The following is a 144,179-nucleotide window of genomic DNA, read 5'->3' on the forward strand; positions in this document are numbered from 1 at the left end:
GAAATGGTGATCAAACCTGGCAAGTAGAATATGAGTCGATCTGACCATGACACCAGGTTTAGGAAGGGTAAGCGCATGCATTGTTTTGCCGTCAAACTACTCTACGGTACGGTGTGCGTGTTTGTGTGTACGTTTTCACTCTGTTTGTGTGTACACAAAAAGGAGATGCCCGTCCATTGATCTATTTCCCCCCTCTCCTTCTACAGCAGTATGGGCATGTAGCCACAGTTTTTAGTTCACTCCTCACACCTAATTAACTGGAGCGATATGAATGTGCAAATCGACCGTCCAAATCTACAGTTCCACTGACAAAGGCTTTTATGAGTATCACAGCATCATGCTAAACACTCCCTGGTGATGTTGGGTGTCGTGGCCGGCTGGCGTAGTGTGTAGTAAGTAGTTGACAGCGCCATCTAAGGACTGAGTACAGGAATGACATGTAGGTTTTGGAGCCCCGTTCTCCTGCTCTTCTTTGCAGAATTGATGCACACTTCTTCGGGGCATCCATTTTCAGAATGCAGTATTCTAGTGAAGCATCTGCACTAGTCTGCATAATGGATAGGGCTCTTTTGTAAAAATGGATCGGTTGCATTCATTTCAAAATTCCAACGTAAATGAGGAGGACCAAGTGGATGGTAGGAAGAGTAATGTTCCATGCATATACAACACACAGCTTTAGCTGCAGAGTTATATAACATATAGCAGACCTACAATAATAAACATACACACACACATATATGCACACAGACACACACACACACACACATACTTGACTTCAGATTTCTGAATAACAAGGTGTGACAGAAGGTGAGATTTAAAGAGTGAGTTTAAATGACCATGTCAGCCAGAATGAGATTGGTATTGCTGCTCCACTGTGCTGAGAGAGAGAGAGAGATAGAGAGAGAGAGATAGAGAGAGAGAGAGAGAGAGAGAGAGGAGAGGAGGGAGAAAAGAGACGGGATAAAAAGAGGAGCAGCGCGCCAAAACATTGGCTCAGTGGCGTTCAACAGACTAGGAATTGACAGGGTTGTGTTTTCTCTCGTGTGTGTGATCTGCATCCTGACTGCTGTGTGTGTGTGTGTGTGTGTGTGTGTGTGTGTGTGTGTGTGTGTGTGTGTGTGTGTGTGTGTGTGTGTGTGTGTGTGTGTGTGTGTGTGTGTGTGTGTGTGTGTGTGTGTGTGTGTGTGTGTGTGTGTGTGTGTGTGTGTGTGTGTGTGTGTGTGTGTGTGTGAGAGAGCGTGTATGCACTGGCTGACAGGCTGATTTCTACTGTGTGATTGGTTTCAATGAGAATCCAAATGTAGCAATAAGCATCCCAGACCCAGCACCACTCTCCCAAGACCCAGCCCGTCCCACAGGCAGCCTCCGCACAGACAGACAGACGGAATTGGAAAGCAGGGCACACACAAATACTGTTTCAGTAAGCTGCTTGCAACAACCCACTCACTCACACACGCCATAACCCACGGCATTAAATACAATACACTCCCAGCCAGCTCCCAGCCCAGCAGCCAGGGGGCTTAAGGTAGAGCAGTAGAACAGCAAACCTGTCTGGTTCAATGGGTTTATAATGCAAGCCAAATAGGTCTGTTCTGATGGGAGCAGGCTGCGGGCTGTGCTGATGCCATAAAGGCTTACGCCAGCAGCACCATAAAAGTATAACAGCCCAGACTGCAGTACAAAGCACCCCATCGTTATGTGATCCAAATGAGAGGCAGTAACTACTGGAACAACAACAGTAGGTTGATGTATTCACAAATGACCCGTTTGGCACTGCAGTATGCTGTGTGTGCGCACAAGTGTGCATGTGTGCGTGTACATTACAGCGTGTGTGCCCATGTGTGTGCGCCCAAGTGTGCGTGCATTCATGTGTGTGTGTTTACTGTCAGTCACTAGCTGGTGGCATTGAAGACTTTTGTGTATCATCATTCACAACACAACACAGCTGTAATGACCTGATTTCTGTTCCATCTCTGATTTAATGGAGGGTAAGAAAAACCTTCAATAATTCATTCTGAATTGATTTGAATTACATGACTGTCCTGTATTGAATATCTGTTAATATAATTCATATACTTTACTGTCGGGTTAGCTTAGCTCAGAGCAAATTGTTTCTTTCTATTTACTCTGCAGTAAATAAGGTGTCTGGGAATGACAAGAAAACGAGTCTAAATTCTGGCTTTATTTCTCACAATCGTCAACCAGGCTAAATGGAACACTCTGTTTAATAAAAGCGTAATTGAAATGGACACACCCTACTGGAAGTCCCACAGGTAAATGGCGTGTGTTAAAATGGCGCCCAAGAGGATGGCTGATGTTTTACTTGCCCGTAATCAATTATGCTATTTTGTTCATTTTTTTAATTGTTTGGAACTTCTTTTATAACTTATTTTGTACATAGTGTTGCTGCTACTGTCTCTTATGACCGAAAATAACTTCTGGACATCAGAACTGGGATTACTCACCACGAACTGGAAGAAGCTTTTTCCTTTAACGAGTTCGACGAGAAAGATATACTGATCTCCCGGGAACAGGCTCAGATCCATGTAATTTGTGTGAAGAAGATACGGAGGAAAAGAGGACGCAGATCAGGTCGCCTTTCGAGAATCCGTAGGCGAGCGAGTAAACTCCCACTGCCATCAATTCCATTTGCTAACATGCAATCATTGGAAAATAAAATGGATGACCTACGGTTACGATTATCCTACCAACGAGACATTAAGAACTGTAATATCCTATGTTTCACCGAGTCGTGGCTAAACGATGACATAGATAATATAGAGCTGGCGGGATATTCCATGCACCAGCAGAACAGAGAAGCTACTGTAAGACGAGGGGTGGGGTTGTGTGTCTTTATGTCAATAACAGCTGGTGTGCAATGTCTAATATTAAGAAGTCTCGAGGTATTGCTGGCCTGAGGTAAAGTACCTTATGATAAGCTGTAGACCACACTATCTACCAAGAGAGTTCTCACCTATATTATTCGTAGCCGTCTAGTTACCACCACATACCAATGTTGGCACTAAGAGCGCACTCAACCAACTCTATAAGGCCATAATCAAACAAGAAAATGCTCACCCAGAAGCGGAGCTCCTAGTGGCTGGCGACTTTATTGCAGGCAAATTTAAATCAGTTTTACCACATTTTTACCAGCATGTCACATGTGCAACCAGAGGGAGAAAAAAATATAGACCACCTTTACTCCACACACAGAGATGCATACAAAGCTCTCCTTCCCCCTCCATTTGGCAAATCCGACCATAATTCTATCCTCCTGATGCCTGCTTACAAGCAAAAATTAAAGCAGGAAGTACCAGTGACTCGCTCAATACGGAAGTGGTCAGATGAAGATCAGATCACGTTACAGGATGTTACGTTACAGGACTGTTTTGCTAGCACAGACTGGAATATGTTCCGGGATTCATCCAATGGTGTTGAGGAGTATACCACCTCAGTCATCAGCTTCATCAATAAGTGCATCGACGACGTCGTCCCCACAGTGACCGTATGTACAGTGGAAGACAACGTATGTGAACCCTTTGGAATTACCCGGATTTCTGCATAAATTGGTCATCAAATTTGATCTGATCTTCATCTAAGTCACAACAATAGACAAACATAGTGTGCTTAAACTAATAACACACAAATGATTGTATTCAATATAGACAAGAAAAATACATAATTTAAACATTCACAGTGTAAGTTAGAAAAAGTATGTGAACCCCTAGGCTAATGACTTCTTCAAAAGCTAATTGGACTCAGGAGTTAGCTAACCTGGAGTCCAATCAATGAGACAAGATTGGAGATGTTGGTTAGAGCTGCCTTGCCCTATAAAAAACACTCACAAAATGTGAGTTTGCTATTCACAAGAAGCATTGCCTGATGTGAACCATGCCTTGAACAAAAGAGATCTCAGAAGACCTAAGATGAAGAATTGTTGACTTGCAATACGCTGGAAAGGGTTACAAAAGTATCTCTAAAAGCCTTGATGTTCATCAGTCGACTGTAAGACAATTGTCTATAAATTCAGAAAGTTCAGCACTGTTGCTACTCTCCCTAGGAGTGGCCATCCTGCAAAGATGACTGCAAGAGCACAGCGTGGAATGCTCAATGAGGTTAAGAATAGTCCTAGAGTGTCAGCTAAAGACCTACATAAATCTCTGGAACATGCTAACATGTTGACGAGTCTACGATACGTAAAACACTTAACAAGAATGGTGTTCATGGGAGGACACCACGGAAGAAGCCACTGCTGTTAAAAAAAACATTGCTGCACGTCTGAAGTTCGCAAAAGTGCACCTGGATGTTACACAGCGCTACTGGCAACATATTCTGTGGACAGCTGAAACTACAGTTGAGGTGTTTGGAAGGAACCCACAACACTATGTGTGGAGAAGAAAGACACAGCACACCAACATCAAAACCTCATCCCAACTGTAAAGTATGGTGGAGGGAGCATCATGATTTGGGGCTGCTTTGCTACTTCAGGGCCGGGACATCTTGCTATCATCGCTGGAAAAATTACTTCCCAAGTTTATCAATATATTTTGCAGGAGAACGATAGGCTATCTATCAGCCAATTGAAGTTGGATGATACAACAGGACAATGACCCAAAACACAGAAGTAAATCAACAACAGAATGACTTCAACAGAAGACAATACGCCTTCTGGAGTGGCCCAGTCAGAGTCCTGACCTCAACCCGATTGAGATGCTGTGGCATGACGTCAAGAGAGCAGTTCACACCAGACATCCCAAGAATACTGTTCAACTGATACATTTTTGCAAAGAGGAATGGTCCAAAATTCCTCCTGACCGTTGTGCAGGTCTGATCTGCAACTACAGAAAACGTTTGGTTGAGGTTATTGCTGCCAAAGGAGGGTCAACCATTTATTCAATCCAAGGGTTCGGAGACTTTTCCACCCTGCCCTGTGAATCAAAACATATAATTGTAGGTGTGTCATCAGTTTAAGCAGACTGTGGTTGTCTGTTGTTGTGACCTAGATGAAGAACATATCAGATTTGATTACCAATTTATGCAGAAATCCAGGGATTCCAAAGGGTTCACATGCTTTTTCTTGCCACTGTACATATCCCAACCAGTAGCCATGGATTACAGGCAACATCTGCATCGAGCTAAAGGCTACAGCTGCCACTTTTAACACCTTGAAAAAGGGAATGCACCATTTTCCCTGTCAATTTGGAAGTCATGTGTGGGACTCCCCAGTGCTCTACCATAGGCTGTAGTGTATACCTAGTGTATACCTGTAGTGTACACCTAGTGTATACCTGTAGTGTACACCTAGTGTATACCTGTAGTGTATACCTGGTGTATACCTGTAGTGTACACCTGGTGTATACTTGTAGTGTACACCTAGTGTATACCTGTCATGTACACCTAGTGTATACCTGTCATGTACACCTAGTGTATACCTGTAGTGTACACCTAGTGTATACCTGTCATGTATACCTAGTGTATACCTGTAGTGTACACCTAGTGTATACCTGTCATGTACACCTAGTGTATACCTGTAGTGTACACCTAGTGTATACCTGTAGTGTATACCTGGTGTATACCTGTAGTGTACACCTGGTGTATACCTGTAGTGTACACCTGGTGTATACCTGTAGTGTACACCTAGTGTATACCTGTCATGTACACCTAGTGTATACCTGTCATGTACACCTAGTGTATACATGTAGTGTACACCTAGTGTATACATGTAGTGTACACCTAGTGTATACCTGTAGTGTATACCTGGTGTATACCTGTAGTGTATACCTGTAGTGTATACCTAGTGTATACCTGTAGTGTACACCTAGTGTATACCTGTCATGTACACCTAGTGTATACCTGTAGTGTATACCTGTAGTGTATACCTAGTGTATACCTGTCATGTACACCTAGTGTATACCTGTAGTGTACACCTAGTGTATACCTGTAGTGTACACCTAGTGTATACCTGTAGTGTATACCTAGTGTATAACCTAGTGTATAACTGTGTATACCTACCTGTAGTGTATACCTAGTGTATGTACCTGTAGTGTATACCTAGTGTATACCTGTGTATACCTGTGTACACCTAGTGTATACCTGTAGTGTATACCTGTACACCTAGTGTATACCTAGTGTATATACCTGTAGTGTGTATACCTGTGTATACCTGTAGTGTATACCTGTCAGTGTATACACCTGTAGTGTATACATGTAGTGTATACCTAGTGTATACCTGTAGTGTACACCTAGTGTATACCTGTAGTGTACACCTAGTGTATACCTGTAGTGTAGTGTATACCTAGTGTATACCTGTACACCTGTGTATACCTGTCATGTATACCTGTAGTGTATACCTAATACCTGTAGTGTATACCTGTGTACACCTAGTGTATACCTGTCACCTAGTGTATACCTGTAGTATACCTAGTGTATACCTGTAGTGTATACCTAGTGTATACCTAGTGTATACCTAGTGTATACCTGTAGTGTATACCTGGTGTATACCTGTAGTGTATACCTAGTGTATACCTGTAGTGTATACCTAGTGTATACCTGTAGTGTATACCTGTAGTGTATACCTGGTGTATACCTGTAGTGTATACCTAGTGTATACCTGTAGTGTACACCTAGTGTATACCTGTAGTGTACACCTAGTGTATACCTGTAGTGTATACCTAGTGTATACCTGTAGTGTATACCTAGTGTATACCTGTAGTGTATACCTAGTGTATACCTAGTGTATACCTAGTGTATACCTGTAGTGTACACCTAGTGTATACCCGTGTATACCTGTAGTGTAGTGTATACCTAGTGTATACCTGTAGTGTATACCTGTAGTGTATACCTAGTGTATACCTGTGTATACCTAGTGTAGTGTATACCTAGTGTATACCTGTAGTGTATACCTAGTGTATACCTGTCATGTACACCTAGTGTATACCTGTCATGTACACCTAGTGTATACCCGTAGTGTATACCTAGTGTATACCTGTAGTGTATACCTAGCTAACAACCAACATTCCCACATCTTTAGAGAACATTCCCATCTTTAGGTCATGTTTTCATAGCAACGTTCCCATGATGTGCAAGGAATGTTTCCAAGAGACTATTCCCTTATCGTAAAATATAACTACAAAACGTGGTTACCATGTTCTCAGAATTTACGATATTAATGTCCTAGACTCGTTTCATCGGAACATTGCAAGAACGTGTCCAGTTTCCTGTCGGTTGGGAGAACATTCCATCAACGTCCCTTCAAATATACACAGTACATGGTTGCCATGTTCTAAGATAAGAAAAGAATGTTCTAGACAATGTTTCACGGAAACATTCATGTGTCCGGTTTTCTGAGGGTTAGGAGGATATTCCATCAACATCACTCAGAACATGGTTGCCATGTTTTCAGAATATATGTTCATATTCTAGTCACGTTTCATTACAGATTTTTACTGTTGCCAGGCAAATCAAGGCCCCGATTGGTGAACAACTGATCTGATCAACTGATTTGTTTATTGGCAAGGTGGCACGCACGGTGCTTTTAGTGTACATATTTGACACACATTATCACATTGTGCATGCCTTCCCTGGGATTTGAACTCACAATCTCATGGTTCAGAGATTTACTACCTTCCCACTACACCACCATGTAGTGGTATCGTTTAATCAGACTATTCCCATCATTTTATTTGTATTGACTTATTTCAGCAATGGCTTTCTGTATAGTTGTCTAATGTTGGTGGGGCATATTAACCTGTTTTTATTGATACTCCTGAGTCACTATGATCTTTAAAATTGTTTTCTCTTGAGAGTCCTGTTAACTGACATTTACTTCAAAGTGCATTCACCCTATTGCTTACACCTATCAAGTTGTTTCCTCTACATAAGTGCCTAGGGAGGAGTGGTTAGGGTTTATTCTGGACAGGGCCTAACTATCACAACCGGACGTGATCGGGAGTCCCATAGGGCGGCGCACAATTGGCCCAGCGTCGTCTGGGTTACGAGAGGGTTTGGCCGGGTGTAGGCCGTCATTGTAAAATAAGAATTTGTTCTTAACTGACTTGCCTAGTTTAAATAAAGGTTTAATAAAAATGTAGAACACTATAAGTACATGCCCTAGAGATATCCCTTATAGGGACAGTGGTTAGGGTGTTTGTCATTGGTGCTGGTGGTCTGGGCTTGAGACCTGCTAGGGGAGTCTCTCTACTCTCACCTTCTAAGCAACATACTGTATGTTAAAGTCATTATTTGGCAACAGTTACAACACACCTATCTGATCTAATTAAAATGACACGTTTGTTCAACATTGTATATGTGCTACGGATTTGAAAGTTCTCTTTGAGATGCTCAGCTATATAGGATGAATGAATACTGATTGATGACGTAGTGGAAATCTAGTCATAAATCGTGCTCAAGGGGAAATCTTACAGATTCCCAACTTTCAAAGAAAACTCATATTAATCCGATCAGATAGGTGTGTTGTAACTGTTGTTAAGACTGTAAGAGTTTTTAAAATGGGTTTTTAATTAAAGGGGTGGATCAGCTTAACATTCTGGAAATAATGTTGCTTCCAATGTAATTGTCTGCATCATTTCCAATCCCCCATATTTTTTTGGTAAATATATATATCCATACACGCATGGATACATATACACATACACATACCTATATAGACATACTTTAAAAAAAAAGAATATACCTTTATTATTATTCCCCGCAAACCCTACCGGCGATCCCCCAATTGGAGTAAACTAATAAACACTTCTGCTTCTACCTTCAATTTATACATCTTATACACATTCTACAGGCACAGTCTACTTTACAATATTTCTCTCTTGTTTGTTCTTAGTCCTTCCTCTATTTCTGATGTCCATCCAGTTTGATTTCTATTTGTAACTGTGCTATTTCACAAAAGTTCCGAACCTATATACATTCTACAGATCCTGTATGTTTTACATTGTTTATCTTGTTATTAGTCCCACCCTTCAGCTCCATTCAACCCCTCCCATCTGTCTCTCAACATCAGCCATTTCGGATTTCTTATTTGCCATATATTTTTCAACAGTGCTGTGATGCTTCACAAAATAATTGAACCTTCCTATTCTCATAGCTTCGACAGATTATAAATTAAAAATAAACATTTTTTTCTAAAATAATTATTATATTATTGATTGATTGACTATGGCTTTTCAAATCACCCAGTAGTGCTATCTGCAGCGTCAGTTCTAGGCAAATGTTGCAATTCTTCAGCCATTCCTGGACCTGTGACCAAAAACGAGCTACAGATAGGACAATACCAAAATAAATGATCTAATGACTCTGCCTCCTCACAGCAGAATCTGCAGAGCTGTGAAGATTGTATCCCCCATATATATAACATTCTATTAGTTGCAAGAATTTTGTATAGTAATTTATATTGAAAAATGTGAAGTTTTAAATCCGGCGTTGTTTTGCGTATCAATTCATGAACCATGTAAGAGTTAGTGGTGTGTATTCATGGGTGCCAAGGGAAGCCCTTCGTCAAATATGTGCCCCCAAAAATATAACAAAAATTATATTTCTTTAGTCTCTCTCTTTTTCCATAAATTTGTAAGTGGCTTAATCTCACCGGAGAAATCATCAGAGTGAGGGAAACAGCACCCCTCTGTCTCAGTATGTGTAGCCCCTGTATCTGATGCTGTCTGGAACAAAAGAGTAAGACATGTTGTCACAGTAGCATTTGGTTGATTGATGCCAGCAAGCGTTTGGCCTCCCTTGATAAAAACAATTATAAAATAATTAGCCAATCAGTGTTGAGCTGGTCTCAACTGTGGGTTGTCCTGGCACAGCATAACACCCCCAAGCGAGGCCAGTTTGCATTTGGTTTCAGACTAATCAAATCACATACTAAGCAGAGCAGCATCATTGTCAGAAAAACCTGTCTGTTTCAGGTCTGCTGTGTTGATGTCCTGGAGTAGTAGCTTGCAATATCGACCCTTCCCTAAGCCATGGATGGAGATGAGGATTTGGACTTCTGGTTTTGACTTAATTCTTTGTACAGGCCAATGATTATGATGCCGATTCTGATCCAACCATAAGTTAATATATTGTGCCACTGGCCTGAGATGATTGAAGTTCAATATGTAGCCTAGATGTAGACTAGTAGGCTCACGTTAACTAGCTAACTAACTTAGCTGGTTCATTGTTGTCCATGCGAGGAAGTGAGGCTAGCACACATTTTAGCTCGGGAGCCTTTCACAACAAAAACTAAAAGCGTACTGTATGACAGAGCCAAGGACCGTTTTGCCACATGAAAGAGAGGAGGATAGCATTGTCTTTCAACTAGTCTACAAGTAGTAGGGGGAGTCAGCATGTTTTGTTTTACTTGAGCGCACACACACACACACACACACACACACACACACACACACACACACACACACACACACACACACACACACACACACACACACACACACACACACACACACACACACACACACACACACACACACACACACACACACACACACACACACACACACACACACACACAGACAGAGAGAGAGAAATCAGAGTAACTTGGACTGCCACATGATATTTAGCAACATTGGTATTTTTAAGTTTGTTTTCAGTGTTTTCAACTAAGTACATATAGCCTTGTTGATTTTATGTTTAACCCTCAGAAAACTGGACACGTGAATGTTCATGCAACGTTCTCATGAAGCGTGTCTGGAACATGGCAACCATGTTCTGTGTATGTTCGTTGCGACATTGATGGAATGTTCTCCTAACCCACGGAAACGAGACATGGATGTTCTTGCAGCGTCCCGTAAAACGTTAATGTTGTATATTCTGAGAACAGGGTAACGTTCTGGATATGTTCTGTCTGACATCAAGGGAATGTTCTCCTAACTCTAAGGCCAAAACGTGCTAAAAAAAGGTTCTCAGAAGGTTTTTTTACAGCTTGAATTTCAAATGGATTACATTGAGATTTTGTGGCACTGGTCTACACACAATAGACCGTAATGTCAAAATGGAATTATGTTTTTAGATTATTTTTTTTACAAATGAATTACAAATGAAAAGCTGAAACATCTTGAGTAAAGAAGTATTCAACCCCTTTGTTATGCCAAGAATAAATTTGTTCAGGAGTAAACAATTGGTTACCAAGTCACATAATAGTGTTTAAATATGACAACCTCATCTCTGTAACCCACACATAAAACTATCTGTTAAGTCCCTCGGGTCGAGCAGTGAATTTCAAACACAGATTCAACACAATCTCCAGGGAGGTTTTCCAATCCCGCGCTAAGGGCAGCAACTGGTAGATGGGTAGAAAAGGTTCAAGCAGAAATGGACTTATCCGTTTGAGCATGGTGAAATTATGAAGTACACTTTGGATGGTGTATCAATACTCCCAGTCACTACAATGATACAGGCATCCTTCCTAACTCAGTTGCCGGAGAGGAAGGAAGCAGCTCAGGGATTTCACCATGAGGCCAATGGTGACTTTTAAACAGTTACGGAGTTTAATGGCAGTGATAGGAGAATGGATGGATCAACAACATTGTAGTTAGTCCACAATGATAACCTAATTGACAGAGTGAAACCAAGGACACCTGTACAGATTAACAATATTCCAAAACATGCATTGTGGTTGCAACAAGGCACCAAAGTAATATTGCCAAAAACGTTATGTCCTGAATACAAAGCATTGTTTGGGGCAAATCCAACACAACACATCAATGAGTACCACTCTTCATATCTTCAAGAATGGTGGTGGCTGCATCATGTTATGGGTATGCTTTTTATCAGTAAGGGCCTGGGGAATTTTGGGGGGATAAAAAGAAACAGAATAAAATCCTAGAGGAAACCCTGGTTTAGTCTGCTTTCCATCTGACACTGGGAGACAATTTCACCTTTCAGCAGGACAATCATCTATAACACAATGCCAAGTTGCTTACCGAAAAGACAGTGAATGTTCCTGAGTGGCCTAGTTACCGTGCTGACTTATATTGGCTTGAAAATCTATGGTCTAGCAATGATCAACAACCAACTTGACAGAGCTTGAAAAGCTCTTAAGAGACTTACCCAGAGAAACTCACAGCTGAAATCACTGTGAAAGGTGATTCTAATGTGTATTGACTCAGGGGTGTGAATAGGTATATAAATGAGATATTTCTGTAGAAACATGTTTTCACTTTGTCATTCAGAGGTATTGTGTAGATGAGTTATATAAAAAAAAGTTATAAAAATGTTTGTAGTATCCATTTTGAATTCAGGCTGTAACACAAGAAAATGTGGAATAAGTCAAGGGGAATGAATAAGGCACTGTATGCAGCGGTCTAAGGCACAGAATCGCAGGCTGTGTCACAGCTGGCCGTGACCGGGAGGCCCATGAGGCGGCGCACAATTGGCCCAGCGTCGTCCGGGATAGGGGAGGGGTTGGCCTTATCCCATTGCGCTCTAGTGACTCCTTGTGGCGGCCCGGGCACCTGCAAGCTGTGACCAGTTGCTAGCTGGACAGTGTTTCATCGGACACATTGGTGTGGCTGGCTTCCGGGTTAAGCGAGCAGTGTGACAAGAAGCAGTGCGGCTTGGCAGGTCGTGTTTCGGAGGACGCACGGCTCTCGGCCTTCGCCTCTCCCGAGTCCGTAGCGGAGATGCAGCGATGGGTCAAGACTGTAACTACCAATTGGATATCACGAAAAAGGTGTAATAAAAATACAAGACATTTTCCTGTTAGGGTGCATTTCCAATGAACTATCAAGTGTCAATAAAAACAGCTGGACGTAATGACGTCACACCTACCAAAACACCTACAGTGTAAAATAAAAATGTGGCAGTGAAGTGTTTCCATTACCCATTTAGGCAAATTGTGCATGAATAAATTGACGACAGCCTATATACCCTCCCACCTATCTGTGTCATGTCTCAGGTAGCCTTGAAACCCAGCATTGATAGAATGCAATAATCGGCTAATCCTAATCCTTGTCCTGCAAAGAAACATCATTTTTTATAGTTGAACAAAATCATTTTCAAGCTGTAGGTATTTAGGATTAAATGTGGAGTAGAGCTTTATAGTTGCATAATAACATCCCGTGCCCCGCATACCTTCAAAATGATTCAGCAATCATCATTTATTTGAAAAACAGTTTACCATCGTTTGTTGCAATAGAGGAAGATAGACATAAGACAAAATCAGATACAAATGTTGAAATTTAGAATGGTAATCCGATACAGAGCCTTCAGAAAGTATTCAAACCCATTGACTTATTCCACATGTTGTTGTGTTACAGACTGATAGGTGATGAGCATCGCCTGGTTTGCATTCAGGCCAAAGTTGTACATTTTTGTCTCATCAGACCACAGAATCTTTTGCCTTATGATCTCAGTCTTTCACGTGCCTTCTTGCAAACTCCAGGCATGCTGCCATGTGCCTTTTTTTAGGAGTAGCATCCGTCTGGCCACTCTCCGATAATGCCCAGATCGGTGAAGTGCTGTAGAGACTGTTGTCCTTCTGGCAGGTTCTCCAATCTCAGGCAATGAACTCTGTAGTTTTGTCAGTGGTCATTGGGCTCTTGGTCACCTCCCTGACTAAGATCCACCCTGCTCGGTTCTTCAGTTTGATGGGACGGCCAGCTCTATGTAGAGTCTGGATAGTTTCATATTTGTTCCATTTACCAATGATGGAGACCACTGTGCTCTTGGAAACACTCTAAAAATAGTTTTATACCCTTCCTCACATATATGCCTCGTCACAATTCTATCTCAGAGATCTGCAGACAGTTCCTTGGATTTCATTGTGTAGTTTCTTGCACATCAACTGTGGGACCTTATATAGACAGGTGTGTTTCTTTCTAAATCATGTCCAAACAATTGAATTGGCCACAGGTGGAATCCAATCAAGTTGTAGTGACATCTCAAGGGTGATCAAAGGAAACTGGAGGCACCGAGTTCAATTTGGAGTGTCATAGCAAAGAGGTGTGAATTCCTATGTAAATGAGTTAGTTCTGTATTTCACTTTCACTACACACAAAGAAAAAAAATCTAAAAACTTGTTTTCGCTTTGTGAAAATGGGGTATTGTGTGTAGATGGTTGAATTTTGTATTTATTTACAGTTGAAGTCAGAAGATTACATACACTTTAGCAAAATACATTTAAACTCAGATTTTCACAATTCCTGACAATTAATCCTAGTAAACATTCCCTGTTTTAGGTCAGTTAGGATCACCACTTTATTTTAAGAATGTGAAATGTCAGAATAATAGTAGAGAGAATGATTTCTTTCAGCTTTTATTTCTTTCATCACATTCCCAGTGGGTCAGAAGTTTACATGCTACCAAATACTAACTGAGTGTATTGCCTTTAAATGGTTTAACTTAGGTCAAACGTTTCAGGTAGCCTTCCACAAGCTTCCCACAATAAGTTGGGTGAATTTTGGCCCATTCCTCCTGACAGAGCTGGTGTCAGGTTTGTAGGTCTCCTTGCTCACACACTTTTTCAGTTCTGCCCACAATTTTTCTATAGGTTTGAGGTCAGGGCTTTGTGATGGCCACTCCAATACCTTGACTTTGTTGTCCTTAAGGCATTTTGACACAACTTTGGAAGTATGCTTGGGGTCATTGTCCATTTGGAAGACCCATTTGTGACCAGTGGCTTCTTCCTTGCTGAGCAGCATTTCAGGTTATGTCGATATAGGACTCGTTTTATTGAGGATATAGACTTTGTACCGGTTTCCTCCAGCATCTTCACAAGGTTCATTGCTGTTGTTCTGGGATTGATTTGCACTTTCCGCACCAAAGTACATTCATCTCTAGGAGACAGAACGCGTCTCCTTCCTGAGCGGTATGACGGCTGCGTGGGCCCATGGTGTTAATATTTGCTTACAGATGAACGTGGTACCTTCAGGTGTTTGAAAACTGCTCCCAAGGATGAACCAGACTTGTGGAGGTCTACAATTATTTTTCTAAGGTCTTGGCAGATTTTCGATTTTCCCATGATATCAAGCAAAGAGGCATTGAGTTTGAATGTAGGCCTTGAAACCACAGGTATGTATTTATGTCAATTATCCATATCATTTTCTGGAATTTTTCAAGCAGTTTAAAGGCACAGTTAACTTAGTGTACAGTATGTAAACTTCTGACCCACTGGAATTGTAACACAGTGAATTATAAGTTAAATAATCTGTCTGTAAACAATTGTTGGAAAAATTACTTGTGTAATGCACAAAGTAGATGTTCTAACCGACTTGCCAAAACTAGTTTAACAATACATTTGTGGAGTGGTTGAAAAAACAATTTTGAATGACTCCAAAATAAGTGTATGTGAACTTCCGCACTTCAACTGTATATATTTTGTATTCAGGCTATAACACAACATGTGTAATAAATCATTGGTTATGAATACTTCCTGAAGACACTGTATCTGTCATTTCCATTACACGTCCCAATAAACCTGGGTCAATGGAAACCTGCCTACAGATAGAAACTAATCTACGGAAAACTGGACGTGTAACATTAAGGGTAACATCAAAAAAACTATCTCCCTAGAACTGTTAGCTGTGTAGAATATCATAAAGGGGAATATGTTTAATTCATTCTTCAGTTTGGTGTTATGCAGAGTAATATTCTGTTCTCTCTGTGCTGAAAATAAAATCAATACAAAAATGATTATTACAGACAATAACTTTACAAAACAACCCCATGATAGATCAAATGTGTTAGAATCTTCCAAAAGAGCTCTCTCCTATACAGTCATTTTGTTCACAGGAGGATTCAATGTACTTGGCCTAAGACCTAAAAAAATTTTTTTTTTTTTTAAAGTAATGTAATTGAGAGGAAAGTACTTTTGGAAGGGTATGTAAGATCTTCAGAAAAGACCAATACACTAGACATCAGTCAATCTTCACCACTCAACGGTAACAGAAGACGGCAAAATTATTTTAACTGTAGGTTATGGACCTACAACCTCAGAATATTCATAGCCAAGGCCTGTTGTTCAATTTAAAACATGAATATGAATGATATAACAGTTGTCCATTTACAGTGCATTCAGAGCATATTCAGACCCCTTGACGTTTTCTACATTTCCTTGTTCCAGCCTTATCCTAAAATGGATTCAATAAAAATGTAAAATCCTCAATCTATACACAATACCCCATAATGACAAAGTGAAAACAGGTTTTTATAAATTTGTGCAAATGTATTACAAATAAAACCCGATATACCTCATATAAGTATTCAGACCCTTTGCTATGAGACTTGAAATTGAGCTCAGGTGCATCCTGTTTCCATTGATCATCCTTGAGATGTTTTTACTTGATTGGAGTCCACCTATGGTAAATTAAATTGATTGGACATGATTTGGAAAGGCACACCTGTCTATATAAGGTCCCACAGTTGACAGTGCATGTCAGAGCAAAGACCAAACCATGAGGTTGAAGAAATTGTCTGTAGTTCCGAGTCAGGGTTGTGTCGAGGCACAGATCTGGGGAAGGGTACCACAAAATGTTTGCAGCATTGAAGGTCCCCAAAAACACAGTGGCATGCATCATTCTTAAATGGAAGAAGTTCTGAACCACCAAGTCCCTCCCTAGAGCTGGCCGCCTGGCCAAACTGAGCAATTTGGAGAGAAAGGCCTTGTTCAGGGAGGTGACCAAGAACCTGATGGTCATTCTGACAGAGTTCCAGAGTTCCTCTGTGTAGATGGGATAACCTTCCAGAACTATCTCTGCAGCACTCTACCAATCAGGCCTTTATAGTTGAGTGGCCCGATGGAAGCCACTCCTCAGTAAAAGGCACATGACAGCCCACTTGGAGTTTGCCAAAAGGCACCTAAAGGACTATGACCATGAGAAACAAGATACTCTGGTCTGATGAAACCAAGATTAAACTCTTTGGCCTGAATGCCAAGCGTCACGTCTGGAGGAAAACCTGCACCATCCCTATGGTGAAGCATGGTGGTGGCAGCATCATTCTGTGGGGATGTTTTTCAGCGGCAGGGACTGGGAGACTAGTCAGGATCGAGGGAAAGATGAACGGCGCAAAGTACAGAGATATCCTTGATGAAACCTGCTCTGATGAGTCCGAATGTGATATTTTTGGTTCCAACCGCTGTCTTTGTGAGATGCAGAGTAGGTGAACGGATGATCTCCACATGTGTGGTTCCCACTCTGAAGCATGGAGGAAGAGGGGTGATGGTGCTTTGCTGGTGACACTGTCAGTGATTTATTTAGAATTCAAGGCACACTTAACCAGCATGGCTACTACAGCATTCTGCAGTGATACGCCATCCAATCTGGTTTGCGCTTAATGGGACTATAATTTGTTTTTCAACAAGACAATGATCCAACACACCTCCAGGCTGGGTAAGGGCTATTTGAAGGAAAGTGCTGCATCAGATGACCTGGCCTCCACAATCAACCCAATTGAGATGGTTTGGGATGAGTTGGAGTGAAGGAAAAGCAGCCAAGTGCTAAGCATATGTTGGAACTCCTTCAAGACTGTTGGAAAAACATTCCAGGTGAAGCTGGTTGAGAGGATGCCAAGAGTGTGCAAAGCTGTCATCAAAGCAAAGGGTGGCTACTTTGAAGAATCTCAAATATAAAATAGATTTTGATTTGTTTTTGGTTACTACATGATTCCATGTGTTATTTCATGGTTTTGATGTCTTCACTATTATTCTACAATGTAGAAATAGTGAAAATAAAGAAAAACCCTTGAATGAGTAGATGTGTCCAAACCTTTGACTGGTACTGTATGTAAATGTGGTATTTCAGTTTTTTATTTGTAATAAATTTGCACACATTTCTAAAAACCTGTTTTTGCTTTGTCATTATGGGGTATTGTGTGTAGATTGAGGGGAAAAAACAATTGATTAGATCTTAAAATAAGGCTGTAACATTAACAAAATGTGGAAAAAGTCAAGAAGGTCTGAATACTTTCCTAAGGCACCGTAGAGAACTTTTGATCGACAAAGATATTCATCAGTGAAGTTTACAGAGACCGCAATATATGAAAGTACAGTAATTCAGCTTTGAAAGGCTGAGGATGAGGCTGCTACGAAAGTCCCTGAGGGAAAGAGACAGCATAGCTACATGTGGTCCGAGGTGTGAAATCTTATGTGCAGAACATAGGACATTAATACAATAACTCGAAATTGAAAGGACACGGAATTTTCTAGCGACTCGTTTTCACTGTACAGCAGATATGTATCGGCTCTTCTGAAGTACAGATGCATTTGGTAAATGTAAATTGAAGCTGAAATAAGGCTGGAGTGGCCATATAAACCTCCAAACATAAGCTCATGCTACGAGTCATTTTCTCAACAGATGGACCAAGGCAACAGTGATTGACATACCATAGAGACTTAGGAGCCTAAGGAAACAACACTTCATTTTGAAATGGATGAGACCAGGGCTATGGGGAAACGATCCTTACAGATCTGTGGAGATTTGTTTATTGCATATATTCTTGTCTACATTTCATAAAAATATACATATATTGTGCTTATTGGCATTTTTCTTCTTCACAAATAATAAAAAGAAGACGGTAGTGGTAAAAACACTCCACATAAAAACAAACGTGTGACTTGTCAAGTCTGTTGAAAAGAATAATAATATATTGTTAATGCATTGGCTACATGAAGTTAGAAAGGCAGCACAACTTTCACAGAATGTCAGCATAAATATAATCATCACGTCTAATCTGTTCAGATGAAACACATTGGCATGATAACAGCAGAGTACAAAACCTCTCACAAAAAGGTAAACATTGGGGCTTTAAACAGTGTTTTTCAGAGAAGTGTTTTGAGTGTTGAAATGCGTATACAAATGTAACGTTAGTATGACCTGTTGGAATGTTGACCTACGTTGGCTTTATGGCTGGTTTTTCAATCTATTTTCAGTCAAACTTCATGTCTTCTTTAAGCTGTGCCTGCTTTCTTTGCACAAAGTAACATTCAATGGAAAATCTTCATAAATATCAGTTTATAAAGAAAGCTGCAATCGTCTTTCACAGTGCTAAATTTGGTGGTTCTTTTATAAGATACCCCAAGCTATGTGCTATGAACCTTCCACTAGGTTTAACCCTTCTTTTCTTATCACAATCGCACTTAGTGTGTATGCTCGGCTTCACGCTAGCTGTTTTCTAGGTTGGCTGCTAGTCACGCAGCTTGGGAAGGGTTGGCTGTTTTTTGGTTGAGGTATTGACGGAAGACTTTTGTGGTGATGCTTTGCAACCACAGTACTGCATAGAGATGGGGGTCGATTGTACTGTCAAGTAAGGCATAGAGTTAAAAAGAGGGCCCACCACTATCTTTGCTATAATCGCCTCTATGCCCCTGTTAAAACGCACTTCCGTGTGAGCCCTCTATCCAACTCTATAATGAAAAGCTTGTAGATGAATACATGCATGTAACCAGTGTGAATCCCTGATGGTGGGCACTATGTGTTACTGTTGCGGTGGTCGGAGATGGAGTGAGGGTGGGCCCCGTTGACAGCAGGAGAGGCTTGGCGGTTCAGAGAACGGCTATAGTCCAGGGTGCAGTCTGGAGAGGCCAGGTGTTTGTGTGGAGCTAAGGACCACAGGGAGAAAGGGAGGAGTTACAACACTGAGCACAACCTATTAAGAGTCATGTTTTACATTTTTTGTTGCAAAAAAAAAAAAAAGAAAAAAAAAAGGAACATGTTTTAAGGGCCTTTTATCGCAATGCTTCTTCACAGAGCTTCTTCACATTAGAGTCTGAGACATCTGAGTGATTTAGCAGGCGTGCTTACAATCAGCGCAGTTGGCTGAAGTAGGTAAAACAACCACACATCACAATCATTGCACTCTTCGAGAGGAGACGAGAGGTGAACATTGCGGCTGTGTACTCACACGTGGGGTCAGTGAGCATGGAGCTGGTGAGGAGAGAGCTAGGGCCTCTTATGGAGGAGGAGAGAGCAGTCAATCGAATGCTCTGCGTTGTAGCGTCCAACCTGTCATCCTGGAAGAGGGTACAAGTCTTGAGTACACACACTGCAAACTGGCATAACATCCAACCTTATGTGAAATGTATTCCAAGCAGTGCTCTTTCAGTCTTTGTCCTGGGTGAGCCAACGGGGCGACCGGGGTTTTGTTCCAGTCCAGCACGACGGATTAAAATAAGCAACTCGTCTTCGAGCTTTTGATTAGTTGATCAGGTGGTAAAATGCTGGGCTGCAAAAAAGCTCCGGTCTGTGTTCATCCTGTGGGTCCCCAGGACCAGCGTTAAATGAGAACGGACACTATCAGCATTCTGTACTGAAACAGATTGCCCCTAACTGCAATCAAAGTGAAAGCTAAGTAGATGAAGACTTTTCTTTATTCTACTTTCTTTAAATGAACTCCTGGTGGGCGCCGTGCTATTAGGCACTAATGCAATCAGCACTTATGGATCAACACGGGAGTCGTTTGGCGTCGCAGCAGAGTCGTCTGACAGATTAATGCACTTTAAGAAGTGGCTTCGATGTGGCTGCTGTGTGTGTGTGTGTGTGTGTGTGGCTGCTGTGCGGGCGGAATAGACACACTGATGGCAATCTGCTGTCAACAATGCAATGATGTTTCTCTGTTGGCCGCTTGAGAAGATAAATATGATGATTAGGACTGATTGGAAGTTACTACCCTCCGTCTCACTCTGTCAGTTATGTTTGCCAACATTGGCTTGGAATATTCATATTAAATGCAAATGCCAGTTGTGGACCAACGATACACCAGTGTACTCAGAAGGTGTCATAGGCTGGATGGCTCTGGGAGTGAGAGTACAAAGTACTCTTTCAACAGGCCAAGTGTTGACATTGCAGAGTGGCAAAGTCTCGTTTTGGGCTTCTAGGTATCATAAAGCTGATATTTGATGTAGCATATACATAGAGTGCACTGTGGGTAATGTAGTCAAGTACCCTGCACTCCTGTATCTGTCGTTTGGACTCATCCAGCTGGTGCTGCAGGACTCCAACGATCTCTTTGTATTTAATGTAACGTTGTTCCACCACCTCCTTCTGCCGCTGAGACTCCTATATATATAAACAACATGGAGATAGTCAATCACTACACAAACCAGGCACGAAATGGAACTCATCACAAAACCGGTTTGTAGTTGAAGTTGCACAGATCTAGGATCAGGTTAGAGAGACACCTAGGTTGTTGTCATTAAGATTCAGAAGAGATCAAACACATAGAGAGACCCAGGCCGCAGGTCTCCCTTCTAGACATATGGGTCGTTCCACCAATTAGATGCCGTTTGAGTCGTCTAACTTGGTGGAAAAGTTTGATTTCACCTCATTTTAACAAACAAAAAACACTTTTTTCCCCTCATCTCAAGAGGTTAAATAAAAGAATGACTATAATAAGTGCCGAATAATTCCTACAGAAAGTAACAGGATTGATGACTACATTTTAAAATCAGCCATGGAAGCTTGTTGTGTGCAACAGGGAGGGGGCAATTGAATGAAAGCTTCAGAAAGAAATGTAAATTGCGAAAACAAATTCTAGCGTGTCTATCTATGGGCAACAGGGTTGACGTGTTATGCTTGACCCGCTCAGTTTCTCACCACAAAACATGAGAAAATGGCCAAAAAGAATAGAACCAGTTCACCTGCTTTTACACTATGATTTCACTATGAGGTGTTCAATGTCTCTTTTTGGGAGAGAAAAAAATACCTCAAAAGGAATAGTTTCACCATATTAAAATGAGAGTTCAGTTCACGTAACAGGGTTAACCTCGAAGGGATACATCGGGATTTTGGCAATGAAGCCCTTTATCTACTTCCCTAGAGTCAGATGAACTCATGGACACCATTCTTATGTCTCTGTGTCCAGTGTGAAGGAAAATGGTATCCACAAGTTCATCTGAATCTGGGTAAGAAGATAAAGGGCTTCAAAATCCTGATGATTTATTTACCTGAAAATAAATCACAAATAAATAATCATCTTCAGAAATGACTTTGTCAAAGCAACAAAATAATTACAATGGTGGTGGACAATTGGGAGAAATGTTGGGGTTAATTTGGTTAAAATCTTCTTAGAAGTCACAGAGGGACATGTCAAAATGCAGAATTTTGTCATTTTAGCGAGTCTTTTTTTCATATCAGATTTATGGAATTTTCCATGTGGTCTATATTAAAGGGCACTTCATTTAATATAACAAACTTTAAAATGCAATATTTGTGCACAATTTCTACTTAAAATATCAGGGATGCAAAAGACCCTCATGTCGTGGAACAACCCATATTTTCAGTACATCCCAGGTCTCCCCAAAAGGCCCTCATTTCGTGGAACAACCCATATATTCAGTACATCCCAGGTCTCCCCAGTGAGCCTCACCTCCAGGTCTTTGAAGTTGTCCAGGAGACACAGCTTCTCAGGGACTGACTCCAGGTGATCCACCGCCAGCCTGGTGCTCTGAATAGATAAAGGAATACAAGGAGGTTAATAATACTGCACATTAGCTTTACCCACAATACAACACAGCAAGGTGCTGTATCCAACTACTATTCATGTCAATTCAAAAGGCTTTATTGTACTGTCACACAATGTCCTAAAAAAGCTCTGACAATGGCAGTAGGCTGCTATAAGTGGGCACGGCAGTAGGCTGCTTTAAGTGGGCACGGCAGTAGGCTGCTATAAGTGGGCTGCTATAAGTGGGCACGGCAGTAGGCTGCTATAAGTGGGCACGGCAGTAGGCTGCTATAAGTGGGCACGGCAGTAGGCTGCTATAGGTGGGCACGGCAGTAGGCTGCTATAGGTGGGCACGGCAGTAGGCTGCTATAAGTGGGCACGGCAGTAGGCTGCTATAAGTGGGCACGGCAGTAGGCTGCTATAGGTGGGCACGGCAGTAGGCTGCTATAGGTGGGCACGGCAGTAGGCTGCTATAGGTAGGCACGGCAGTAGGCTGCTATAAGTGGGCTGCTATAAGTGGGCACGGCAGTAGGCTGCTATAAGTGGGCACGGCAGTAGGCTGCTATAAGTGGGCACGGCAGTAGGCTGCTATAAGTGGGCACGGCAGTAGGCTGCTATAGGTGGGCACGGCAGTAGGCTGCTATAAGTGGGCACGGCAGTAGGCTGCTATAAGTGGGCTGCTATAAGTGGGCACGGCAGTAGGCTGCTATAAGTGAGCTGTTATAAGTGGGCACGGCAGTAGGCTGCTATAAGTGGGCACGGCAGTAGGCTGCTATAAGTGGGCTTAAATGAACTAGTGATACTAGGAAAGTGCAGTGTGCTGGTATATATTTCCGACACAGTACATGCACAGTGGCTTCAGAAAGGATTCACATCCCTTGACTTTTTCCACACGTTGTTGTGTTACAGCCTGAATTTAACATGGATTAAATTGAGATGTTTCGTCACTGGCCTTCACATAATATCCCATAATGTCAAAGTGGAATTATGTTTTTGGGACATTTTTACAAATGAATTAAAAATGAAAAGCTGAAATGTCTGGAGTCAATAAGTATTCAACCCCTTTGTTATGGCAAGTCTAAATAAGTTCAGGAGTTACTATGTGCTTAACAGGTCACATAATAAGTTGCATGGACTCACTCTGTGTGCAATAATAGTGTTTAACATGATTTTTGAATGACTACCTCATCTCTGTACCCCACACATACAAAGACCAGGGAGGCTTTCCAATGCCTCACAAAGGGAACCTACTGGTAGATGGGTAAAAAGAAATTGCAGATATTGAATATCCCTTGGAGCATGGTGAAGTTTTTAATTACACTTTGGATGGTGTATCAATACACCCAGTCACTACAAAGATACAGGCATCCTCCCTAACTCAGTTGCCAGATGAAGGAAACTGCTCAGAATTTTCCCCATGAGGCCAATGGTGACTTTAAAACAGTTGAGTTTAATGGCAGTGATAGGAGAAAACGGAGGATGGATCAACAACATTGTAGTTACTCCACAATGATAACCTAAATGACAGAGTGAAAAGGAAGCCTGTACAGAATAAATAACATTACAAAACATGCATCATGTTTGTAACAAGGAACTAAAGTAATACTGCAAAAAATGTGGCAAAGCAATTCACTTTTTGTCCTGTGTTGTTTGTGGCAAATCCAAAACATTAATGAGTACGACTCTCCATATTTTCAAACATTGTGGTGGCTGCATCATTTCACGAGTATGCTTGTAATCGTTAAGGACTGGGGAGTTTTTCAAGATAAAAATAAACGGAATGGAGCTAAGGACAGGCAAAATCCTAGAGGAAAACCTGGTTCAGTCTGCTTTCCACCAGACACATGACAAGAATCTAAAACACAAGGCCAAATCTACACTGGAGTTGCTTACCAAGAAGACAATGAATGTTCCTGAGTGGCAGTTTTGACTTATGGTAAGACCTGAAAATGGTTGTCTAGCAATGATCAACAACCAATTTGGACAGAGCTTGCAGAATCTTGAAAAGAATAATAGGCAAATGTTGCACAATCTAGCTGTGGAAAGCTCTTAAGAGACTTACACAGAAAGACTGACAGCTGTAATCGCTGCCAAAGGTGCTTCTACAAAGTTTGACTCAGGGGTGTGAATACCTACGCATTTCATTTTCCATCAATTTGTTCCAAAAACATGTTTTCATATTGCCATGATTTGGTATTTGTGTGTAGATGGGTGATTTAAAAAAAATGTAATGAATCCATTTTAAATTCAGGCTGTAACACAACAAAATGTGGAATAAGTCAAGGGGTATAAATTCTTTGAAGGCATAGGTCTACAGATAGACAGCATTTGCAAGATGACATTCGAAGTAGCTCCACTGACAATCCGTTATAAGAAGACAAAACAAAAAGCAATTGTCATCTAGGGTTGTATTATTATTGCCACATCATATTAGACAGACAGGTCTGTATTGTAATTCCATTCTATTCAGACTGCGGCTTCGTCCCAAATGACACACTATCCCCTATATAGTACACTACTTTTGACAAGTAGTACACTATGTAGAGAGTAGGGTGCCATTTGGGACTCGACCTGTATGTTTTTGTGACATTAAAGAGCTGGGGCTGTTGGAGAACATTACACAGACTGCTCCGCTGATCGCCGCGGTAGTAATGTAAACGTGAAACCCCGCTCACTGCCTGATGAATCAGCTACGGTATGCGCACACATGCTGTAGAGTGCATTCAGAAAGTATTCAGACCCCTTGACTTTTTCTACATTTTGTTACGTTACTGCCTTATTCTAAATTGATTAAGTAGTCGTTTCCCCTCATCAATCTACAAACAATACCCCGCAATGACAAAGCAAATACTAGTTGAGAAATTTCTGCAAATGTATATTAAAAAAAAAAGAAAATATTTCATTTACATAAGTATTCAGACCCTTTCCTCAGTACTTTGCTAAAGCACCTTTGGCAGCGATTGCAGCCTGAAGTCGTCTTGGGTATGGCGCTACAAGCTTGGCTGCACGTGTATTTGGGGAGTTTTTCGCGTTCTTCTCATCAGGGTTTGGCTCTAACATGCACTGTCAATTGTGGGACCTTATAAATATATATATATATAGACAGGTGTTTATTTGATTTATTTTAACTTTATTTAACTAGGCAAGTCAGTTAAGAACAAATGATTATTTTCAATGACGGCCTAGGAACAGTGGGTTAACTGCTTATGTAAATAAGGTATTCTGTTTTTTAAAATAAATTTGCAAAAAAAAATCTAAAAACCTGTTTTCTGTTTGTCATTATGGGGTATTGTGTGTAGATTGATGAGGAACCATTTTTATTTAATCCGTTTTAGAATAAGGCTAAAACGTTAACAAAATGTGGAGAAGGGGTCTGAATACTTTCCAAATGCACTGTACATACACACACAGGTCGATACCCTGTGCCACAGTGGTGTAGCAGTAAGCAGGAATGATCTGAATGGATGGGCTTCGCAGGGTTTTTTATTAAAGCTAATTGAAGTCGAGGCCGCTGGCCGCGACACACAATTGTGATGGATAGAGAGAGAACACAGATCGCTTCATAGCTTCACAGCCCATAAATACTCTTAGGTCAATACGGCCTTTCGATAACCCTAACGAATGTGTCTGTCGGTTTGGGTTGTCGTGACATGGAGCGGGTGATAAAGGATGTTTGAGTGGGGTGTTTACATTCTCCTGCCTGGGGTCAATGTTTGTTGTTGAGTCAGTGGACCCTAGTCAGTGTCTAATGGTCCTTACATATACCTGATCATGTTAGCTTTATGGGGATTGAATGATGCTCAGCGCTTCTATAAAAACAATCACTAACAATTTACCATCTTCAACTTAGGAGTCAGAATTTACAAATAACCTTCTCTAGTTTGAGTCCATTAAGCTATCAAGAGGGAAGCCATATATCTGTTAATACGTTTTGTTGGCTATGTTGAAGGTAACACACTCAGTCGAATGGCCTTACTGAAGAGCTCAGTGACTTTCAACGTGGCACTGTCATAGGATGCCACCTTTCCAACAAGTCAGTTCATCAAATTTCTGCCTTGCAAGAGCTGTCCCGGTCAACTGTAAGTGCTGTTATTGTGAAGTGGAAAAGTCTAGGAGCAACAACGGCTCAGCTGCGAAGTGGTAGGCCACACAGGTTCACAGAACGGGACCGCCGGGTGCTGAAGTGTAGTGCAACACTTACTAGAGTTCCAAACTGAGTCCGGAAGCAAAGTCAGCTTCAAAAAATGGGTTTCCATGGCCGAGCAGTCACACACAGGCCAAAGATTACCATGCGCAATGCCAAGCGTCAGCTGGAGTCGTGTAAACTCGCCGCTATTGGACTCTGGAGTAGTGGAAACGCGTTCTGTGGAGTAATGAATCGCGCTTCACCATCTGGCAGTCCAACGGACGAATCTGCTTTGGCGGACGCCAGAAGAATGCTACCTGCCCCAATGCATAGTGCCAACTGTAAAGTTTGGTGGAAGAGGAGTAATGGTCTGGGGCTGTTTTTCATGGTACGTAAAAGGCACCTTAGTTCTAGTGAAGGGAAATCTTAATGCTACAGCATACAATTACATTTTAGACAATTCTGTGCTTCCAATTTGTGGCAACAGTTTGGGAAAGGTCCTTTCCTGTTTCAGCATGACAATGCCCCATGCATAAAGCGAGGTCCCTACAGAAATGGTTGGTCGAGATCGGTGTGGAAGAATTTGACTGGCCTGCACAGAGCCCTGACCTCAACCCCATCGAACAGCTTTGGGATGACTTGGAAAGCCGACTACGATCCAGGCCTAATCATCCAACATCAGTGTCCGACCTCAATAATGCCTGTGGCTGAATGAAAGCAAGTCCACGCAGCAATGTTCCAACATCTAGTGGAAAGCCTTCCCATAAGAGTGGAGGCTGTTATAACAGCATAGGGGGGACCAACTCAATATGAATGCCCATGATTTTGGAATGAGATGTTCGGCGAGCAGCTGTCCACATACTTTTGGTCATCTAGTGTATAAACAATTAAATCTTACCATCTCCAGATCCAAGATACGATCCTGTGAAGACAAGAACCACAATTACTTATTGTTTAATGACCAAGAGACGTGTATGAGTGACTGAAAGCGTGTCAAAGCTTAAACCACTAAACAGTGAGTCAGCACGGCGTGTGTATTGCCAATAAACAAGCAACAGGGGACGGAACAGAAGAAGCTGTGGAGAACACGCTCCTCTCTCTCCTCCCTCTCATCTGGCTCCTGAGTGATGTTGGTTCTCTAATGATGCATAAGTGATGCGATGCATCTTATCGGCCTGTCACTCATCCATCCCCACACCTGCTAGATTCCCTCCCTCCCCCCTCCCCCCGTCCTGTGACTGCGCTGGCTGTTGGGTGGCAGCAGTGTGTGGTTGAACTCGACTCCTCATTCTTCTTAATTAAAGGCCTGGCTGGGTCCGAGGGGACTGATTAATTATAGCAGGTGCACACACACGTACAGACACAGATGGGCCCCAGTACACACACACGTACAGACACAGATGGGCCCCAGTACACACACACACCACTTTGAGGAGAAAATGGAAAACACACTGTGTGACTGGACAGGACTGCCATGGGGTTTAGGACGTTATAGCTGGATTGGGGATGGTGTGTAGTGATGTTTAATAGAAGAGAGAGGGGAGGCAGTACTAGTACTATAACAGGGTACTCTGTCTGAGGGTGAGTCTGTGTGTTGTGGCCCTGGACAGCAGGCTGCATTGTTCAGACAGAGGAGCAAGGCCAACATGGGTTTCTGGCTCACCTGAAGACTTCTCATCTCATTTTCCTTCCTCCGAGTCTTCTCCAGGAGTTCTTTAAAGAGACAAGCACATTAATAATTACCATGTAATATAATATTCACATAGACAGAGGCATTTGGGACCCACAGCCTTAACACCTTGACTAGCCATGCTATCAGTGGCTATGAAACTTTTCCTATTCTGAACAACCTTGCTGTCAGTCTCAGCACCTCCCTAAACTTGGTCAAATCAAATAGATTGCTGTGATTGCTGCTCATTGGTCTCCCACTCCCTGCTGTCTGCTGTCTTGCTGAGCTGAGCAGGGAGAGGAGGCTGCTCCCAGCTCACACATTCAATATTCAATCACTAGGCATTGGATGACTGCTTTCTACCCTCGTCCCTCTGTCCCTGCCCACCTCTGTCACTCACACTCACACACACTCCACCACGTGCCCACCCAGCCGGAACTCCATGCCGCCACCTCAGGAATACCCAAGCAGCCACTGATCCACTTGCCAATCTCCAGATGGCACCAGCGAGAATCTGGCAGTCTAAACGGGTCTAAAGACGACGTGCCACATGACGTGAGAGAGAAAGTCAGACTGCCAAACTGCCTTCTCTCGCTCACTCAGTCTCTCTCCGTTTAATCTTAACGTGTGGAAGTCAGTTGCTGAGGCAAGACCTATAATCCAACAGCTATCTACCACAGACTGTGTTTTAGTAAATAGGCAGGTGTTAAAAGTTAGACCTTATGCAAGAGAAAGAGTTCCTCTGAAAGGTACCACAGCAGTGTTTAAGAAGGCAAAAGTTCCTCTGAAAGGTACCACAGCAGTGTTTAAGAAGGCAAAAGTTCCTCTGAAAGGTACCACAGCAGTGTTTAAGAAGGCAAAAGTTCCTCTGAAAGGTACCACAGCAGTGTTTAAGAAGGCAAAAGTTCCTCTGAAAGGTACCACAGCAGTGTTTAAGAAGGCAAAAGTTCCTCTGAAAGGTACCACAGCAGTGTTTAAGAAGGCAAAAGTTCCTCTGAAAGGTACCACAGCAGTGTTTAAGAAGGCAAAAGTTCCTCTGAAAGGTACCACAGCAGTGTTTAAGAAGGCAAAAGTTCCAAGGCAGACGTTTTTATCTCAATGTCAACTGTGATGGTTTTCAAAAATCTTCTTAGCAAAGAGCAATTTCTGAAACAAGACTAGGACTGTCTGGGAGTGGCTTGAGTGGAGAAGGGAAAACTGAAAATGATTAGCTATTGGCAGAGAAGTGTGGAACTCTTATCGGTCTATTAACTAATTTCAAAGTCTTTTTAAACAGCTCTTACACTAAAAGGGCATTATCATCATTTTCACAATATTATTCCAACCTCAGTGTGTAAATACAGTGGGGCAAAAAAGTATTTAGTCAGCCACCAATTGTGCAAGTTCTCCCACTTAAAAAGATCAGAGAGGCCTGTAATTTTCATCATAGGTACACTTCAACTATGACAGACAAAATGAGGGAAAAAAATCCAGAAAATCAACATTGTAGGATTTTTATGAATTTATTTGCAAATTATGGTGGAAAATAAGTATTTGGTCACCTACAAACAAGCAAGATTTCTGTCTCTCACAGATCTGTAACTTCTTCTTTAAGGGGCTCCTCTGTCCTCCACTCGTTACCTGTATTAATGGCACCTGTTTGAACTTGTTATCAGTATGAAAGACACCTGTCCACAACCTCAAACAGTCACACTCCAAACTCCACTATGGCCAAGACCAAAGAGCTGTCAAAGGACACCAGAAACAAAATTGTAGACCTGCACCAGGCTGGGAAGACTGAATCTGCAATAGGTAAGCAGCTTGGTTTGAAGAAATCAACTGTGGGAGCAATTATTAGGAAATGGAAGACATACAAGACCACTGATAATCTCCCTCGATCTCAACCTGTGGGGTCAAAATGATCACAAGAACGGTGAGCAAAAATCCCAGAACCACACGGGGGGACCTAGTGAATGACCTGCAGAGAGCTGGGACCAAAGTAACAAAGCCTACCATCAGTAACACACTACGCCGCCAGGGATTCAAATCCTGCAGTGCCAGACGTGTCCCCCTGCTTAAGCCAGTACATGTCCAGGCCTGTGTGAAGTTTGCTAGAGAGCATTTGGATGATCCAGAAGAAGATTGGGAGAATGTCATATGATCAGATGAAACCAAAATATAACTTTTTGGTAAAAACTCAACTCGTCGTGTTTGGAGGACAAAGAATGCTGAGTTGCATCCAAAGAACACCATACCTACTGTGAAGCATGGAGGTGGAAACATCATGCTTTGGGGGTGTTTTTCTGCAAAGGGACCAAGACGACTGATCCGTGTAAAGGAAAGAATGAATGGGGCCATGTATCGTGAGATTGAGTGAAAACCTCCTTCCATCAGCAAGGGCATTGAAGATGAAACATGGCTGGGTCTTTCAGTGTGACAATAATCCCAAACACACCGCCCGGGCAACGAAGGAGTGGCTTCGTAAGAAGCTTTTCAAGGTCCTGGAGTGGCCTAGCCAGTCTCCAGATCTCAACCCCATAGAAAATCTTTGGAGCGAGTTGAAAGTCCGTGTTGCCCAACAACAGCCCCAAAATATCACTGCTCTAGAGGAGATCTGCATGGAGGAATGGGCCAAAATACCAGCAACAGTGTGTGAAAACCTTGTGAAGACTCACAGAAAACGTTTGACCTCTGTCATTGCCAACAAAGGGTATATAACAAAGTATTGAGATAAACTTTTGTTATTGACCAAATACTTATTTTCCACCATAATTTGCAAATAAATTCATAAAAAATCCTACAATGTGATTTTTCTCATTTTGTCTGTCATAGTTGAAGTGTACCTATGATGAAAATTACAGGCCTCTCTCATCTTTTTAAGTGGGAGAACTTGCACAATTGGTGGCTGACTAAATACTTTTTTGCCCCACTGTATATATAAAGTAGAGGTCGACCAATTAATCGGAATGGCTGATTTAATTAGAGCCGATTTCAAGTTTTCATAACAATCGGAAATCTGTATTTTTGGCTTATTTATTTTTTTACACCTTTATTTAACTAGGCAAGTCAGTTAAGAACACATTCTTATTTTCAATGACAGCCTAGGTACAGTGGGTTAACTGCCTTGTTCAGGGGCAGAATGACAGATTTTTACCTTGTCAGCTCGGGGATTCAATCTTGCAACCTTACAGTTAACTAGTCCACTGAATTGAAACTGAATTGGTCCACCCACACAAACAGCGTGGTGAAGAAGGCGCAGCAGCTCCTTTTCAACCTCAGGAGGCTGAAGAAATTTAGCTTGTCACCAAAAGCACCCACAAACTTTTACAGATGCACAATCGAGAGCATCCTGTCGGGCTGTATCACTGCCTGGTACGGCAACTGCTCCGCCCATAACCGTAAGGCTCTCCAGAGGGTAGTGAGGTCTGCACAACGCATCACCGGGGGCAAGCTACCTGCCCTCTAGGACACCTACACCACAGGAAGGCCATAAAGATCATCAAGGACAACAACCACCCGAGCCACTGCCTGTTCACCCCGCTATCATCCAGAAGGCGAGGTCAGTACAGGTGCATCAAAGCAGGGACCGAGAGACTTAAAACCATCTCAAGGCCATCAGACGGTTAAACAGTCACCACTAACATTGATTGGCTGCTGCCAACATACTGACTCAACTCCAGCCACTTCAATAATAGAAACATTTATGTAAAAATGTATCACTAACCACTTTAAACAATGCCACTTAATATAATGTTTACATACCCTACATTACTCATCTCATATTTATATACTGTACCCTATACCATCTACTGCATCTTGCCATCTTTATGTAATACATGTATCACTAGCCACTTTAAACAATGCCACTTTTATGTTTACATACCCTACATTACTCATCTCATATGTATATACTGTACCCTATACCATCTACTGCATCTTGCCATCTTTATGTAATACATGTATCACTAGCCACTTTAAACAATGCCACTTTTATGTTTACATTCCCTACATTACTCATCTCATATGTATATACTGTACTCGATACCATCTACTGCATCTTGCCTATGCCGTTCTGTACCATCACTCATTCATATATCTTTATGTACATATTCTTCATCCCTTTACACTTGTGTGTATAAGGTAGTTGTTGTGGAATTGTTAGGTTAGATTACTCCTTGGTTATTACTGCATTGTTGGAACTAGAAGCACAAGCATTTCGCTACACTCGCATTAACATCTGCTAACCATGTGTATGTGACAAATAAACATTTATTTCCAACGCTCTAACCACCTGCCTCACGAGGAGCCTGCCTGTTACGCGAATGCAGTAAGAAGCCAAGGTAAGTTGCTAGCTAGCATTAAACTTATCTTATAAAAAACAATCAATCATAATCACTAGTTAACTACACATGGTTGATGATATTACTAGTTTATCTAGCGTGTCCTGCATAATCGATGCGGTGCGCATTCGCAAAAAAGGACTGTCGTTGCTCCAACGTGTACCTAACCATAAACATCAATTCCTTTCTTAAAATCAATACACAGAAGTATATATTTTTATACCTGCATATTTAGCTAAAAGAAATTCAGGTTAGCAGGCAATATTAACCAGGTGAAATTGTGTCACTTCTCTTGCGTTCATTTTACGCAGAGTCAGGGTATATGCAACAGTTTGGGCCGCCTGGCTCGTTGCGAACTAATTTGCCAGAATTTTACGTAATTATGACATAACATTGAAGGTTGTGCAATCTAACAGGAATAATTAGACTTAGGGATGCCACCTGTTAGATAAAATACGGAACGGTTCCGTATTTCACTGAAAGAATAAATGTTTTGTTTTCGAGATGATAGTTTCTGGATTTGACCATATTAATGACCTAAGGTTCGTATTTCTGCGTGTTATTATGTTATAATTAAGTCTATGATTTGATAGAGCAGTCTGACTGAGCGATGGTAGGCACCAGCAGGCTCGTAAGCATTCATTCAAACAGCACTTTCGTGCGTTTTGCCAGCAGCTCTTCGCTGTGCTTCAAGCATTACGCTGTTTATGACTTCAAGCCTATCAACTCCCGAGATTAGGCTGTTGTAACCGATGTGAAATGGCTAGCTAGTTAGCGGGGTGCGTGCTAATAGCGTTTCAAACGTCACTCGCTCTGAGACTTGGAGTAGCTGTTCCCATTGCTCTGCATGGGTAACACTGCTTCGAGGGTAGCTGTTGTCGATGTGTTCCTGGTTCGAGCCCAGGTAGGAGCGAGGAGAGGGACGGAAGTTATACTGTTACACTGGCAATACTAAAGTGCCTATAAGAACATCCAATAGTCAAAGGTATATGAAATACAAATCGTATAGAGAGAAATAGTCCTATAATTCCTATAATAACTACAACCTAAAACTTCTTACCTGGGAATATTGAAGACTCATGTTAAAAGGAACCACCAGCTTTCATATGTTCTCATGTTATGAGCAAGGAACTTAAACGTTAGCTATCTTACATGGCACATATTGCACTTTTACAACACTTTGTTTTTGCATTATTTAAACCAAATTGTTTCATTATTTATTTGAGGCTAAATTGATTTTATTGATGTATTATATTAAGTTAAAATAAGTGTTCATTCAGTATTGTTGTAATTGTCATTATTACAAATACATTGTATTTTTTTTAAATCTGCCAATTATTCTGATCGGCTTTTTTGGGTCCTCCAATAATCGGTATCGGTGTTGAAAAATCATAATCGGTCGACCTCTAATATAAAGCACAGGGAAATGTAGTTTTTGACTGCACTGGGCCTTTAAGTTGGCTGACCTGAACTTAACCAATTGAAAAGTAAGAGGGAGAAAAGTACACTGGCACTGGCAGCAACTGTCAGCAACCAAAAACTTCCTCTGAAAACTTCTGAAGTAAGTTACGATGATCAAAGACATGAGGAGTGCACCCAGTGAACTGTATATCTAGATAGAACAAATACATCTAAGATGTGTTGCTGTTCGTTCCTAATGAGACAGAACATTTCCAGATGGTCCAATTTAGTTTTCTGATGTTTTGTACCAAATCGCGCCAAAGATATTGTAATGAATTAGCAGGGAGCAGGTCTCGATCCCTCGACCTTCGAGCCCGAGGTCCGGCGCTCTATCGACTGTGCCGCAAAAGCATGCTCGAGCGGCAGAGTCGATTTCCGCGCTCATAAACCCAGGGTCGTTACAATATACAGCTACCATCCTCTTTCCCAAGGGGAAGGAAGAGTTGGGGGTTAGACAGCATCATTGTAAATAAGAATGTGTTCTTAACTGACTTTCCTAGTTAAATAAAAGTTAAATACAAATTACTATGGTGTCTAGGATCCACAATGTAATGGCTGGGAATTGCCAGGGACCTCACGACACGATATTATCACGATACTTGGGTGCCAATACGATATATATTGTGCTTCTCACGATTCTATATCTACTGCTATTCAATACAGCGATTTTATTGTGATTTGATATTCCAAACATATTGCTCACTATATGTCTGCTGCAGCGAGACAAGAGAGAGCATGAGAAAATTAAGTTTAGATTATTCAGGGAAATAAAAATGCTGAAAACATGTTGGCTCGCTATTTACATTTTAGGCATTTAGCAGATGCTATTATCAAGAGTGACTTACAGGAGCAATTAGGGTTAAGTGCCTTGCTCAAGGGCACATCGACAGAATTTTCACCCAAGCTCCGTTTCCATTGGCACTAGAAAGTCAGCTTCGTGGGCTAGCTCAAATTGCGTTTCCACTGCCTCCAGAAATGTGAAATTATGGCATGTTGCTAGGTACCCAATATGTGACTGTTATGCATTTTCAGAAATGAACACAAATTAAGAACTACACAGACAAAAACAAGGACACTCGAGCAGATAGAACACAACCATAATGAGGCTTGGTACATGTCGGACAATTCATTAGCAACCGTCTAGATGGAACAGAAAAAGCCTGAATGAGCTAATGTTGCTAGCTAGCAAGATGTTGATTAATGTAATTCACCCTCACCATGCTGTAATTAACGTTAACCCAAACTCCAACCATTGCCAGAGACTCAGAGCCACGTATTTAGCTTGCCAACATTAGCTAGCTAGCTAAACGTCGTCGCAATCATAAAAGGCTAGCTATCTTAATTACTACCTTGCTGGCAATGGCGTTGCTTATTAGCTAGCTAGCTAACCAAGCGAACTAGAAGACAGGTTTGATATGATGTAGCTAGCTAGATAGCCTTTCAATACGACCTGGCCAGCTATAATTCCTGCTAGCTAGCGAGCTTGTTTCAAGGTGATTTGCTAGCTAACGTTAGGTAGCTACCATTAGAGGGCTGGCTGCTGTCATACATACGTTTATTGTGTAGCACAACAATTTATCAAGGATCATGCTATGGTGGTAATTCGTGTTATGTCTGACTACTGCAGTACTGCTTGCCCATGTGCTTGCTAACAGCCACAAGCCCAGACGACCTAGCTAAACCTGTTAGCATCCAGCAGTCATCCGCTGGTGGTTGCATAGTAATGGCGTCACCAACCAGAATTCTAATCAAGATAGTTGTGAAACCGGGCTGCGCTGGCCCTGGTTTCCCTTGAACCAGCTCGAATTTGGCCCTAATTCTAAGTGCCAGTGGAAACGGGGCTCTAGTCGGCTCGGGGATTCGAACCAGCAACCTTTTGATTACTGGCCCAACGCTCTTAACCGCTAGACTATCTACCTATTTAAATAGAAGATGGAGAACAAAGTAGCTGTACGATGAAAATGACCAGAGTTTTTGCGCAGATACAGTCGATTAGCACTAGTTAACACTACCTAGCAAAAACAAAATATTGAAGTATTGATATAATATTGTCCAAAATAACATAGCGATTCGTAACTGTATCGAGCTCCCCCCCTCCTCACACACCCACTACACAATGCCACGCTGTTCCAGCCAGAGCAGCACAGCACGTCTGCATGAGAGAGACTGGTTGATTACCTTAGGTCTTTGTTTTACACAGACTGACGGATGGACAGACAGAGGGAGGAGGGAGCTCAGAATTAGACGGAGGTTCCCCTGGTTGTTGTGATGAAACCTGCTCTGCTGGGTCCCCCTTCTCTAACTCATTATTAAGAGTTTAGTTTAGAAACTGGGAGAGAGAGAAGAGCTTCCCTGTGTGGATGTGAATGTGTGGGAGGAAGAAATGAGAGAAACAAACCAAGTGCATTTGCAGAAATGAACACAAATTAAGAACTAAAGACAAAAACAAGGACACTCGAGCAGATAGAAACACAACCATAATGAGGCTTGCTACATGTCGGACAATTCATTAGCAACCGTCTAGATGGAACAGAAAAAGCCTGAATGAGCCCATATTGCAGCTCTTAAACTGATGTATGGGAGCTTTAGAAGTTGGCCCTCAATCAATGAATCAATCGGATCCAGCCCTACCTTTCTTCTCTGTGCTGATGGAGTGCAGTAGTTTCTCCTGCTGGTCCAGTCTCTGTAGCAGGGCCTGTCTTTCAGAGTCTCTGCTCTGTCTCAGTCCTTTCAGCTGTTCTCTGTCCTGCTGGACCTGCCGACGCAGCTTTCTCTCTCTGGCCTCATGGACAGACACCTCCTCACATAGCCAACGCAGCTTGGTCTGGAACACACACACACACACACACACACACACACACACATTTCATAATGCAGTCATACCCACAATGTCACACACGCAGGTTGCTTCTCAGTTTCTCACATTCACACCCGAAAAAAACCTGATGAATTGTCAGTTTCTCCCAATAGCGACGGGTGGGTCAATGCTTTGAAAGTATCTCCATAAAAGATGGATAATGTGGTGTACCTTAGTCTCAGCCAACCAGCGATGAGGGTCTTTCTGGAGTCCAGGATTGAGGGATATGGCCTAGACATAACAAAGACAGTTAGTTCTAGAAGTTTGGAAACCATCAAGATTTGAAGGTGTAGAAATCCCAGAGCCCTAAACCGCTCCTACCTCCTCAGAATGGTGAGTGGGAGCTATAAATGGCCATTTCCAGCAACATCACACACACAGTTGGGAGAGACACACAACATTCTCTGACTGTCACATAAAAAAAGAAACCATTTGCTCCCCTGACATACCCTTCTGCTGTCAACACAGCCTGCGTCTCTGCGTGGGTCAGCAGTGGCAGACAGAGTTGGGCATAACAGACGGTGTGTAGAAGTACGTGTGTGTGTGTGTGCTTGCTTTCCTGCATGTGTGTACGTGCGTCTACAACTGTGTGAAAGTGTGTGATCATGTACAGAGGTAGCAACCTGCCCCTTCCTCTCCCTGTACCCTTTAGCGATCAAAAGCCCGGTTTGTAATGTTGGGAGGCTGATATATAGGAGGAGTAAAAAGCTCTGTTTGACAGACAGCACCCAGGTGAAATGAAAGAAAGACGGAACAGGCAGCAGAGCAGTGATGTCGGAGCAGGGTGTGAGATGCATACTGCCTCCATAAACAGCTGCTTGTTCAAAACTCCTCCAGAAAGAGAGAGAAGGAAGGAAGAAGGAGGAAGAAGATGAGGAGGGGGAGAAGGAATGAAAAATAGGAAGAAGGTGGAGAGGGGTCAGATGAAGGAGGTGTTATAGTTATGTAATAGTTGATGAAAGGCAGCTTAATGCCGCTTGTTCCTCTCTAACCTTTAACTTTAATGATCCCCCTCATTAGCCCAAATCCTTGACACTGTTTGACTCCTTTATAACATGACAAATTACAGATGAACATTGCATTAGGCCGACTCGCCTCGGTGCATATTGGAAAATCTATATGCTGGAGCAAAGAGGGCTAACTGGGTTCATTAAACTCATCGGAGGGGGAACAGGGTTTGTGGGAATATTTTGTATTGCCCTAAGAGACTGGGACATTTAAAGGCCTTTTGTGTTTTGGACTACAAACAAAAACACATGCTACCAACTCACTCTTCACTCTGTGGATGAATACAGATTATTGCAAATCATCTAATGTAGATAGACCTCTGAGTCACTCTAATCATTACAGTATGAGCTATTCTTGGTTGGGCTACTCCTGTGCTGTGAGTTGTCTTATCCACAGGCTGTCTGGCAAATAGGCTACACTAGGCAGTCTCTTCTGCTGATGTGTGTGTCTGTCTGGTAGCACGACTCTCTCTCCTACACTATTCACATCAGCAGAGTAAATACCTACCGACCCAATAGAAATCTTTATCTTTACACCTCTCTAACAACACCGCTACGGGTTTAGGTTAAAGTGTATGAGGAATAGGTGAGGGTGTGTTAAAGTGTGTGAGGGATAGGTGAGGCTGTGTTAAAGTGTGTGAGGGATAGGTGAGGGTGTGTTCAAGTGTGTGAGGGATAGGTGAGGGTGTGTTCAAGTGTGTGAAGGATAGGTGAGGGTGTGTTAAAGTGTGTGAGAAATAGGTGAGGGTGTTACATACAATAGGCATGGTAACATGCAATTAAATGTCAATAGAAAAGCCATGACACGAGCCTATCAGACACAAGGCTACCAGACAAGCTAGATTACTTCTATGCTCGCTTCGAGGCAAATAACACTGAAACATGCATGAGAGTATCAGCTGTTCCGGAAGACTGTGTGATCACGCTCTCTGCAGCCGATGTAAGTAAGACCTTTAAATAGGTCTACATTCACAAGGCCGCAGGGCCAGATGGATTACCAGGACGTGTACTCAGAGCATGCGCTGACCAACTGGCAAGTGTCTTCACTGACATTTTCAACCTCTCCCTGTCTGAGTCTGTAATACCAACTTGTTTAAAGCAGACCACCATAGTGCCTGTGCCCAAGAATACCATGGTAACCTGCGTAAATGACTACCGATCCGTAGCACTCATGTCTGTACTCATGAAGTGCTTTGAAAGGCTGATCATGGCTCACATCAACACCATTATCCCAGAAACCCTAGACCCACTCCAATTTGCATACCGCCCCAACAGATCCAGAGATGCAATCTCTATTGCACTCCACACTGCCCTTTCCCACCTGGACAAAAGGAACACCTATGTGAGAATGCTATTCATTGACTACAGCTCAGTGTTCAACACCATAGTGCCCTCAAAGCTCATCAACAAGCTAAGGACCCTGGGACTAAACACCTCCCTCTGAAACTGGATCCTGGACTTCCTTACGGGCCGCCTCCAGGTGGTAAGGGTAGGTAACAACACATCCGCCATGCTGATCCTCAACACGGGGCCCCTCAAGAGTGCGTGTTCAGCCCCCTCCTGTACTCCCTGTTCACTCATGACTGCAAGGCCAGGCACGACTCCAAAACCATCATTAAGTTTGCCAATGACACAACAGTGGTAGGCCTGATCGACAACAATGAGACAGCCTATAGGGAGGAGGACAGAGACCTGACCGTGTAGTGCAAGGACAACAACCTCTCCCTCAACGTGATCAAGACAAGGGATATGACTGTGGACTACAGGAAAAGAAGGACCGAGCACGCCCCCATTCTCATTGACGGGGCTGAGGTGGAGCAGGTTGAGAGCTTCAAGTTCCTTGGTGTCCACATCACCAACAAACTAACATTTATTTATTTATTTATTTTATTTAATTCAACCTTTATTTAACTAGGCAAGTCAGTGAAGAACAAATTCTTATTTACAATGACGGCCTACCGGGGAACAGTGGGTTAACTGCCTTGTTCAGGGGCAGAACGACAGATTTTTCCCTTGTCAGCTCAGGGATTCAATCCAGCAACCTTTCGGTTACTGGCCCAACGCTCTAACCACTAGGCTACCTGCCGTCCAAGGTCCAATCACACCAAGACAATCGTGAAGAGGGCACGAGAAAACCTATTCCCCTTCTGGAGACTGAAAAGATTTGGCATGGGTCCTAAAATCCTCAAAAGGTTCTACAGCTGCACCATAGAGATTATCCTGACAGGTTGCATCACTGCCTGGTATGGCAACTGCTCTGCCTCCGACCGCAAGGCACTACAGAGGGTAGTGCGTACGTTCCACTACATCACTGGGGCCAAGCTTCCTGCCATCCAGGACCTCTATACCAGGCAGTGTCAGAGGAAGGCCCAAAAATTGTCAAAGACTCCAGACATCCTAGTCATAGCCTGTTCTCTCAGCTACCGCACGGCAAGCGGTACCGGAGCGCCAAGTCTAGATCCAAAAGGTTTCTAAACAGCTTCTACCCCCAAGCCATAAGACTCCTGAACACTAATCAAATGACTACCCAGACTATTTGCATTGCCCCCCCCCCTATTTTACACTGCTGCTACTCTCTGTTATTATCTATGCATAGTCACTATAATAACTCTACCTACATGTACATATTACCTCAATTACCTCGACATCGGTGTCCCCGCACATTGACTCTGTACCGGTACCCCATGTATATAGCCCCACTATTGTTATTTTACTGCTGCTCTTTATTTATTTGTTACTTTTATTTTTGGGGGGATATTGTTCTTAAAACTGCATTGTTGGTTAAGGGCTTGTAAGTAAGCATTTCACTGTAAGGTCTGCACCTGTTGTATTCGGCGCATGTGACAAAATGTGATTTGAAAACGGAGGAAAATGGAGCATTTGCTGCGGTTCCAGCTTTAGTTGGAAGGATTAAATGGTATGAGTTTACTTATCAAAATAACGTGCAGGCATCGCGAGCATATGTCAATTAAGTGAATGTGCCGCTTTTGTGATGGGTGTTAAAGTGTGTGTGAGGAATAGGAGTGTGTGAGGAATAGGTAAGGTTGTGTTAAAGTGTGTGTGAGGAATAGGTATGGGTGTATTAAAGTGTGTGTGAGGAATAAGTAATGGTGTGTGTGAGGAATAGGTATGGGTGTGTTAAAGTGTGTGTGAGGAGTAGGCAAGGGTGTGTAGGAGTGCATGTATTAGATAAAGAAGAATGTGAATGTGTGTGTTTGGAATAACAAAGGATGAGTAGGCAATAGTATGTGTGTATGGAACACGTTTGGGTGTGTAGGGGTGTGAGTACGGAATAGGTACAGGTGTGTATGAGTGTGTGTGTTTGGAATAACAAAGGATGAGTAGGCAATAGTATGTGTGTATGGAACACGTTTGGGTGTGTGTAGGGGTGTGAGTAAGGAATAGGTACAGGTGTGTATGAGTGTGTGCCTATTGGGAATAGTTGATGGTGTGTGTTTACTTTGAGTTTGTCCTGGGAGTCCTTGAACAGTGCTCTGCAGGCAGCATCTATCTCCTCTGCTACAGAACTGAGGATGGACTCCTGTTCAGTGTCCAGACGAGACAGTCTGTCCTCTAGTGTCGCTACAGCCTCCTCTGACCCACGCCTCCGCTCCTCTCCCTGAACCATGCACTTCACCTGGAGTCCGGAAGAAGGAGAGAGAGAACGAGAACGAGACAGAGAGAGAGGTGACACAAGTTTACAACTGTGGTTATTACGGCTTGATCTTCCTCTATGTGGAGGACAATGCAACAATGGAAGTTTGGCCAAGCTTCCATTTCCAAGATCACAACAGAAGAGACCCCAGAGAAAAACAGTCGGATGGATGGACAGGTTGGGCAGAGACAACCGTGAACATCGGACCTCACTCTCCACTTGAAACGTTCCAGTGTCAGCTCCACCTCCCCATACAGAGTCAATACTCTCTGGGTCTCTATGGAGATACCTTAATCAATATGTCAATGTAAACTAACCGGCCAGGGGAGAGGGATGCTGTGTGTGGATCAGTTAGTTTTTATTTCACCTTTATTTAAACAGGTAGGCTAGTTGAGAACAAGTTCTCATTTGCAACTGCGACCTGGGCAAGATAAAGCAAAGCAGTGTGACACAAACAACACAGAGTTACACATGGGAAAAACAAACGTAGTCAATAACACAATAGAATTATCTATATACAGTGTGTGCAAATATAGTAAGATTAGGGAGGTAAGGCAATAAATAGGCTATAGTGGCAAAATAATGACAATTTAGCAATTAAACACTAGAGTGATAGATCTGCAGAAGATGAATGTGCAAGTAAAGATACTGGGGTGCAAAGGAGCAAAAAAAAAAAATAACAATATGGGGATAAGGTAGTTGGATGAGGATATCTACAGATGGGCTGTGTACATACAGGTGCAATGATCGGTAAGCTGCTCTGACAGCTGATGCTTAAAGTTAATGAGGGACATATAAGACTCCAGCTTCAGTCATTTTTGCAATTCGTTCCAGTCATTGTCAGCAGAGAACTGGAAGGAAAGGCGGCCAAAGGGGGAGTTGGCTTTGGGGATGACCAGTGAAATATACATGCTGGAGCGCGTGCTACGGGTGGGTGCTGCCATGGTGACGAGTGAGCTGAGGTAAGGTAAGGTAAGTTATAGATGAACTGGAGCCAGTGGGTTTGGCAACGAATATGAAGTGAGGGCCAGCTAACGAGAGCATACAGGTTGCAGTGGTGGGTAGAATATGGGGCTTTGGTGACAAAACAGATGGCACTGTGATAGACTGCATCCAATTTGCTGAGTAGAGTGTTGGAGGCTATTTTGTAGATGACATCGCCGAAGTCAAGGATCGGTAGGAAAGTCAGTTTTACGAGGGTATGTTTGGCAGCATAAGTGAAGGATGCTTTGTTACGAAATAGGAAGCCGATTCTAGATTTAATTTTGGATTGGAGATGCTTAATGTGAGTCTGGAAGGACAGTTTACAGTCTAACCAGACACCTAGGTATTTGTAGTTGTCCACATATTCTAAGTCAGAACCGTCCAGAGTAGTGATGCTAGACGGGCGGGCGGATGCAGGCAGCGATCGGTTGAAGAGCATGCATTTAGTTTTACTTGCATTTAAGAGCAGTTGGAGGCCACGGAAGGAGTGTTGTATGGCATTGAAGCTTGTCTGGAGATTTGTTAACACAGCGTCCAAAGAAGGGCCAGAAGTATACAGAAAGGTGTCGTCTGCGTAGAGGTGGATCAGAGAATCACCAGCAGCAAGAGCGACATCATTGATGTATACAGAGAAAAGAGTTGGCCCGGGAATTGAACCCTGTGGCACCCCCATAGAGACTGCCAGAGGTCCGGACAACAGACCCTCCGATTTGACACACTGAACTCTGTCTGAGAAGTAGTTGGTGAACCAGGCGAGGCAATCTTTCGAGAAACCAAGGCTGTTGAGAGTCTGCCGATAAGAATACGGTGATTGACAGAGTCGAAAGCCTTGGCCAGGTCGATGAAGATGGCTGCACAGTTTTGTCTTTTATCGCTGGCGGTTATGATATCGTTTAGGACCTTAAGCGTGGCGGCCCCATGACCAGCTCTGAAACCAGATTGCACTGCGGAGAAGGTACGGTGGGATTCAAAATGGTGATCTGTTTGTTTACTTGGCTTTTGAAGACTATAGAAAGGCAGGGTAGGATAGATATGGGTCTGTAACAGTTTGGGTCTAGAGTGTCTCCCCCTTTCAAGAGGGGGATGACCGCAGCAGCTTTCCTATCTATAGGGATCTCAGATGATACGAAAGAGAGGTTGAACAGGCTAGTAATAGGGGTTGCTAATTTTTAGAAAGAGAGGGTCCAGATTGTCTAGCCCAGCTGATTTGTAGGGGTCCAGATTTTAAAGTGTCTGTGTGTGTAACGTTACTAGGAACTAGGCCACTCAGTGGATACTGAGCCAGCAGGCCTTTAGTTACTTAGATAAATACAATGATCTTCTTTAGTACTGTAGGTAAAACTGTCTGTGGTCATATAGGCTGTGAAGGCGTTTGTTCAAGCCCAGCATTAAGCTGATCCTTGATCTGTGGTTAACAGCTACCTACTGTCTTCTATCTACGTCTTTGGGGAAAACCATTTGGGGCTCACCTTGTCGTCCAGCTCCTGCTTGAGTAGCTGGTATTTCCTGCGGAGGTGTGAGCATTGCTCCTCCCCTTCGCTCAGCTCCTCTGTCATCCGGTCACACTCAGTCTTCATCCTGTCCAGCTTCACACGCAGAGCCCTCACCAGCTCCTTGTCCGACGCGGCATCCGCCTGCAGGGAGGATACGCAAAACGTGGTACAAAAAATGAAATAATAAATAAAATGGGTTAAAATTGGAAACCCTCTCCAACCTTTTAAAAAACACAGGAGAAGGTCTGAGGGGAGCGACCTTGGACGTTTTATTCCAGTGTTAATAGGAAGCGAGGAAGGAAGATGGAGGATTGTGAACATGAGCTCAGAGAAGGAAGGGAAAGACTCCAGCCACCCAAGTCATAGGCTGTTCTCTCTGGCACCGCACGGCAAGTGGTACCGATGCACCAAGTATGGAACGAACAGGACCCTGAACAGCTTCTACTCAGGTGTGTGTGGATTTCAGGGGGGTCCAAGCCCCTATTTGCCTAGCTGCCTTGATGAGCTAGTCACACTGAAGGGAAGGGGCGAAGCAGAGGGTACATATTCAGGCCTTCCTATCCACCACTAGCCTGTAGGAACCTACTGTCACCCGGGCTCAAAGCACTGGGCGTGTGAGGTCTGGGACTGCATGGATAGGCAAAGAGGAGGAAATTGAAATGACATTAAAGAAAAACAGAATTTTCCTGAGAAATTCCCACTTCATCGGGATCGATGCCAGATAACAATTATCTAACTTTACAGTTGGGTTATCTTGACGTTGTTCAAACATTTTTTGAAGAATCAAGTTCCCCCAAGGTTAATTACAAGGGAGAAATATTTATTTTACCTTTATTTAACTAGGCAAGTCAGTTAATAACAAATTCTTATTTTCAATGACGGCCTAGGAACAGTGGCTTAACTGCCTTGTTCAGGGGCAGAACGACAGATTTTAGCCCCTGTTATTAATTAATATTAATTACAAGGGGATAAAATATCCACAGCTATTATAAAGATAATAACAAGCAGTGGAGAATATACGATACACGAACTGTGAGGACTACTCTACACTTCATTGTTCTTAGCCCCAGGTTAGACCGGCCCTGGGCTAGCTTAGCCTGTGTTTACACAAGCATTTGTTAACCCTGGGCTAAGCTTTAACCCTGGAGGATACAAGGATTCACACTTAAAAATGGAGGAAAATGGAGCGTTTGCTGCCGTTCCAGCTGTAGAGTTTGTAGTGTTAGTTGGAAGGATTAAAATGATATGAGTGTACTTATCAAAATAACATGCAGGCATCACGAGCATATATCAATTAAGTGAATGTGCCGCTTTTGTGATTGAACAGTAAAAGCATTCTAGGCTGTTCTTGACACCGTTTCATACGGGCTATTTTGGCAACGTGTTTCTGGGGCTAACCCTGGAAAGTCAGGGCCAACTCTGCTCCGGAGCAGGAGCAGCTAGCCGTGGGTTAAGGTTGGTGCTAGCTCACTTTACAATTTGCAAGTGTGAACACTCACTTAGCCCCGGGCTAAAATCACTGAGCCCCGGGCTAAAATCACCTAGCCCCGGGCTACCTTGATCTCCTTGAGGTGATGCTCCATCTCATTCCTCTCCTTCATACAGAGTCGTAGTGTCTCCTGTATGTCTCTATCCTGCTTGGTCCTGCCGTTCTGCACAGTGGCTCTGAGACTGGCCAGCTCCCTCTGGTGCACCTCCCTCTCCAGCTCCAGCTGCTGCCCCAGGGAAGCCCTCAGCTCCTGGGCTGCGGCCAGCCGCACTGCCCCCTCCGCCCCACTCCTCTGGAGCTCCGTCCTGAGCGCCGCCTCCTCAGCTAGACGGGTGGTGAGCTGGGCACGGGCGGAGGTTAACTCCTTCATGGCTGTCTGGAGGCTATGTAACTCCTTAGAAATGAAAGTCACTTTATGCTTAGTTCTTTTATATTTCATATATTCATTCATACAAAGCCCAAAGTTTTCATGTCTAGACCCTGGGCAAAAGCAGTTCAATACAGTTGAAGTCGGAGGTTTACATACACTTAGGTTGGAGTCATTAAAACTAGTTTTTCATCCACTCCACAAATTTCTTGTTAACAAACTATAGTTTTGGCAAATCGGTTAGGATATCTAATTTGTGCATGACACAAGTAACAACTGTCTGTTTACAGACAGATTATTTCACTTATAATTCACTGTATCACAATTCCAGTGGGTCAGAAGTTTACATACACTTGACTGTGCCTTCAAAACAGCTCGGAAAATTCCAGAAAATTATTTCATGGCTTTACAAGCTTCTGATAGGCTAATTGACATCAATTGGAGGTGTACCTGTGGATGTACTTCAAGGCCTACCTTCAAACTCAGTGCCTCTTTGCATGACATCATGGGAAAATCTAAAGAAATCAGCCAAGACTTCAGAAAAAAAATAGTAGACCTCCACAAGTCTGGTTCATCCTTTGGGAGCAATTTCCAAACGCCTGCAGGTACCACGTTCATCTGTACAAACAATAGTATGCAAGTATAAACACCATGGGACCACGCAGCCGTCATACCGCTCAGGAAGGAGACGCGTTCTGTCTCCTAGAGATTAACGTATCTAGGTGCGAAAAGTGCAAATCAATCCCAGAACAACAGCAAAGGACCTTGTGAAGATACTGGAGGAAACAGGTACAAAAGTATCTTCATCCACAGTAAAAACGAGACCTATATCGACATAACCTGAAAGGCCGCTCAGCAAGGAAGAAGCCACTGCTTCAAAACCACCATAAAAAAGCCAGACTACGTTTGCAACTGCACATGGGGACAAAGACAGTACCTTTTGGAGAAATGTCCTCTGGTCTGATGAAACAAAAATAGAACTGTTTGGCCATAATGACCATCGTTATATTTGGAGGAAAAAGGGGGAGGCTTGCAAGCCGAAGAACACCACCCCAACTGTGAAGCACGGGGGTGGCAGCATCATGTTGTGGGGGTGCTTTGCTGCAGGAGGGACTAGTGCACTTCACAAAATAGATGGCATCATGAGGTAGGACAATTATGTGGATATATTGAAGCAACATCTCAAGACATCAGTCAGGAAATTAAAGCTTGGTCAGAAATGGGTCTTCCAAATGGACAATGACCCCAAGCATACTTCCAAAGTTGTGGCAAAATGGCTTAAGGAAAACAAAGTCATGGTACTGGAGTGGCCATCACAAAGGCCTGACCTCAATCCCATAGAAAATGTGTGGGCGGAACTGAAAAGGCGTGTGCGAGCAAGGAGGCCTACAAACCTGACTCAGTTACACCAGCTCTGTCAGGAGGAATGGGCCACAATTCACCCAACTTATTGTGGGAAGCTTGTGGAAGGCTACCCAAAACATTTGACCCAGGTTAAACAATTTAAAGGCAGTGCTACCAAATACTAATTGAGTGTATGTAAACTTCCGACTTCAACTGTATATTAGGGAATAGGGTGCCCTTTCAGACTCTGCTATGAAGTAGCCTACCTCCTGGTCTCTCTGGCTGCGTCGGGCCACGGCCTCAGCCCTCTCCTCCAGACTCTGGTTCTCCTCTCTCAGCCTAACCTGCAGGACAGACTGCCGCTGGGCCTCCTCCTCCAGGGCAATGGAGGCCTCCCTCACTTCCTGCTCTAGGCCCAGGTGACGTGCCCGAGTCTCCGACAGCTCCACGTCTTTACGGAGCACCTCTTCCTCGCTCCGAGCCAGACGCCCCAGCACCTCCGCTAGCTCCCTGCGCACCCCTTCAGTCTGCTGGGAGAAGGCTTTCAGCTGGGCCTGGGACAGCTCTCTCTCCTTACACGCCTGGGGGGAGAGGAGAGGGAGGAGAGAGGTGAAAAAGGAGGAGAGGGGAAAATAAGAGCGGAAGAGAGGGATGAGAGTAAGACAAACGAAGGGGGAGAAGTGAAGAGGACAATGTATTTAAAGTGCAAACACCAGCTTCATCGTAGATAGTGAAAAGCTGTCGCTCAGCTCAGATTTGTATTAAGGCTATAGGCCTAGCCCCGGTCTGTTTAAGAAAGATTGGTTCGCCTTTCCGTCTCTGATCCAACTCTTACAAATCACCCCACTGTCTAATCTGCTGTCTGAGAGACTGTCTGCAAGGCTTTCTCCCAGCTCAGAGCGCCACTCCTAATCAGTTAATTGAGCACTTCATTCTCTGCCTCCTAATTTATTAAGAGGAGAAATTATTCAGGGTATTCATTCTTGTCACGTAGAGAGCGAGCCAGGTGTGAGTCAGTCAGTCAGTCAGTCAGTCAGCTGCTGCTGCTGGGGAGAGAGTTTTGAGGTGACTCATAGCGCAGGAAAAAAAACAGTGGTGACATTCACACTAATAACGCCTGGCTGACTGACTACAGCTCATCACTTAGCTTAGCCCAGCCAGCCATACCAGCAGCCTCAGTAGATCTAGCAGCTCCCGCTTCCAAACTTCTGTATACGAGCCTTGTGTTCTTCAGCCTCATAAGGCCAGTATGAGCTTCCAAACCTCTGTATACGAGCCTTGTGTTCTTCAGCCTCATAAGGCCAGTATGAGCTTCCAAACCTCTGTATACGAGCCTTGTGTTCTTCAGCCTCATAAGGCCAGTATGAGCTTCCAAACCTCTGTATACGAGCCTTGTGTTCTTCAGCCTCATAAGGCCAGTATGAGCTTCCAAACCTCTGTATACGTGCCTTGTGTTCTTCAGCCTCATAAGGCCAGTATGAGCTTCCAAACCTCTGTATACGAGCCTTGTGTTCTTCAGCCTCATAAGGCCAGTATGAGCTTCCAAACCTCTGTATACGAGCCTTGTGTTCTTCAGCCTCATAAGGACAGTATGAGTCCCGAAAAACACTTGCACTGGCAGCTGCTCTTTGGCTATTAGAAAGCTTAATCAAATCAAAGTTGATTTGTCACCTGCGCCGAATACAACAGGTGTAGACCTTACAGTGAAATGCTTACTTACAGGCTCTAACCAATGGTGCGGGAAAAAAAAGGTGTGTGTGTGTGTAGGTAAGTAAAGAAATAAAACAACAGCAAAAAGACATTTGAAAAAAAGAGTATCAAGGCTATATACAGACAACTGTTAGTCAGGCGTATTGAGGTAATATGTACATGTAGGTATCGTTAAAGTGATTATGCATATATGATGAACAGAGAGAAGCAGAAGCGTAAGAAGAGGGGTTGGCGGGTGGTGGGACACAATGCAGATAGCCCGGTTAGCCAATGTGCGGGAGCACTGGTTGGTCGGGCCAATTTAGGTAGTATGTACATGAATGTATAGTTAAAGTGACTATGCATATAAGATAAACAGAGAGTAGCAGCAGTGTAAAATAGGGGTTGGGGGAGGGGGCACACAATGCAAATAGTCCGGGTAACCATTTAGTTACCTGTTCAGGAGTCTTATGGCTTAGGGGTAAAAACTGTTAAGAAGCCTTTTTGTCCTAGACTTGGCACTTTGGTACCGCTTGCCATGTGGTAGAAGAGAGAACAGTCTATAACTGGGGTGGCAGGGGTCTTTGACAATTTTAGGGCCTTCCTCTGACACCGCCTGGTGTAGAGGTCCTGGATTGCAGGCAGCTTTGGCCCAGTGATGTACTGGGCCGTACGTACTACCCTCTGAAGTGCCTTGTGTTCGGAGGCCGAGCAATTGCCGTACCAGGCAGTAGAACCTTTTGAAGATCTCAGGACCCATGCCAAATCTTTTTAGTTTCCTGAGGGGGAATAGGCTTTGTCGTGCCCTCTTCACGACTGTCTTGTTGTGTTCGGACCAATCTAGTTTGTTGTTGATGTTGACACCAAGGAATTTGAAGCTCTCAATCTGCTCCACTACAGCCCCGTCGATGAGAATGGGGACGTGCTCGGTGCTCCTTTTCCTGTAGTCCACAATCATCTCCTGTCTTGGTTACGTTGACAGGTTGTTATTCTGGCATTACCCGGCCAGGTCTCTGACCTCCTCATAGGCTGTCTTGTCGTTGTCGGTGATCAGGCCTACCACTGTTGTGTTGTCAGCAAACTTAATGATGGTGTTGGAGTCGTGCCTGGCCATGCAGTCGTGGGTGAAAAGGGAGTACAGGAGGGGACTGAGCACGCACCCCTGGGGAGCTCCAGTGTTGAGGATCAGCGTGGCTACATACCCTCACCACCTGGGGGGCGGCCTGTCAGGAAGTTCAGGATCCAGTTGCAGAGGGAGGTGTTTAGTCCCAGGTTCCTTAGCTTGGTGATGAGCTTTGAGGGTACTATGGTGTAGAACGCTGAGCTGTAGTCAATGAACAGCATTCTCACATAGGTGTTCCTTTTGTCAAGGTGGGAAAGGGCAGTGTGGAGTGCAATAGAGATTGCATCATCTGTGGATCTGTTTGGGCGGTATGAAAATTGGAGTGGGTCTAGGGTTTCTGGGATAATGGTGTTGATGTGAGCCATTACCAGCCTTTCAAAACACTTCATGGCTACGGACGTGAGTGCTATGGGTCTGTAGTCATTTAGGCAGGTTGCCTTTGTGTTCTTGGGCACAGGAACTATGGTGGTCTGCTTGAAGCATGTTGGTATTACAAACTCAATCAGGGACATGTTGAAAATGTCAGTGAAGACAACTGCCGGGTTGGTCAGCACATGCCCGGAGCACACGTCCTGGTAATCCGTCTGGCCCCGCAGCCTTGTGTATGTTGACCTGTTTAAAGGTCTTACTCACGTCGGCTACGGAGTGCGTGATCACACAGTCGTCCGGAACAGCTGATGCTCTCATGCATGCCTCAGTGTTGCTTGCCTCGAAGTGAGCATAGAAGTGATTTAGCTCTTCTGGTAGGCTCGTGTCACTGGGCAGCTCGCGGCTTCCCTTTGTAGTCTGTAATAGTTTGCAAGCCCTGCCACATCCGACGAGCGTCTGATCCGGTGTAGTACGATTCAATCGTAGCCCTGTATTGACGCTTTGCCTGTTTGATGGTTCATCGCAGGGCATAGCGGGATTTCTAGTAAGCTTCCGGGTTAGAGTCCCGCACCTTGAAAGCGGCAGCTCTACCCTTTAGCTCGTTGCGAATGTTGCCTGTAATCCATGGCTTCTGATTGGGGTATGTACGTACAGTCACTGTGGGGACGACGTCCTCAATGCACTTGTTGATAAAGCCAGTGACTGATGTGGTGTATTCCTCAATGTCATCGGAAGGATCCTGGAACATGTTCCAGTCTGTGATAGCTAAGCAGTCCTGTAGTTTAGCATCTGCTTTATCTGACCATTTTTATATAGACCAAGTCACTGGTGCTTCCTGCTTTAATTTTTGCTTGTAAGCAGGAATCAGGAGGATAGAGTTGTGGTCGGATATATCAAATGGAGGGCGAGGGAGAGCTTTGTACGCGTCTCTGTGTGTGGAGTACAGGTGATCTAGAATTTTTTTCCCTCTGTTTGCACATTTAACATGTTGATAGAGATTTGGTAGAACTGATTTAAGTTTCCCTGCATTAAAGTCTTTGGCCACTAGGAGCACCGTCTCTGGGTGAGTGGTTTCCTGTTTGCTTATTTCCTTATACAGCTGACTAAGTGCGGTCTGTGGTGGTAAATAAACAGCCACAAAAAGTATAGCTGAGAACTCTCTAGGTAAGTAGTGTGGCCTGCAGTTTATCACAATATACTCTACTTCAGGCGAGCAAAATCTAGAGACTTCCTTAGATTTCGTGCACCAGCTGTTTTTTTACAAATATGCACAGATCGCCCACCCCCCTCGTCTTACCGGAATGTGCTGTTCTATCCTGCCGGTGCAGCGTGTATCCCGCTAGCTGAATGTCCATGTCGTCATTCAGCCACGATTCCGTGAAGCATAGGATACTACAGTTTTTGATGTCCCGTTGGTAGGATATTCGTGATCGTACCTCGTCTAGTTTATTGTCCAATGATTGTACGTTGGCGAGTAATATTGACGGTAACGGCAGCTTTCCTAGTTGCCTTCTGCGGGTCCAGATGAGGCATCTGGCTCTTCTTCCTCTGCGTCGCTTCCTTTTGCGAATAATTTGGAGGTCTGCCCTGGGGGGTGTTTGGAGAATATCGTGTGAGTCCTGCTTGTTGTTGTTGTTGAAGAAATCTTTGTCTAATCCAAGTTGAGTGATCGCTGTCATGATATCCAGAAGCTTCTTCCGTAAGATATGTTTGCAGAAGCATTATGTACAAAATAATGTACAAATATCGCAAAAAAACCCCACCTAATAGCACAATAGGTTAGGAGACCGTAAAACGGAGGCCATCTCCTCCGGCGCCATGTAGAAACAAGAGTAACTGAGAGGAGTGCATTTGAACACTCTTCTAATCAGAAACAGTGCCATCCACAAAACCTACATCGATGCATCTCTTTCAATGCACTGTCACCTCCCAGTCTCAATACAGACCTGTTTGGCTTTCTCCGTGTCCAGCTGAGCCTGTCCCCTCATTTCCTCCATGTCCCTCTCCATCCTCTTGCACTTGGCCCTCCACTGTCTGACTGCCTCCTGGGCTCTGGTCTTCAGCTCCTCCCTCCTCGTGGAGCTGTCCTGGAGCCGGGCCTCAGCCTCCTCAGCCCTGAGCAGGGCCCGGGCCCTCTCGGTAGCACACAACTCCGAGCGGCCCTGGATCTCCTTCAACTGCTCCAGCATCCTCAACTGTTGCTGCTCGCGCCTCGCCAGGTCTGACGACAACACCTGGGGTAGAGAGATGGTGACGAAGAGAGAGAGATTCAGTGAAGATAGCACAGACTAAAAAAACAGTGGAAATATATCCTCTATACCTTTATTAAGTCAAAAATATTTCCACTACAATGTTGTTTATATCTTTGTGCTTAGTTGGGAGTGTTTGATATTTCCACTCAGTGAACTGACAGATCTCAGCTTTATGAGGCGGATAAATGACTGTTAGCTAGCTAGACGATTGATGTTCTACTCTGACTGTTGTCTTACTTGGCACATTTAACCAGATCAAGAGAGCGTTCGCAGCAAACAGAAGCTGTGGCACAAAGACAATCTGATTCAACCTCACTCAGGCAGACATGCATAACACACACTGACATATCGACGCGCGCGCACATACACACGTACCTCGACCTGGTTGCACAGCTGTGTTCTCTCTCGGTCTTTGAGCTCCAGAGTCCTCCTGAGATCGTCCACCTCACTGAGGACAGATGTCCTGCTCAGCTGGGCTCTCAGCTCCTGCACCTCTCTCTCCAGCTCCGACGACCGGTCTAAATGTAACAACAACAACACATGGAAGTCAGACAACACGTACACTACCGGTCAAATGTTTTAGAACACCTTTACATTCAAGGGTTTTTCTATATTTTTTTTTACTATTTTCTACATTATAGAATAATAGTGAAGCCATCAAAACTATGAAATAACATATATGGAATCATGTAGTAAAAAAAGTTTTAAACAAATGAAAATATATTTTATATTTGAGATTCTTCAAATAGCCACCCTTTGCCTTGATGACAGCTTTGCACACTACTGGCATTCTCTCAACCAGCTTCATGAGGTGCATTGAAATGCATTTCAGTTAACCGGTGTGCCTTCTTAAAAGTTCATTTGTGGAATTTCTTTCCTTCTGAGTGTGTTTGAGCCAATCAGTTGTGTTGTGACAAGGTAGGGGGGTACACCGAAGATAGCCATATTTTTTAAATACCAAATAAAATTGTATTTGTCACATACACATGGTTAGCAGATGTTAATGCGAGTGTAGCGAAATGCTTGTGCTTCTACTTCCGACAGTGCAGTAATAGTGATTGCTGTTTAGCAGTCTGATGGCCTTGAGATAGAAGCTGTTTTTCAGTCTCTCGGTCCCAGCTTTGATGCACCTGTACTGACCTCGCCTTCTGGATGGTAGTGGTGTGAACAGGCAGTGGCTTGGGTAGTTGATGTCCTTGATGATCTTTTGGTCCTTCCTGTGATATCAGGTGCTGTACGTATCATGGAGGGCAGGTAGTTTGCCCCCGGTGATGCATTGTGCAGACCGCACCACCCTCTGGAGAGCCTTGCGGTTAAGGGGCGTGCAGTTGCCGTACCAGGCTGTGATACAGCCTGACAGGATGCTCTCGATTGTGCATCTGTAAAAGTTTGTCAGAGTTTTGGGTGATAAGCCAAATCTCTTCAGCCTCCTGAGGTTGAAGAGATGCTGTTGCGCCTTCTTCACCACACTGTCTGTGTGAGTGGACCATTTCAGTTTGTCTGTGAAGTGTACGCCGAGGAACTTAAAACTTTCCACCTTCTCCACTGCTGTTCCTTCGTTGTGGATAGGGGGTTGCTCCCTCTGCTCTTTCCTGAAGTCCACCATAATCTCCTTTGTTTTGTTGACGTTGAGTGAGAGGATGTTTTCCTGACACCACAATCCGAGTGCTCTCACCTCCTTCCTGTAGACTGTCTCATCGTTGTTGGTAATCAAGCCCACTACTATTGTGTCGGCTGCAAACTTGATGATTGAGCTGGATGAGTGCATGGCCACACAGTCGTGGTTGAACAGAGAGTACAGGAGGGGGCTGAGCACGCACCCTTGAGGGGCCCCAGTGTTGAGGATCAGCGAAGTGGAGATGTTTCCTACCTTCACCACCTGGGGGCGGCCCGTCATAAAGTCCAGGACCCAATTGCACTGGGTGGGGTTGACACCAATTATGGCAAGAACAGCTCAAATAAGCAAAGCGAAACGACAGTTCATCATTACTTTAAGACATGAAGGTTAGTCAAAATGGAACATTTCAAGAACTTTGAAAGTTTCTTCAAGTGCTGTCGCAAAAATCATCAAGCGCTGATGAAACTGGCTCTCATCAGGACCGCTACAGGAAAGGAAGACCCAGAGTTACCACTGCTGCAGAGGATAAGTTCATTCGAGTTACCTGACTCAGAAATTGCAGCCCAAAGAAATGCATCACAGAGTTCAAGTAACAGACACATCTCAACATCAACTGTTCAGAGGAGACTGTGTGAATCAGGCCTTCATGGTCAAATTGCTCCAAGGAAACCACTACTAAAGGACACCAATAATAAGAAGAGACTTGCTTGGGCCAAAAACATAAGCAATGTATATTAGACCGGTGGAAATCTGTCCTTTGGTCTGGAGTCCAAATTGGAGATTTTTGTGTCTTTGTGAGCGGATGATCTCCGCATGTGTATTTCCCACTGTAAAGCATGGAGGAGGAGGAGGTGCTATGTGAGGGTGCTTTGCTGATGACACTTTCAGTGATTTATTTAGATTTAAAAAAATATATATATATATATTTCACCTTTATTTAACCAGGTAGGCTAGTTGAGAACAAGTTCTCATTTGCAATTCAAGGCACACTTAACCAGCATGGCTACCACAGCATTCTGCAGTGATACGCCATCCCATTTGGTTTAGGCTTAGTGGGACTATCATTTGTTTCTCAACAGGACAATGACCCAACACACCACCGGGCTGAGTAAGGGCTATTTTAATAAGGAGAGAGATGGAGTGCTGCATCAGATGACCTGGCCTCCACAATCCCCCGCCCTCAACCCAATTGAGATGGTTTGGGATGAGTTGGACTGCAGAGTGAAGGAAAAGCAACCAACACGTGCTCAGCATATGTGGGAACTCCTTCAAGACTGTTGGAAAAGCATTCCAGGTGAAGCTGGTTGAGAGAATGCCAAGAGTGTGCAAAGCTGGCATCAAGGCAAAAGTGGCAGTTTGAAGAATCTCAAATATAAAATGCATTTTGATTTGTTTAAAACTTTTTTGGTTACTACATGATTCCATATGTGTAATTTCATAATTTTGATGTCTTCACTATTATTTTACAATGTAGAAAATAGTAAAAATATAGAAAAACCCTTGAATGAGAAGGTGTTCTATAACTTGACCGGTAGTGTACCATGCTCTACACGTCAGATAACACACACACCATATCCACACAGCCTTCATTTAGTTTTCAGACAGGATGCAGCTTCCACAATTTAAAAAAAAAAATCAAACACTTATTCCTGTGGGCCAGCAGTAGTTATGTTTCAATATATTGAATCACTCCAATATATTGGTATCACTCCTTGGCGGAGGGATACATCCGAGGTGAGGATTTACAGACTCACTCCCATGTACACCTGTGCACACCTGTGTCACAGCTGGGGTACGCTCCTATATATCGACCCCATGACCGCGACACACGTTCTTTCATTTTCTCGGCGGACGTCCTATGGTTTGAGGCACAAACTTTCTGAAGTTCGCTTGGTAAGTCACTGGTAAGTGTAATATCTTGCGTGGAAGTATACTCCCTGGCTGTTTGCAGCATGGAGCATGGCCACATGGCCAGCCCCTCCTCTTGAGTGCTCCACTCGCTGCGTGTGGTTGATCTGTATCTTCCGCTTGTGGTTTGTCGTACTTGTGTTTCGTTAGCGTTACACTATGACTCCATGTGCATCCATTAGTATGGTGGCTCTTGCTGCCCCAAACTGTAATTTACCTTAGAACAAGCCAGTGGGCAAGTTGTGTATGTGTGTGTTGTGAATTGTTTTAACATGCTGCTCCCTGCACCGTAGGGTTCTCTGCTAATTACCATGCAGGTTTTTTGTCTTGTTCTTTCCCCTGCACGCTTTCCACTACTTTGGAGTTCCTTAAAAGAGTTACTCCATCATATGGTGCTGTTTTTCCTGCTTGGATATTAAACTAGCTAGGTAATGTTGGCGTAAAAACAAATCAATCAAATCCATTCCCTGGTTACTATTTTTTTGTCTGCCTGCTTTTCCCACCAGTGTCTTCCCCATTTTTGCAGAGGTACTGGGTAATGTATTCCTCACCAGGTTCCTATTCCTCCAGGCGGGTCACCACATAAGCTCTCCCAGGGCGTCAGACCCCTGCTCCGTGGCCTTGTTGGCTTGGCTGAGCTTAAGGCTTCCGTTTGTGACAGGTGTGATGGTGGCATCCCCCTGGGGATCCACATACCTCGTATATGCACTGCCTGGGGTTGAGCCACACGGAGAGGGTGGTGAAGTGCCCCTACTTGATGCCTAATTTGTGTGGTGTTCTCAGAACGCCTGCACCTGGCGCGATTGGAGGCCATGCGCGAGTAGGTCGACCAGGCTCGGGCTGAAAACGAGCTCCCTCCCTCAGGAGTAGTGCACCAGCGAGCTGTTAGTCCCTCTACTGGGCCCAGTACCCCTCCCAGAAAGCATGGCCAGAGCCACCGCAGGCAGAGCCCATCTGCTTGCCAGTCCTGGACAGGAGCAGGAGTCGGACCGCTTGGACCACCTTGAACATAGGGTGCATGCCCTGTGTCAGGGGGTTGATAGCTTCGATGGCGACAACAGATGATCCCTGTTGGCTAGTATAGGCTATTCCTGGGGCACGATGCTGGCACTGTTCACCACCGTGAGCGGGGCTACCAGGCTGACAGGCCATCCAGAAGCCACCAGCAGTGCTTTATCGCCCCCAGCGGCTTGAGAGGCTATGAGGACCCTACTCACTCAGGTAGCCACTGCACTGGACATCAAACTGGTGGACAGTGGTGACTCTCCATCTGTCCCCATCTCTGCTGAGTTCCACGAGGCCTTGCAGGAGAGCTGGGCCTCTGCCAAGGGGGCACTTCTGACTCACAGCTGAGACTGGACCATGGAGTTATGTTGCGGGCGCAGAGTCACTCATCCTCCGGGAGTACCCGACCATGGACACCATGATAGCTGCCATGGTCCTCCGGGACCGGGAGATTATAGGGTGGAACCCGCGACTGAAGACGGGACCCCCCCCTCCGCACATATGGGTCCCTCTGCTCTCTTGGTTAACTTAATAATGCAACCATGCTGCTGCAGATCTACCTGCATACTCTATTGCCCCGGCTGCAGGAAGGCACAGAGGAGCCCCTCTGGGAACTGATGGAGGTGTCTCGCCTGCTTCCCCTGCTCCAGGGGGAAGGTGGTTACCTCCCGGAACCATCTATGGCTGGCCCAATCCCGTCTGCTCTCCAGAGCACATTTGCCACTCTCCCCATCACCCCAGGGCTGACATTTGGCCCAGGGGTTGATAACATTCTGAAGTAGACTGATAAGGTTTGTAGGGACCGGGAGACGGTTCATGCCGCCTCCTCAGGCCCCGGGGCCAAGGAGAATGGGCCGCCACCACCCACCTGCACCTGAACAACGGTGGGGTCCCTCTACTGTGTGGAGGGGCACAGCGTGCGGTGGAGCAACAACCTGTCAACCGTTACCGCCATAGGGACGTGCCTGGGGGACCCCTCATACACCCTTCCCCGGCCACTTCTCCCAATCTCAAAGGGAAAAGTGGGATGAGGGTGTTGAATCCCCCTGGGTGTTGTCGACAATGCACAAGGGGTACCAACTCCAATTCTGGTGCTCGCCCCCGTCCTTCAGGGGCCTTCATGTTACCACAGTGGCCAACCCCCTGGAGAAAACCCTGGGGCTGGAGATCTCCTTACTCCTGAACAAGGGTGCCATCCTCAGGATCGAGACATCAGAACGGCTAGGTGGGTTCTACTCCACTTATTTTGTGGTCCCAAACAGAGACTGAGGGTTTCGACTGATTCTGGACCTCCACAACCTCAATGGGTACTTGAAGGTACTGAGGTTCCACATGCTGTACCCAGCCAGCGTGTTGAAGGCCGTGTCCAGGGACCAGTGGTTTGTGACACTGGACCTGAGGGATGCGTACTTCCATGTTCCTGTTCACCCAGCTCATTGGCAGTACCTTAGATTCGCTTTCGAAGGGACGGCTTATGAATTCATGGTTCTTCCCTTCGGCCTCTACTTGGCACCCGGCACTTTCACAAAGTGCATAGACGCTGTCCTGGCACCTCTCACATCCCGAGGATTGTTGATCCTCAATTACCTGGATGATTGGCTGATTTGTGTCACGACCAGGACCCAGGTCCTGTCAGACAGAGACATGCTCCTGACCCACATCGGCGGATTGGACATTACTGTAAACGACAAGAGTCATCGTCATGCCAATGAGGGTAGCCTTCATTGGCATGGAACTGGAGTCCTCATGAGAGCGTGCCTGCCCACCAGAAGGGTTCAGCTGATCTTATCTTGCTTCAACCACTTTCGGCAGGGGCGTGTGGTATCCGTCCTGACCTGCGAACGCCTGTTGGGCTTGCTGACGGCGACCTCGTTGCTGATTCCCCTGGTCCTGCTCCATCTCCAGTCTCTTCAACGGTGGTTCCACTCCCACAAGCTGCACCCGAAGCGCCATCGTAACCACCAGCTGCGGGTGACCACACAGTGCCTCAGGGCATAGTTAAGATGGTGCTGTCGCTTCTTTCTCTCAGGTGGAGTGGAAATGCTGAGGATGTGCCGCTGGGAGCTGGTCAGCACAGACACCCCCCAAAATCAGCTGGGGGGGGGGGGGGGGGTACTGCTGGCCCTGCGGTCTTTCTTTGCACATCTGAAGAGAAAACATGTCCTGGTGAGAATGGACAACACCACAGTGGTGGCTTACATCAACCATCAGGGTGGACTGAGGTCCCACCACCTCCACCTTATGGCACGGGAGCTCCTTTCCTGCGCTCAGGGATGTCTAGCGTCTCTATGCGCAGCACACATACCTGACATCCTGAATGTTGCAGCGGATATGCTCTTGAGGGAGGGCCCGCCACCTTGGGACTGGAGCCTAAAAATGTACATCCCCAAGTGGTGCAGCACCTGTGGGAGAAGTTCAGGACGGCGCAGGTGAACCTGTTTGCCTCCCTGGACAATGCACACTGCCCCCTGTGGTACTCCATGTCGGAGCTCTGGCTCACGATTGGCCAAGCCTGGAGCTTTGGCCAATCTTTTCACCTGATCCAGGCTGTGCTGGACAGGACGGCGGAGCGTCATCTGCTGCTGGTGGCCCCATATTGGCCCAGACGACCCTGGTTCAGCCTTCAACTGTCCCTGTGGTCTGGGACACCTTGGCAACTGCCCCTGAGACCCAACCTGCTATCTCAGGCCGGAGGAACTCTGTGGCATCCGAGACCGCACCGTCTCAGTCTGTGGGCTTGGCCGCTGAACTGCACCAATGGTCCATGTTAGGGCTGCAGGAGGGCGTATCCGCGGAAAACCAGTTGCGCTGTCGGTTGTTCTGCTCTTGGTGCGCTGGTATTGAGGTTGTGCCCGGGTCATGCAGGGTGCAGTATGTCCTCCAATACCTGCAGTTTCCCTTGGATGAGGGCTTGGCAGCCTCTACACTTGGCTGCTATATCTGCCTGCCATGTGGGGTGGATGGACAGGCTAGTGGGTCGCCATCCCTTGGTCTCCAGGTTTATGAAGGGGGTCCGTCGCCTGCGTCCAGCTAGGACCCGCTGAATGGCGAGCTGGGATCTAAATATGGTCTTGGCAGCTTTGGCAAAGCCACCTTTCGAACCGTTGGAGTCAGCCACCCTGAAACACCTCCATATGAAGGTGGCTTTGTTGGTAGCGACTACTTCCATGAAGAGGGTGGGTGAGCTCCATGCTCTTTTGGTAAGTTCTGAGTGCTACCGGATGGACCCTGGTGGGAGGAGTATATCCTGTCTGCTTATGACCCCCCGGGCAGTGGAAGGGACTCTGGGCCTCCCTCCAGCATGCGGTGCCCTGTGCGGGCACTGGCTGCCTATGTGGAGCGGACACGGTCAGAGAGAACAACAGACCAGCTCTTTGTCTGCTATGGTGAGAGAGTCCTGGGGGCTGGGTTATCAAAGCAGAGGCTCTCTCATTGGATGGGGGACACGATTACAACAGTACACCATCTGGCTGGCAGGCCAGTGCTGGGATCTGTGGTGGCACAATCAACATGAGGTGTGGCTGCTCCTGGGTTCTACTGAGAGGAGTGCCTCTCGCTGATATCTGTGCTGCGGCCAGCTGGGCTTCCTCTTGCATCTTTGCTAGGTACTATCGGGTAAATGTGGTACCTTCCTCTGCAGTTGGTTCAGCGGTCCTCTGAGTCGCCTCCTTCTGGGGACTGTGCCGGAACCCCCCTTCCACATTGACGGCCCCTGTGTCTAGGTCCCGCGCTGGGACTTCGTCGCTGGCTGGCGAGGTCCCTCTAGCACCGACTAAATCTGGTACTGGTATACCAATATATTGGAAAGATCCAATATAGTGAAACATAACGAAGGTTACGTATGTAACCACGGTTATGTGAGCTATATGGATCACTCCAATCCTCTACGGTGCTAGAGGCGCCTCAAAAATGATTTAGAAAACGTGTGTCGTGACCATGGGGTTTATATATAGGGGCGGACCCCAGCCGTGACACAGGTGTACACGGGAGTAAATCCTCACCTCGGATGTATTCCTCCACCGCAGAGTGATACCAATATATTGGAGTGATCCATATAGCTCACACAACCGTGGTTACATATGTAACCTTCAGTCAGTACCTAAGCCCAGACATTCACTCTCCTCCCCACCCCTCCATCAGCCGACAACCTCCACTGAAAAACCCTTAACTCATAAGAGCTCCAGCCTCCTTCTTCAGCAGACAGTACCTGCTCCTCTCTCCTCCCTGTCAATGCGAGTGGCTCTGGGCTGGGTAGTAAGCTGGGAGATCTCCCTCTGCAGATCCATACGTTCCTTCTCTGTCCTCAGCAGCTGCACACGCATCTCCTCTACCTGGGAACACACACATGGAGGAGTTTACCCACACAGAGAATATGAATTTGATTAACACCGTTGCACCCACCCCTACACATACACACACCTTTAAGAAGAGCTACTCGAGTACCTGTTGTAGAAGAGCGCCCCTGCCTCCTTCTGATTGGTCCAGCTGTCTCCTGGCCCTCTCCAGTTCCGCCTCCATCTGGAGGACAGATCACATGATTAGTGCTAAGAGTTTTAGCTGGTCAGGAAAAAAATCATGGCCCTACACATGACCTGGACAGACATAAGTACATTCATGAGATCCCTTTCATTATACAACCAGGAAGTACTTCAGCTCATATAGAATATCATCTGCATTCTTCAACAAGGCAGAAAGTGGGTTATAGAATACATGGCTAAAATTTTATTTGCATGCACACACACATTTGAAATACTTTATTTGAATCCACAAATCACATTACATCATGAAGGATTCAAACATTTCTAAGCTCATTGATGCAAGAACAATTAAGGAAACAAAAAGCACCTTCACACAGCTAGGCTGTACCTTTATTTAACTAGGCAAGTCAGTTAAGAACAAATTCTTATTCACAATGACGGCCTAGGAACAGTAGGTTAACGGCTGAAACAGAGCAGTACCTAGTCGGTTGTTCTGTTCTACCCTTAGGCAGGCCTACAATCTGAAGGCCACGTACTGTAAGCCTATGTACGTGGCCCAGACTGCCAAATACCAATGCCACCAACTTGCATTGGTATCCCAGGCTGTCCAAGCGTGATACGAGTGGCTGGTATTTAAAGAGCTTTTCAGAAAAGGCCTGCTCCATGTAACAATCAAATGAGCAACCCACTTCCAAAATCAGCACCTCCAACACACACACACACACACACACCTTGGTCTTCTCGCTCTCTGAGATCAGTAGTTTGTTCTTGACGGCCTCATCAGTTTCCAGGTCCCGAGCCTCTCGCCTCCTCAGAGCCTTGAGAAGGAAACCATAGAGTAATGAATGATACGTACATGTACACACACCCCCAGCACTATGCATTTAGTGTGTAGTATCACATTCAAACTAAATGAGATAACGTGCCTTTTAGCAAGTAGAGAATCGAAAAAGGCAAAGAATAGCCGTTAGGCTAGTTGATAACCGAATAGTCAGGAGGAGAAACATGAGTAATGGTGTTACAGTCAATGGCTAGCTAGCTTCCATCTCCTCTCAAAGAGACAATGTGTTGGGTTTCTAATAGAGCTTAGCATCCCATCCCACACACTCCTGTTTCTGTGGTGTTTTGTAAAGGCTTAGTGATGTATTACAGCCCCTTAAGGCACCATCCACCAACTGACTCATCCTATCCATTCATTCACAACATGGCAGTAGAGTAGAGTAGGCCCACTGGAGTGTAGCCTTATAATACAACTACCCAGGCAGACCTCTCAATTGCCCCGTCTCTCTTTAGTAAAAGAGATGATTTTCCTCTTCATTTCCTCTCCTCTTGTTTATTTACCCTTAACTTGGGAACAAATACATTATTTTCCCCTAGCCTGTGGCAGCCGGCTTCTCATTAGAAGAAGAGGCTCTCTGCAGTGGAAAGAGATGCAAATGACTTAGCCACCTCTCGTATCACTGCTTCTCTCCGAGGAGAAGAGGAGAGGATTAGAGCTGATAGATAGCTAAACACTGCCCCCCAGCTGTAACTTTCAGGACTGGTCTTAATTTGAAAACAACAACACCGCTGACATGGAAGAGGCTAATTGCAGGGACGGGAGGACAGCTAGAATGGTTTGGATGAGAGGGGTGGATGGTGCGAGATGAATGTGGGTTATATTAGGCAAGGGTAGAAGTCAAGGTGTCCCACCTCCCGCAGTTCATCAGACATGATACCCCGCTGTTCTGGTCGTCTGTCTGACACGCTCTGTCGCTCTGAACGCATCTCCCTCTCAATCTCCTGCAGACGCTTCTCCACACGAGACGACACCTGGGGGAGAAAGTCACTGTAGGTTACAGCACTAAGCGTTCGAAGATCACCTCTAGAGTGGAGCAGCTAACATTGGAGTAAACGCTTTTACAGTTATGTATTTAATGTGAATTCATGTATTTACAGTGATGCTAATACATGTACATTTTAGTCATTTAGCAGACGCTCTTATCCAGAGCGACTTACAGTAGTGAGTGTTAGTACTGTTATGTTACTGTTATGTTCCTAACTGACCGAGTCCTGTCTCTGTGAAGTCGTCAGGTGCTCGGACAGATTCTCCAAGGCTCGTCTGGTGTCAATGTCAGACCTTAGAAACAGGGAAACAGGAATTAATTAATTAATGAATGGTACATTTTGGACAATACAGGGCCTCTACCTGTTCCTCCTGAGTATTTCTCTGTCCATGTCGTCCCCCAGTCTGAGCTGGTCACTGCGCAGGTCTCTGAATGACTGGTGCAGGACGTGGACCTGAGCAGGAAGAGGAAAAAGAGAACACTTGCACTACTTAAAACGCCCACAAGGGCTGCATAATACTGACATAGCACTGTCATAGGCTGATACTAACAGATTCAACTGTTCCTGAGAAAACTTTAGGGCACAAAAACAATACAATGCTCCCTCTGCTGGTTCTTGTCTCTAACTGCACTACAACAGTGAGCGTTGAAGTGGCGATACTGAAGATGCAGAGCTTTGACAGATAAGGTGGTCTCAGGACTTACATCCCCATCTGGCAGGCTGGAGTCTCTGAAGCGGACTGTAGCTGATCTCGACCTCCTTCTCGCTCCTCCTTCTCCGGACGACTCAGATCTCCCATAGTCCTTCAAGGGAGACGTGGGGTAGAAGCGCTGGCCCTCTACAAACGTACACAAACTGTGGGCTATATAACTATTTTATAAATGTATAACTGCACATAATTATTTTTTCAAAATAAAACAGTTATAATAAGTATAGTTTCTAAATTAATTCCACCTGCCCCCTGGTGTTTTGACCTTGACTATCTGTCTGTCAGGTATTGTTTTACTTAGTGTTGGCCAACTGAGACACAGCAGCATAGGTCTCACTTCTAGACATTATACATAGCATATATCACCTGAGCCATAGCCAGCTTCCAGGTCGCTGGTGTGCAGGGTGGAGGCTGAGGCACTCCGGACCCCTGAGGAACTATGCAGCCTCTGGTTCTGCAGCTGAGCGATAGACTCCTCCAGATTATCCCTCAACTAGAGAGGGGAGGGAGGAAAAGAAGGGGGGAGATGGAGAGACAGAAGTACTAGAGAACTTCTGACAATGCGTTGACTGAGTTTTACAGCACACAACCTTCATGTATAAAACAAGACGTGGGCAATTTAAACTAAACAGTTGCAGACAGTACATTTTTGATGATGTTTTACTTACTGTTGCCATGGCTTCCGCCTGGTCATCTGTGTGCTCTCTGTATTGCCCCAGCATCCGGTCCACTTTGTTCAAATTCCTATTAGTGTCCTGGAATGAGAAAATAACCATTAGTGCTTGCTATAATGGTTTTCGGAATGACAATTCGTATGCTAAATATTCAAAAGGTTTTGATTGGTTTCAACCTGCATGCAGAGTTATTGACTGTCATGAGCAGGGAAAAGGAAACTAGCCTACCTGTAAAGTACTCGCCAAGGTGTTAATTTTCTCTGAAATGGCTGGAGCATCAGGACCTGTTCTGTGACTGACCCGTTGCGATCGAGAGCTGGCATTCCGCCCCCGTGACCTCAGCCCCCTCGTCCGGTCGAAGGTGTCTGACTCGCTGGAGGATTCCATTGTTTTGGTCAGGAGTAGCCTTTAAAATGTTTTAAAAAACTTTACTGCTGATATTACTAATCGCTGATTAGCAATTTAACTAATCAGATTAGCTAGCTAGCTGGAAAATATAACGTTTGCTAGTTGCATCTCTTCTTTATGACAGCTCTTGTTTTCTATTCAAACTCAGTTAGCTGTACATTTTTGTATAACTAGCTATGAGTTTGGAAGGTAGCTAGCTAACGTGATGACTGTTAGTAAATCAGATAGAAAACTGGCTAGCTAACGTTAATATAACGGGGATAACTATGGCTAGTTTAGCTAGCTAAACCAGACTAGCTAAACCATTTTTTTAAAAACAGGTTTTATCTGGAACCGTCCGTATCTAGCTAACTCAACTAAACACACTCTCAACATATTAGCCACACTTACCAGCATGAATTAGCAACATAGAAACCGTTAACAAGTCACTTTAGCAAGTGACAACTGAAGAGGGACAAGCCAGTTTCTCTCTGCTATGGCAACTTGAACTGGCCGCCAAGAACAGGAAGACAACAAGAGTTGAACAGTTTCAAATTACGTCGGGAGTTGTAGTTTTAAAAGTTACATCAGTGACGGAATTATGTGTGAATCACATTCTTGAGAACTACATTGTCCGAAACTTGCTCTGGGGAGATGCATATTGCGCCACTGCGACCGCCTTTCAGATTACAGCGCAACCCGTCTAGTTAGTAGGATGCTACTGATATAAATAAGAAGATAAGAAAGATAAGAAGATAAGACTTTGTTTTTCTTTTAAATGTTATGTAGGCTAGCATATGCCTGTTATCTGTAGCCTGTTATCTATAGCCTCGACTAATTCGTGCCCCAGCACATTGACTCTGTACCGGTACACCCTGCATATAGCCCCGCTATTGTAATTGTACTGCGGCTCTTAAATGATTTGTTACTTTTATTTCTCATTCTTATTTTTTTTTAGCTATTTTTTTTTTATTTAAATTTTTTTAACTGCATTGTTGGTTAAGGCTTGTAAGTAAGCATTTCACTGTAAGGTCTACACCTGTTGTATTCGGCGCATGTGACAAATAACATTTGATTTGAAAATTATAATGATTATAACTTATTGACAATTAATAATTATAATAGGTTAGTAGCTCAATTAATGAGTAGACTAATAATACACTGAACATTAAAACACATCATGATTTTAATGTGGTGTTTTTTAGGTTATTTAGATGCTTGAGCTTTATGCTATGAAATTGCATTTCTAGGAAGGATAGCCTAAATACTTTATAAAATAGCCATGAGGTAAAGAAAATCCAATATATTAAATTCCCCTACTTAACACAAGAGTGTCTCAGAAGTCCTCTGTAGACCCACTCCATAAGAAGCAAGACTAAATCCACACCTCAGAGAGAGTATCCCCAAGCGTCTCCTCTCACCGCTCTCTCACACGACACCGAGAGTCAGTGGCCAATAAGAAAACTGTCAGTATAATTGCACTGGGACGAGTCGAGTTCATGTGCTGAAATTTCTGACAAACAAAGTAACGTGCTTCAACTTCAGTTTGCCGTGGGCTTCAGGTGAGAAGGTTTTCGTCAGTGTCTGAAGTGCTTTCAAATTACTTTTGACATTTTTTCAAAGAGATGACTGAAAACGACCGACACCGCTTGCAGGTGATAACATGTGCGCTGTTTACCCTCGTCACGTTACCTATCAAAACCTTGGGGGACACCGACTCCTGCCCCACTGTTTGCGAATGCTCAGAGTGGAAGACTTACACTATCTCTTGCTTTGACATTGATGTCATTCCCACATTTCCTACAAGCACAGAGACAATGTAAGTATCTGTTTGTATAGGCTTATTAGGATTGATGTCTCAGTGTGTGTGTGTGTGTGTGTGTGTGTGTGAGAGAGAAAAAGTTTTATCTTCAATCCTGTATATTCTATGATTTTGAGATATATTCAGAAATTAAACTTCAGAAAAAAATACCCAATATGGTCAAAAGTATGTGGACACCCCTTCAAATGAGTGAATTTGGCTATTTCAGCCACACCCGTTGCTGACAGGTGTATAAAATTGCGCACACAACCATGCAATCTCCATAGATATACATTGGCAGTAAAATGGCCTTACTGAAGAGCTCAGTGACTTTCAATGTGGCACTGTCATAGGGTGCCACCTTTCCAACAAGTCAGTTCGTCAAATGTCTTCCCTGCTAGAGCTGCCCTGGTCAACTGTAAGTGCTGTTAGTGTGAAGTGGAAACTTCTAGGAGCAACAACTGCTCTGAAGCGTGGAGTGGTAAGCCACTAGCTCACAGAACGGGACCGAGTGTGTACAAATCGTCTGTCCTCGGTCACAACACTCACTACCTCGTTCCAAACTGCATCTGGAAGCAACGTCAGCACAATAACTGTTTGTCGGTAGCTTCAGGAGCTCCATGGCCGAGCAGCCTAACATCACCATATGCAATGCCAAGCGTTGGCTGGAGAGGTGTAAAGCCATTGGACTCTGGAGCAGTGGAAACACATTCTCTGGAGCGATGCATCACGCTTCACCATCTGGCAGTACAACGGACAAATCTGGGTTTGGCGGATGCAAGGAGAACACTATTATAGTGCCAACTGTAAAGTTTGGTGGAGGAGGAACAATGGTCTGGGGCTGTTTTTCATGGTTCGAGCTAGGCCCCTTAGTTCCAGTGAAGGGAAATCTTAATGCTACAGCATACTATGTAATTTTAGACAATTCGGTGCTTCCAACTTTGTGGTAACAGTTTGGGGAAGGCCCTTTCCTGTTTCAGCATGACAATTTTTTGTCATGCTTTAACATTTTTCTATTTAACTAGGCATGTCCGTTAAGAACAAATTCATATTTACAATGACGGCCTAGGAACAGTGGGTTAACTGCCTTGTTAAGGGGCAGAACGGACAGATGTTTACCTTGTCAGCTCAGGGATTCGATCTAGCAACTTTTCAGTTACTGGCCCAACGCTCTAACCACTAGGCTACCTGCACAATCCCACCGTGCACAAAGCGAGTTCCGTACAGAAAGGGTTAATTGAGATTGGTGTGGAAGACCTTGACTGGCCTGCACATAGCCCTGACCTCAACCTCATCGAACACCTTTGGGATGAATTGGAACGCCGACACTGACTGTTCGACCTCACGAATGCTCTTGTGGCTGAATGGAAGCAAGTCCCCACAGCAATGTTCCAACATCCAGTGGAAAGCCTTCCCAGATGAGTGGAGGCTGTTATAGCAGCAAAGGGGGACCAACTCCATATTAATGCCCATGATTTTGGAATGAGATGTTCGGCGAGCAGGTGTTCACATACTTATGTACATGTAGTGTATATTGGCACAGAGATGATCAAACACTAGATTGTCTAAATTACTTAATAGGCTACTATTTTCAAGAGAATGATTTTAGTCAGTAAACATTTAGCAGTTTTATAAAACAGAATCCTTGGCACACTCAGTGATTCAAGGCAAACATTTCTCTTTAATGAGTTTATACCATAACGAATCTTGTCTAAGAGAACAGAGAACCAGTTTATCAGACAGCCTGTCCATGGAGCTCTGAGAGTGTTTGGGTCATGTCTGCAGTGTGTCTGTCCTCACTAAAGGGAAATATGCTTACATATGTGCTTATGAGAACGGGAAAGGTAAAAAATATGTTATTGAAACGGAGACATGTATTGAAAGACATTGTGCAGTTTGTTATTGGTATAACTACATATTCAAACACAATTCTACAAATGTGCAAGGACAAAATCATAATTGATTAAACAAGTGAACAAATCAGTTTCTCTGAATCAGCGTTGTAAAAAGTTAGCCGTTTTTTTCCCCTAAACATTTCAATAACATTTTTAGTGCTAGGGTTTGTCATTGTGTATTGGCTGCAGAGAGAAGGGAGGATATTGGCTTTGATATTGATATCTCTATTAAAGTGTAGGCCTATTCTGCCACTGAATCCTTAACATACTATTCCTTTATCGGCACATGTCAGAAATATCTCCTAAACGCTGCGACACTGAAAGACTATCCAGGCTCTGAAGGCTTTGCTAGGGACTCTGGGTAAAGAGTCAGGATTTGGTGATTTAAAAAAATATATATATATATATTTTTTTTTGCTTTGTCCTGCAGCTTAAATGGGACCCTATTCCCTAAAGTACACTACTTTTGACCATAGGGCTCTGGCCAACCGTAGTGCACTATATAGGGAAAAGGGTGACATTTGGGACGCAGCTCTGGTCCTGTCTTGTGTGAGAACAGCAGGGCAGACAAAGGCCATGTCCACTTCACATGATAATGATCGTCATGATAACTTTATTTGTAAAGCACCGTTGTCTGGAGACGCACTCATGAGTATCAGATGTCACAAAGCGGAGGGAGAGATCTTTGGTGGGCTTTTGTGCAAAAGCGACCATTTAATTCCTTACTCTCTCTTATCCTTCTGGTGACTGGGGCATCTGGTGTGTCAGCTCCCAGGCATAGGGAGGCGTCAGGGCTGGGTAGAGCAAGGGTTTGTGGGGCATGGTGGGTCTACAGCCCTCCTCTGGCTGTGCAGGTTTAGGTTAAACAATAGGTGTTATAATCTACATTCTGCTCCAGTTTGTTTTACCGGTATGCTCAGAAAACATTCCTCTGTTACCCATTCTTCAACCGTCCCCCTCCTCACCCAGCCACCATCTCATGGTCTACCAAGGACACCCATCACATGAAATTAGGCTCCAATCGGTGCCCCAATTCAGCCGCCCAGACGCCCCCGCGATGCCACTGCATTCTTCACCCTCGCATAGTTTGCCCAATGCCCCCCAGGAAACAAAAGACAAAAAAAATATCTCCCAAAATAGTCCAAAAAAGACCAGCCCAAAATAGCCATCTGGCAACTAGGCGTGAAGATGTTGTACTGTACACACGGACAGGGGCACATTGTTGGAGCTGAACCCAATTGTGTTAGTGCTGCTGGGACTAGGTCCCTGTCTCTTTTGTGTGACCACCGTTTCAATTTAAGGGGCTTTATTGGCATGGGAAGCATATATGTACATTGCCAAAGCAAGTGAATTAGATAATGAACAGTAAACATAACAAAATATTCCAAATGAATAGAGACATTTCACATGTCATTATGTCTATATACAGTGTTGTAACTGTGTAAATAGTTAAAGTATAGAAGTCTCTCTGTATGACTGCTGGATACCTACAAGAGGTTGACATATCAGCACATTGTCAATTGTTTCTTGTTGTGCATGCTAATAAAAAGTGTGTACCTTATCTTTGTGAGTGCACGTGTGTGTGTGTGTGTGTGTAAGACAGAGAGTACTCTAATCAGGTTATGTGTGTGTGTGTGTGTGTGTGGGGGGGGGGGGGGTTGCAGGTCTTGCCCATGCCTTGAAGAGTTAGATAAGAGGTAGAGGTACGGTGGAAAGGAAAGCAGGGACACTCTAAAAGTCTGAGTAGCGTGACTGCTAGCTCTCCCACACCAGAACCTGGGCCTGCTCGATGCACTCGAATACAATATTTACTTTTCACAGGACATTTCTCAAACACCCAGAGAGAGCGAGTGCCATTTGAGAATAATTAGGGAGAACAATTTGTTTTCAAGAGAGGGAAAAACCCACAATAACTCTCTTCAGTCTCCTAACACTGGAATTCTTGGATTCATTCTAGAATGACAATTTACTTAGATCCAGGTATCCGTTGTCTATAAATCCCGCATAGATTGTAATTAGGGCTGAGGTTGACTAATTTAGCTCTTAAGAATCGATTCCCAAATGATTTTTTAAAGTAGTCACTGTGGGTCTAAAGGGTTGGGGGGGAATTGAAGTATAGAAGTGTGATTAATTATAGGAAATTACCATGACTAATAATTCTAAACACTGAACTGTTAGAATGAATGAATGACTTCAAAACTGAACTATTTTAATTTGATAATCTGTTAATTAAGGTTTAAGAACAAACATTATAGTCACAAAAGCAATATTCATAGTTTTTTTCATTACTTTCTGCTCAAAATGCAGTTACAGCAACAGAACAACGAACAGAAGAGGAAAAACACTGAGCCCAGGCACTGCATAACCTAACACTTGATAGAACACTTGAAGATAGTGGTAGAGTACAGATTGAAGGTTTAGCCTAGGCCCTACACCAATGGCGGTCAGTGCCGTTTTAAGATGATGGAGGGCAATTAATTTAGTTCTTCTCACGAGCATGGATTTATTTATCTTATAGCGTATTGGATGACTCATTCATATTCCGTTCATCAAGTTCAATGTATCATCGATAGGTTTAGGCTACTATATGATACTGACATTATCCCTATACCCACCATGAGGTTGCTACAACCTAGCCTATGAATGAAGGTTTACAACGTAGGTGCACACGGGTCAAGAGAAACATTTGAGGTGACAGACAGTGACACATTCAATACCGCATTGTACACTCTTGCCTGCATCTACCTGATCTAGGGTGTACTCATTTGTCACACAGTTGCAAACGAGTTTCTATGGGACAAATTCAGGTACTGTATGTTAATCCCTGTTTTCGTTCCATTTGCTTCCATTTTAAGAAGCATTTTTCAACAGAATCGGCGGAATGAATACAACCCTGATCACGCGGAAACTCAGTTCACTTTCATAGCAGCCACGTTGTATTCCTTCTCGCATCTATGCGCTCTCACCTTCTCCCTTCGTGGACTTCAATGCACAACACATTACCTGTATGTGACCAGGCGAAAAAACCTTTCCAAGCGAAGCCATATCATAACCACTACACACAGCCTACATCGTTGTCCCCATATTAGCGAAAGTAACATCATAGTCAACATAGCTAATAGAACTAACAAGTTAGTAAACCCGCTAAAATCATGCAGTAACATTAGTGTATAGATAGTACGCAGTTTAGCAGTTACACCGGCAAACCCCGGTGGCAATAAATTAGTCAAATCAAAAGCTTACCTTGACTTGGAAGAGTTCTAGTGTTGTGTTGGATATTCATAGCCAGCTAGCTAACATAGCATCCCTCTGTTTGAGCAAGGTGTTTGAGTAGGCTAAACTTGCTAGCTGCATTTGCTAGCTAATTCAATTAAACTATTTTGCTTCTCAATCTTTGAAGAAATTGTCTTTCTCTCTCTTTGAGACATACTCAACACATTTTGAGCACTACAGTGCTAGCCTGCTGCGGCTTATGCTTTCAGTACTAGATTTATTCTCTGATCCTTTGATTGGATGGACAACATCTCAGTTCATGCTGCAAGAGCTCTGATAGGTTGGAGGACATCCTACGGAAGCTGTCATAATTACTGCGTTAGTCTATGGAAGGGGATGTGAATCATGATGAGCCTCCTAGGTTTTGTTTTGAAGTCAATGTACCCAGTGGAGGACAGAAGCTAGCTGTCCTCCGGCTACAGCATGGTGCTACCCTACAGAGTGCTGTTGAGGCTACTGTAGACATTCATTGCAATAACTGTGTTTTAATAAATTATTTGGAGACATGAATATATTTAGTGTAATTTTATCTAAATATTATAACTTACATGTTTTACAATGTCTATTTTTATGAAATTTACTGAGGAGGATGTTCCTGCCATTCCTCCTTTAAGGAGCCTCCTTTGGCCTACACTTGGCACGATTAGGGACACTTTTAGGATTTTAAGATTGAGTACAGTTTGAAGCTGTACACTGTTATGCTGTCACTTGCTAAATCATTAAGGCCACAAATAAGCCCGGTATTGCTCCATCATTCTACTTGAGAGAGATCTAGTGGTAACACCAGCCATGTTGTTCTGACACCATTCTAAATTATGAGGGTTTTTTCTCTCTTGAATGACAACTTGAGGGAGTCATTTTCCCATGAAGCCTGTAGGATGCTGATTGTCTGCCCTCTGTGGACCCAGTGTAACACTGGACTGGTTTTATTATGGCGTGTGTGTAGTAGTAATAGGTATGCAGTGAAATGGCTCAACACATTGTGATGGTGATGGGAGTCTGCTCTGTGTATCTCTGTTTGTTTGACTTTGTCAAAGAGCTGCCGTGCTCTACGCTACCACTGACCAACCCCCTGACTAACCGCCAGCTCTCAGCACTGAATTAGTCCATTGTTTCTCCAAATTGTTCTGGCGTGCCAACCCCCTCCCCATCGTCCTCGTCCTCGTCTCGATACAATCTTTCCAAATTAGTAAAGATCGGTGTTAAAATAGTTGTCAAATGGGAGGAGAGAAGGGTAAAGAAAGTTAGATCAATGTCACACATGCTTAGCAGAGAAGCGCAGGTGTTCCCGAGCAGACGCTTAGTCACATTGAAGTAGGTCTATGGGGTATACGGCTCCATTACCATCTGAGTCAGGAGTCTAAAGAGGATCTCCAATTTCGTTGGCTGAAATTCTTTTTGGGAAATGGTCTACTGAGCGAACTATTTATCCTAGTGAAGAGCATTTCAATAGTGTTTCTTCTCCAGGCTTGACATTCTACTGATACTCCACGCTGTAGCACGGTTGACATTTTTTTTAAGGTCCTTTCCGATTGATCCGACATATGCAGCGTTTCCTATGAAGGCAGTCATGGGAACATTGCCTTCAAATTTCTATCGCACTATGGCGCGCATCTTCTGCGCTACAGATTGAAACAAAACCTAGGTCCAATAGCTACCGCTGCTGCGATGAACTACTGCAACAACAAACAAACAAATATTTATGTAATGATATTGAAAACAATATCACCAATGGTCATTTCTAGTGATAAACCACTAATAAACCACTTTTTAGTAATGAACCACTATAACCCAGTGTGTTTCCCCCGGTCGTAGGTGTAAGCAGGGCCAGACATTGTTTGGTTTGGCTGAGAGCTGAGGGGTTAGGTCCAGGTCCACTCCTACATACTCAGACCCAACGTTTTTGTTTTCCCCTCATGTTCCTATGACAGGGTTTACACCATACACTTCAAAGAACCCTTTAATCCAGCCCTGCATTGCATGGAGAGAGAACCTAGACTGTATGTTTCTGGTTACTATCTACCAATGTTGGTCTGGAGCCGACCCGGGTTAGCCGAGGCCGACTTCGCTGTAAGTTAAGGATCTTGTTTGATTCTATAACAAATTTGTAATACCGGCAATTCTGAAATCAAAGCGATCGACAGGCTTTGGAGTGTTCCTGAGCTTGTACTCGTTCTGTCTCCCATCCATGTCTCTCTCTCTCTCTCTCACTGTTGGGTCTACTTTTCAACTCCAAGATGAATCCATGTCTTCAGCACTCTTGCGTTATGGTCTGCTTGATCAATTTCAATAGTTGTCTGCTCTGCTGCACGCCCAGTTTACGGGATACAAAGTGTATGATGAGTGTTTTCAGGGCATGCCTATAGATCCTGCAGACTGACTGAACAAGCAGAAGGACAGGGTTGGGGTTAATTCCACATTCAATTCTCTCTCCTTGTAAATTCCATTTATTTCAATTCAAATTCCAGGTCAGTCTTTAAATTCAGAGATAATTCTCAATTTCAATGTTAGGTAAATTCCAATGATTCATTTCCCACTTCAATATTATCCCCAACAATTCCTCAAATTCCAATTTGAATTCAATTCCCTCAGGCTTTCAGGATGATCATGTCACTATTCAGACATTCTAGCTATACTTGAAACATAGAAATACACATTTAAAATGGTTTAAAACAAACCCTGTAGTACAATTTTGGCACAAAGTGTATACCAGATGGGGATACATTTTTAGGATGGGAAATTATAATACACACTGTAATATACACGTGCACACACACACACTTACACACATACCGTATACACACACTCACCTTGTTTGTACTCATGTTATACTAAAGTCAAGAGTTTAACTGGTAAAATGTTTGTAGTGTTTCAGTAATGAATAAAATGGTTAAATAGTTGTACCTCTTTGCTTGATTTCTTTTGTCATTTTAATTTTTTAATTTTACCCCTTTTTCTCCCCAATTTCGTGGTATCCAATTGTTTAGTAGCTACTATCTTGTCTCATTGCTACAAGTCCCGTACGGGCTCGGGAGAGTTGAAAGTCATGCGTCCTCCGATACACAACCCAACCAAGCCGCACTGCTTCTTAACACAGCGCCATCCAACCCGGAAGCCAGCCGCACCAATGTGTCGGAGGAAACACCGTGCACCTGGCAACCTTGGTTAGCGCGCACTGCGCCCGGCCCGCCACAGGAGTCGCTGGTGCGTGATGAGACAAGGATTTCCCTACCGGCCAAACCCTCCCTAACCCGGACAACGCTAGGCCAATTGTGCGTCGCCCCACGGACCTCCCGGTTGCGGACGGTTACGACAGAGTCTCTGGTGGCACAGCTGGCGCTGCAGTACAGCGCCCTTAACCACTGCGCCACCCGGGAGGCCCTCTTTTGTCATTTTTACTCATTCTGTTTTGCTGCATAACACACTTCCATTATTTGTCTACCCATATAATGTGGATCACTCTCAGGTTATTAGATGTATACGGTTCAGTAACAACAGAACACCGTGGTTGTAATAACACTTTAAACAGGTAGTTTGTAAATGTGTTTGTTTTGGGTCCACACTGGTAAGAATAACCCAACACAATGTTGAAACACAGAACGCTTCCCACCACTAGATCACATAACTAGACGTAAGCTGGACGTGATCTGAACGCTGCCAACAATGTCGTAGAAGAAAGTGAAAGCTGCAACAGGGACTCTAACCAGGGCTCATCTGTGGCAAAGTGATCTCTAACGGCCATTGTCCAGAAAGCCTAGTATTCCTCTGGACAGAGGCAGTAGTCCTACAATGCTGGCATATGTCTTGTTATAATAGCCTACTGTAAGTATATAACATGATTGACACGAACGTAATAAACATCATGAAATGGCCTAGGAAGTTTTTATTTTTATTCATTTTTTTATTTCACCTTTATTTAACCAGGTAGGCTAGTTGAGAACAAGTTCTCATTTGCAACTGCGACCTGGCCAAGATAAAGCATAGCAGTGTGAACAGACAACACAGAGTTACACATGGAGTAAACAATTAACAAGTCAATAATACAGTAGAAAAAAGGAGAGTCTATATACATTGTGTGCAAAAGGCATGAGGAGGTAGGCGAATAATTATAATTTTGCAGATTAACACTGGAGTGATAAATGATCAGATGGTCATGTACAGGTAGAGATATTGGTGTGCAAAAGAGCAGAAAATAAAATAAATAAAAACAGTATGGGGATGAGGTAGGTAAAAATGGGTGGGCTATTTACCGATAGACTAAGTGCCATAAGTGTAAGCCAACAGAATTCATTATTTTACATGAACCTGTTTAGCTGCATTTTTTTTTTGCAGGTCTTCTGTTTTCCCATATTTATTGATGAACTCATTTCCCATCATGAAAATGTATCCCTGTTCCCCAATCAAAAACCTCCAATACCACACAAAGACATACTACTTTTTACTCCAATCTGACAACCCTCATAAAATACAGCATGCACCAGTATCCCAAACTATGAAGTGAAAATAAGCATAGAACACAGCATTGGCATTAATTTCAGTGACAACCTGGTTGATTAACAACAACAAAGGCAGTGTAGAACACCATTGCCCAAAATGCATTGCTCCAATAACTTTGAAAATGTATTTTCCTATGAATACGGTTGCACAAATATTTGTGTCTTTTCAGTCGCACCAAAACACGTGTATTTTCACACGAATTAAGCAACACAAAAATGAAACAAATCTCCTGAAATACTTTTTGCACGATTTTGAGTGTTTGATTGTGTTGGATCTGTCAATTTGACATGGATCTGTAAACTTTACATTGATCAGTACTCCTCTATGTCTCTTCCAGATGGCTTCTGGAGACGCGTCTGACATCAGTGCCAGGAGATGTTTTCTCCAACCTAGTCAACATCTCAAGGATGTGAGTGAATCACCATCAGCACAAACAGTCTCTTTTCACCGCTACGCCCTTCCTTGTCCCTCTCTTTCTATCGCTCTGATCATCATCACAAATTCTCACCTCATTAAGCCACAAAGCTATTTAAATTCTTAATATCCCGACTCCACATCATCCACCTGTCTATTATCCTCCCTCTGATCCAAACAATTGGGATCAGAGATCCAAGCCTTTTTTCAAGCCTCCTCTCGCTCTCTGCTTCCTCTCTTTCTCCGCCCACACGCTCCCCCCCCCCCCCCCCCACCCCAAATATCTCTCTCTCTCTGTCCTCTCCTCCACTTGTGCAGATGATCTGTTCTCTGTTTAGTATCACCGCTGTCTGATAATCACAGTTGGAAGAGCTAATGCGGTCCTAGAATAGGAATGTCAGCATTCCCACCGCAAGGGCCTAGGCATCGGCAAGGTATTCCGGTGGAGTCGCTGTACCGATTGGTACCTCGTTCAGGGAACGGGTTAGATGATGTGGTAAAGTTTAAACTCAGTAGAAGAAGGTGGAAAAGGGTATCACCAAGCCAAAATGTTGAAATTTGAAATTGAGTTTTTTTTGACAACTTCTCTGAAAATATACACGAGCTAGGCCTTGATCCCAGCCTGAGGCCGGTGGCTGTGTCCAAGTCCTACATGAGGAAATAAGAGCAAGAGAGAGCAAAAGGAGATTTTTCCCCAGCACACCTCTATATTGCCCAACAGAATAGCAGGTTAGCGGTTTTTGTCATCAATCTTGTTCTGGGGGCAGCTCTGCGGAGTGGTTGCTAGCTGGCACAGCCAGAAAGTCATCAAATCTGATTTTAAGCCTAACCTTAACCACACTGCTAACCCTAATGCCTAACCTTAAATGAAGATCAAAAAGTTTTAAAAATATATATATATCATACAGTTTTACTACATAGAGAATTTTGACTTGGCAGCTGCCCAGTTCTGCCACCAGGACACGACCCAAGACAATAAGCTTCAACCTGCACACAGAATACTGGAAAAGAGACCCTTTTTAACCTGTAGTCTTGACAGTCTCTAGACCGGAAGTACTTGTTTAACCCCCTTTAATTTAGCAGCATGTAAATAGTATTTATTAGCAATCAGGAGCAATTCTAGTCTAGTGCACTGTACTTTGAATACTAACCCTGCTTTCTCACAATGAAGAGACTCATTCCATTTCTGATATAGATTCATAATCTGTCTGTTTGTTTTATATGCCATTAGACTACACAGTAGTTACTCAGTAATAACAATTGAAAGCAGTGGTACTGATGACTGGGTAATGGATATGTAGGGTGCATTACATACCTGTTAAATTACCCATACATTTCAAGGCATTGGGAGAGGTGGGTAGTTTAGACTATAGGACTGAGGCTAACGCTTGGCTTTGGATTGAGGATCATTAGTCTAGTAGCTTTACTTCTCACAGTGGTTCAGGTACACGCCCCTCCGTATTTATTTGGACAGTGAAGCTAACATATTTTTTACGTTGGGTTTATACTCCAGTATTTTGAATGTTTCAATTGAGGCAACAGTACAGAATCTCACCTTTTTTATTTGAGGGTATTTTCATACGTATCTTTTTTAGCTCTTATAGTGTAGTCAAAAGTTTAATATTTATAGCACGCAATGACTACATCAAGCTTGTGACTCTACAAACTTGTTGGATGCATTTGCAGATTGTTTTGGTTGTGTTTCAGATTGTTTTGCCCAATTAGGACCTGAATGGTGAATAATTTAGTGTCATCTTGGAGTACCTTTTTATTGTAAATAAGAAAATAATGTTTCTGAACAGTTCTACAGTAATGTGGATGCTACCATGATTATGGATCATCATGAATGAATTGTAACGAGCAAAGATCATACCCCCACACAAATGCTAGCCTCTCCTGTTATTGGTAATGGTGATTTGGCAGTATGATGTTTGTTCCTCTGTAAATGTCTCACTAATCATTATTTGCGATTCATTCATGATTATCCATAATCATGGTAACATCCACATTAATGTAGAGGTGTTCAGAAACATTTTCTTTTTTTTACAGTAAAAGTTACTCCAAGATGACACTAGATTATTCACCATTCAGTTCCTATTGGGCACAATGTAATCCAAAGCACAAACAAAACAAACTGCAAATGCATCCATCACGTTTGTAGAGTTACAAGCTTGATGTACAGTGCCTTTCGAAGGTATTCAGATCCCTTTCCTTTTTTCCACATTTTGTTACATTACAGCCTTATTCTAAAATAGATTAAATTATATTCTTTCCTCATCAATCTACACTCAATACCCCATAATGACAAAGTGAAAACGGGTTACTTTTTAAATGTGTACATTTATAACAAAAATATCAACCAGAAATACCTTATTTACATAAGTATTCAGACTGCTATGAGACGCGAAATTGAGCTCAGGTGCATCCTGTTTCCATTGATCATCTTTAAGATGTTTCCACAACTTGATTGGAGTTCACCTGTGGTAAATTCAATTGATTGGACATGAGTTGGAAAGGCACACACCTGTCTATATAAGGTCCCACAGTTGACAGTGCATGTCAGAGTAAAAACCAAGCCATGAGGTCAAAAGAACTGTCAATAGAGATCTGAGACAGGATTGTGTCGAGGCACAGATCTGGGGAAGGGTATCAAAACATTTCTGCAGCATTCAAGGTCCCCAAGAACACAGTGACCCCAATACTCTTCCTAGAGCTGGCCGCCTGGCCAAACTGAACAGGGAGGTGACCAAGAACCCGATGGAGCTCCAGAGTTCCTCTGTGGAGATGGGAGAACCTTCCAGAAGGACAACCATCTCTGCAGCACTCCACCAATCAAGCCTTTATGGTACAGTAGAGTGGTCAGACGGAAGCCACTCCTTAGGGAAAGGCACATGATAGCCTGCTTGGAGTTTGCCAAAAGGGACCTAAAGGACACTCAGACCATGAGAAACAAGATTTTCTCTGGTCTGATTAAACCAAGATCAAACACTTTGGTCTGAATGCCAAGCGTCTGATCTGGAGGAAACCTGTCACCAACCCTACGGTGAAGCATGGTGGTGGCAGCATCATGCCGTGGGGATGTTTTTCATCAGCAGGCACAGGGAGACTAGTCAGGATCGAGGGAAAGATGAACGGAGCAAAGTACAGGGAGATCCTTGATGAAAACCTGCTCCAGAGCATTCAGGACCTCAGACTGGGGCGAAGGTTCACCTTCCAACAGGACAATGACCCTAAGCACACAGCCAAGACAATGCAGGAGTGGCTTCGGGACAAGTCTCTGAATGTCCTTGAGTGGGCCAGCCAGAGCCCGGACTTGAACCCGATCAAACATCTCTGGAGATACCTGAAAACAGCTGTGCAGTAACGCTCCCCTTCCAACCTGACAGAGCTTGAGCGGATTTGCAGAGAAGAATAGCAGAAACTCCCCAAATACAGGTGTGCCAAGCTTGTAGCGTCATACCCAAGAAGACTTGAGGCTGCAATCACTGCCAATGGTGATTCAACAAAGTCTTGAGTAAATTGTCTGAATACTTATTTATATGTGAATTTGTATATACATTTTCTAAAATTGATAACCTGTTTTTGCTTTGTCATTATGGAGCATTGTCTGTAGATTGAGGGATAAACAAAAAAAATGTTATAATAAGGCTTAATTTAACAAAATGTGGAAAAGGTCAAGGGGTCTGAATACTTTCCGAATGCACTGTCGTTGTTGCGTGCTAGGAATATGGGACCAAATACTATCCTTTTTACTACTTTAATACACAAATAAGTGAATTTATCCAAATACTTATGAAAAAAAAACATGATGCATAAAGTGATTTCATTTCTAAAAAGTACAACCGATATGTATGAAAATAGCCTCAAATGAAAGGTGACATTCTGTACTGTCGCCTCATTTGATCTCAAATCCAAAATGCCGGAGTATACAAAGTTGATCTTCGCTGTCCAAATAAATACGGAAAGGAGTGTAGATGACAGTAAATCACATGTTGTATAATAATTGGAATGCTTGCGCAATACCTTTTTTAATTGTATTTGTTCAAATGTTACACAGTAAAACCATATGTGTAAAGAATGTGGAGGAAAGAGTAATACAATTAAAGATCTATTTTACAAAGATGCCATATGTCTTTCTGTATGTTGAAAATCCCTATATGAAAGTATGATGGTTTATTCCTTTCAGATACATATCAGTGGACGTAACACTGGCAGGACTTGAGAGGCATTCCTTCTACAATCTAAAGAAAATTACCCACATGTGAGTAGAGGATATGTACACTCCCTTCCATATGTATTTGGACAGTGAAGATAAAAATGATTTGTCTCTATACTCCAGCAATTTATATTTGTGCTAGAATGTTTCATATAAGGCGACAGTACATAATGTCACCTTTTTAATTTGACGCTATTCTCATACAAATCTGTTTTAATGTTTAGAAACGAAAGCACTTTCTAGATCTAGTCCCCCCAATTTGAAGAAGTCATGAAAATACCCTCAAATAAAAGGTGACATTCTGTACTGTAGCCTCATATGAAACATTTGATCTCAAATCCAAAACGCTGGAGCTTCACAAAATGTTTTGCTTCACTGTCCAAATACATATGGAGGGGAGTGTTTTTTTTCTTCTAATAATGACTCTTATTAAACACATTATGGTGAGGAAGTTAGACCAATTTGCCTTGTTATTTTCAGGATCGTAAATAGTGTTCTCCCCTTCCATGCCGCAAACCATTGCGAGCGCCAGCATATGCATACACGGTCAACAGATATTCTAGAACTGTTACCCAACAGCGTTTCCATAACAGTTACGGTTGACGACAACATTTCATGACATCTGAAGAGCGTGGCTTTTGCCGTCCCATCTTACTCTGGGGCAGCACTTTAGCGAAGTGCCTTCTGACATAATGACGTTGGAGAGAATAATTGATACACAGAGTATCGGTCTCCTGTCCATCATCGCTAGGTCTGCGTCTAAACAGACAGACGTAACAGCGTGCAACTGGGGATGTTAGGAGAGAGGGACAGCCAACAGTCGATGTGGTTTTCCTATCCATGCCTGAGCTGCTGTAGAGGTGTCTCATAAACAGCAAGTTGGTTTGCGTAATGGTCTTAGTCGTCTCTATATCTGCGTCTGATGTATGTTCTCTCTAAGGTCTGACCGCTAAGTTGCATGGGATGAGGTCATTTATTTGCTTTGCGTCAAGACTAATCAAGCTGCTTCATCACAATAGTACAGAACACTGGCTTTCCCCTTATCTCGTATTCCATTGATGTCCATCAGCACAGTCCCCACTGTGACAGGCTCTGAGAGGGAGTGAGGAGGTGGAGAGTGGGATGGGGTAGAAGGGTGTAGGGTAGCAGTTCACTGCACACAGACACACCAACTCAGGGACTGAGAGGCAGGGAGGGAGGGAGGTAGTGGAGGACAAAGTAGAGTGGAGGTTGGAAGGTAGCTGTTCACTGCACACACACAGTGGCTCAGACTCTCAGTGGTCAGAACATGTTGGCTAAGGTGCTGATTGCGGTTACCTAGGTGTGTGAAGGAGGGCTAGGATCACACGTTCCCCAGCTTTCATCCACACCACATGGGTTAGACAAGCAAAGAGGAGAGCTCCCCTTGGCCCTCTCTTTGGCCGATGGGTGCACCAGAGTCAACACACGAATGAAACGTTAATTGAACCTTGACTTCCAGGGTTGGATGTATGTGGAGACTTTGGAGATTTTCCTCCTGGTCTTTCTGATAGACAGACATGCACCTTGCCCTCTTCTGTCAGCACTCAGTGTGTGTGTGTGTGTGGGGGGGGGGTCTTAGGGTGTGTGAGTGTGGGTGTGTGAGTGTGCATGTAAGTAAACGTTTCACTGTTAGTCTACACCTGTTGTTTTACGAAGCATGTGACCAATAAGATTTGATTTGATGTGTGTGTGTGTGTGTGTGTGTGTGTGTGTGTGTGTGTCAGTGTACCTAAAGCACGTACTTGACTTTTAGAGAACACGAAAGGAAACTGTAAAAGGAGTAGTGGGGATGAATACAACCCTATATACTACACAACATGTCCTGTATGTTCAGTGACACAGGAATGTCAAATTACTAAGCAAAGCAAAGGATGTATGAGCACTTAATCCTAGGATACACAGAAGTACATTTCAAACTGGAAAACATCATGTTTACTGTAATTTTTAAGGTGTATTTGTGTTTTCCATTTCAGAGAGATCCGGAACGCAAAGAGTCTGTCGTACATCGACCCAGAAGCATTTAAGAACCTTCCAAACCTGAAATACCTGTGAGCTCATTTAGAAACCCTATGTGTATTATAAGCATATTTTTTCAAAATCAAAACCATCTTGGCTTTGAAAATGTTAATGTAAGTGAAAAACTGACAACGTTACTTTAACACAAGATACAATTGATGAGACTTGTCTTGAAATATTTGGCTTTGGCAATAATTGAGCAATTATTTCCAATCTATTCAACTTAAATGGTTCCTATTGTATATGCCAGTACTGGCACTGTCATGTTATATTTTATACTCTGTGGTTGCTTGATTGGTGAGGGAGTCTGCTTGGTCACTGCCAGCTTTCTTTCCATCTCTCTCTTGGTTTTGATTGGGATAGTCTGCTTGGTCATCGCCTGCCAGCTATCTAACCATCTCTCTCTTGGTTTTGATTGGGATAGTCTGCTTGGTCATCGCCTGCCAGCTATCTAACCATCTCTCTCTTGGTTTTGATTGGGATAGTCTGCTTGGTCATAACCATCGGTTTTGATTGGGATAGTCTGCTTGGTCATCGCCTGCCAGCTATCTAACCATCTCTCTCTTGGTTTTGATTGGGATAGTCTGCTTGGTCATCGCCTGCCAGCTATCTAACCATATCTCTCTTGGTTCCTTCTAGGGGTATTTTCAATACTGGCCTCACCCTCTTTCCTGATCTCACCAACATCCACTCAGATGATATGAACTTTATACTGTAAGCAAACTACACTACTAATACACACTACCTTTGTTAGCACTATACTCAAGTAGGTACTGTCTCACAAGTATTACAACCATAACATTCCATATTTCAGTAGTATTTCTATACATTCCCGTATTCCATTCAATACCTCAGTCATTTGTCATACTAAATGTGTAAAATAATGGCATTTTTATCCTTAAGTCGATTGAGGTTTAAATCTATTTTATGAGACTGACATCACACACACACTCCTCTACATATTTATTTGGACAGTGAAGCTACAACTTTTAATTAAGCTCTGTACTCTATACAAAATAGCATTTGAGGGGACAGTACAGAATGTCACCTTTTTTTTTATGGTATTTTCATACATATCGGTTTAATCGATTTAGAAATGAAGGCACTTTATGTATCTAGTCCTCCCATTTGAAGGTGTCATAAGTATTTGGACAAATACACTTATAGTGTATCACATTTTGTCAAAAGTTTGTGACTCTACAAACTTGTTGGATGCATTTGCAGTTTGTTTTGGTTGTGTTTCAGATTATGTTGTGCCCAAAAGAAATCAATGGTAAATGTTTGTGTTGTGTCATTTTTTACATTTACATTTAAGTCATTTAGCAGACGCTCTTATCCAGAGCGACTTACAAATTGGTGCATTCACCTTATGACATCCAGTGGAACAGTAGTGCATCTAAATCTTTTAAGGGGGGTGAGAGGGATTACTTTATCCTATCCTAGGTATTCCTTAAAGAGGTGGGGTTTCAGGTGTCTCCGGAAGGTGGTGATTGACTCCGCTGTCCTGGCGTCGTGAGGGAGTTTGTTCCACCATTGGGGGGCCAGAGCAGCGAACAGTTTTGACTGGGCTGAGCGGGAACTGTACTTCCTCAGTGGTAGGGAGGCGAGCAGGCCAGAGGTGGATGAACGCAGTGCCCTTGTTTGGGTGTAGGGCCTGATCAGAGCCTGGAGGTACTGAGGTGCCGTTCCCCTCACAGCTCCGTAGGCAAGCACCATGGTCTTGTAGCGGATGCGAGCTTCAACTGGAAGCCAGTGGAGAGAGCGGAGGAGCGGGGTGATGTGAGAGAACTTGGGAAGGTTGAACACCAGACGGGCTGCGGCGTTCTGGATGAGTTGTAGGGGTTTAATGGCACAGGCAGGGAGCCCAGCCAACAGCGAGTTGCAGTAATCCAGACGGGAGATGACGAGTGCCTGGATTAGGACCTGCGCCGCTTCCTGTGTGAGGCAGGGTCGTACTCTGCGGATGTTGTAGAGCAGGGGTGTCAAAGTCAAATGGACGGAGGGCCAAATAAAAAAATCAGCTACAAGACGAGGGCCGGACTGTTCGAATGTTCATTGAAAATTTTTTAAATGACGCATATAGTCTAGTGAACCTAATTGAACCTACTGAAAACCTAACAAATATATTACAATATGATCAGATAAATAAAGCAATATTTTCTTATGGCTCTGTCAGTAATCTTTAATTTTCAACAGACACAAAAGACAAATTTCCTTTATATAAATATCCCCATAACATGAACATTAAATGAAAGAAACCGGTATTCAAGGCACCATCAGTAGACTATATTTTCTATTTTAGCAAAAGTGGGCTAAATTTACTTCAAAGAAAAAACAATAATAGCAATTTTCTATCATCCACTCAACTGAAATATTTTAAAAATATAATTGGATTGAAATACAAAAAAATAAAGTGCAAAAATCTATTAATCAAAAACAACACTTTGTTTAAGGAGAAGTAACATGCAGTGAAAACAAATATTAAATTTTAACTTTTAAACTTGAACTGAGTAAAAACTCTAAATATGTGATTGCACAGTAATGTTCACTTGTTTGAGGTTGAGGGTGATACTTGGTGGTGTCCCATCTTTTCCACAAGTTCATCAATGTTCGGGGTAAGGCTCTGAGCTGAAGAAATCCTCAGAATTGAGTGGAGGTGTTCAGCAGTAAGTCGACTTCTGTGTGATGTTTTGTTCAGGTTCATCAAAGAAAACAGTTGTTCACACAGGTATGTGCTGCCAAACATAGACAACGTTTGAGCAGCCTGGATGCGCAGCTGGGGCATTGTGCCGGGAGGAAACGGGCGAACTCCGCAGCACCCACTGCCGCATATTTTGCCCTCAGTGCATCATTGCATTGGAGGTCAATCAACTCCATTTGGAGGTTTGGTGGTGAGCTTTCCACGTCAACAGCAAATGGGTTACCGAGCAGTTCCAACCTGCTTTTTTGTGCTTCAAAGTCAGCAAATCGGCGTCGAAAGTCAGCGGCAAGCATACCTATTTTATCAGCCAACTGTGTGCTCGGGAACGCACTGGTAGAGAGCTTCTCTTTCATGGTCTGGCAGCTGGGAAAGTGGCTCAAATTTTCTTTCCGCATCTGCGTCTCCCACAGAGTCAGTTTGGTTTTAAATGCCTTCACTGTACTGTACATATCAGAGATGACACGATCCCGACCCTGCAGCTGCAAGTTTATTGCATTCAGATGACTCGTAATGTCACACAGAAAAGCCATTTCACACAGAAACATTTCGTCTCGGAGTTGTGTTGTGTCTTTCCCTTTGCTGTCCAAGAACAGACAAATCTCCTCACGAAGCTCGAAACATCTTTGAAGCACCTTTCCCTGGCTTAGCCATCGCACCTCTGTGTGATAAGGCAAATCACCATGCTCCGTTTCTAACTCCGTCAGAAATGCCTTGAACTGGCGGTGATTCAAACCTTTGGCTCTGATAAAGTTAACTGTGCGCGTGATGATGCTCATTACATGCTCCATTTTCAAGGCTTTACCGCACAACGCTTCCTGGTGTATGATACAATGATAAGCTGTCAGCTCACCTGTCGCGTTTTCCTCTTGCATCTTTTCCCGTATCTTCGCCACCAGTCCGCTCCTGTGTCCACACATCGCAGGTGCTCCGTCGGTTGTCAAACCCACGAGTTTTTCCCAAGGCAGCTCCATCTCATTTACACATATTGACACCTCTTCATACAAATCATGCCCCGTAGTTGTGCCATGCATAGGACGTAAAGCCAAAAACTCCTCTGTCACGCTTAGGTTGGAGTCCACTCCGCGGATGAAAATTGACAACTGGGCAATGTCAGAAATGTCGGTGCTCTCATCCACAGCCAAGGAATATGCAATAAAATCTTTTCCCTTTTTCACAAGCTGCTCTTTTAGATTGATGGACAACTGGTCTACTCTCTCGGCAATGGTGTTTCTGCTCAGACTCACATTTAAAAAGAGTTGCCTTTTTTCTGGGCAAACTTCGTCACAAACTTTAATCATGCAGTTTTTGATGAAATCCCCTCCGTAAATGGCCGGGCTGATTTAGCGATCTCTTCTGCCAAAATAAAACTGGCCTTGACAGCAGCCTGGCCTTGTGATTTGGCTTTTTTGAACAGAGCCTGTCGAGATTTGAGGCCTCGTTTTAATTCCTCTGCCTTTTGTAGCCTTTGTTCCATGTCCATATTCTTGTTTTTGTCCGCGTGTTTCGTTTCATAATGTCGTCTCAGATTATACTCTTTCAGTACCGCCACACTTTCTCCACACAGAAGACACACAGGTTTTCCAGCTACCTTCGTGAACATATACTCCGACTCCCACCTTGTTTGAAACCCCCGGTTCTCAGTATCCACCTTCCGTTTTGCCATTTTTGATGGGTATCTGAAAGTTAATTTTACTGTGATGCTGACGACTGCTGTGCCAATAAATATTGAAATGAAGCAGCCTACTGCTCGGTGCGTCACCTTTGCATTGTGGGAAATGTAGTATTGGTGCGTGTAAAAGATCTGCGGGCTGCCGGCTTGCTGCGGGCCGGTTCTAATAATAAATCAAGATCATCCCAGGGGCCGTAAAAAAACCTTCTTGCGGGCCGGATGTGGCCCGCGGGCCTTGACTCTGACATATGTGTTGTAGAGCATGAACCTACAGGAACGGGCCACCGCCTTGATGTTAGTTGAGAACGACAGGGTGTTGTCCAGGATCACGCCAAGGTTCTTAGCGCTCTGGGAGGAGGACACAATGGAGTTGTCAACCGTGATGGCGAGATCATGGAACGGGCAGTCCTTCCCCGGGAGGAAGAGCAGCTCCGTCTTGCCGAGGTTCAGCTTGAGGTGGTGATCCGTCATCCACACTGATATGTCTGCCAGACATGCAGAGATGCGATTCGCCACCTGATCATCAGAAGGGGGAAAGGAGAAGATTAATTGTGTGTCGTCTGCATAGCAATGATAGGAGAGACCATGTGAGGTTATGACAGAGCCAAGTGACTTGGTGTATAGCGAGAATAGGAGAGGGCCTAGAACAGAGCCCTGGGGACACCAGTGGTGAGAGCACGTGGTGTGGAGACGGATTCTCGCCACGCCACCTGGTAGGAGCGACCTGTCAGGTAGGACGCAATCCAAGCGTGGGCCGTGCCGGAGATGCCCAACTCGGAGAGGGTGGAGAGGAGGATCTGATGGTTCACAGTATCGAAGGCAGCCGATAGGTCTAGAAGGATGAGAGCAGAGGAGAGAGAGTTAGCTTTAGCAGTGCGGAGCGCCTCCGTGATACAGAGAAGAGCAGTCTCAGTTGAATGACTAGTCTTGAAACCTGACTGATTTGGATCAAGAAGGTCATTCTGAGAGAGATAGCGGGAGAGCTGGCCAAGGACGGCACGTTCAAGAGTTTTGGAGAGAAAAGAAAGAAGGGATACTGGTCTGTAGTTGTTGACATCGGAGGGATCGAGTGTAGGTTTTTTCAGAAGGGGTGCAACTCTCGCTCTCTTGAAGACTGAAGGGACGTAGCCAGCGGTCAGGGATGAGTTGATGAGCGAGGTGAGGTAAGGGAGAAGGTCTCCGGAAATGGTCTGGAGAAGAGAGGAGGGGATAGGGTCAAGCGGGCAGGTTGTTGGGCGGCCGGCCGTCACAAGACGCGAGATTTCATCTGGAGAGAGGGGGAGAAAGAGGTCAGAGCACAGGGTAGGGCAGTGTGAGCAGAACCAGCGGTGTCGTTTGACTTAGCAAACGAGGATCGGATGTCGTCGACCTTCTTTTCAAAATGGTTGACGAAGTCATCTGCAGAGAGGGAGGAGGGGGGGGGGGAGGGGGAGGAGGATTCAGGAGGGAGGAGAAGGTTGCAAAGAGCTTCCTAGGGTTAGAGGCAGATGCTTGGAATTTAGAGTGGTAGAAAGTGGCTTTAGCAGCAGAGAGAGAAGAGGAAAATGTAGAGAGGAGGGAGTGAAAGGATGTCAGGTCCGCAGGGAGGCGAGTTTTCCTCCATTTCCGCTCGGCTGCCCGGAGCCCTGTTCTGTGAGCTCGCAATGAGTCGTTGAGCCACGGAGCGGGAGGGGAGGATAAATAAGAATAGAACATGTTTCTGAACACAAATGTGTCATGAGTGAATTGTGAATAATGATGAGTGAATAAGTTACAGTGGCATAAATATCATACCCCACCCAAAGAGGGCATGATCAGTTAAATCAAAATGATTGCATCTTTAACTTTCTCATTCATCATTATTCACCATTCCTTCATGATTATCCATAGTTATGGTAGCATCCACATTAATGTAGAAGTATTTAGAAATAGAAATATTCTTATTTACAATAAAAGTGATTCCAAAATAACACACTACATTATTTACCATTCATTTCTATTGGGCACCACCTAATCCGAAACGCATGCATCCAGTTTGTAGAGTCACAAGCTTGATGTAGTCATTGCGTGCTAGGAATATGGGACCATATACTAATCTTTTGACTAAATGTAATAAACTGGAAGTGAATTTGTTCAAATACTCATGACACTATATACATAAAGTGCTTTCATTTCAAAACAGTTAAACAGATAAGTATACAAATACCCCTAAAAAAAGGTGAAAATATGTACTGTCGCCTCATATAAAGCATTTGGTCTCAAATCCAAAATTCTGGGGTATAGAGCCAAATTAAGGAATGTAGCTATACTGTCCAAAACACACATGTAGGGGAGTGTAGAAGCATCATCATGTCCTCTCTCTAAAGAGTTGTCTTATTTATAGTAAGGATTTTCCAATCCGTTATGTCTCGCCTGTCGTCTAATGCCAGTGGTTACTATAGTGCTAGGAGATGTACTTAGGTATTTTCCAATCCGTTATGTCTCGCCTGTCGTCTAATGCCAGTGGTTACTATAGTGCTAGGAGATGTACTTAGGTATTTTCCAATCCGTTATGTCTCGCCTGTCGTCTAATGCCAGTGGTTACTATAGTGCTAGGAGATGTACTTAGGTATTTTCCAATCCGTTATGTCTCGCCTGTCGTCTAATGCCAGTGGTTACTATAGTGCTAGGAGATGTACTTAGGTATTTTCCAATCCGTTATGTCTCGCCTGTCGTCTAATGCCAGTGGTTACTATAGTGCTAGGAGATGTACTTAGGTATTTTCCATTCTGTGGCATTCCATTCCTTTTGTTCTACAATCAGACGAGGTTTTCTATACATTACCGGTCAATATTTTAGAACACCTTCTCATTCTAGGGTTTTTCTTTATTTTTTGTAACTATTTTCTACATTGTAGAATAATAGTGAAGACCTCAGAACTATGAAATAGCACATGGAATCCTGTAGTAACCCTGTAGTAACCAAAAAAGTGTTAACAAAATCAAAATATATTTGAAATTCTTCAAATAGCCGCCCTTTGCCTTGATGACAGCTTTGCACACTCTTGGCATTCTCTCAACCAGCTTTGAGGTAGTCACCTGGAATGCATCTCAATTAACATCTGTGCCTTCTTAAAAGTTCATTTGTGGGATTTCTTTCCTTTTTAATGCATTTGAGCCAGTCAGTTGTGTTGTGACAAGGTAGGGGTGGTATACAGAAGATAGCCCTATTTAGTGGAAGACCAAGTCCATATTATCGCGAGAACAGCTCAAATAAGTAAAGAGAAACAGCAGTCCATCATTACTTTAAGACCTGAAGGTCAGCCAATATGGACCATTTCTTTGAAAGTTTATTTAAGTGCAGTTGCAAAAAACCATCAAGCGCTATGATGAAACTGGCTCTCATGAGGACTGCCACAGGAATGGAAGACCCAGCGTTACCTCTGCTGCAGAGGATAAGTTCATTGGAGTTACCAGTCTCAGAAATTGCAGGCCAAAAAAATTGCAGCCCAAAAAATTTCAAGTTCAAGTAAAAGACACATCCCAACATCGACTGTTCAGAGGAGACTGTGTGAATCAGGCCTCCATGGTCGAATTGCTGCAAAGAAAACACTACTAAAGGACACAAATAATAAGAAGAGCCTTGCTTTGGCCAAGAAACACAAGCAATGGACATTAGACCGATGGAAAATTGTCCTTTGGTCTGGAGTCCAAATTTTCATTACAACCGCCATGTCTATGTGAGACGCGATGATCTCCGCATGTGTATTTCCCACTATAAAGCAATGAGGAGGAGGTGTTATGTTGTGGGGGTGCTTTGCTGGTGACACCGTCTGTGATTTCTTTCGAATTTAAGGCACACTTAACCAGCATGGCTACCACAGCATTCTGCAACGATACGCCATCCAATCTAGTTCGGGCTTAGTGGGACTACCATTTGTTTTTCAACAGGACAATGACCCAACACTCCTCCAGGCTGTGTAAGGGCTATTTTACCAAGAAAGAGAGCGATGGAGTGCTGCATAAGATGACCTGGCCTCCACAATCCCCCGACTTCAACCCAATTGAGATGGTTTGGGATGAGTCGGACCGCAGAGTGAAGGAAAAGCAGCCAACAAAACAACAGAAAAGCATTCCAGGTGAAGCTGGTTGAGAAAATGCCAAGAGTGTGCAAAGCTGTCTTCAAGGCAAAGGGTGGCTATTTTGTAGAATCTCAAATATAAAATATATTTTGATTTGTTTAACACTTTTTTGGTTACTACATGATTCCATATATGTTATTTCATAGTTTTGATGTCTTCACTATTATTCTACAATGTAGAAAAATAGTAAAAATAAAGAAAAACCCTTGTAGGTGTTCTAAAACTTTTGACCGGTAGTGTATTTGCAACACCACCTAATTTCCTCTTGTATCTCCTCAGTGAAATAGCTGATCATCCCTACATATCTGAGGTCCCAGCAAACTCATTCCGCGGTATTACCAACCAAGTGCTGACAGTGTGAGTACACAGCCATAGCTCTACAGTTTCACTGGTGTCTTCACTGTGGACTATAGGCCATTACATTACCCTTGCTTGCAGTCTGAGAGTGCTGTGACCAGCACAGAGATGTTCTCACAAATGTCTGTTGGTGAGAAAAGACCATTACATTAGATGCCAAAGCCATGGTCACATTGACAAACTGATTCAGGACACAACTAACCAATACATCGACCGAAGTGGTTCAATTTTGTTGGGGAGAACATAACACAGTGAAATATTTTACAGAAAATGTTGCATACACAGGCAAATCCTCAGCACAAATAAATATATACATGTTATTCAATAGCTGGAATTGGCATTACTGATGTAATAGGACCTGTACAACCAGACAGATTCAACGTTAGTCACTGGGTTGGTGCATAAAATAACAGTTTTGACTTCAGTAAATGTTACTGTTATGAATGTTTTCTGATGTGTTTATTCTCTTCCAGGATGCTGTACAGTAATGGCTTCACCGACATTCAACATCATGCTTTCAACGGGACCAAACTGGATGCTGTGTAAGTTATTTAGCTTTTTTCATTAACACAAAATAATAGAATAGAATGGTATAGAATAGAAAATAACAGAATAGAATGGTATAGTATAGAAAATAATAGAATAGAAAATGAAATACTGTATTAGTAGCCACATGCAACTCTCTGCTTGACCCTGCTGACACAAAGCCATGCAGGACAAAGCACTGAAGCAGCAAGGATTCTTGTAATGTTGTATTGTTGTTGACCTCTTGCTGTTGGAACGAATTACTGTATAAATGGATTGTAACAGTGTTTTGGAGGAAGAGACTTCTCATAGAGAACCGTACCTCCAGTACTTCTCTATGTTGTTACAGTTATGATATCTTTCACTCTGGCTTAACAATCAGTCATTTCAGACCCCTTCATTTCAACAAAATTAAGTTACTTAGTATTTTGACTGGATTAAACTTTTTTTTTTTTTTTTTTACATCTGGAATGAATATTTCCTTACTCAAAATTACACTTATTACGCTACACAAGCAGTAGGATCACGGTTCCATCTGAACTGGTTCTCCCAGACGTGCTAAGAGAGGTTAACCTCAGACTTGATTAGGAAGCTCTAGTTCTCCTGATTTAAAAAAATATATATATTTTAAGAAGACAATTTCAGGAAGTCTGCATCAAAGCACCAAAGGAAATGTATTTCCCCATAAGGGAACAAAAAGTCGTATTTTCATCTAGATTTCATCTTACTGAGACTAACCTGGATGAATGAAGTTTCAAATTGAAATGTAAGAAAACAATCATTGCTTTCTGTGTCACTACACTGTCCTGATGCACCCCTCCTCCACTCCGACCCCAATATTATATAAAGACATGTAAAGATTACTTACTTTTGTTACTGTTTTCTCTTTAACCCCAAAATTCACCCCCCTCCACCCTCCTTTTTGTCACCTCTCTCTAGCTTTCCCATCAGGATATGAAACATTAATATAGCTCTGACCCCCACCCCATCCCCCCACCCCTCAATTTAACCATTCACCTCTAGTAAAACCCTAGCTGGTCCTTATGGAGTTGTAATTAGACCAATGGGCAGTCACTGTAGTCAGTCTTACCACACTGCTGTTTGGGTTGGCACGCACAGAGCGTGCTTAGAGAAAAAACTGATCCGGGAGTGTGTGTATCGGTGTGTATGTGTGTTTTCTCAGAGTGAGAGCTGATCGCAGAGCTGTAACACCAAGACAAACACTCTCCCACACACGTTTATTATCAAAATTAGATTTAGGGACTTTACCATACCTATTTTAAAGGTGCAGCGTGTTTCTGAAGTACCTTCTCCGATGGTGGGACGGCACATTTAAAACAACACTCAGGATAAGACCCGAGTCGTCCCGAGGTCTGTGTTACTCCAGGAAGCGGGGTACATAAACAGTAGAACGTGGTGTGATGAGGATAGTGAAAATATTGTTGCATGTCTCCGCGTTATCAGGATGATTATGGTGATTGAAGTGTGTCGGTTACATTCTTGTTTGCGTGTGTGTGTTTTCTCTCCAGGTACCTCCATAGGAACAAGTATCTGACCAAGATGGATGAAAGAACGTTTGCTGGCACCGTTAGTGGCCCAATGCTTCTGTGCGTAATTACTCATCTATTATTTAACCAGGAAAGTCATATAGAGATGAGCGTCCTTTTTTTTTTCAAGTGAGCCCTGGACAGAAAATACCTCTCACTGCACTGCCCAACATGTTCAGTTCCTGTTCTGAAGTTATAGTTGCTCAAACTACTTTGAAAGAATGGTACAAATGCATCCAATGTTCCTACGTTCCAGTCTTAAATGTCAGTTATTTGTCTTATTAAACAGAGAGATACAGTATGTTCCAATAATGTGATATTAATCAAGAGTGTTTTGCAAAGATTTGTGAGTTGGGTTTGGAACCTTTTATAGAGAAAGTTTATATTGGAGTCCAAAATTATCAGACAATTTAAGTATCAAAAATGTTAAATAATTACTAGAAAACAATCATTTTTACAAAGCCAAATGGGTTCAAATCATAACTTCCGTAATTCATTCATGGCAAAGTTTATTTCTTTTTGTACCTCTCTATTTTCCCATAAAAGTGGAGAATGAGTGAGAAACATGTCTGGGAGGAACACAGTTCAGAAATCATGAAAATAGCTTAGCGACAGCTGGGATTTTGACTGGGAAATCAGACGCAGATTGTGTGTGAGTGTTATAGAAACGTTAAACTTTTCCTTCCCTTCTCGGTTTTGAGAGTCATAGTGGAATTAAATATCCCCTTCCCTTTCTGAGGAGTTTGATGCAGAAACCTTACCTCTGTTGTTTGGTTTCTGAAGTAGTACTCCTAACGCTGTGTCCTCTTTAATACGTTTTTAATAAGTCAATCTGTTCCCCAGCCTTGTTCAGTACTTCAGAAATGTGGCCTTCCTTCCTACGTTCCTTGAAGTAATCACTGACCTGAATTGGTTGGATTGGTGAAAGCAATAAGGTTGTTAACTTGCTTATACCCATTCAATCACGTATCTTTATGCTAACCTCAAGGGGGGAAAAAAGGAAGGATGCATATTTCTAAAGTATTGGAACATGTCTTAGTCCTGGCTGAGTGGTGAGGTCATCCACATGAGGTCATGGCCTAAACATCTCCCAATGACAAAATCAGACCGCCGGCAGGTCTTCCACACACACTATTATTATCCAGTGTTGCTCAACGTTCCCCCGGAGAGAGAGCGAGAGCGAGTGAGTGAGTGAGAGAGAGAGAGGGAGGGAGCGAGAGGGAGCCAGAGAGAGAGAGAGAGAGAGAGAGAGCGAGAGAGAGAGAACCAATGTGACAGAAAAATACTCAGCTGCCTCTGGAAAAGAGAGAAAGAAAGTGTGATTTAATTTTATGCATTGTTTGGCTTGTGTTTCTGTTTATTATTATTATTATCTTATTAAATCATTTAGCAGATCATTTCACTGATACACTAGATGAGGAAACATCTTGTTAATGTTTTGTCCCCCACTTGGCCCCTCGAAGGGGGAGTGTAGGTTACACTATGTGCTGATAATACAGTCACACAGGATGCTGAAGGAGAAATTGAATACCCAAATGGCATCCTATTCCCTGTATAGTGCACTACTTTTGACCAGGGCTCCGGTCAAAAGTAGCGCACTATATAGGGAATAGGGTGCCATTTGGGATGCAACAATGGATGTGAGCTTGTACTGATTTGTGACTTTATGTCCCAGTGAGGTTCAGTCTTTGGCATGGCAACGTGGACAATAAAAAACACAATGTTTAATTAGATAAAGGCGATGGAAGAGTGGTGGACACTCTTTTGCGGGAACAAGATGTAGGCGTTGTATTTTGCGTTCTGTTTCGGAAAGATCGCAAGTCTAACAATTGGGGAATAAATGGGCATTTGTCAAAAATGTGTATCCCAGATTTGGAGAATGCGCAAAACGGGTAGCCATGCATATCATAACAACTAGAGAGTGGGGAGGTGTTGCTGTCCTAAACAGTACAAAACCATATCTTCACTAGGCTTCATCTGTTGTTAGGCTTTAATGATAGTACTGTCTATGGCCCGTGCCATGGCCTATGATTCCAAATACCATTACAGCACTTCTGCACACACACGTTCCCCCAAGGTGACATATTATGTGACCCAAAGCTGTATGAACTCTGTATAACCTCCAGATGTCTCCCATATTCACTGTTCTGAACTGTTCGGGAACTCTGTAAGAACCCTCTAGAAGCCCTGTATTACCTCCAGCTGTCACATGTATTCCCTGTGTTCCTTTTCCAGTGACGTGTCCCTGACGGGGGTGTCATCCCTCCCCACAGCAGGCCTGGAATCTCTCAGGGAGCTGATGGCCCGCAACGCCTGGAACCTGAAGAAGCTCCCGCCAATCAAAACCTTCAAACACCTGGTTACCGCAGACCTCACCTACCCCTCCCTGTGCTGTGGCTTCAAGAACCTCAAGAAGAAGAGAGGGTGAGATTATGTTTTAATGTTTTTATTTTTATGTCAATCATTGTGAAGCCATTTGTGTGGACAATGACGTTTTTCTGGAGATGTGAAAAGGATGTATCTTGTGTGTGTTGATGTTGAGCTGTTGTTTCTCACACTCATTTTTTTGTGTACTATATATACAGTTGAAGTCGGAGGTTTACATACACTTAGGTTGGAGTCATTAAAACTCGTTTTTCAACCACTCCACAAATTACTTGTTAACAAACTAGAATTTTGGCAAGTCAGTTAGGACATCTACTTTGTGCATGACACAAGTAATTTTTCCAACAATTCTTTACAGGCAGCTTATTTAACTGTATCACAATTCTAGTGGGTCAGAAGTTTACAGCTTGGAAGTTAAACAGTTAAACAGCTTGGGAAATGATGTCATGGCTTTAGAAGCTTCTGATAGGCTAATTGACATCATTTGAGTCAATTGGAGGTGTACCTGTGGATGTATTTCGAGGCTTACCTAAACTCAGTGCCTCTTTGCTTGACATCATGGGGAAATCAAAAGAAATCAACCAAGACCTCAGAAAAACAATTGTAGACCTCCACAAGTCTGGTTCATCCTTGGGAGAAATTTCCAAACGCCTGAAGGTACCACGTTCATCTGTACAAACAATAGTAAGTATAAACACCATGGGACCACGCAGCCGTCATACCGCTCAGGAAGGAGACGCATTCTGTCTCCTAGAGATGAACGTACTTTGGTGCGAAAAGTGCAAATCAATCCCAGAACAACAGCAAAGGACCCTGTGAGGATGTTGGAGGAAACAGGTACAAAAGTATCTATATCCACAGTAAAAAAGAGTCCTATATCGACATAACCTGAAAGGCCGCTCAGCAAGGAAGAAGCCACTGCTCCAAAACGGACATAAAAAAGCCAGACTGCGGTTTGCAACTGCACATTGGGACAAAGATCATACTTTTTGGAGAAATGTTCTCTGCTATGATGAAACAAAAATAGAACTGTTTGGCCATAATGACCGTCGTTATATTTGGAGGAAAAAGGGGGATGCTTGCAAGCCGAAGAACACCACCCCAACTGTGAGGCACAGGGGTGGCGGCATCATGTTGTGGGGGTGCTTTACTGCAGGAGGGACTGGTGAACTTCACAAAATAGATGGCATTGTGAGGTAGGACAATTATGTGGATATATTGAAGCAACATCTCAAGACATCAGTCAGGAAGTTAAAGCTTGGTCACAAATGGGTCTTCCAAATGGACAATGACCCCAAGAATACTTCCAAAGTTGTGGCAAAATGGCTGATGGATAACAAAGTCAAGGTATTGGAGTGGCCATCACAAAGCCCTGACCTCAATCCCATAGAAAATCTGTGGGCACAACTGAAAAAGCGTGTGCGAGCAAGGAGGCCTACAAACCTGACTCGGTTACACCAGCTCTGTCAGGAGGACTGGGCCAAAATTCACCCAACTTTTTGTGTGACCCAAGTTGTGACCCAAGTTAAACAATTTAAAGGCAATGCTACCAAATACTAATTGAGTGTGTGTAAACTTCTGACTCACTGGGAATGTGATGAAAGAAATAAAAGCTGAAATTGATCATTCTCTCTACTATTATTTTGACATTTCACATTCTTAAAATAAAATGGTAATCCTAACTGACCTAAGACAGGGAATCTTTATGAGGATTTAATGTCAGGAATTGTGAAAAACTGAGTTTAAATGTATTTGGCTAAGGGGTATGTAAACTTCCGACTTCAACTGTGTGTGTATATGTGTGTGTGTGTGTATATGTATATATGTATGTATGTATGTATATGTGAGACAGTGCATTTGGAAAGTATTCAGACCCCTTGACTTTTTCCACATTTTGCCACGTTGCAGCCTTATTCTAATATGGGTTAAATTGTTTTTCCCTTATCAATCTACACACAATACCCCATAATGACAAACAAAAACAGGTTTCAAAATGTTTGGGGAAATGGAAATATCTCATTTACATAAGTATTCAGACACATTACTTTGTTGAAGCATCTTTGGCAGAGATGACAGCATTGAATCTTCTTGGATATGACACTACAAGCTTGGCACACCTGTATTTGGGGAGTTTCTGCCATTCTTCTCTACAGATCCTCTCAAGCTCTGTCAGGTTGGATGGGCAGTGTTACTGCACAGCTATTTTCAGGTTTCTCCAGGGTTCAAGTCCGGGCTCTGGCTGGGCCACTCAAGGACTTTGTCCTGAAGCCACTCCTGTGTTGTCTTGGCTGTGTGCTTAGGGCCGTTGTCCTGTTGGAAGGTGAACCTTCACCCCAGTCTGAGTTCCTGAACGCTGTGGAGAAAGTTTTCATCAAGAATTTCTCTGTACTTGGCTCCATTCATTTATCCATCTCCTGACTAGTCTCCCAGTCCTTACCGCTAAAAAACATCCCCTCCCTGACCAAGGCCCTTCTCCCCCGATTGCTCAGTTTGGCCTGGCGGCCAGCTGTAGGAAGAGTCTTGGTGGTTCCAAACTTCTTCCATTTAAGAATGATAGAGGTCACTGTGTTCTTGTGGACCTTCAATGCTGCAGAAATGTTTTGGTACCCTTCGCCAGATCTGTGCCTCGACACAATCCTGTTTATGCACTCTACGGACAATTCCTTTGACCTCATGGCTTGATTTTTGCTCTGACAAGCACTGTCAACTGTGGGACCTTATATAGACAGGTGCGTTCCTTTCCCAAATCATGTCCAATCAATTTAATTTGCCAGACGTGGACTCCAATGAAGTTGTACAAACATCTCAAGGATGATCAACAGAAGCTCAATTTTGAGTCTCATAGCAAAGGGTCTGAATACTTATTTAAATAAGGTATATCTGTTTTTTGTTTTTTATACTTTTGTAAAAACCTGTTTTCACTTTGTCATTATGAGGTATTGTGTGTAGATTGAAGAGGAATTTTTATTTTATTTAATACATTTTAAAATAAGGCTGTACTGTAACATAACAAAATGTGGAAAAGGGGAAAGGGGCTGAATAATTACAGAATGCATGTATGTGTGTGTGTGTGTGTATATAACTATTTTTTAAATTTATTTTATCTATTTTATTTAACACAACAATACAATACACAGACAATACAAATTTCCGCTCCCACAGTAGGTGCTCTGGTCAGGTCAGTATGTGCTCTGGTCAGTATGTGCTCTGGTTAGTGGGTGTGCTCGACCCCACAAGCCCCGAGATGCCGGGCAAGGCCATGGCCAAGGCCCCAGGCCCCAGGCCAAAAATTGCTGTGCTGGAAAAACCAAGCCCCACCCGAGACCTGGACGGGCATGGATGCAAGCACACCTATAACTACCAGGATCAATACTAACACCACTCACAGCAACCAAACCACAAAACGTAAACTGTGAAACGCATAACAATCCCACCCATTCACCCCTTATTGGAGGACCTCAAACATTTCTACTGTACACTACTGTACAACCCTCATCAATTCCACCGTTCAGACAGCCACAGATCAACCCATCTTTCCCAATAAATCATCATTCTACCATTTCCTCTCGCAATACATTCCTCCATTCTACCATGGTGTCTCACTAGGGACTTGAGCCATACCATCTGCAACGTTGCCCCAAAAATGTACATAAACAAGAGCACAACGATATTTCCCTTTGACTGACTGGTCCTTCCAACGTTTGTTTATTTGTCTAGAAGTTTGTAAATCAATGCTGCTCGGCTCCGTTACAACTAGAGACCTGTGAACTCTTTCATTGATGGTTTTGAAAATGAAAATAAAATGATAGAGTGCATTACTAACCCTGGAAGTGTACTGTAGTGTGTATTGCTCTGTCTTGTGTACAGTTACAGTATGATTAATGGCTGTTGAATAGCACAGCTGTAATTGCTCAGTGTGGATGTTGGCTGAGATGAAGTCAACTCTGACGCGTTTATAACGTTTTATTAGGTGGCTTTAATTACTGTCAGTCAACACTCTTATTGTAGGAAGACCAACAAGCCTCTCTCAACATGAATCAGTTTTTCTTTAACTAGGTATGTAAATAATATGATAGCTGGACCCAGGAGTGTATGAAGAGGTATTTTGAAGTAAAGGATTCAAGCTGAATTATTTTGTATTTATTTGTTTGCACTCAACTTGAACCTACAGTCATTCACAGTTTCATTTGATCAACCTTGCAATGTTCATTACAGACTCAAACAAATTATTTCACCTTCAATTATTCTTAAAGCGCCAACAGAAGCGAAACTCACAGAAAAACTCATAGATCTACAGTACACTTTCTACAATGAGTCTCTTTTGACATTGCAGATACCTTGAGTACATCATCTGCAACCTGACAGCTTTCTACGACCAGCATCAAAAGAGATCAGTAGGTCCCCTCAGAGTCCCATCTCTTCAAATAGACCCAGCCTCTGACACTGCAGCAGACCGGCACCAGAAGAGATCCGTGGGTCCCCTCACAGTCCCATCCCTCCAAGAGGATCCCATGGGGGATGCAGCTGACCAGCAGCCCAGCGAGGTGGGCTTCAGAGATGGGGTGTCCAGAGACACCCAGGGAGATCCCCGGAGAGACTTCCAAAGCAGCCTCCACTACCACGCTTACTTCGGCGGCCAGCCGGATGATGACGTGGGCTTCGGGGAGACACTGAAGGTAAAGAGAGACTGGTCAGCAACCAGTGTTGCCAGTGCTGACTGGGTGGGGAAATAACAAATCAAGGAAAATGATACATTTCTGTGTCTGTGATAATCTTATCTTACAGAACCCCCAGGAGGACACCAGCCAGGACTTCGACAGTCGCTACGACTACGTGGTCTGTGAGGAGGGCGAGGAGGTGACCTGCGCCCCTGCGCCGGACGAGTTCAACCCGTGCGAGGACATCATGGGCTTCAGCTTCCTGCGGGTGTCTGTGTGGTTCGTGTCCCTACTGGCTGTTGTAGGCAACATGGTGGCACTTCTAGTCCTCCTCACCTCTCACTACAAGCTCTCCGTCTCCCGCTTCCTCATGTGTCACCTGGCCTTCGCTGACCTCTGCATGGGGATATATCTCCTCCTCATCGCCTCTGTGGACCTTCACACCCGGGCAGAGTACTACAACCACGCCATCGACTGGCAGACCGGGCCGGGCTGCGGGTTAGCGGGGTTCTTTACCGTGTTTGCCAGCGAACTGTCGGTGTATACGCTGACGGTGATCACGCTAGAGAGGTGGTATGCAATAACGTTCGCCATGAGGCTGGACAGGAAGTTGCGTCTGCCCCATGCAGCTGCTGTGATGCTGGCTGGATGGTTGTTCTGCCTCCTCCTAGCGATGCTCCCCCTAGTGGGGGTTAGTAGTTACCAGAAGGTCAGTATTTATCTATTTCTTAATATTAATTGATTGATTCAGTGATCGTTACAAAACCAATTAGCCGGTCTATGGTAAGCCTAGGACCCCGTAGACCTGCAAGAGTAGCCATAGCAGTGGGCTGGCTAATCGGTTTTGTAACGATTGATGGATGATTTATTTGATCTTTATTTAACTAGGTCAGTATCTGCCTACCCATGGACACCCAGTCCACCGTGGCCCAGGTGTACATTGTCTCAGTCCTTATCCTCAACATCCTGGCATTTCTGGTCATCTGTGCCTGTTACATCAAGATCTACTGCACTGTCCATAACCCACACTACCGGTCCGGCTCCAAAGACACCAACATCGCCAAACGCATGGCCGTCCTCATCTTCACGGACTTCCTGTGTATGGCGCCCATCTCTTTCTATGCCATGTCGGCGGTTCTGGACCGGCCTCTCATCACTGTGTCCAACTCTAAGATCCTGCTGGTGCTCTTCTACCCTCTCAACTCCTGTGCCAATCCCTTCCTGTACGCCATCTTCACCAAGGCCTTCAGGGGGGATGTCTTTATCCTGCTCAGTAAGGTGGGGCTGTGCCAGCGCCGGGCACAGCTCTTCAGAGGGCAGACGGTCAGTTCGAAGGGTAGCAGTGGGGTATGTCACCAGGGCCGGAGAGGTAAGAAGAGAGACAAAAACGAGAAGGGAACAGGAGGACCAGAGGAGGTACCCATCCACCTGCAGGATCGTTCTGGGTCTGGTCAAACCTACCTCCAACCCACCTCCCAGCAACCCAGTCCGGAGAACCGTAGCCTGGACACATGAACTCAAACCTAGCCTGGGGAGATCAAAGAGTACTGTGATGGTGCCAGTGGTGGTTTGGTTGGAGAGAGGAGAGGAGTCACAGTGAAATCAAAACTGGAACTGGATTGAACTGTTAAGATATTTTACAGCAAACCAGTATTTTTTTTTTTCTGAACCTTTTTGCAAGTTTGACTGTTATCACAATTTCTGCTGTGATTTTTGTCGTTGCAATTAATATACTGACAGTCAAGGAATATTACGTGTCAGTGAGATATTCTGGTTGATTGCAGCAAAACTTTGTTAGGAAATGATCCTATTTCGGTCATTGTTAATTGTAAAGATTTAATTGGGTGTTGAAACTGTTGCTAAATGTCAGCTGTACTGTATCTGAAAGCAAAGTTGATTTACACTTTTGTTTCAATTGTAGATGAACTGGAGCCCCCCCCCCCCCCCCAAAGAAATATCTCCTCGATCAATGTTTTATCACATTTAGCAAATAAATCTACCCCGGTTTCTTGTGAACTTTAAATCCATGATTATTCATACCAGACACAAAAAAAGAGACATGTTTTTTTACACTAAGAGCTAAATGAAGACATTGAGAGGTCTGCAAAATGATATTTGATTTCTCAAATGTCAGACCTATGAAATTAAAAGATTCCTTAGAGGCTCCTGGATATTGTCCTGGTACTGTATTACAGATCAGCCTGCAGGTCCAGGGTGATCAGAAACTAGACCTGACTTCAGACATGGGAAATACTGCATCCCTTAATGTTGCACAATGTGTATACTGTATAGAAATGAGAAGAGTAATCCATGTACAAAGGCATAACATGCTACACTTTGTTGTGATACTGCATCTTTTTAGTGTGCCTTTTTAAAAATGTTAATTAACAAACCAGCTACATAAAGGAAGTGAGGAAATGTGTTAATCGTCACATGGCATCAATCTATAGGAACCATAATGTGAAAACCAGACATGAGTGTTTTTACCGAGCCGTTCTCTTTGAAAAGTATCTACAGCGTAAGTGATCTGGTTTTGCCCCAAATGTATATTACATTCCAGCGATACATTAAACATTTGTCTCCTTATTTTTCTTCTTCTCGTTGTCCTATTTAATGTTGCTACTGAACTGATCCAAATAAACATGTAAAGAATTTCCAGAAATACACCAACCCCGAAACCAATATATATTTCCATTCTTCAGAAATACACCCCAACCCTGAAACGAATATATATTTCCAATCTTAAGATGTGGCTTTTCAGACAATCAGAAGATGCAACCAGACCTGGGTTCAAATACTATTTAAAATATTTAAATTAGTTTCACATACATTCCGATGTATGTATTCAGATATATTTGATTGGAAAGACAAGTTGTTGAATATTTTAATATATTTGGAAATGCACTTACTCATACACATTCCTTGAACTTAACCTAGGTATTTTAAAATGGTCTCAAATACAATTGGTAGACTACTTGGTTTTTATACATAACCAGTCAAATACTCTAAAAGTATTTGTTTGGGCTGTGTATTTGAAAATACTCCCAATACACAAAAAAAAATATTTTCAATACCAGATACTCAAATACACATGTATTTGAACCCAGGTCTGGATAAAACTGTGCCTTGCTAGAAGAACCTAGGAAAAACACAAACATGCAAGATAGCTGTTGCTATAGTGAGATATTGGAGCTTTCTGCCAATGACCGCCCGCTTGACATCTGGATAGCGTTTGAACTGCACTGTGACATTTTCAGAGAAATGCAGACCGCTAGGGAATTAACTTTCCTGGAAAAAGGATCATTTCCTATTATGTTTTTATTTTCTCTCTCGCAACAGGCCAAAGTGATATGCAACTCTTCCGTTCAGCTAAATAAAGGTTCTTGGCCTTTTGTTAGATTTTGTCAGATATCCAACAGATTAAAAATATTGTTATTCTAATTCGTATAACAATATTGGTTGACAAGTTGTCTTAGTCTAGTCTTCAATATCAAAAGGATTAAATACAAGGAAAACGTGAATAATAAAACCAACCGAGGAGCATGTAACAGGCTGTTATATTGAAGTAGTAAAAACTCAAAATACTTAAAACAGTCATCACATTTATTTGTAGTATTACATTGTCATTGATTACAGCACTGAGTTTAGAGGTTGAAAGGCAATTCACTGTACATGTGCATGCCATTAAAAGTTGAAACAAATCGATTGAGGGGTGAGACAGATCTCATGGAGTTCACCAGAGTACATAACGATAACAATATGTGCTCCCATGGCACAAACTAGAATCAAACAGTCATGGTCTACAGACAGGGTCAAACAAACTGACTTGGTAAATTGAACCAATTTCATTCCATTCTCTCTCTAGCCCTGGTTCCTAACATGGCCTGGCCAATTCCTCTCCTGGTATTTCAAATAAACCTCATCTCCCAGCCACTCCCCAAATAACCAGGAGGGCAGGGCGCTTTGGATGAACGACATGCAACCATGCTGCCATATTGAGTTTCTCAACACAAATAGTAGGAAGAGACTGAACTCATCAAAAGTGAGAGAGAGTGAGACGGGAAGAAACGGAAAGCGAGAGAGAAGGCACAGATTCTAATATCGTAAAATATTAGGACTAGTCTGAGATCGTGCTGTTTTTATATTAATGCTGTGACTCAGCTTGTTGACTTGTCCCTCCTCACGTCTCCGCAGGTCAGTAGGTGTAGTCAGTGTGCTGCTCTTGAAAGGTCAAGGGTCACCCTCTCAGAACTACTAGAGCGTTCCACCACGCTCTGCTCTTACGCAGCGAGAAAATTTGAGAATGAAGTGGAGGGGAAAGAAAACACTCCTTCCTCCCTCTCAGATTTTTCAAGTGTCTCCAGACCGCCTTGCCTGACATTATTTCATGCTAGTGAATGACACAGCAGACAAGAGACATGTCACACGTTCCAACACTTTTAATAACAGCCAGAGTCCATGACTGCAGATGTCCAGCATCAAGCCTGTAGACCTAGGTCAAATATCATACTCTCTAGCGAACTTACTCCCAGGACATTCTCCCCGTCAGACTTGGGATTTTGGAATCAAGAGGATACACAGTATACGCAGGATAACTAGCAGCTCTCTACTCCAGTGCTCACTCAGGAGTAGGTTAGACCTAGACTACTAGTATGTAGGGTCCACTATCCCTCATCCACTCCATCTGAGTTAACGTCAACTCCATGTGGCATTTAGGATGGGCCATTACTCATCTCTCCATTTACAATCAGAGGCAGAATCGACGTCACATTTGAGTCATTTAGCACACCCTTATCCAGAGCAACCTACAACCAGAGCATTCAACTAAAGTAGGTAAAACCACCACAATCTATTTAAACTGGGATGAGTAGCTGGGCTCTAGTCCCACTTCCACCATACCTTTTATCTCAAAAGTACCCACATGAAACATTCCAGACCGTCTGGAATTAGGGCACGAGAAACACCCACACAACATGGCCCACTGCCATACAGTATTTGGATTATCCCACACAAATGTGGGAAGTGGGGATTAAACTAAAGATTGTCATCTCCGTGGAAAAGGATTGTAGGTTTATAGCTGATCGAATGCTCAGTTTAAAATTTTAAAAAGTTTGTGTCAAATCTACAATCACCCGAATTCTTTATTTTCCAAGGTAAGAAATTCTTAAATTCTGCCACTCAGTCAATGAACGATTATACCATTTCATTAAAAACATTAAAGCCATACACAAACCAGCTTTGATATTACTTTAATAAAATGTTTAGAAAAGGCAAAAACTAAACAGGTCTGCTCAATAAAATACTACCTTCTCTAATTACTTGTATTCAAAGCACATCCGCCAAGTTATGGTCATTTACAAAGATCTGATTTTAAATAAAATAATGGTTATATGAATGATACAAACGATACATCTCAAACAAACCGCTTTTTTTTTTTTGAACAGCAGTTGAAAAGCATGGTACATGAAGAATAAAATAAGTCAAAGTACATTATGTAGAGAAATCCTCTCCAAATGATCATTATATGTGAATACCTAAATGCCAAACTAAAATCCAAAAGGCACAAACGAAATTACGTCAGGGAATTAGAACATGTGGAATTAGGAACAATGCTAAAATAATTTGATTAAAATGGTCAAAACCACTTGAGCAGAAGAGTGGCTCATATCATATGCTACTGCTTGTCCAAGCGCAGAGTTCCAGAACTAGAAGCTACTCTGAAATGTTCCAGCGTACATTCCTCAACAGAATGACTACTTTAGTCATGAGTTGGGCCATTGTGTCTGAGAATGACTGCACAGGCATACGTATATACACACACACAAAACCCAAACAGAATCAAAGCTACTATGAAAAAGCTGAAAACATACTTTATTTATTTCAGAGACATTTTTTTGTTGCAATGGGGCACTGTTAAAATAAACTGCAGAGAACACACACCTTGCCACCCAGAAGTTGAAACCTGCTTGAACAGGACTTTTCTAAAATCATCATGATTAAAATGAAAGCACAAGACAGACAGTGCTGTACACAGCAGCCAAGACATGGCCCACAGCACATGGAGCCTAGTCCAACCAACTAAAAGAAAAAAGGAACACTTCGTTATCATCATAAGAGCACAGATTGGTGCGGCTTCTTGATTACTTTTACCCCCCAAAAAAATATAACACTGCCTGAGCTTTCAGGAATAAATACAAAAAGACACAAAACAAATGAATCACAAAAATGTTATCTATTTGTACTGTAAAATCGGAAAGGGGATGTGGGGTGTCCATTCTTCCAACAACATTAACTGATGAATCCATCTTCAACAAGCAGTGAACCCGGACAGACCTCACAAACACACAATATTGGGCATGCTGTGGCCAAACTTGACTGACTTCACGATACATCGACACTGACAATGCAAATCCCCAGCTGGCTGCACTGATTAACCACTGAATTAGAAGACCAGATACACAAAACAGGAAAACTGTAAGTGTTTGAAGACATTTGTACAATAATTGTATCTATCCATTCATTGGTTGATTCATTAACCGTCTTTGCACGGGGTCAGTCAACGATAGAATGATTTAGGAGGGCTTGAAAAAGAAGCAGACGGGGGATTCTTTTTATTTGTTTTTATCCCCAATGGCATCCTATTCCCTTTGTAGAGCACTACTTTTGACCAGGGCTCACAAAAGTGAATTCTATAGGGAATAGGAGGTGCCCTGGGATCCCTTCACTCAATTTACATCACTAGGTCGTTACCAACCTTTTGCCTTTAGTGGGGTTGGTCTTCATCATAACAATAAAAATATAAAAAGTTACTAGGATCACAGGAGGGGAGCGCTACACTGCCGAACACACAGTGAGTACTAGTATCAACTGGATACCCGGAAGGAAACTTCTAGTGTGGACCATGAGAACACGTGGCAGGAATATCATATCAGTGACATGGAATGGAGATTTACAACAAGAAGCTAAAAATGTCGGCCTTTGCAAACAGCCAATTTAACTCAATACACTGGTGTCAACTTTACTGTGTAGTGCAGGGTCACTTTGAGAAAAAAAACCCTACTAGGATTGACTGACAAGTTCCCTAGCCAATCACTGGGCACAACTGGAATTGACAGATTTCCCTGTCCAATCGCTGGGCATTTTCACTGAACTTTGACCTCGATTCAAACTTATAGGTATAAAGTGTTTAGAGTGGGTCAAGTCGGTGGTTATATCTGGTCCACTACAACTACAAGTGTGTAAGACAGTCAGTTCAAACTGAAGTTGAATTCATTCAAACAAAGAAGCGCAAAGGATCCCTCCTCCTCTGAGGGTTCTACGATGCAGGGACAGTCTTCTCAAGCTTGTTGGGTATTGATACTGAAATACCAATCATTCAGATGTGCATCTCACAGTTTTGGGTGGTGTCATATATTTTCCTTCCCCCACCAACCCACCACAGGTCTTCGGGCTGAAATGTCTCCAGTGATTCCCTGGGTCTTCAGTTATTGAGGTCTCCCTCTTTCTCGAACAGAAAGTTCCAGAGTTCTTTTGTGGTGTTTTGTTGCTTTGCCTACATTCCAAACAGCCGCCTATCCCCCTATGTAGTGCACTCATTTTGACCAGAGGATTATGGGCCCTGGTCAAAAGTAGTGCACTATAAATATCGGCAATAGGGTGCCATTTTGGATGTACCCTTTTTGTGGTGAGTTTTACCACTCAGCGTCCCCGATGGCTTTGGAGAAGACGTAGTCTCGGCCATTCAGGTTCATGATACCATCCTTCAGGTGGAACTTCCATTTGTTCTTACTTCTGTGGATCTGAGGAGAGAAAAGAGTGAGAGTTCGGTAGGAACAGACGGATGCCTCGCTCTTTCGCACAATGCCGTGCGTGTGTGTGTATCAGAGAAGAACAGGGAAACCAAATGGACAGTGTCAGTGATGGCGTTAGGAGAGGAGCAGAGGGGGATACCAGACACATACACAGGAAGTCTGGGGTTTCCTCCCTGTGGATTCTCATATACAGGATACATACATCGTATTGTAGTCATCTGGGGATGACTTACCTTGTCGTACTGGCACACCACCACGTTCTCTGTGTCAAACAGTTCTTGGTCCTCCTCATCACTCACGTCATCTTCACTGTTCAGAGGCTCCTGAAGGGGGAGGGGGGTTAATAACCTACATACAGTGCATTCAGAAAGTATTCAGACCCCTTGACTTTTTCCACACTTTGTTACGTTACAGCCATATTATAAAATAGATTTTTCTACACACAATACCCCATAATGACAAAGTGAAAACAGGTTTAGAAATTGTTTGCAAATTGATAAAAACAGATCTTATTTAAATAAGTATTCAGACAGTTTGCTATGAGACTCTAAATTCAGCTCAGGTGCATCCTGATTTCATTGGTCATCCTTCAGATGTTTCTACAATTTGATTGAAGTCCATCTGTGGTAAATTCAATTGATTGGACATGATTTGGAAAGACACACACACGTCTATGTAAGGTCCCAACAGTTGACAGTGCATTACAGAGCAAAAACCAAGTCATGAGGTCGAAGGGATTGTCTGTAGAGCTCCAAGACAGGTTTGTGTCGAGGCACAGATCTGGGGAAGGATACCAAACCATTTCTTCAGCATTGAAGGTCCCCAAGAACACAGTGGCCTCAATCATTCTTAAAAAAAGGATGATTTGGAACCACAAAGACTCTTCCTAGAGCTGGCCGCTCAGCCAAACTGAGCAATCGGGGGAGAAGGGCTTTGGTCAGGGAGGTGACTAAGAACCTGATGGTCACTCTGACAGAGCTCCAGAGGCAATTGGAGAACCTTCCAGAAGGACAACCATCTCTGCAGCACTCTACCAAATCAGCGCTTTATGGTAGAGTGGCCAGACAGAAGCCACTCCTCAGTAAAAAAGGCACATGACAGCCCACTTAGAGTTTGCCAAAAGGCACCTAAAGGCCTCAGACCATGAGATCAAGATTCTGGTCTGATGAAACCAAGATTTAACACTTTGGCCTGAATGCCAAGCATCACATCTGGAGGAAACCTGACACCATCCTATGGCGAATCATGGTGGTGTCACAGCATCATGCTGTGGGGATATTTTCAGCGGCAGGGACTGGGAGACTAGTCAGGAACGAGGAAAAGAAAAGATTAATGGCGCAAAGTACAGAGAGATTTTTGATGAAAACCTGCTCCAGAGCGCTCAGGACCTCAGTCTGGGGTGAAGGTTCACCTTCCAACAGTACAATGACCCTAAGCACACAGCTAAGACAACGCAGGAGTGGCTTCGGGACAAGTCCCTGAATGTCCTTTAGTGGCCCAGCCAGAGTCCGGACTTGAACCCGATCAAACATCTCAGAAGAGACCTGAAAATAGCTGTGCAGCAACGCTCCCCATCCAACCTGCCAGGGCTTGTGAGGATCTGCAGTAAAGAATGGGAGAAATCCCCAAATACAGGTGTGTACCAAGCTTGTAGCGTCCCACCCAAGGCGACAAAGCGGTAATCGCTGCCAGAGGTGCTTCAACAAAGTAAAGGGTCTGAATACTTATGTAAATGTGTTTATATATTTATTATTTATATATTTTTTATTTTTTATTAGCAAACATTTCTAAAAACCTGTTTTTGCTTTGTCATTATGGGATATTGTGTGTAGAAGAAGGAATTTTGTTTCTCTCCAATTTTAAAATAAAGCTGTAACAAAACAAAAAAAACTTTCCAAAAGGCACTGTATATCCATCCTATCATTCAATCAATACAGTCAAATCTAGAGAGTACAACAGTGTGCTAGTAAAGTGCTTTGGAACTGGTTAGAGATAGTTTTGCTCACCTAGTCAGTGGGTCATACAAACATTCTAAGGGTAAAAGTTTAGAAGCATTGTGTCTCTCTCTCGGTCTCATTGAGAGTACTACCCACCTCCTCCACCTGGCCGTCCTCCCCTCCATCTTTATCCTTGTCTTCATCCTCATCCTCATCATACTCCTCCTCCTCCTCGTCCTCATCCTCTGAGGACGTGTCCCCCGCTCCGTCAACCTGCAGCATCATAGGAGGCTGCTGCTTGGCTTGCTGCTGTGGTGGCCCTGGCACAGCGCCACCCTGGGCCTGTTGGACTTGTTGGACCTGCTGCTGGATCTGCTGCACCTGGCCGGGCTGGCCTGGCATCTGCATTACCTGAAGAGAGAAATGGGTTGAGAAGGATTGGGGTGGTGAGAGCTGGTTGAATGTGGGATGGGGTGTTCAGCAGAGGAATCACCATTTGTACAATAGGGTAAATAATTCCCTCTTGCATATCTATAGATTGTCAAAAGCAGAGTGTAAAAATACATTGAATGTAGGTATACCAATGCATATTTTATCAAAACATTTCAGGGGAATACATGTACCATCCTTTTTCAATTCCATAGAGCGCCAGTAGTAACTAGTGAGTGTTTGATATCTGACCTGTGCGTTCTGCTGGACCTTGTTCCCAGTGAGGACGATCTGTTGAGGCTGGATGATGACTCCAGTCTGCTGTGGGTGGCCTCCCTGGAGAGGAGCCAGAACCTGAGGGGCAGCAACATGAAATTACACCCCACTGAACCACCAGGAACTAGTAACGGACACTTCACCTTCCAAAACCACTCAGCTTGCAAAACATAGCCATCTTAAGCCACTTCTGTAAATCTGAGGACCTCACAGAAGGCCCATAGGGTAACGGACATTTTATCCTCCACTACTCATGTCATCGATCATAGTTTTGACATAGGATCAGGTATTCTGGCACTGGTTAGTGAGCAAGTGGCGACAAAATATTATTGACTGAACTGTGGACAATCTGCACGAGGAGGACCACCTCCAACAGAGGTACCACCTCCATTTGTCTATTTCAGCCACACCTTTCCAACGTGTCAGTTCGTCAAATGTCTGCCCTGCTAGAGCTGCCCTGGCCAACTGTAAGTGCTGTTATTGTGAAGTGGAACCGTCTAGGAACAACAACGGCTCAGCCGCGAAGTAGGAGGCCACGCAAGCTCATAGAGCAGGACCGCCGAGTGCTGAAGCACATACAAATAGTCTGTCCTCCGTTGCAACACTCACTACAGTGTTCCAAGTGACCTCTGGAAGCAACGTCAGCACAAAAACTGTTCGTCGGGAGCTTCAAGAAATGGGTTTCCATGGCCGAGTAGCCGCACAAGCTTAAGATCACCATGCGCAATGTCAAGTGTCGGCTGAAGTGGTGCAAAGCTCACCGGCATTGGACTCGTGGAGCAGTGGAAACATGTTCTCTGGAGTGATGAATCACACTTTACCATCTGGCAGTCTGACGGAAAAATCTGGGTTTGGCAGATGCCAGGAGAACACTACCTGTCCGAATGCTACCATAGTGCCAACTGTAAAGTTTGGTGTTGGAGCAATAATGGAGTGGGGCTGTTTTTCCATTGTTCAGGCCCCTAAGTTCCAGTGAAAGGAAATCTTAATGCCACAACATACTATGACATTATAAACAATTCTGTGCTTCCAACTTTGTGGCAAAAGTTTGGGGAAGGCCCTTTCCTGTTTCAGCATGACATACAGAAATGGTTTGAGATCGCTGCAGAAGAACTTGACTGGCCTGCACAGAGCCCTGACCTCAAACCCATCGAACACCTTTGGGATGAATTGTAACACCGACTGTGAGCCAGGCCTAATTGCACAACATCAGTGCCCGACCTCACTAATGCTTGTGGCTGAATGGAAACAAGTCCCCGCAGCAATGTTCCAACGTCTAGTGGAAAGCCTTCCCAGAAGAGTGGAGGCTGTTATAGTAGCGAAGTGAGGACCAACTCCATATTAATGCCCATGATTTTGGAATGAGATGTTCAACAAGCCATGTAGTGTATGTTGGATGGCGGCGAGCAGACCTACCTGTGTAATGGGGCGTACCTGCTGTATTACGGGAGCCTGCACGCCACCCGGCTGCATCTGAGGAAGGACCTGCTGTTGTAGTACCATCTGCTGCTGAGGCTGGATGATGTACTGAGCACCGTTGGCTGCACGCACAAACTGTAGGATCTGACCTGGGGTCAGAGAGGAGGATATTAGACCTATGAGGAGTATGTTCAGGATCTGACTGGAGAACAGAGGAGAGGAACGAGCGATGAAGACCGAAGCCCTCGAGACCCAGACCCAACCTCGTGAGACTCAATCAAAGATCCATATTATCGAAACCATGATCAGACCAAGAACAGTTTGAATGTTGAGAAACAAGTATATTAACAAGTCAGAAAGAAAGGCTTCTTATTCCTAGGTTGTACACACCGTCCGCTGTCTTAATATAACAATTCTGGGACAAATTGCCTGATGTGCGTCACCCGGGAAGGACATAAGAAATCCAGGGCAGAACAAAAAAAAAACAGATTGGTATTTGGTGAGGTAATCTTTCTGCAACAATACGGCTGTGTATATACTTTTAGTTGTCAAATAATCAATTAATCACTATGCACTGTTATAATACATGATTAATACTAGAGCTAGTGTGATGTTAAATGTCCTACCTTGGCTGGTGATAAGCTGATGGTAGGGACTGACACCTGTGGGTAAGGCCAGGGTTGCTGCGGTGGCTGCTGCACTCTACAGGACAAACAGAGAACACACGCATTACTAACCAGGCAAGGACAAAGAGCTACTCCTAATCATTCACGGGGAAAATAAATAAATAAGAGGGTGCACTAGAATATGTGCTTGTTCAAGATAAGACTCTGCACAGATTAACAGATCTTCAAAACGCCTGGAGAAGCCTTTAAAATGTAACCTATCAATTTGCTATAATCCCATATTCTGTGCAGACTGATGAAATCTGTGCATCACACAAAGACTACAACGTCTAAATCTATGACACGTGAGTACAGAAGACAAAACCAGTTGATGGGGGAAGGTTAGAGAGGGAAAAACAGGCCAGAAAACTAGGGAGACACTTTTCTATCCAGTCTTTGAAAAACAGAGCTAGAATATCCCCGAGTCTACAACTGATCTAACTTCAGCTCAGAAAATACCCGGGGGGGAGAACAGACGAGTGTGAGGCTCTTCTCGGCTTATCTGCTCAGTAATCCAGTCTGAAATCCATAGCTCTCACTAAACGATTTCCTGAGTGGCCTCGCTTCTCCTCCCCTCCTTCCCTCATCCCTCTGTTCCATCTGTCCTCCAGCTGGCCTGGTCAGTGTCATGCTCAGAGCCAGCTCTTATGTTACCGGTCCTAAACGTGTAGTCCATCTACAGACAACCACCCTACTCCACTCACCATCCCCGTTGCACTCATGTGCTGCAGAATCTTAGGATCCTGCACAATGACTTGCTGCTGGGGTGCTGTGGAGAGACAGGGGAGATGCATGTGTTCATTAAAGTATCGATTACACACTCAGTAATTACACTTCTAATAAATGTGAAACAACATCTTGCCAATGCCGCTTTGGAACAAACAGTGTGTGTGTGTGTGTGTGTATGTAAACAATAAATACTGTATTATCATCATCAAGGGATTATATTACCGCTTGTGACAGTAGGCCGGGTGGATTGCCAGCTTGTCACTGTGAATGAGAAAGGATTATCTTTTCAATGCATTTGAGGTTTTCATATACTTTGCAGATAGTCATTTCAAGTAGTTCTTTGAAATTGACTTTGAATTGGGCAACTTCGACAAGGACCTGTTGTGTCTGGACTCATAGCAATTTATATCATACACTGAGTGTGAAAAGACCAGACATGGTGGTTAGGGGTGGCAGGCAGGGCTGGTCTGAGGTGGGTGGTTGGCTTTAAAGGGGTGTGTCAGGGAACCATCGACATGGGTTTTACATAGCGCTTTTCAATGCCCCAAATATGTTCATACACTGGAGGTGGACCAGGTAGTGAGAAAGACGGTGATTAGAGGTGTTAGAGGCTGAGCATATGGCTGTAAAATGGGGCAATGGTTTATAGGCCAGGTTAATTTCCTGAACACAGATTCAACCTAATCCTGGACTAAAAATCCTAATCAATTGAGAATCTCCATTGAACATGCTTTTTAACTATAGGACGAGGCTTATTCTGTATCTGGGAAACCAGCCCATAACGTACCAAGGACAGCAGAGGTGATATGTCATGGCAGAGGACTCACCTTGCTGCTGCGGGGGCAAGAGGACCTGCTGTGCCTGGGCTTGCTGGGTGGCCTGCTGGGCCTGTTGGGCCTGCTGATGGGCTGCTGCCTGGAGGGCTGCCTGCTCCTCGGTATGGAAGCCCTCCACTGCCTTACTCTGCATCAACTTGTTCTCCCACAGCTAGGAAAGATGAGAGGAAGACACATTTTTAAAAATGGAGGGGTAGGTAAGAAGTTGACCATCAGCTTATAGACTAATATAATTTAAATGTTTTCCAGAGGGATCTTTAGACTTGCTCGTCCTCTGACCACAAACGGAAGGTGGAGTTAGACGGTCCATTAATTTGGGATTGAGGCTTAGAGATCTCATATTGCATAACAGTAGGATCTACTACAGATCTACAAAATAGGAAGAATATTCTAGAATGGAATGCGTCTAAAAAAGGAAGTGATGAGTTCCGTACCGTTTTGAGCTCCATGAGAACCTGCTCGTCCACCCCCTCATCCAGGAAGAGCTCCCGGACTTCGTTGATAACATCTTCAATCACAGACCTGTACAGTTTAGGCTGACAGAACATACAGAGAGCACTGTTAGAAGTGCTCTAATATATAGTATAGTTATTCCACATAGTGATAACTGAAATGTACTCAGATGCAGCTTGGTAAAGAATGTCAGCCAACAAATAATACAAAATGTCCTGTTTTGAAAAATGTCATTTTGGGGCATGACTGCCTTTGAACATCAGTGCCAGGCATTCATAAACTGCATACCACAAGAATCTTAAAATTAACAGAATTTAGAAACCACAGAATTGCAATTCTTGCATTCTGACAACGAAACTATGTAAAAAAAAAAAAGTTCCAAATTATGATTTGTAAAGTAAAAGTGTGCAGACTTTCATTGGATTCCCCCAAATTGTACAAATTCTTGGACAAGTTGGGACAATTCGTCATCAAGTCATATTAATAAACGATTGAACATAGTTTGGAAACCCTAGACTAGACTACAAATGTGCAGTGCATATGGGAGCTTTCAAACCGTAACTAAGTTAACGCAGCAATCGTTTCTCAATCAATCGGCCTTTAGGATTTTCTCAAACTGTAAACAAACTAAATAAATCGAGCAGCTGGCGAGAACTCAACTCAATAGGCCATGCACAATATAGCTTAACGTTCAATCGTCGATCATACACCGTAAAAAACGAAAATGGTCGCATGAACAGCGACAAAAAAAAGGTCACTTTCCCCGGTGTCACCATCGCTCTCACCGCCTGTCTGCTCACTATTTAAAGCTCGGTCTGGTGTTTATACGTAGAGACGGTGACGTAGGGTTGAGTAGCGCCTTCCCATCCCGGGCAGTCTATATTAGAGAGCCAATATGGCTGTATAAAACCGAGCTGCGGAAAGGAGGAGGGTCACAACCGTCAAGAGAGGAGACGTGGAAGCCATTTTACGGAGCCGGGATCAGGCACACATTGCCTCACGCCCGCAGTCACTAATATTCCATTGTTGGCTGTAAATGGGATTGTTGCTAGAATATAGTGTGACTTGAGCTGGTTCAAATGTGATTTTAGAGACGGACAAATAAATAGTGGAGAATAGAGGACTACGTGTTTTGGGGCGGCTAGCGAGAAGCCTTGTTCGTGTAATGGTGGACAGAGGCACTGTACGACCTTGTTGTTTGGAATGATCAAGCATTAAATAGCACCTGAATCAGTTTTAATTCCGACATTTAGGAATTAAACAAACGCATTGGATGAAGGTGCTTCCAACTGTACATCAAGGCAAACTGCTAGTTTTCATTAGGCTCCAGGAACAATTCCCAAACTCGAAGCTACTGTAGATAGTTACTAGTTAGCTAGCAATAACGTTAGGTCTCGTACTAACTACGTGAAATATTTTTTAGCTAGCTCTCCAGTCCACATTGAAAATGCACCAATGTAGTAGATGCATGTTGACTAGCTAACGTTACTGTAGTTAGGTGCAGAATAGCTTGCAAATTAGCCTACAAAGCCACTAAACAAGGCTCAAATCACATTTCTAACTTGATAATTAATCATCTAGCTTAAACTAAGACTTGACTAAAGGTCAAAAACTACATCTGAGAACATTTGCCCAAGATAAATTAAACGTCATTCTCCAGCTGCATTATGAAAATGATTTAGCTATGGTTTCGAAGAGGTTAAAATGGCTGTGGTACTTATGGCTATCATTTTTATTCATGAGAAAATCTAAATTGTTTGCCAACAATATTCCCTAGGTAACTTATTTTAATGTTTTTGCACTCAATTATTTTTTGGGGCAGTTAATTTGCCGTCGTAACTAGTTCTGTCTCACTAACTACCCTCTGAGAATGATCCTTACCACTGGATTCGAGTTAGCCGAGCTCGCCATTACGCGTAGTGTAAAACCACACGAAAATGAAGCGAGGAATGAGAGCAAAAAAAGGAAAAACGATCTAAAACAACTGGGTACGATACTTAAAATTAGCCGGCATAACTTTTGTAAATAAAACACAGATTTGAACGGTCTTATTTACAAATCCGGTCAGTGCCTTCCCAGCCGTTCTTCTCCCGCCGTTGTCCTCCTTTATATACTGAGCTGGAGCTGCGAGTGCGCGAGACATAAGGCAGGTCAATCCGGTCATTACCGCGAGAGTCCGCGAGAATATCGTACAGAAGAAAAACATATTCAGTTTTGACAGTACTGCGATTTGTATTTTTACATAGTGTATTGGGAATTGAATGAATGAAAACATTCACAAAAGCAAATAGCTTTGCTTATATAATTTCTGATTAGCTTTGATGCTGACTACTGTTTTTTTTTTGTATTACTACGTTTTGTTTGGTATTTAAACATAAACATCACAATGCATTCATGCAATCTGTTATATTTTTATTTACCAGACGTTGCAAAACAAGGTAAACTGTCTAATGCCATATTTCTCAGGCAGGCACAGGAATTTATGAGCTATGCGAAAATAAGTTTTTCCTCATAGAGTGAACCAGTAGTCTGTAATGCAGATTGGATGGTGCCGCCAGTGGAAACTAACATGTTTATAGATTGGATAATCTTCCTTTTTCTAAATATTTTTCGTTGTTTCGCCCAAAAAGCAAGTTTTGAGTGTTTGTATCTAGGTCAATGGGAGTGTCGAATTTGGTCAACAAAAAATGAATGGATTATTCGCTACGTGATGTTTATTTGATCGATTAGAAGTTTCGTGCTTATAAAGTTTTTACGAGTGTCCTGATAAAAGTAGGACATGTGACATCCCGGCAACTTTGAGAAAAAGTACTTTATATCGGAGTTGTCTCGAGATGATTATGCATATTTTTTATTAAAGCTAGTAGCATAGCGTCTCTCTCCATTGAATACAGGCGGTTGACGTCAACAACCCTCATCGAATATTCAAAAAGAGGTAGAGGGGAGCTCGACAACCCGCAGTGCAGTTTAGAGGACAACGACTCCCATTGTTAGGGCAAAGAGCACAGGAGGTTGGTGGCATCTTAATTGGGGAGGACGGGCTCATGGTAATGGCTGGAGCAGAATGATTGGAATGGTGTCAACAACATCAAACACATGATTGATGCCTTTCCATTCCAGCCATTATTATGAGCCGTCCTCCACTCAGCAGCCCCCACTGGCGAAGATACATGTATCTTGTCAATATATCCACAATCTTTGGTTAAAACAAGGAAGTGAACGTTATTGATAATAAGGGTTACATGGAGAAAATCGGACCTCTGAAATAAAATGGGATGGCCCTCTCTTCAGAAAAATATATTTTAAAGTGGAGGGCAGAGAACATCCTTACCGTTACCCTCACTTCTTGGACAGAAGAATGATGTTTTAGAAAGTGTTCTTTGTCTTGTAAGCATTATGGCAACGCAAGAATTTTGATCGTGCACAGGGCTGCGGGCCAGAAGGTTGTGGGTTCACAGACCACGTGGAGAAGAGTATCAGTGGAAAGATCTCCTTTATAGTAAAAGCATTGCATGAATCTATCATCGTAATTACAGGTCTGAGAAAAAAAAATGCTTTTTTAGAAACATTTCATGCAATTCTACTTAATTTTACAAAGCCAAATCTTTTTTAATACCACACAAATTACAGGCCAAGATGGACCGAGATAGGCCTGCAGTGCCTAAAGAAAGTATTCACACCCCTTGACTTTCCCCACCTTTTATTGTGGTAAAAAGTGGGATTTAATTGTAATTTCTTTGTCAGCGATCTACACAAAATACTCTGTAATGTCAAAGTGGAAGAAAAAATCAAACATTTATAAAAAATAAATGGAAAATAGAAAAGCAAGTATATTGATTAGATACAGTTGAAGTCAAAAGTTTGCATACACTTAGGTTGGAGTCTTTAAAACTACATTTTCAACCACTCCACACATTTCTTGTTAGCAAACTATAGTTTTGGCAAGTCAGTTAGAACATCTACTTTCTGCAGTAATTTTTCCAACAATTGTTTACAGACAGATTATTTCACTTATAATTCACAGTATCACAATCCCAGTGGATCAGAAGTTTACATACAATAAATTGACTGTGCCTTTAAACAGCTTGGAAAATTCCATAAAATGATGTCATGGCTTTAGAAGCTTCTGATAATTTACATCATTTCAGTCAATTGGAGGTGTACCTGTCAATGTATTTCAAGGCCTAGATTCAAGCTCAGTGCCTCCTTGCTTGACATCATGGGAAAATCAAAAGAAATCAGCCAAGACCCCAGAAAAGAATTCTAGACCTCCACCAGTCAGTCTGGTTCATCCTTGGGAGCAATTTCCAAATGCCTGAAGGTACCACGTTCATCTGTACAAACAATAGTACGCGAGTATAAACACCATGGGACCACACAGCCGTCATACCGCTTAGGAAGGAGACGCGTTCTGTCTCCTAGAGATGAACGTACTTTGTTGCGAAAAGTGCAAATCAATCCCAGAACAACAGCAAAGGACCTTGTGAAGATGCTGGAGGAAACGGGTACAAAAGTATCTATATCCACAGTAAAACAAGTCCTATATCGACATAAGCTGAAAGGTCGCTCAGCAAGGAAGAAGCCACTGCTCCAAAACCGCCATAAAAAAAGCCAGACTACGGTTTGCAACTGCACATGGGGACAAAGATCGTACTTTTTGGAGAAATGTCCTCTGGTCTGATGAAACAAAAATAGAACTGTTTGGCCATAATGACCATCATTATGTTTGGAGGAAAAAGGGGGAGACATGCAAGCCAAGGAACACCTTCCCAACCGTGAAGCATGGTGGTGGCAGCATCATGTTGTGGGGGTGCTTTGCTGCAGGAGGGACTGGTGCACTTCACAAAATAAATGGCATCATGAGGGAGGAAAATTGTGGATATTTTGAAGCAACATCTCAGAACATCAGTCAGGAAGTTAAAGTTTGGTCGCAAATGGGTCTTCCAAATGGACAATGACCCCAAGCATACTTCCAAAGTTGTTGCAAAATGGCTTAAGGACAACAAAGTCAAGGTATTGGAGTGGCCATCACAAAGCCCTGACCTCAATCCCGTAGAAAATTTGTAGGGCAGAACTGAAAATCCACGATTGAGCAAGGAGGCCTACAAACCTGACTCAGTTACACCAGCTCTGTCAGGAGGAATGGGCCAAAATTCACCCAACCTATTGTTGGAAGCTAGTGGAAGGCTACCCAAAACATTTGACCCAAGTTAAACATTTTAAAGGCAATGCTACCAAATACTAATTGAGTGTATGTAAATTCCCACTGGGAATGTGATGAAAGAAATAAAAGCTGAAATAAATAATTGTCTCTACTATTATTCTGACATTTCACATTCTGAAAATAAAGTGGTGATCCTAACTGACCTAAGACAGGGAATTTTAACTTGGAATAAATGTCAGGAATTGTGAATAAGTGAGTTTAAATGTATTTTGCTAAGGTGTATGTAAACTTCCGACTTCAACTGTATATACTGTATTCTATCCTATTCTACTGTATCTTAGTTTATGCCGCCCTGACATTGCTCGTCCAAATATTTATATATATTCTTAATTCCTTTACTTTAGATTTGTGTGTATTGTTGTGAAATTGTTAGATATTACTACACTGTTGGAGCTAGAAACACAAGCATTTCACTACACCCGCAATAACATCGACATAATTTAAAAAATCCCTATCAAAATCTGTCAATTTAAGCTAGAGATATGTTTTTTGCATGGGCTGCGACTCAATCCACCACAACCGCCTGTGTTGCATCTGCCTGCAGTACTGTATCTCATCCGTTGGTCCAAAACACAGTTTATCCATTATATTGACCAGATACTCAAATGGCCACTCTAACAATGAAAATACATGTCTTCTAAAATGGAAGGCAGTCGGGAGGAGGCAAGATCAGGTGGGACTATTCTAGCCAATGAGAGGGTAGATGTGCGTGGGAACAACATTCACAACTCCGATATAAAGTCTTTTTTCTCCAAGTTGCCGGGATGTCCAACTTATATCAGTACACTTGTAAGAAAAGAAGCATTACGAAACATCTATTCAATCAAATAAACCACACGTAGCAAATAATCCATCATTTTTTTTGTCTTTGACCTCTGTATAAAACTACTTGCTTGGTGAGTAAAAAAAATACACAAAAACACCACATGATGGAGGAGACAGATTTTGTGCACAGTCCCTGTCGCCTCTTCTTTATTTTTAAGAAAAATATGTACAGTGTATTCAGGAAAGTATTCAGACCCCTTGACTTTTTCCACATTTTGTTACGTTACAATTTTATTCTAAAATGGATTAAATCATTTTTTCCTTTTCAATATACACACAGTATCCCATAATGACAAAGAAAAAACAGGTTATAAACATTTTTGTGAAATGGAAATATTACATTTACATAAGTATTCAGACCTTTACTCAGTACTTTTTTGAAGCATCTTTGGCAGCGTTTACAATCTCAAGTCTTCTTGGGTGTGATGCTGCAAGCTTGGCACACCTGTATTTGGGGAGTTTATCCCATTCTTCTCTGAAGATCCTCTCAAGCTCTGTCAGGATGGATGGGGAGCATCGCTGCACAGCTGTTTTCAGGTCTCCCCAGAGATGTTCGATTGGGTTTATGTCCAGGCCCTAGCTGGGCCACTCAAGGACATTCAGAGACTTGTCCCGAAGCCACTCCTACATTGTCTTGGCTGTGTGCTTAGGGTCATTGTCCTGTTGGAAGGTGAACCTGTACCCCAGTCTGAGGTCCTGAGCACTCTGGAGCAGGTTTTCATTAAGGATCTCTCTGTACTTTGCTCTGTTCATCTTTGCCTCGATCCTGACTAGTCTCCTAGTCCCTGCTGCTGAAAAACAACCCCACAGCATGATGCTGCCACCACCATGCTTCACTGTAGGGATGGTGCCAGGTTTCTTCCAGACGTGATGCTTGGCATTCAGGCCAAATAGTTCAATCTTTGTTTCATCAGACCAGAACATTTTGTTACTCATGATCTGAGACGACTTTAGGTGCCTTTTGGTAAACTCCAAGCGGGCTGTGCCTTTTACTGAGGAGTGGCTTCCATCAGGCCACGCTGCCATAAAGGCCTGATTGGTGGAGTGCTGCATAAATGGTTGTCCTTCTGGAAGGTTCTCCCATCTCCACAGAGGAACTCTGGAGCTCTCTCAGTGTGACCATCAGGTTCTTGGTCACCTCCCTGGCAAGGCCCTTCATCCCCCGATTGTTCAGTTTGGCTGGACGGCCAGCTCTAGGAAGAGTCTTGGTGGTTCCAAACTTCTTCATTTAAGAATGATGGAGGCCACTGTGTTCTTGGAAAACTTTAATGTTGCAGAAATGTTTTGGTACCCTTCCCCAGATCTGTGCCTCGACACAATCCTGTCTCAGAGCTCTACGGACAATTCCTTTGACCTGATGGCTTGGTTTTTGCTCTGTGGTACCTTATATAGACAGGTGTGTGCCTTTCCAAATCATGGGAGACAACCGGGCTCCCAAGTAGTGCAGCGGTCTCAGGCACTGCGTCTCAGTGCTAGAGTCGTCACTACGAACACCCTGGTTCGAATCCAGGCTTTATCACAACTGGCCGTGATTGGGAGTCCCATAGGGCGGCACACAATTGGCCCAGCGTCGTCAGGGTTTGGCTGGTGTAGGCAGTCATTGTAAATAAGAATTGGTTCTTAACTGACTTGCCTAGTTAAATAAAGGTTAAATAAAAAATAAAAAATATTTTACCACTTGTGGTCTCCAATCAAGTTGTAGAAACATCTCTAGGATGATCAATGGAATCAGGGTGCACCTAAGCTCAATTTCGAGTCTCGTAGCAACGGGTCTGAATACTTACATAAATAAGGTATTTCTGTTTTTTGCTTTGTAATTATGGGGTACTGTGTGTATATTTATGAGGGAATTATTTTATTTAATCAATTTTAGAATAAGGTTGTAACGCAGGGGTGGACAACTCCAGTCCTCGAGGGCCTGATTGGTGTCACACTTTTTCTCCATCCCTAGAACACAGCTGATGAATCAAATGTCATTCTAAACTGAAGATCATGATTAGGTGATTATTGGAGTCAGGTGTGTTAGCTGGGGCTGGGACAAAACTGTGACGTAACAAACTGTGGAAAAAGTCAAGGGGTCTGAATACTTTGCGAATGTACTGAATGTGTATATATATATATTTTTTTAATTCAATTTTTTATTAACAATAATAAATCAATACAAAAGGTACATGAGAACACACATATGTATAAGACAGTTGGGCTAGGGCAGGGCTCCCCACCTGGCGGCTGAATTTGGCCCACGGCTGGTTTTATTTGGCCCCTAAAGTTTTCTGAGCATTTAAAAAAATAAAAATAACACAAAGCACTTAAGGGATAAACACACATTTATTATTCTAACAGCATTTTTGTTAGTAGAGTATTTCATTGTCTTAAAATATTGTTAAATGTCCTTTCGTAAGGTAAGAAAAATGGGTGTTTTGTTTGTAAAATTGCATTTGTGAATATGAAATTTGGCCAGACGAATAATGAAATTACTGTAAAAACATACAATTGTTTAAAATCATTTCTATTTTAGGAAAATAATCCAAGCACTACATCTTCATAAATATGATCAATTATAAATCTAATGATGTCTTGAAACAGATTATTTACATGAATACAATGCTTAAAAAGCATATTGTGGTTGGCAGGATAATGAATAATGAAAAAACGTAATAAAACTTCCTTAATTAAAAAAAAAAAAGTAGGTATGTGTGAGGCAACATCCAAACTTTTTTTCCAATACACAAGGTAAGTCAGGGTCAGGTTTCGCTGAATAATAAATCAACACCCGAGGGAATGGTATTAAAAACAATTGCAAAAGCATTATGTGTTACAGGGATCTTGTAACGTGATTATTTTGGAACCAATATTCTAAAAACAAAGGTGTATTTTTATACAATATGTCCTAATTCTAATAATATAATATCTGTGTGGGGAGAAATTATACTTTTAAATTAAGGACAATGACAAGAAAACCTCACTGAAACTTGTCAATATTATAATTGCAAACCAACATGAAGGCCACCAAAAGTAGACAAGACATGATGAGGAATAAGTTCCACATAGAAGTGGGTCTTCGTAGGTATTGTTTTATCCAATTGATCTTAAAAGAATGATAGAAAATTAATATTTTGTATGAATTTATTATTTATTATTATTAAAAAAGTCCTGAAAATTAAGCCCACCATACTCATTACTACAGCTTTCCTAATGTAATGGGTACGGTTTCTCCACAGAATGTTGAAAAGCATCTGAACCATCTCTTATTTTAAGGTCAAGATATAAAGACAAAGCAGCATATGTTAGTCTAGAGATTATTATGACTCTTCTTACAATGTCCCACTGTAGACATTGATTTAGCTTCTTCTGTTTTTTTCTATAACAGGGTTCAGGAAGCCTCTAGACTTCTGATCCTTTGTCATGGTTACGCCTAAATATGTTCTAAAATAACAACAACAAAGTGTATTCTTTCACTGGAATCCCATAGTATAAGAACATTTTTTAGATGTATTCCAGAAAATCCACTACACAACACTAAACAATACATTAATTGCATTAATCCACAAACTGTTAGGGCCTACATAAAGCTGTCCCAACAGCAGAGCTTTATTTTCAGCACCATGGAGTAAATCCTTACCACTGCTACACCTGGCTATCAGCGGAGCCTTGTCTGGCAGCTAAACAGTTCATTCAGCCTAATTGAATGCCTTTAAAAAAACATAGCTGATATGGCTGACTTGCTTAAACAAATGTGGTTTGACTGACAATTGAGAAGTACAAACTATGGCAACAGGGGACGATGAGCGAAATCGGTGATTTCGATTAAGACATTAATGAGCGAGCTAGGATGGACGTAGTCAATATAACTATTTGTTCAGCACTTTTGAAATGTACACTGGCAAAATTCAGAACATGGGCCGTTCTTACAGTATTCTCCCTGTACACCAAGTCAAAACTGTAGGATAAATAAAGGGGGCATATAAGTAGACAGTGAAATCTCAATATTCAATGACTACATTTCTCTAAAACAGGCTGTAGGCTTCATGTGCACTAAGTTATTAGGGGGAAAGGGACCAAATTATTAGGGTGAGGCACATGGGCTACACAAAAAAAACATATAGTATTACTTTTTTAGCAACAGTATACATATCTTCCTGGCATATTACATAATTTATACAGCAGCATACAAGATATTTTTGGACTCACCTTGTTGTGCTTTGCTCACTTGAACAGGAAGGTGGCGCAGCGGTCCTTCTTGTGTGTAAATTTTGTCATCAAACTTTGTCATCAAAGTCTGGTATTCTCTGGATGTATGGTGCTTTCAAGACAACTGGGAATCGTGACGTCATTGATCTTCAGGTTGGAGCTCAAGAAAGAGGCCCGATTTCTCGACTTGGAATTCCGAGTTGGATGACCATTCAAAACACATTTTCTTAGTCGGAGCTTGTTTTTCTTCAGAGTTCCCAGTTGTCTTGAACTCAGCAGAAGTCATGTTGGATTGACAGCATGGCCAAATGTATTCAACCTTTTCTGGCTCATGGTGTTGAATGTTTATCCTTATAAGCTTGGAAAAAAATACCCTTAAACCCAGACTTGGACCACGAACCCACTCCACTGAATAGCAGGCTAGTGATTATTTTGCAATGCTTGCAGTTTGCCACTGATTCCTTCCAAACCACTCATTGTTGAATTTGGGATTTCCAACTTGTGTAATGTTTATGTCCAATGGCCGATGAGCACTGATATGTTTTATATGTCATTTATCTTCATATGACAAGAATTAAAAAGTATTTGCCAGTGGATTGTCGACTTGATTCATGATGACGACTCCTTGTCTATATTGCTAGCTAAGATTTTGAAAGTATGATATGACAGTCCAATCAAAGCTACAGTAGATATAACGTGATTTTACATAATTTTATCTGTGGCCAAAGATCTTGAGTCTTCTTGGATGGGCACTTCTAATGTAAATCCATAGCAGCACTCAAGCAGCTTGAATTTTTGAGCCCTTCCGTATATTTTGCAGTGACCCCATGAGTGACAGAACACTGAGCCAATCATGACGCAACTAAAGAACATTACCAACCCCTAAGCTCTGTATTTTCCGCTGGCTGCCCCACCACCACAGAAAGCACTGAGCTAGGCAGCTCCAAAACACCTGCATTTTGGAGCTGCCTTACTCAAGAAAGCAAAAAAGAGACCATGTTTGTTTCCGGCTTTATTAACTCAATTATTATTATATATATATTTTTTTTTACATTGTTTGCAAACTGATATGTGACACATATTAATGCCAATTTTTTTTTTGCTAAACGAGCCACACCTGCCCTGAAAGACTGGTCGCCACTGAATATGAGGGTGTCACACAATCTTTGACAGCCATGAGTTGGCATTTATTCATGTTAAGAAACAGATCAGATGCTTTGGAAAATGATTATATCAAATTGATCGATATCGGAATCTGACTACCGTGTAGTATCGTCAGCCAGTTGGCTTATCGCTTTGCCTCTTCGTCTCTGCCCAAGTGGAGTCGAGTGACAGATTCAGGAGCCACTGGATGTAGTAACTCCATTACACCACTAGAGAGTGATCACACACCACAACAAAAAACAGAGGATCAGTTTCCAATCCCTATAATGACCCACATCCCAATCAATTTAAGCAATATGAGAAGATACTTTATCATAAAAGATGTGCAATTTAAGTCAAAATGGCAAATTTATGTCCACTTCAGGAAAGATTTGTCCATTGTTTCGTACAGCCTATAACAGGGGTGGACAAATGTTTTGTGTAAAGGGCCACATCGGGATTTTGAAATTTAATGGAGGGCGGCACAGATTAGATTTAATTTATCAAAATCTATTTGCAGGCCAGATAAAGGGAAGTTAAAATATATAGGTCCTTCATCATTTCTACATAATTATTTTCTACATACTTTTTATGTAGACGTTCAGGATTGACCTGGAGTGTTTAATTATCCCCAAATAATAATATCCCCCCCAAAAACTGCCTCAGGCTGGTCCATACCTCCCACGGGCCAGATTGAAGGGGTTTGCAGGCCGGATCCGGCTTGCGGGGCGTAGTTTTCCCACCCCTGGCATATAACAATAACCCCTGCTCTTCTTGTGGGGGGGAAATTCTCCAAAAGCATAACGCCATGGAATGAATGCAAGCTAACAAAGAGCCTTAACTCTACTTTCTACAGTCTCCATGGAAACCTGTCTCAATTGACATTTAGTAAATCTGGATGATCTGGACCATGAAGAGCAGAACTCTGAACAAAAAAAGAAACGGCAGTCAACGGTGGTAAAAGTGCAGTAACTGCAGTCAACGGTGGTAAAAGTGCAGTAACTGCAGTCAACGGTGGTAAAAGTGCAGTAACTGCAGTCAACGGTGGTAAAAGTGCAGTAACTGCAGTCAACGGTGGTAAAAGTGCAGTAACTGCAGTCAACGGTGGTATTTTGGACGCAGTGAAAACGATGCGTTGTTCTGGGTTCAGTTTTTGCAGCATAATGCAGTTATATTACTTATACTGCACCCTGACTCCACAGGAGGCTGCCTGGAGAGGACAGGCTCATAATAATGGCTGGAACGGAGCATTTGGAATGCATCATATTTTATACCATTCCACCAATTCTGTTCCGGCCATTACCATGAGCCTGTCCTTCAGAGTGTGGTGCGGACAGCCCAGTAAATCACTTGGGCCGAGCTCCCTGCCACCCAGGACCTCTATACCAGGCGGTGTCAGAAGGCCGGAAAATTGTCAAAGACCTCAGCCACCCAAGCCATAGACTGTTCACTCTGGAAAGGCACGGCAAGCATTACCGGTGCGCCAAGTCTGGGACCAAAAGGCACCTGAACAGCTTCTACCCCCAAAGCATAAGACTGCTGAACAGTTGTTCAAAAGGCCACCCGGACTATTAGTGTTTGTATTGATCCTTTGTTGCACTTACTCACTTACACTGCCTCTATGCACACTCATTGGACGATACCCACACACTCACAACTACTTACACTGACACTCCAACACACACACACACACACACACACACACACACACACATTACATTACATAGGCTCACAAATCACACACACACACACACACACACATTACATTACATAGGCTCACAAATCACACATGCGTATTGACACCACAAACACACACACTTTCATTCCCAAGCCATAGACTCTTCTCTCTGCTACCGCACGGCAAGCGGTACCGGAGCACCAAGTCTAGGTCCAAAAGGCTTTTCAACAGCTTCTACCCTCAAGCCATAAGACTCCTGAATAGCTACTATTTGCATTTTTCTTAAAACCGCATTGTTGGTTAAGGGCTTGTAAGTAAGCTTTTCACCGTAAGGTCTACACCTGTTGTATTTGGCGCATGTGACAAATACATTTTGATTTGATTTGACTTTCACACATACGCCACTGCTATTCTGTTTTATTATCTATCCTGATTGCCTAGTCACTTTTACCCCTACCTACATGTACATACTGTAATTACCTCAACTACCTTGTACACCTGCACATTGACTCGTTACCGGTGCTCTTTTATATAAGCCTCGTAAATGTTATTTATCGTGTTACTATCTTATATATATTTTTGGGACTTACTTTTTAACTCTGCGTTGTTGATTAAAGGCTCATAAGTCAGCATTTCAATGTAAAGTCTACACCTGTTGTAATCAGCGGATGTGACAATACAGTTTGATTTGAATGGAACCTTCTGTGTCTGACTCACCCCACCTCACACTGCACACATATTCTCCTCTCCTACAAGACTGGCCCCCGAATACCACGTAGTCATTAATTTCATCCGTTTCGGTGGGTAAAGAGCCCTCACATTTGTGGATATGACTTTTAATATTTCCTGCTCATACGTGTCACGTTACACAGGCAAAGTCTTGAAGATGAACTACTGACATTTCAAAGAACGGCCCTTGTGAAAGTGGTGACGGACAACTTCCAAAAGAACTCAAACTTAGCAGACAGACATAATGGCGTGTTACGACACTTTTTGTTTTGCCTCAGGCAACTGGGTCAGTGGAAAGATGCCCCTTAAAGATGTACAGAAATATACTTGCACTTTCTTTGCTGCAGTTGCATAGCAACAGAGACTGGCTCCATGCAGTTGTAGCGCATGGTGGAGGGATATGTGGCGCGCTGTGCTGTGCTGCGCTGTGCTGCGCGGGGAGGCAGTGGCTGGTGATTAAAGCCTGTAGTCTTTGGCTTTAATTATGAATGGCCTTCCTTCCCTCTGCCACATGGCTCCATCATGGCAACCATCAGATTGACTGAGTGACAAGGAGGAGCTATAGCCCTTAATCAACTGACACTTAATCAAAAGTATTGGACTTTTATGATTACAGGAAGTGAATGAAAAGTTAAGTAACAGGTTGAAAAAAGTCTTGCTATGTTCTGAGCCTTGTTAACGTGAACATATGAGGTCAATAACAGGGGCCGGTCTTCAGAGCCAATCACAGGCACTGGTCTCAATAACCTAATGAGCAATTTACTTATGTGAAGGGTTCAACCCGAGCTTTGAAGCATTTGCTTGCTTTTCTGACGCACTTCTGTAACAGAGAATATGTTTAGTTTTTAGTTGGTCTGTGTGGGCTGATTTGAGTTGATTTGAATAACATGGATATTACATTCTTATTGCTACTGTTGGTTTGGTTATATTTTTAAGATTAGGGATGAGGTGCAATGGATGGTGACAGGTTTCTTCACTAATATGAATGTAATGTTGTTGTTCTGTCATCTTTGTCTCGTCTTCTAACCATTAGATGTTTGACTTGTTTTTACTATCGAGGGCCAAGTGCTTTAATTACTACTTTTTAAGCGCTGTCCTCTGGGAATACAACGTGGTAATGTTTTTTACTCAATTCAATTCAATTGAATGTAATTATGACATGGTCTCTTTCAAGCACAGGAGTTGAGTTCAGGTCAACTTTAATCATTGCAACTGGAAGACAATACACCACATAAACATTATTGAAGGTTTCAGAAAAATTGAAAAGAAAAAAAAAACATTTCTACTTTTTTTTTTTGCCACGGTATTGGACAACGTGATATTTACATGAATGAAATCGCTGAAATCGTTTGAAGTCGTTCTTTGGCAATGTGATTGCACAACAAGGAAATAATCAAACATTCATTGGAAAACCAACCAAGCTGGGTGCACTCTGCATTACATCGATTCTTCTCATAGAGCAACATATTTGTTTGCGTTTGACATCTCTATTCTATGGCTTTCTGACCCTTCTCAAATAGTCATTAACGTGGCAGTATTGTAACGTCTTGTCAGAGTAAACAAACACAACAACAAAAAACGTTAATAGAAAACAAAATGGCGAACTGGCTGGCAGGCTTGCCTTGGGCGACTCCTAAATGGCAGCCTATTCTCTTTGTAATGCACTACTTTTGAAAGAAAAGTGCACTATATAGGGAATGAGTTGCCATTTGGGATGCACACTTTGAGCACGGTTTAGTTTGGCAGGTTTTAGTTCAAATAAAATAAGCACATTTGTTTCTCATTCGAGGGCTTTTCAGGCAGTGATAGAGTTTCTTATTTTCCTTCCCTTTGCATTAAATTACTCAGTCCTATTTCCCGGGATCGTCCTATTTGTCAAGCAGACCCTTATATGGTCATAACTTCACCTTCCTTCCCTGCATGTCACTGGAAGTGTCCGAAATGGCATCCTATTCTCTATATAGTGCACAACTTTTGAACAGAGCCCTATTAGCTCTGGTCAAAAGCAGTGCCATTTGGGACACAGTCACCATGTGAGTCACTGGAGGAGATGGTGGTTACTTAAGCAACACATTCTCCTTGACTTGCCACGGCAGACTCTACTATTAGTCACCAGTTCACTGACTTCCTACTGCAAATAACACAGAGGGCTTGACCTGTAACACAATAACACTTCTCTAGTGTCAAGAGAGGAAGTGGAGATGGCAGTGAGGTATACGGGGAGTGAGTCTATTTCATGTCAACATTGATAGAAGAAACACATTGAATTGAATAGAATAATCCGTGTTCCGTATCAAAGTTGATAGAATACTATGACAATGGAACTCTGCTGTCATTTGCTTGTCTAACTCCCAGTCTAGCTGTCAGTCACTTTCAGTCTTTCCCATAAACCCAAACCAGAGTATGGCTCTCTCTGACTCTGCCTCTCCCTACTGTCTGCACACAACCTCTTTCTAACCCCTAATTACCTCTGCTGTTTGTACAGAAACGTGTTCATCATGTACAGTAACTCCACTCTATGTACATACATCCTCAGTCAGTTCATGGTAGGGTAACTTTCAACAAAAGGTTTGGCTGTGCTAGTTGGAGCCAGTTAAAACGGTGGAACATTCTGACAAATTCTAAATTCCATGTCAAACAGGTCCATAATGCTCCGTCCATTTACAGGGAAGTGTCTGCCAGGGAGGAGAAAACTAGGACCCAATGCTAACACATTTACAGAACAAAATGAGAGAAAACACTTTCAGAAATAAAGAAATATGTGCTGTTCAATATGAAAACATGTCAGCTAAAGACATCGGAATACAATTAAGTCTGGAGGGCAGGCACAATGTTAAAGGGTGTATGGTTGTTGGACACACACACACTCACACACTATTGATATATTCTGAACAACACTAGAACACTGACACATTTATTGTTTAAGAGGCAGAAGAAGACTGAAGGCCATAGTAGAGGCTTTTCAGTTGATCCATCTAGCCGTAGAGCTAACAGACTGGGTTCAAATACTACTTGAAACCTTTCAAATCATTTTACAGTTTGCTTTAGCCTGGCTGGGGTGCCAGGTGGGTGGGGTTTGCACTTTGGGACTTTACTATAGGTTGCATTGCAACAGGCAAGCTCAATTAAGCACATATTCAATTATTTGAAATCATTTCAAATAGTTTTTGAACCCAGGTCTGTTGTACTTAAAGCCCAGAGTAGCCGGGCCTCATAATTGCAGAGTGATTTCCCCATAAAATGTCTCCCTGAAGAAGATATGTCATTAAAAGCCCGCTCATCTGAAGAAATACAATATCAATACATTTTTTTTTTTAATCAAAATTAAATAAAATAAAATTGAGTGTATAAGAATTGGTGGCAAAACCTTTGTTTTCTCTTCTAGGATCTAAGTTTATATGAAAATAAGTCATGCTTCATGCTAAATACATTGTTTATCTTACATGATCTTTGAATAAAAAAAGATTTACTTTTGCATCTTATTTACAAGCACCCATGCAATATAACTGAGAAAGTCCTGCAGGTCAAATTGCTTCAATTAAGAAAGGAAAAATAAAATATTTTCTAACCTTTTTACAGAGTTGTCCAGACTGGACAAATTGCTTATACTTTTATGAGGGTAGAGGAAGAAGGGGAAGCAATACAAACAGAATTGCAATAAACAACAACGAATCCACAGTTTATGTATATAGTTTTCTGAGTCTGTAAAAATGATAGGCAGGTGTCGTAGGGTTATATTTAAACTGGCGTTCACGTTGTGGAAGAGGAATACTGGAAGAGTTTCAGGGACGTCTAGGCTACTGTATGTCTGAAATTGCACCCTATTCCCAATATAGTGCTCTCCTTTTGTCCAGAGCCCATCAACCCATAGCACACTACTTTTGGCCAGATCCATGAGGTTCTGGTCAAAAATAGTGCACTAAAAAGGGAATAGGAGGACATTTCAAATGCAGCTGACAAACAAGAACAAGATAGATGAGATACAGTATATTGCCTCTGACCCAGCACTAAGTCATCACCATGGCACCAAACACTGAACAGTAGATTAACAGTATAGTTCTAACTATGCTTAAATACTAAGGAGTGATCTTAATGGAATCATGCCCATTCTCAATGATGCTTTTACTATTGGTGATAGAAATCACCGTAATGAATAGAAATAAGAGCATGATTCTTTAAGAATGGATTTTACAATTATTGAGACATTTACGGTGTTCTCCTATCTCTTCTCTACAGGTCTTCTGATGTTGCTATGCCTTTTATGTTTGTCTTTGTAAGCTGTCAGATTGGCTACATTGAAGCAACCCGGTCGCTCGTCTTTGGCACAGTCTTACATGTTGTGCTCATGGGCGTAGGATGACGTGTGTGTGTGTGAGCAGCAAGTTTGAACAGTTTTCAATCTGTTAGTATCATTGGCTCAACTTCCTGGCTTACATTACTGGAAGATTGCTACAAATTCACAGATACACTTCTGACAAGTTACAGATGACACAAAACGCTCAGCTATTCTCCTCAATGGTTCTATTTTCTTTTAGAATGTATTTCCCTAATTAGTGACAAAAAAAATGTGTTTTTCTATGGCTTGCATCCCCTTTACACAACATAAAAACATCAACAGAGACACGTGAGAATCAATTACCCATCAGAGTTAGTGTTGAAACACACAGGAAACGTATAGTAAAAACAGATTTTTGATATTGCCATAAATAAGTAGGATTCTCCTAATGCCCCTGGAGGAGAGATAGAGGTTAAAGGTTAAAGAGAGAGAGAGAGATGGAGTAGTGTCTATTGAGACTAATGCTTAATAACGTTATCTCTTGGCCTGTTGGTGGTTGGTTGGTCGGTGTGTAGACCTGGTGTGTAGTCCTACTGTAGGTCTCTCTGCGCTCAGTCCTGGCCATATACCCTTTTCACACTACTGCCAAACCGAGCTGTACTGGGCTGGCCTGGTTACGCATCCACCATAATTGCTGCTGGAACCATGCTGGAAAGCAAAATCTGAAAAGAATATATCCGAGCCAGCACAGTATAGGCTACAGTTAGGGTCGGCCCTATAGTGGGAATCAGGCATTAGAGACAAAATACACCGTGAGAACCAACTGTTAAAAGCAGCGGGTGGCCAGCCTATCGCCTCTGACCAGAATATCTGCTGTCGTTTTCTGTTCATTCCCGACAATTCTACATGTTGAATCTCCACCGTTCGTCCACACCCAGCAAGTGTTGGCTAACACACCCTGCAACACTCTGCGGCCACCCGCTGCTTTTCAACGTTGGTCTTTGCCAGTGTGTCTTAGCTATTAGTTTCTAGGTCTTGGTGGTTGGTGTGTAGACCAGATGTATAGGCCTTAGTTAGTTCCTTAGGGCCTCTTTCTGCTCTTTCTCCTTCTGAGCAGCCTTGGCGGCGCGGTTAGTGATGTTGTTGAGACACGCCCTGACGCCCGCCAAGTGAAGCAACGACCCCGCCGCCTCCTTCATCTCCTCGTCATCGCTCTCCGACGGTGGCTTCTCCACCGCTGCTGCTGCTGAACGGCGCTTTTTCAGCGGCAGCGTGTCGCCCAGGGCCCGTAGGCGGTTTTTCGTCCAGGGCAGGCCCCGTCGCCGGGCATGCTGGGAGAGGAAGGAGACAGAGGCAGAGTCCAGCGGGACTTCTTGAGGTTCCGATTTGACCTCTCGGTGGACGCCGACCTCCACCGCGATGATGTCATCGTCATCGTCTAACGTGGAGGGCCCCTGGGAAGAGCAGGGCATGCTGGGGGATTTGGCGGTGCTGTAGTTGTGGTCCTCCTGGAGGTCGTCGCTGGGAGGGGGGGAGGGAGAGTCACAGGGGTGGCCGATGTTGCCTTGGGTCAGGTAATCCCCCAGAGCTGACCTGGAGAGACACACAGGAGATCAGAAGGCTACAGTTAGTCTTAATGTGAACAGACTACATTTAGTACGCGTCCCAAATGGCACCCTGTTCCCTATACAGTGCACTACTTTTGACCAGAGCCCATACAGTTCACAAAAGGGACAGGCTACAGTCACTGTTGACATACATCACACTTGTCTACTGTTTCTACAGACTGTAGTGCATGTCTAGCCTTGTGCGCCAGGCTTTTGGCTGCACCATAGTATCATCAGACACGCGGCTACTGCATTTGTAAACTCATACCTTTGATAAGTAGTCACATTTGGGTTGACATTTTTCAAACACATATTTGTATAGTTACTGTGTCGTCACAATAGTACATTTGATATACCATAAAAGCGGATCAGAGCACCACGCCATCCTATAAATCCAAAATAGTCCTGCTGTCCGCCCACGCCACACCCTCCCTTGGATCAAACATTGTTTTCTTTTAGCAGGACAGTCTGTTGGCATATTACTCTCTCATGGGAAGGACATACCCTCTTTTATATGATCAAATATTCAGTGCATACCTTATGTGAGCTGCTGCCTTGCCTGTGGGGATGTTTAATTCATGACATGGCATGTGTGTGGTGTGTGTGTGTGTGTGTGTATGTGTGTCCCTTCATACTCCCATGCTACCATGATGGATGAGCAGGTCCAGGCCTGTTCCTAAATCTTCTCTGAATCACAAGGCTCTTCACAGGAATAAACCATTGTGAAAGCTGTATAAACACACCTGGTTGGGCCATGACTCCCAAATGGCACCCTTTTCCCTACATAGTGCCCTACTTTTGACCAGGGCCCATAGGGTAGTCGTGCACTATGTAGAGAATAGGGTGCCATTTAGGATGCAAGCCTGCGTCTGAACTCAATAGGAGCATGAGGCACTGTACTACACCTTTGTGTGATGGTTCCAGTTTTGAGTACAATGAACAAATTGACGTGCGATTATGTAAATGGTGGAAAAATATAGTTTGGTGTCGAGGTGTGTGTCTTACCCAGGTCAAATTCTACGTCATAACCAGCCGAGTGATCATTGACAGTTTCACTGACCTTATCGCAGTGGTCCTGCTTCCCACGGAGCATATGGGTAGGGGTCGGATGACAGGAAACAGACCCTGGCTCCTGATGCGGGCCCCATTTTGGATCACGCCTTGAGGAACTACAGAGAGAGGAACAGACATAAGGACTTACATAGAGATACATACTAACAAATTCACACCACAAAACAGCATAAAACACACACAGAAATGCACACAAATACATATACATATATACGGTACATATATACACACAGAACACAACAAAAAGCAGTCTAATTGTTAAGATCTCAAGGAGACGTCAGGGAAATAAAATAATAAATCATGTCTGCATCATAAGGCATTGTAGTGACCTTAAAGGAGACGTTTTCTTTTTTGACAGCCAATCACTACTTTTGATGGAAATTGCTCCAGACACCTTTATTGTGATTTCACTTGTTCTTGAGAAACTTACCCCAAATAGCAAATCCCTTCCTCATCCTCATTGTGTAGTATGGGGGCCCTGCAAAAACATGAGCAAAGGCTCCAAAAACACCCAAATATGTCCTTTTGGAAACGGCAAATCTCCCAGTATAGTGATGCGTGTCTTTTTAAATGTTGTACACGTGAAATTGTGTCATTCGGAACATTATCCACAATGTTATATACCGTTTTGTGCAACTCGAGCCATTTCCCCTACCCAGCTGTTCCGTTACATGTGTAGCCTGCTGCTACAGGTAACTACCAAAACACCAACATAGATTCTTAATAGGGTTGTTGGGCCACCACGACCCGGAACAGCTTCAATGCACCTCGGCATAGATTCTACAAGTGTCTGGAACTTCCTGTTTGGAAGCAGCCATGCTTTCAGTACACTTTGTATCCCTCATTTACTCAAGTGTTTCTTTTGTTAATGGCAGTTGCCTGTAGAATGGACGACGAGGTATCGCTCGAGTCGCATCAAAATGAAATAGAACGTTGCGTATGAAAGTCGGGATGACACAATTTTGTGTGTTCAAACATGCATCACTAACAGACCTGCACCACTATGCTGAGCGCTGTGTTGTTTCTAAAAGGATGTATTTGGGGGGTTTTTGGAACCTTTGTTCATGTTTTTTCCGGGAAGTTTGCCGTTTGGGGTAAGTTTCTCAAAAATGTGAAATCACCCAAAAAAAGGTGTCTACAACCATTTACATCAAAAATAGAGATTTGGTTGTAAAAAAGAAAAGGTATTTAATCCTTAAACACCTTAAACACCTAGACCTTGTCCAGAGGGTGGGGGATGGGGGATATTGTGTGTTTCTGGGAAGCATGGCTAGTACACTGTGTTCTGTTCTGCCTAACTTACACAGCACTGGCTTTCTTTAGTGAGAGGATCGATGGAGGGAGAGAGGCAGAGATGGAGAGAGCGAAAGGGAGAGAGAGGGGAGTGGGAGAGAGGAAAAGAGAGAGAGAAAACAGAGAGCGAGAGACAGCGATAGGTGTTTAAATAAAGAGGGGTAGAGAGAAAGACACAGAGGTAACGGTAGAGGGAAAGAGGAAGTGTGTGAGCCAGGGCTCCAGTCATTCGAGGCTGGCTGCTCAGCTCGGCTCACGGACAGACGCCCCAGTTCAGCTCAGTGAAACAGCTGTCATCCACGTCTCTCTCTGGATCTCTGGGGTCAGTGTGCTTTTCAGAAATGATGACCACCATTTGCTTTTGTCTGCGACTTCTTCTTTTTTCTTTCTTTTCTTTCTTTTTAAAGCATGTGAACTCACACATTTGGCCCTATCATCACAGTAGCTGTCGTCTGCCATTTTATGAATAAGTAGGCCTATGTGCAATATACATGCATTATGTACCGTAAAAGAGTGTCTCTGTTATACTGTACCTATAGGGTTTTGTCTGTTAGCCCCTGACTGTTAGCCCGCATCCATTATCCATGTTAATCCTATTGACTCTGGTTGTGGGGCCGACCCTGATATCTTTAGGGCTGCTCCTGTTATCCTTATAAGTAAGTCCCTGCCTGTCTGCAAACTATCTCTATTGTAATCTTGATCACTCGCTGTGTGTGTGTGTGTGTGTGTGTGTGTGTGTGTGTGTGTGTGTGTGTGTGTGTGTGTGTGTGTGTGTGTGTGTGTGTGTGTGTGTGTGTGTGTGTGTGTGTGTGTGTGTGTGTGTGAAAGTGTGCACACGACTATCTTTGTGTGTGTCAATGTGTGTGCTACTGCTTGGTCTTTCTGGGTCAACATCCCCCTCTGCTTTCTCCCTCCCCCTTTTGGGTCTCTCTCTCGCTCCGGCGGCAGGGAGGGCTTTCCGTTGCCGTGGAGACGGCTCCCATTCCACATGCCACAGAGCAGTAGATCATGCTTCAGCGGAGGAGGCAGGAAATACCTCTCTGTGTTCAACAGCCTCAGAGGCAGAGCACACAGCTAAGAGATGACCCTGTTTACCCCATAGACACACTGCACACTCTACCCTGGCCTGGCCCTGCTCTGCCTAATCTAACCCTGGCCTGGCCCTGCTATGCCTAATCTAACCCTGGCCTGGCCCTGCTATGCCTAATCTAACCCTGGCCCTAGCTCAGCTCTGCCTAATCTAACCCTGGCCTGGCCCTAGCCCAGCTCTGCCTAATCTAACCCTGACCTGGCCCTAGCCCAGCTCTGCCTAATCTAACCCTGGCCTGGCCCTAGCCCAGCTCTGCCTAATCTAACCCTGGCCCTGCCTGGATACACAGGCAACTCTCTGTTCTATTTGTCCACTGACTCTCTCTCTGTTTCCCTGTCTATCTTTCCTATCCATTTATACAAAATGTTTCCCTCTTTCTGTAGGTCTTTTCATTTGCTTGCTTACTTTCTGTCCCCCTTTCCTCTCTCTCTCTCTCTCTCTCTCTCTCTCTCTCTCTCTCAGTCTCCCATGCAGCCATGCTATGTATAGCGGTGACTCATGTCTTCCAACTTCGGAGGCATGCCGTCTCTGCAGGTATAAAGCCTGAGACATATGCTGCTGAGAAGCTGGGAGAAAACACTGCTCACATTGTCTATACACCCTGGCGGTACAGAGAGAGAGAGAATATATACCGTGAGCTCTTAAAGTATCGGGACAGTGACCATTATGTTGTTGTTAAAGTGCAGAATGTCAGCTTTAATTTGAGGGTATCATCCATATTGGGTGAACCGTTTAAATATTGCAGCCCTTTTAATACATACTGTAGTCCCCCCATTTTAGGGGACCAAACGTATTGGTATAAATTCACTTAGATGTGTATTAAAGTAGTCAAAAGTTTAGTATTTGACCACATATTCCTAGCACGCTATGACTACATCAAGCTTGTAACCGGAGGGTTCAGACGCAGTGTCCAGAGCTCAGGGTTAAAGGTCATTCCCAGCAGACCTTGAGAAAGCAACTGTTTCAGGGCTAGCATGGCGAAACCAGGGCTAGCATGGCAAAACCAGGGCTATCATGGGGAAACCAGGGCTAGCATGGGGTAACCAGGGCTAGCATGGGGAAACCAGGGCTAGCATGGGGAAACCAGGGCTAGCATCGTGGAAACCAGGGCTAGCATCGTGGAAACCAGGGCTAGCATCGTAGAAACCAGGGCTAGCATCGTGGAAACCAGGGCTAGCTTGTGGAAGATACAGTATCAGCATGTAGACAGTTTCCACTGGGTTTCAACTCAGCACAGCTTAGAATAGCTCAAGGCTGTGGGCTGTGGGACTAGGATAGTGAGCTAGTAGAGTAATGTACGTTCCTACACTTTCCATGCCGATAAATCTTCTTGAAATGAATTGAATTAATAGTGGCTATCTGTCCACTCTCTATCCACCTACTGTATACTACCTCTCTCTTTCTTTCTCCATCCCACCTCCCTCTTTCTCCATTCATCCCTCTTTCTCTCCCTCCCTGTTTCTCCATCCCTCTCTCTCCATTCCCTTCACTCTCTCCCCCTCTCTCTCCCTCCCTCCCTCCCTTCCTGTCTCTCTCCATTCCTATCTCCCTCACTATCTTTCACCGCTCTCCCCCCTCCTCCCTCTTTCCCTCCATTCCTCCCTCCCTCTCCCTCCATTCCTCTCTCCCTCCCACCTCTCCCTCATCCCTCCTCCTCCCTCTTTCCCTCCCTCTCCCCATCTCTCCCTCCTTCCCTCCCTCTATCCATCTCTCCCTCTCTCTTCCTCTATTCCTCTCTCCTACCTCCCACCTCCCACCTCTCCCCCTCCCTCTTACTCTCTCTGTCCACTATCTACCCACCTATCCCACCTTTTTGACAATGGAGTAATGATCAATGTTCTCCCTCTCCCCTTTTCTCTCCCTCTCCCCTCTCTACCCCTCCCTCTCTCCTTCCCTCCCTCCCACCGGACCCATCAGTCACAGGCAGGTCTGTAGGGAGACCGGGCCCTTCAGATGCTTTCCACGCCGGCTCCTTGACCATTACTCCATTATCAGAGCCAAGGAGTGGCGATGGAGAGGATGGAGGACACGGCCCAGACGCCTAATGTATCCATTTCCCCCATTTAGAGCACCGCTGGCCCACCGCACTCCCAGAGTGCACTCTGATTGGGATTGAATGTCCATTTAAACTGCCAGCCAGCCCACCAGGGAGAAAAGAGAGGGGGAGAGGGAGAGCGAGGGAGACAGGGAGGGAGGATGTCAGAGGAGAGAGGGAGAGAAAGTGAGGGGAGAGAGCGAAAGTGATGAGAGAGGAAAAGTGACGAGAGAGAGAGGGAGGGTGGGTGAGAGAGGGTTATGGAAAGCTAAAGTGGAGGTGAAAAAAAATCACATGATGCCTTCCCGAGCTTCAGATCAGAGCAGAGTTTTTTTTAAACTTTCAAACACGCCCTGTCAAACAGAAGCATCCTCTGAAATGTTGCCAAGTGTCAGGATGCAGCACTTGGTATTCTCAAGGTGCCTTCTAAAAAATAATTCAGAACTCAGGAGTTGGCATCCGAGCAGAGAGAGAGAGGGAGAAAGAGAGAGAGAGAGAGATTAAGACAGACACACAAACAAGACACAGCGATGCAGAAAGGTAGCCTACCTTGTAAGATAACTCCTCCGTTCTTTCTTAAGAAGGGACTCCCTGGCCATAGTGGAGGACTGAAGAGAGAGAGAGGAGAGAGAGGGAGAGGGAGAGGTGGGGAAGGGAGAGAGAGAGAGTGACAAAGAACGAGTGAGAGAGAGAGATTATAAAATCTATGTACACAAACAACAAGTGTGCAATTAAAATTGGCAAAAAACACACATTTCTTTCCACAGGGCCGTGGGGTGAGACAAGGACGCAGCTTAAGCCCCACCCTCTTCAACGTATATATATATCTATATATATAAATAAACAAATTGGCGAGGGCACTAGAACAGTCTGCAGCACCCGGCCTCACCCCACTAGAATCTGAAGTCAAATGTCTACTGATGATCTGGTGCTTCTGTCCCCAACCAAGGAGGGCCTACAGCAGCACCTAGATTTTCTGCACAGATTCTGTCAGACCTGGGCCCTGACAGTAAATCTGAGTAAGACAAAAATAATGGTGTTCCAAAATAGGTCCAGGTGCCAGGACCACAAATACAAATTCCATCTAGACACTGGTTCCCCTAGAGCACACAAAAAGCTATGCATACCTTGGCGTAAACATCAGCACCACAGATAACTTCAGCAAAGCTGTGAATGAGCTGAGGGGCAAGGCAAGAAGGGCCTTCTATACCATCAAAAGGAACATCAAATTCGACATATCAGTTAAAGATACTTGAATCAGTTATAGAGCCCATTGCCCTTTATGGTTGTGAGGTCTGGGGTCTGCTCACCAACCAAGAATTCACAAAATGGGACAAACACCAAATTAAGACTCAGCATGCAGAATTCGGCAAAAATATCCTCTGTGTATAACGTAAAACACCAAATAATGCATGCAGAATAGAATTAGACTAATTATCAAAATTCAGAAAAGAACCGTTAAATTCTACAACCAAGCGATTCCCAAACCTTCCATAACAAAGCCATCACCTACAGAGAGATGCCTGGAGAAGAGTCCCCTAAGCAAGCTGGTCCTGGGGCTCATTTCACAAACACAAACAGACCCCACAGAGCCCCAGGACAGAAACACAATTAGACCCAACCAAATCATGAGAAAACAAAAAGATAATTACTTGACATATTGGGAAAAAAAAACACAAAAAAACAGAGCAAACTAGAACGCTATTTGGCCCTAAACAGAGAATACACAGTGGCAGAATACCTGACCACTGTGACTGACCCAAACTTAAGGAAAGCTTTGACTATGTACAGACTCAGTGAACATAGCCTTGCTATTGAGAAAGGCCGCCGTAGGCAGACATGGCTCTCAAGAGAAGACAGGCTATATGCACACTGCCCACAAAATGAGGTGGAAACTGAGCTGCACTTCCTATCCTCCTGCCAAGTGCATGACCATATTAGAGACACATATTTCCCTCAGATTACACAGATACACAAAGAATTCGAAAACATGCCCAATTTTGATAAACACCCATATCGATTGGGTGAAATACCACAATGTCCCATCACAGCAGCAAGATTTGTGACCTGTTGCAACAAGAAAAGGGCAACCCGTGAAGAACAAACACCATTGTAAATACAACCTATATTTATGTTTATTTATTTTCCCTTTTGTACTTTAACTACTTGCACATAATATGACATTTGTCATGTCCTTATTCTTTTGGAACTGTTGTGAGTGTAATGTTGACTGCACATTTTTATTCTTCATTTCACTTTTTTGTTTATTATCTAGTTCACTTGCTTTGGTAATGTCAACATATGTTTCCCATGCCAATAAAGTCATTACATTGAAATGGAATTGAGAGAGAGACAGATAGAAAGAGTGAGTGAGTGAGTGAGTGAGTGAGTGAGTGAGTGAGTGAGTGAGTGAGTGAGTGAGTGAGTGAGTGAGTGAGTGAGTGAGTGAGTGAGTGAGTGAGTGAGACAGACAGACAGACAGAGTGAGAGAGAGAGAAAGATGGTCAATCATTTGATCATGTAAGTTTCTGCTCCAGGCCGCGCCACACTGACAGAAAAGGTGCGTCCCATGTGGCGCCCTATAACCAGGGCCCTGGTCAAAAGTAGTGCCCTCGAGAGGGGATAGGGCTCCATTTTAGACGCAGACAAACTGAAAGGAAAGCAGGAATTTGAGCTCATAAGCCTGTGATCCTGATGACAGTGATTATATCCCAGCATTGCCATTATTCTATCCCCTGTGATTACCACAGAGAATTACTGCTCCACTGATGTGGTCCACAGGGGTGATTCCTCATGACTTCCCCCCAACACACACACACGGTTGCACAAAGCACACTCACGACAAACAGCCGCACATAACACTTACAAAGACGCACACAGGCGCGGATACACGCTCGCACACACACACGAGCACACTCTCCTGCCGATCATTACTCTGCTAACGGAGTATTTAGTAGCTAATGGTCATGTTCATCTTCACACACACACACACACACACACACACACACACACACACACACACACACACACACACACACACACACACACACACACACACACATAGAGAAGGTGAGGTAAGTCTCTCAAGTCTGTAGCGGAGCTGTAAGGTTTGCAGACAGTGTTCAGTGGTCTTCGGATCCAGATTAGTGAGCATGGTCCGGTGAGCTCTCACAGACTTGACTTTGT

General features: G+C 43.4%; 4 protein-coding genes across 11 annotated transcripts in view; 1 reads left to right on the forward strand and 3 right to left on the reverse strand.

Moving 5' to 3' along the window:
• Nucleotides 1–18,397: 18,397 nt before the first annotated feature.
• Nucleotides 18,398–65,730, reverse strand: LOC115107896 (centrosomal protein of 128 kDa). Of its 4 annotated transcripts, none has more exons than XM_029631644.2 (25): nt 65,614–65,729; nt 65,044–65,188; nt 64,810–64,896; nt 64,508–64,634; nt 64,137–64,270; nt 63,794–63,885; nt 63,652–63,724; nt 63,298–63,417; nt 62,337–62,423; nt 61,571–61,645; nt 61,335–61,458; nt 52,972–53,114; nt 52,291–52,578; nt 47,430–47,744; nt 45,520–45,846; nt 43,940–44,104; nt 41,292–41,468; nt 36,996–37,055; nt 36,599–36,791; nt 28,182–28,231; nt 27,417–27,440; nt 22,318–22,395; nt 20,895–21,008; nt 19,855–19,963; nt 18,398–19,552 (listed from the first exon to the last, which is right to left on the reverse strand). In XM_029631644.2, exons 3-25 carry the CDS (start codon nt 64,861–64,863, stop codon nt 19,422–19,424), a joined length of 3,060 nt encoding a protein of 1,019 aa, XP_029487504.1. In that variant the 5' UTR covers nt 64,864–64,896; nt 65,044–65,188; nt 65,614–65,729; the 3' UTR covers nt 18,398–19,421. The 4 variants fall into 4 exon arrangements, with proteins under 4 accessions (XP_029487504.1, XP_029487500.1, XP_029487501.1 ...); XM_029631640.2 differs by having other exon boundaries at nt 65,044–65,221; XM_029631641.2 differs by lacking the exon at nt 20,895–21,008 and having other exon boundaries at nt 65,044–65,221; nt 65,614–65,730.
• An 844-nt stretch (nt 65,731–66,574) lies between these two features.
• Nucleotides 66,575–103,862, forward strand: LOC115107897 (thyrotropin receptor-like). Its single transcript, XM_029631645.2, has 12 exons — nt 66,575–67,021; nt 77,006–77,077; nt 81,269–81,343; nt 83,293–83,367; nt 83,975–84,049; nt 92,084–92,161; nt 92,635–92,703; nt 94,216–94,293; nt 96,469–96,657; nt 100,952–101,294; nt 101,404–101,985; nt 102,165–103,862. Exons 1-12 carry the CDS (start codon nt 66,828–66,830, stop codon nt 102,789–102,791), a joined length of 2,457 nt encoding a protein of 818 aa, XP_029487505.1. The 5' UTR covers nt 66,575–66,827; the 3' UTR covers nt 102,792–103,862.
• Nucleotides 103,863–106,509: 2,647 nt separating this feature from the next.
• On the reverse strand, nt 106,510–117,946 carry LOC115107898 (transcription initiation factor IIA subunit 1-like). 5 transcript variants are annotated; one of them, XM_029631647.2, is made up of 12 exons: nt 117,713–117,946; nt 115,813–115,914; nt 115,370–115,529; nt 114,765–114,803; nt 114,518–114,582; nt 113,775–113,850; nt 113,539–113,577; nt 113,164–113,297; nt 111,706–111,807; nt 111,181–111,435; nt 109,321–109,410; nt 106,510–109,075 (listed from the first exon to the last, which is right to left on the reverse strand). In XM_029631647.2, the coding sequence occupies exons 1-12, from the start codon at nt 117,740–117,742 to the stop codon at nt 108,968–108,970; spliced, it is 1,200 nt and encodes a 399-aa protein (XP_029487507.1). In that variant the 5' UTR covers nt 117,743–117,946; the 3' UTR covers nt 106,510–108,967. The 5 variants fall into 5 exon arrangements, with proteins under 5 accessions (XP_029487507.1, XP_029487506.1, XP_029487510.1 ...); XM_029631646.2 differs by having other exon boundaries at nt 113,146–113,297; XM_029631650.2 differs by lacking the exon at nt 117,713–117,946 and adding an exon at nt 116,492–116,626 and having other exon boundaries at nt 113,146–113,297.
• Nucleotides 117,947–130,803: 12,857 nt separating this feature from the next.
• The window catches only part of ches1 (checkpoint suppressor 1), a 49,853-nt gene continuing 36,477 nt past the window's right edge, over nt 130,804–144,179 (reverse strand). Inside the window, exons 4-6 of the mRNA XM_065008841.1 lie at nt 141,543–141,601; nt 136,565–136,673; nt 130,804–135,490 (exon numbers count right to left, since the gene is read on the reverse strand). Coding sequence (XP_064864913.1) covers nt 134,971–135,490; nt 136,565–136,673; nt 141,543–141,601 — 688 coding nt within the window. The 3' untranslated portion in view covers nt 130,804–134,970. The remainder of the gene's footprint in view (nt 135,491–136,564; nt 136,674–141,542; nt 141,602–144,179) is intronic.

The sequence above is a fragment of the Oncorhynchus nerka genome, linkage group LG24 (assembly GCF_034236695.1).
Source record: "Oncorhynchus nerka isolate Pitt River linkage group LG24, Oner_Uvic_2.0, whole genome shotgun sequence".
Lineage (NCBI taxonomy): Eukaryota > Metazoa > Chordata > Actinopteri > Salmoniformes > Salmonidae > Oncorhynchus > Oncorhynchus nerka.

What these genes read in the sequence shown, in the direction of transcription:
- LOC115107898 (XM_029631646.2), bottom strand. Translation starts at nt 117,742, where the DNA reads ATGGCGAGCTCGGCTAACTCGAATCCAGTG. An exon ending in CTTGCCCCCGCAGCAGCAAG is followed by an intron (nt 114,804 to 115,369) that starts GTGAGTCCTCTG and finishes TCTCATTCACAG; the next exon opens with TGACAAGCTGGCAATCCACC. An exon ending in TCAGCTTATCACCAGCCAAG is followed by an intron (nt 113,578 to 113,774) that starts GTAGGACATTTA and finishes GACGCACATCAG; the next exon opens with GCAATTTGTCCCAGAATTGT.
- LOC115107896 (XM_029631640.2), bottom strand. Translation starts at nt 65,202, where the DNA reads ATGGAATCCTCCAGCGAGTCAGACACCTTCGACCGGACGAGGGGGCTG. An exon ending in GGAAGCTGGCTATGGCTCAG is followed by an intron (nt 64,271 to 64,507) that starts GTGATATATGCT and finishes GTACGTTTGTAG; the next exon opens with AGGGCCAGCGCTTCTACCCC. An exon ending in CAGAGAGCGAGAAGACCAAG is followed by an intron (nt 61,646 to 62,336) that starts GTGTGTGTGTGT and finishes TCTGTCCTCCAG; the next exon opens with ATGGAGGCGGAACTGGAGAG.
- LOC115107897 (XM_029631645.2), top strand. Translation starts at nt 66,828, where the DNA reads ATGACTGAAAACGACCGACACCGCTTGCAGGTGATAACATGTGCGCTG. An exon ending in CTTCCAAACCTGAAATACCT is followed by an intron (nt 83,368 to 83,974) that starts GTGAGCTCATTT and finishes GGTTCCTTCTAG; the next exon opens with GGGTATTTTCAATACTGGCC. An exon ending in GATGATATGAACTTTATACT is followed by an intron (nt 84,050 to 92,083) that starts GTAAGCAAACTA and finishes GTATCTCCTCAG; the next exon opens with TGAAATAGCTGATCATCCCT.